Here is a 144179-nt window from a genome sequence, read left to right on the forward strand (position 1 = left end):
GTCATATTTTAGACGACATGCTATAGTATGACTTTTTATCACATTTTAGACGACATGCTATAGTATGACTTTTTGGTCATATTTTAGACGACATGCTATAGTATGACTTTTTATCATATTTTAGACGACATGCTATAGTATGACTTTTTGGTCATATTTTAGACGACATACTATAATTTGACTTTTTTGTCATATTTTAGACGACATGCTATAATTTGACTTTTTTGTCATATTTTAGACGACATGCTATAGTATGACTTTTTATCACATCTTAGACGACATGCTATAGTATGACTTTTTATCATATTTTAGACGACATGCTATAGTATGACTTTTTGGTCATATTTTAGACGACATACTATAATTTGACTTTTTTGTCATATTTTAGACGACATGCTATAGTATGACTTTTTATCACATTTTAGACGACATGCTATAGTATGACTTTTTATCATATTTTAGACGACATGCTATAGTATGACTTTTTATCATATTTTAGACGACATGCTATAGTATGACTTTTTATCATATTTTAGACGACATGCTATAATTTGACTTTTTTGTCATATTTTAGACGACATGCTATAGTATGACTTTTTATCACATCTTAGACGACATGCTATAGTATGACTTTTTATCATATTTTAGACGACATGCTATAGTATGACTTTTTATCATATTTTAGACGACATGCTATAGTATGACTTTTTATCATATTTTAGACGACATGCTATAGTATGACTTTTTATCACATCTTAGACGACATGCTATAGTATGACTTTTTATCATATTTTAGACGACATGCTATAGTATGACTTTTTTGTCATATTTTAGACGACATGCTATAGTATGACTTTTTATCATATTTTAGACGACATGCTATAATTTGACTTTTTTGTCATATTTTAGACGACATGCTATAGTATGACTTTTTGAACATATTTTAGACAACATGCTATAGTGTGACTTTTTTGTCATATTTTAGACGACATGCTATAGTATGACTTTTTGAACATATTTTGGACGACATGCTATAGTATGACTTTTTTGTCATATTTTAGACGACATGCTATAGTATGACTTTTTGAACATATTTTAGACGACATGCTATAGTATGACTTTTTGAACATATTTTAGACGACATGCTATAGTATGACTTTTTGAATATATTTTAGACGACATGCTATAGTATGACTTTTTGAATATATTTTAGACGACATGCTATAGTATGACTTTTTGAACATATTTTAGACGACATGCTATAGTATGACTTTTTATCATGTTTTAGACGACATGCTATAGTATGACTTTTTAGTCATATTTTAGACGACATGCTATAGTATGACTTTTTATCATATTTTAGACGACATGCTATAATTTGACTTTTTTGTCATATTTTAGACGACATGCTATAATTTGACTTTTTTGTCATATTTTAGACGACATGCTATAATTTGACTTTTTTGTCATATTTTAGACGACATGCTATAGTATGACTTTTTATCATATTTTAGACGACATGCTATAATTTGACTTTTTTGTCATATTTTAGACGACATGCTATAGTATGACTTTTTATCATATTTTAGACGACATGCTATAATTTGACTTTTTTGTCATATTTTAGACGACATGCTATAGTATGACTTTTTGAACATATTTTGGACGACATGCTATAGTATGACTTTTTGAACATATTTTAGACGACATGCTATAGTATGACTTTTTGAACATATTTTAGACGACATGCTATAGTATGACTTTTTATCACATTTTAGACGACATGCTATAGTATGACTTTTTATCATATTTTAGACGACATGCTATAGTATGACTTTTTATCATATTTTAGACGACATGCTATAGTATGACTTTTTATCATATTTTAGACGACATGCTATAATTTGACTTTTTTGTCATATTTTAGACGACATGCTATAGTATGACTTTTTATCACATCTTAGACGACATGCTATAGTATGACTTTTTATCATATTTTAGACGACATGCTATAGTATGATTTTTTATCATATTTTAGACGACATGCTATAGTATGACTTTTTATCATATTTTAGACGACATGCTATAGTATGACTTTTTATCACATCTTAGACGACATGCTATAGTATGACTTTTTATCATATTTTAGACGACATGCTATAGTATGACTTTTTTGTCATATTTTAGACGACATGCTATAGTATGACTTTTTATCATATTTTAGACGACATGCTATAATTTGACTTTTTTGTCATATTTTAGACGACATGCTATAGTATGACTTTTTGAACATATTTTAGACAACATGCTATAGTGTGACTTTTTTGTCATATTTTAGACGACATGCTATAGTATGACTTTTTGAACATATTTTGGACGACATGCTATAGTATGACTTTTTTGTCATATTTTAGACGACATGCTATAGTATGACTTTTTGAACATATTTTAGACGACATGCTATAGTATGACTTTTTGAACATATTTTAGACGACATGCTATAGTATGACTTTTTGAATATATTTTAGACGACATGCTATAGTATGACTTTTTGAATATATTTTAGACGACATGCTATAGTATGACTTTTTGAACATATTTTAGACGACATGCTATAGTATGACTTTTTATCATGTTTTAGACGACATGCTATAGTATGACTTTTTAGTCATATTTTAGACGACATGCTATAGTATGACTTTTTATCATATTTTAGACGACATGCTATAATTTGACTTTTTTGTCATATTTTAGACGACATGCCATAATTTGACTTTTTTGTCATATTTTAGACGACATGCTATAGTATGACTTTTTATCATATTTTAGACGACATGCTATAATTTGACTTTTTTGTCATATTTTAGACGACATGCTATAGTATGACTTTTTATCATATTTTAGACGACATGCTATAATTTGACTTTTTTGTCATATTTTAGACGACATGCTATAGTATGACTTTTTGAACATATTTTGGACGACATGCTATAGTATGACTTTTTGAACATATTTTAGACGACATGCTATAGTATGACTTTTTGAACATATTTTAGACGACATGCTATAGTATGACTTTTTTGTCATATTTTAGACGACATGCTATAGTATGACTTTTTGAACATATTTTAGACGACATGCTATAGTATGACTTTTTTGTCATATTTTAGACGACATGCTATAGTATGACTTTTTGAACATATTTTAGACGACATGCTATAGTATGACTTTTTGAACATATTTTAGACGACATGCTATAGTATGACTTTTTGAACATATTTTAGACGACATGCTATAGTATGACTTTTTGAACATATTTTAGACGACATGCTATAGTATGACTTTTTGAACATATTTTAGACGACATGCTATAGTACGACTTTTTTGTCATATTTTGGACAACATGCCATAATTTGACTTTTTGAACATATTTTAGACGACATGCTATAGTATGACTTTTTTGTCATATTTTAGACGACATGCTATAGTATGACTTTTTGAATATATTTTAGACGACATGCTATAGTATGACTTTTTGAACATATTTTAGACGACATGCTATAGTATGACTTTTTGATCATTTTTTGGACGACATGCTATAGTATGACTTTTTATCATGTTTTAGACGACATGCTATAATTTGACTTGTTTGTCATATTTTAGACGACATGCTATAGTATGACTTTTTATCATATTTTAGACGACATGCTATAGTATGACTTTTGATCATATTTTGGACGACATGCTATAGTATGACTTTTTATCACATTTTAGACGACATGCTATAGTATGACTTTTTATCATATTTTAGACGACATGCTATAGTATGACTTTTTATCATATTTTAGACGACATGCTATAATTTGACTTTTTTGTCATATTTTGGACGACATGCTATAGTATGACTTTTTATCACATTTTAGACGACATGCTATAGTATGACTTTTTATCACATTTTAGACGACATGCTATAGTATGACTTTTTATCATATTTTAGACGACATGCTATAGTATGACTTTTTGATCATATTTTAGACGACATGCTATAGTATGACTTTTTATCATATTTTAGACGACATGCTATAGTATGACTTTTTGAACATATTTTAGACGACATGCTATAATTTGACTTTTTTGTCATATTTTGGACGACATGCTATAGTATGACTTTTTGAACATATTTTGGACGACATGCTACAAGTATGATTTCATCATACTTATAGCATGTTGTCAGAAACATGAAAAAATATATCTTGCTGTAGTATGACTTTGTTTTCCCCCTTTGAATCTTATTCAGATTGTTAGTCTTTATTTGTTACAATGCAGTGCCAATGCCAACGATTATTGCTTTAAGAGTCTTCTGCTGTTATAGAAACCATCACTCACTGCACAAATGATGTTGCTAAAACCTCAATAAATGGAGATATATGAAAGAAACTGGAAAATGGGTGGAGGGAGAGGCAAAGAGAGAGGGGATGAAATGGAATGGAAACGAGGAAGAAGGATATGGTGACGGATATTCTCCTCCAAAGCTTCTTACTATTAAGCATTTTGAGCTTAAGAAAGACGTAGGAAGGCCAGTGAAGGATGTGTGAACGAGGAGTCATGGTTTTAAACAGTGGAGGCCTTTGGATTTGTGAGCTCCCGTCTATGACTGAACAGAACAGCTGTCCAGCAGAGACTGTGTGCTTTTTACGCAAATTAAACAAGCAGAATTGTGGAAAGGTGTTTTGTTTCCCCTCTCATCTTCTCGTATGGCTCTCCAGCGACTCGGATTCCTGTTTAAACATTCACCCGATGTCTGCTGGCGTCATCAGCTATTGAAATGTAAAACCACAGTGATAGGAGAACTGTACTGGTGGTGGTTGTGGGGGTGGGGGTAGGGTAATATTGGTTTTGAGTTGGCTTCTCACTCTATTTAATTAAACAGTACAAAACATGTGACTTTCATTGGCTTCGTTACGAATAACTTAACCAAAAGTTTTTCCGGCGCAATCCTACCACAGCTAGTAAAACAGAGTAAACACATAAAATGCTCGTAAAGGTCATTAATGATTCACCATCAGTTCTGTCAATTCAATTTCTTTCATTAAAATCGCAGTGTCAGATAATTGGAGTGAGAACATCCATTTGCGATTGCCTGTCAGAACTGTTTCATGTCAAACAATCTTCAGTAATTTAATTGCAAACTGAATCAATGTCCTGCGATTATGTTAACTCATAGTGACTTCTCCCATACTGGCTGTGGCCCACAGGTCACCTCGTTATCGTATGTGTTGGTCGATGTTAGCAGATAACAGTTAACATTTTTCCTGATGCCATGCATGTGGATACCACTTTTTAATTGTATTCTTTACATAAAGTTTGCAGTTGGGTATGTGTAGGAGTCCCATCTTGTTATATAACTTTGACCACCGACAGCGAGTCACTCAAGCATCCAATCCGCCCTCAAACACCCGGAGAAATCCCACGCAGGCACAGCGATCCGGATAAATAACTTTTTTATATTGATGCGACACTGGTAACCACAATAACAATGTGCCACAACCAAATTATGCATACTTTTCTAGATTGAAAACAAATGTAGGTTTAAAATGTAGACCTCGAGATATACAGTGGGTACGGAAAGTATTCAGACCCTTTTACATTTTTCACTCTTTGTTTCATTGCAGCCATTTGCTAAAATCAAAAAAGTTCATTTTATTTCTCATTAATGTACACTCAGCACCCCATCTTGACAGAAAAAAAAAACAGAAATGTAGAAATTTGTGCAAATGTATTAAAAAAGAAAAACTGAAATATCACATGGTCATAAGTATTCAGACCCTTTGCTGTGACACTCATATTTAACTCACATGCTGTCCATTTCTTCTGATCCTCCTTGAGATGGTTCTACTCCTTCATTGGAGTCCAGCTGTGTTTAATTAAACTGATTGGACTTGATTAGGAAAGGCACACACCTGTTTATATATGACCTTACAGCTCACAGTGCATGTCAGAGCAAATGAGAATCATGAGGTCGAAGGAACTGTCCAAGGAGCTCAGAGACAGAATTGTGGCAAGGCACAGATCTGGCCAAGGTTACAAAATAATTTCTGCAGCACTCAAGGTTCCTAAGAGCACAGTGGCCTCCATAATCCTTAAATGGAAGAAGTTTGGGACGACCAGAACTCTTCCTAGACCTGGCCGTCCAGCTAAACTGAGCAATCGTGGGAGAAGAGCCTTGGTGAGAGAGGTAAAGAAGAACCCAAAGATCACTGTGGCTGAGCTCCAGAGATGCAGTAGGGAGATGGGAGAAAGTTCCACAAAGTCAACTATCACTGCAGCCCTCCACCAGTCGGGGCTTTATGGCAGAGTGGCCCGACGGAAGCCTCTCCTCAGTGCAAGACATATGAAAGCCCGCATAGAGTTTGCCAAAAAAACACATGAAGGACTCCCAGACTATGAGAAATAAGATTATCTGGTCTGATGAGACCAAGATTGAACTTTTTGGCGTTAATTCTAAGCGGTATGTGTGGAGAAAACCAGGCACTGCTCATCACCTGCCCAATACAATCCCAACAGTGAAACATGGTGGTGGCAGCATCATGCTATGGGGGTGTTTTTCAGCTGCAGGGACAGGACGACTGGTTGCAATTGAAGGAAAGATGAATGCGGCCAAGTACAGAGATATCCTGGAAGAAAACCTCTTCCAGAGTGCTCTGGACCTCAGACTGGGCCGAAGGTTCACCTTCCAACAAGACAATGATCTTAAGCACACAGCTAAAATAACAAAGGAGTGGCTTCGGAACAACTCTGTGACCATTCTTGACTGGCCCAGCCAGAGCCCTGACCTAAACCCAATTGAGCATCTCTGGAGAGACCTGAAAATGGCTGTCCACCAACGTTCACCATCCAACCTGACGGAACTGGAGAGGATCTGCAAGGAAGAATGGCAGAGGATCCCCAAATCCAGGTGTGAAAAGCTTGTTGCATCATTCCCAAGAAGACTCATGGCTGTACTCGCTCAAAAGGGTGCTTCTACTCAATACTGAGCAAAGGGTCTGAATACTTATGACCATGTGATATTTCAGTTTTTCTTTTTTAATAAATTTGCACAAATTTCTACATTTCTGTTTTTTTCTGTCAAGATGGGGTGCTGAGTGTATATTAATGAGAAATCAAATGAACTTTTTTGATTTTAGCAAATGGCTGCAATGAAACAAAGAGTGAAAAATGTAAAGGGGTCTGAATACTTTCCGTACCCACTGTAGGTTGGACTTTACGATGAATCTTTGGAAAATGTGTACATGAATCAGGAAGTATAATGTTGCCAATGTACTTTATTGTCTTTATATTGTTGTCTTTGGGTGAATGCAATGTGCTTCTGTATATACCCATTACTGCTTTTAGAGTCCTGGATGTACATGCATGCATACATACATACATACCCACCCACAACAGCATGTTTCCTTTGAGTGGAGTACCAGCTCTTGTGTTATGGCAAGTGCCTGTTACTGTAGGAGAGTGTAGTCTAAGAGAGCGCTGAAGTCCTGCCCCCCTCTCGGTAAAGCTTTTTTTTTTTCTTTTTTTAAATTGGTGTTTTGGAAAAGCTGAAATACGTTCCTGGGCTTTTCACTCTATTTTCTCTGCTAAACTGTTACATATTTAGCAAATTGAAAACAATTATTAATTTTGTAAGCACTCAACAACAACATATCCCTTGAGTCTTAGTCATTGGCATACTGACAAATCCTCACTGGAAGCAGTATTTTTTTGAGTTGCTGCAGTCTAATAAATGCATTCAGGGAAAAGTGGGAGGTTGGGAAATGAGATTCTGTGCTTTAAATAAACGGCCAAGCACTGTGTGTGTGTAACAAGGCCGAGGGTTTTCGGCTGAACACTGATGTATCAAATTCTAAGTAGCAGCTTAATAAACATGGGTGGCACCGTGGTGCAGTGATTAGCATTGTCGCCTCAGCGAAAAGGTTGGGCCTTTATGTGCGGATCTTGCATGCTGCTGCGTATGTTCTCTCCAGGTACTCCGGCTTCCTCCCACCATCAACCAGGTTGATTGGTGATTCTACAAAAAAAAGAAAAAGAAATGACCCTTGGGTGTGAATGCGAGTCATTGTTTCCGTCTGTCTCTATGTGTTGTCCCTGTAATAGAATGGCGACCTGTCCGGGTCCTTCCCCCAAAGTGCCAGGATAGACTTCAGCCCCCTGCCCAGGTGTCGTGTATGCCTACAAAACACACCCATCACATTTGCAGTTTCATTTTATCCCTTTTTATTTTACACAACATAACAACACAGTACATGTTGTCTTTTTCTGTACAGAAGCTGTCTGGGAGCTCGTGACCAACACAGGCTGAAGTATACCAATGTCAGTGAAAAGCTCACAAGGTTCTCAAGTCCTCTTTTGTTGATTTTTTTTTTTCATTCTTCCCTTTAAAAAATATCAATTTCATAAGAGGTCCATTAAAGTCTTCATCTGTTTGTTACTTTTTTTGTCTCTATATGTCAAGAAAAGGTCTGTATTCCGCAGTTGGTAAGAAAGGCTATGTGTGAAATCTCTCTCTTCCTTTGTTCGTCCCCTCCATCCCAATTCCTTGTTCGTGGAGCCGTGGTGGAGTCCTAAATCCGGTTATAGTATCTGTTAGGGAGGGTCTGTTAGTGCAAAAGAAGGCACCGACTGCTATTCTCTTGCCATAGTATGGACGCGCACTCTGTGTGAGTGTGTGAACGTTAAGAATGGTGAGCTTTTGTTGTTCTTGTAAAGTTTTTTTTTTTTCTTCCTCTTTTTGTGTATTAATTCCCTTTTGTGGTATTTTCAGATAAGGTGAGTGTGAGTTGGGAAATGACGTGGCGAGCCCATTGTCTTGTTTTCTTTTGTGCTATAAAGTGGAACCAACGAGACAACTCGAGGACGCTACGAGACAAGGCAAGTTATCCACTCGCTGAAAGACCAATTGCAAAAACGGATACGGTCGAAGTGAAAAAACAAAACTGTAAACTGAATACAAAGAACTGTGGAGACAAGTTGAAAAGAATGATAAAAAAAACAGGCTGAAAAAAAGTCCACTCGCACTCTCATCCCGAAGCACTCGGTCATCCTGTCACACATCTATAAACAGAACTCAACTTTAAGACGCACATTCTAAACAGTAACAACACACACACACACACGTTGTTTCATGTCTCCAGCAGGCTTTTACCTTCATTCGCACACCTAAAAACAAATTCAAACTAGCACTCACTGCAGACGTACACCCACACCAAGAATAAACAATGATGGATAAACCAACGTTTTTTTTTTTATTTTTTTTTTATGGTCGCTGCCTTGTTCCAGTTCAAACTGTGCTTTCTAGGATCCAGTCAGATTCACACCTCCCTTTGTCCGAGTCTCCATCCCCGTCTTTAGGGAGCAGCATCCCGCTCATTGATTGGCTCCTTTTGTTCCGCATTACGCGCCCTAATTTGGGCGCTCCTGCGCCTCCTCCTCCCTGGTGGGACGAGAGTGTCTTTGAGCCTCCTTCGCTGAGCGAGTACCTCCTCCTCGCCCTGCTCCTCCCTCCCTCCTCCACGGGTAGAGTCTTGTACTTAGCGGAGGCGGTGGATGAGGAGGAGGTGCGAGGAGCCCGCCGCAGGATGGGTGTCTCTCTGAATCGCGTGGACAGGACAGGGCTCGGCATGGCGAGAGGGCTTGAGAACGGGGACGGGGTGAAAGGTGGAGGTGGGGTTTGGTTGAGCGAAGTGGAGTTGTTGCGGTTGGTGTTGAGGTTCTCCAGAGGGATGGGGGAGGAGGGGAGGAGGGTCGAGGAGACGGTGGAGGCCGAGGAGGAGGAAGGGGGGCGGTGGGAGGCGCAGATGTTCTCGGCCGTCACCGGGGTGTTGGAGCAAGCCGAGCCGAGCTTATGTGGAGCGGGCTTCCGCTTCGGCTTGGGAAGGGAACCGGTGGCGGTGGTGGGCGACGCCACGCCGGTTTGAGCTCTCTCCTCGACCACCTTCTCCCGTTCCTCGGCTCCAGCCGTTGGGCTTCTGGCCCCCCAAGTCTGGCTGAGGAGCGATGTCGCCGTGGAGCAGTCAGGCAGGGAAGACTCAGACGACTGAGTCATTGTATCCTTACCCCCACCTCCCCGTCCGGCCGATGCACCGCTCCTTTTCTTTGTGCCTCCTGAGAGGTCGTCTAATCCGATTGATCCGTGTTTAGAGCCGCTGGGAGTCACGGTGCATCCCTGTGACTGCTGCCCATTGGTCTGTGAGTGAACGTTGGTCATCGACATTGAAACGCCTTTGCCACCCTCACCAGGGTTACACACCTGAGGAAAAAGCAAAAGGAGAAAACATCCTTTTTTTCTAAAATGAAATGTTTCCATATATTTCACTTGCAAAAGGGTATTGAGAGCATCTCCACTGCTTTAACCCGTTCCATCCTGATGGTCGCTGTACTGACAGAAGGCAGCATTTGTATCAAAACCAAGTGGCAGCCCTCGAGTTACACATTTTGGCTGTTGCCATGTTGTTTTTTTTGGAGCCAGAAGTGACCATATTTGGACAAGACTTTGGAGTTTGTACGAAGTGAGGAGGGGATCTGACTGAGAAGACGAGGACACAATGCCCGGCTACCTATAATGGAAACCTGGTTGCACCCCAGGCATGTCAATCAATCAGCCTTTTTGCTCTCCACAGATCTGCACATCTTCATCATCAAGCAAAAGTCCAGCCAACACTGGAATGTTTACCTGCACCTGATCTAAATGGTTAATCAGTAAACACTGATATTATTGAACCTGTTCAAGTCTATCAAATAAAAAGAAATGAAACACAGCAATGCTACAGATATTTTATTCATGCTACGGTAGTGCTAGGTGGCTTCAGCTTTGCAAAAGTAGAAGAGAGTCTGGGAGAGGTGTTGTACTGAATTGCAATAGATCACACAAGTGTACCTAATAAAGAGGCTACTAACCTGATTAACTCAATATAATCAGGGTGGAACAGTGACAGTAAAAGATCAGTCTGTCTATGAATGAAAGCATCAAAAGAATTCAAAAACCACGAGTGTGTCTCTTATTCTGAATTAGTCCAGTGTCTTACGTGACCATGATAATATTTTTAATTGAATGAAAAGCTTTCTCCTCTTCTCTCTCCTCTGAGGCCAGACTGGATCAAGAGACAGAGACAGAGACCCACCTTGTACCGTATCATCAGGATGATGATGAAAACGAGCACCGAGGCCACTATTATCCCTCCGATGATGATGATCATAGTCCCGCCGAGGAACTGAGACTGCATGAAATGACACCTCATGTACTCGGACTCGGTGCTGAACTGCACACAGCCGACCACTCGTGTTGCTGTCAGCGAGGTGATGACATCATCGTAGATGGCCAGCACACACAGGTCGTACTGGGTCCCTGCTGCCAGGTTATTGACCAGGAAGTTCTTGCTCGATGGGGGGATCATTCTGTGACAGGGAGAGGGAAGGAAATCAATCAATGCAAATGTGACGTGCAAACTAAATACGCTGTATGTGGCTTCACAGATTTAATAAGCTTCAATAAATATTTTTTTTCAAACAGTCAATTTGATGTACCTTAAAGGAAAACCTGCGAGTTCAGCCAGTTATAATAATGTTGAACTCACCAAGATAGACACATGTGGACGACATTGTGACAAGAGGCAAGTAACATGAGCAGTCAAATGATCATACATATTGTAAACAAAACAACTATTTCTACTTGCCAACATTTGTGTGTCAGCCCTTTAAATCTGGAAGCTTCTGTCCTATTCCCAGAGCTAACAACAACCAAATTCCCAACAAAGCTGTTCTCATTTACTTTTTAATGCATTGTCAGATGACGGAACAAGTATGAAACAGTGAGTGAAACGTGGCCCATTAGGATGACACTTTAACCAGCCGTCATTTCCAAAACATTTCCAAGCTGCTGCTTTGCTAAATTCCAGATTTTATAACTGCAACGTCATCTGATAAAATCACCATCCACATAATTCAAAGATAACTGCTGTGGTCTCATTCTGGCAATATTCACATGTAAAATAATCAATCAGAGAGAACGTTAGAAGCGACAGAATATCTGTCTCAGTGCTCAGTCTGTGGCAACTGCCTGCACAGAGAAGCCGCGTTTGGTTATTTAGCTGAATGTATTTGCTTTCTGCAGCAGCAGTTGAAAACATTTAAAAATGATGAACTCTGCAATTTGTGCAGCATCTCTTTTATAATGCAGTTTGAGCTGCTGGAGACATCTTAGTTGTAGTACCATGGTTCGTCCCTGGGACAAATGATGAGCAGGGCTGAGCGGCCACCTCGCAGGAACCTCGCAGGCTGAAATATCAAGCCAAGTGCTAAAAGCTGCAGTTCCTCAAATGGCCACTTGAGACATGCTCCAAAAGGGAGTGAATCCCCAACAACCACCCAATTTTCCTGTTCGTGACAACTGTACAGGAGGTCCATTTTTGTATGAATCACCTGTTTAAATTTGGTTTAAATGAATGAATGTCTGTTTTGAGTGGCGCCATGACAGTTTGCAAGCTGCCATCAGGTTTCAGCAACCAACCTCAGATCCACCCTCAGATCCACCCTCAGATCCACCCTCAGATCCACCCTCAGATCCGCCCGTGCACAAACTCTGTCTTTCCTGCCGAGTCACCACTCCCCTCTCACTGGTAGAAATGTTCGCAAAATTTCTCGATCTGATGGAATGATGACTGGCCTGACAACAAATATATTCAGAATGCTTTCTGTACAATTGAAACACTAAATATAGCTGCTGCTTTGTTTCTGAAAGCCTGTAACACTGTTCTCCAGAGGAAAGAAAACACTACGATATATTGTAAAAAGTAGAAAAGGAATTTAGAAGCAACACAAAAAGTACTCGGCAGGGAAGGAGGAATGGAAATGATATAGAATCACTTCACTGAGCCCTAATGTGTAAAGCTGGATGCTGAAGCCTCAAAACGCACTCCAATTAAATTATTTATTATTGTATGGATGTTTCCAGCAGATGCCCTTTTATCAGTGTGCAACTGTGTTCCAACCAAGTACAAGTTCCCTTTACATCTCACATCCTTCCACCTCAGGTTGCACAATAAGACATAAAAAAGAAAAGAGGAAAACAATTTGAAAATTCTTTTGGACAAACCCAATGGTACTTTGCCACTTGGAGTACAAGTTGGTTATTCTTCTCTGGACACTTGTCACATTGACTGGAGGTTTTGCACGTTTGTCCTTCAGTTTCCCTAAAAAGGCTTGTCAGCTTTCCTTGATTTCCTCATTAAAATGCTAATGAAATTCCTCATTAAAAGCAAAGAGGGTATCCAGTTCACAGCTCGTGGTCCTGCGTGCACTGACAGGAGCAGAGGGCTACTATTGCCCAGGTTAAAGCATCTGGTTTAGAGTGTGAGTTAAGCGAAGGTTAGGAGACATGTTAAGGTTTAATGGTTACTATTAAGAGCTCGGGGATCAATGTAGCAGTAGGTCATTAATGTGCCCTCAGTGGAATAACAGCACAAGGCAGTAGGAGTGTGTGTGTGTGTGTGTGTGTGTGTGTGTGTGTGTGTGTGTGTGTGCTCCTCCATATGACCCCATGAATACTAATAGGACCATCTGAATGCTGGATGACCATGAGTTCTCCCCTTTGCTGCTCTTGATGTTTTCATCGCTATAGTGGTGAACTTTGGCCACACGTGCACACGTGCACACACACACACACACACACACACACACACACTGAAAATGCCATTGTCTCTATGTTGGGTGGGACACATAAAGTGACATTGAAGAGTGAAGGTTAATGATGGGAGCGAATGTCACTGGCACCTACAAGCTCAGATACTAGCAGCCACATTTGTACCCGCATGTACACACAGACAGAGATGAATTCCTCTATTATTGCTGAGGCCACAGGCTTCATCTGTGTGTATGCATGCTACTCTCCTCTCACCCCAACGTTCTGTCGGAGGTTTCTTCCTGTTAAGAGGGAGTTTTTCCTTCCTTCTGTTGGAGGTTTTTCTCCCTTAAAGAGGAGGGTTTTTTTCCCCCTCCTATCTTATGTGGGAATTGTGGAATTGTTGGGTTTCTCTGTATAATATTGTAAAGTTCTGCTTTAAGGACTTCAGTGTGTTAAGTGCCATGAAATAACCTATGTTGTGATTTGGCACAATATAAATAAAATTGAATTGAATTGAATTGAATGAATGTGTGTTTGTGTGGCTGCGTGACACACTAGCCAGCAATGCATTAATATCTTTGTGCAAAAAAAAAAAAAAAAAAAAAAAAGGGTTTGATTTCTAACTTTGCGTGGCCTGCACATTCTGGGTTCATGTTTTTCCTTGCAGGCTTAAACACTGTCAGAGACTACTGTTTACTGACTCATTAAAACTATACATCTCTGGGTTATGCATATGTATGTGTTAACGGAGAAAGAGAGAGTAAACGATTATGAATATTCAGTGGATGGAAACATTTCTTGACAGTAAATGCATGCATCCTTTAATTCTTTGAATATTTAGACATGGAAGCCACTACCAGTACAGTGTAATGCCGAAGAGTACACACTGCCTTCAGACAGAGAGCAATACACAAACAGTAACATTGAGAAAAAGACTTTGTATTTTGTCGCTCTAAGCCAAACTGTGTAACATAAAAGTTATAAAACCTTAATTGAATGCCTTTAAAGCTAATTATTAATCATTGTTGCAGATCTTACATAAAATTGAAAGAAAATGCAAAATCTTTAGAACCTGTAATTCATTTTAAACTTCAACTCCAATATATCTAATGAGTTAGGTTAATAAAAAAAAAAAAAAAGATTTAAGAATTTATAGATATCTGATTTAAAATGACTTTCCCACACCAATTCACAGGAATGTCACCAGATTCAGAGGCTACAGTAACAGCACTTACTGCTACCCTGCTAAGCTTTTCGCAGGACTACTTAATCTTGTACTTTGTCTAACATTTAGATATTTTGTTATTTATGGGGTAGAACAAATTCTTAATGCGTTGGGGCCTAAACATTGTGTTTTCAAATTTCAGGAACCAGGAAAAAGTGGCTACTAGCTTTGGCTAACCTCTGTTTGCCTTTTCCTGGTAAATTCTCATGCCATTTTTTTTTTACCCCCAAAGTTCTAATTATTTTATGTCCAGATAAGATTTCCAAAAGTCAGGTTTGGATTCTAACTTAATGTTGACTGAATTTGTACTTTTCACTTTGTAGGGCAGCATTCACGGTGCTGAGCTTGTTAAATGATTAGGTTATGTATCCTGAAAACAGGACTCCACCAATTTCACATTGGACTTCACTAAATTAATTTCATGTTTCTTGGACATACAGAGCTGGAGTTGGTGTAAAAAGCTAATAAAATGAGATAAGATGAACTCTCTTGCAGGGGACATTTGGTGATATGATGTGCAAAAGATACAAGGCAATTCATATGTTCTATAAAAACAGTTGGACATCTATGAATAGGCAGTAGCCTAAACCTAGCTTGATGGTTTGTTTGCCGAATTGCCATATATAAATAAAAGCCATTCTCTCTTTTTTTTCACCTTTAAAATCCTTTATGTACAAGAAACCATTAGTTGCCTGATGCCACCTCCCACACAGACCAAATCTAAATGTTTTTTTTTAGCAAAATCCATCCAGCTTCTTATGCTCAATGAAACTCATATTGCACAAGTTAGTTTTCATATCAGCATGTGAGCCCAGCTGTCATCATTTATAATTCATACATACAAGGAACAATCAAGATATTGACAATGTGTATGGACCCTGTTTCACTGCATGCTGAGTTCACAAAATAGATTTTCAGAAAAAAATCAGTGGGTTCTTCGGGGAGGGGTTAGTGGTTTTTTTGTTGTTTTTTTCTTCTTTTTTGACCGTGTGAGCCGTGAGCATTGTGAACTCATCCAAACTGACTCATTCATTGTGGCTAATTTCTTTGTGTCTGAGCTGGATCTTGCTGCCAGTATTTGAAGCCCTACAGTGGGCAGATGATTGCCTTGGCTGAGACTATTACACTAATCTATCTACTCTGCTCTGCCAAGCCCTCTGCCCAGGGCGCGAGTGCTTTTGTGTGTGTGTGTGTGTGTGTGTGTGTGTGTGTGTGTGTGTGTGTGTGTGTTGCTGGGTTTCATTACACTTTCATTACACAAGAGAAGATGTCTGCTTGCGTGCTACACTATGAGTATGCATGTGTGTACTAGTCTATATGTCTGCAGTATATATATGTGTGTGTGTGTGTGTGTGTGTGTGTGTGTGTGTGTGCGCGTACATGCGAGTTCCATTATAGTAATCTTCTCCTCCCTCGACAGCCTCCTGTTCCCAGTGGCTGTCCCTGCATCAGGCCTTCTGCCAACATTCATCACTGATAGGCCTCTACATGCTGCTTCACCCAAACCCTTTCTGCGTGTGCACGGATGTGAGCAGTGCACGTATCTGTGTGTGCGTTAATCAACTCTAGGTTTTCTCACCCCGGCCCTGGACAAAGCCAAAGATCTCCATTAGTCGCTCTCAGCTTTTTGTCTCAAGACAAATTATTTCGTCCATGCACAGAACAGTGAACTATGATACCAGATTGTTCTATTTCAGGCCATTTCACTTGATTAAATATTGGACAAAGCCTACAGGCCACAAACACGCATTACTCCGGGAGGGGAAAAAAAGCATTCATGGCAGTGATTCAACACACAGGACCAGGGCCTCCAGGTCAAACTGGAGCTGTGCGATAAAGGGCTAGGGTTTCTAATAACTCGGCTCCAGTTCCTCCCCGAAGCAGCACATCCCAGTTAGACCATGTGTGACACACTGGGTGAACAACTCCCAGTGTTTTTAAATGATATTCACTGCTCTGGGCTAGCTCATTAGTAGTTATATGTAGCTGTAGGGGAAAAACAAATATTTAGCATTTTACATGGGGAGAGGAAGTTGTCCAATTTTGAACTATGCCTGGTGATCTGAATTTAATTGTCATGTATTTGGTTAAATGTGTCACTTGAAGCGTGCATATTTTTTTGGATGGCTCAAAAAAGCAGATATTTTGGAAAATATTATTTTTTGCTTTCTTGCTGGGAGTTAGAAGTTACGATTAATACCACTCATAGATCTCATAAAGACCAGAAAAAGGGAAAACAGCTAGCTTCAGCCCAATATTAAGGTGACAACATTTGTCTCCGAATGTGATGTGAGTTTGTTGAGGAGGTAACATTGCCATTGAGAAGCTAAAGCCTGGGCTTTTGACTTGCAGGTAGTGTTTTATACATGTAAATGCGTCTTGTTTTGGAGCTTTGACCGTGTATAACATAGACTTCTGACATACAAATGCAAAAAGCACGTTGACCTTCTCTTTTAATCCACACCAAAATAAAAGTGTAAGACTATTTCTTAGTTAGGTTTATGTACAGATTAAACAAACAAAATATAATGTGTTATTCAAAGAGCTATTAAAGGTACTGCTGGGAGGATTGTGTTACCTTCAGACAATGTTCCCTCCCTGTTTCTAGTCTTTGTCAAGCTAAGCTTAATGCCTGTTGCTTCATATTTTCCATTCAGACATGACAGTGATATCAGTCTTGTCATCTGACTCTTGACAACCAAGCAAAAACTAATTCCCAAGATGTTAAACTAATTCTTCTTAAGAGTGAAGTTAAATTATAGCCACATTTGAATTTTTTTTCTTTTTTCTTTTACATCTCATGTTGTTACATCATAAGTGGGAAGATAGGGAGCACATTTCAGTCATAAGTCCGCCTGCTGATGAAGCTCATGCCATGTTATGGACTTTGTGGTGGAACTGATTCCTCAACTGCTGCTTTGAACCTCAGCTTTGACAAGTGGACGAACTTTACCTGCTGATGAAGATCATGTGATATGATTTAAAGTATGACAATAGCCACTAAATATACTTATTGATAAGGTTGTTTTTAAAAAAAAAAAAAAAAAAAAAAAACAATTTTAACTGTTTTGGAGAACCATTTAAATGAAATCCCACAGCGACAGTTTCATTTCCCTCAAACATCTTCTGCTGTAGTATCTTCCCACTACACACTCCCATTAGAAGCGTTTGAACAGAAAAACAATGTAAATTTGCACAGCAGTGTTGCTCAAACAGGGAAGGGACCAAAATGTGGGTCACATATCTAAAAGTAGGTTGTCCAATTATTTCAGAAAATAGTATTCAGTGCTTCTGGGTAGAGCCGCCAATGCAAGCTAGTCTTGATTAAATAGCCTGAAACATGGGGAACTTTGTCAGATAAGCCAAGAAATAGCAGGCAAAACAGTTATCAGTTAACTGTTCTTTACAATTCACTAATTAAACATGTTCTATCTTCATGTTCTCATATGCTTCTTTTTGCACACCTCCCATGATTCATTTCGTTCATAAGCTACTAAATGTCATTTTATCCAAGTTCATTTTCTAAACAATTAAGCAAACAGTCACACATGACAGCAGAGCCCACTGTAAAGCACACAAGCACCATCAAACCAGTTAAGAATAACTGGTTTCTAAGCACAAAGTGAAGAGGATTAATAGTAGTTCCACTCCTGCCCCATTACTGCTGACCCCAAAGCTAATGTGGCTTACACAGCAGATGGTACAATGCTATGCTAATAGGTCTGAGTCTCTCAGGCAGATAGAAAACATTGCAGAGGCGAGTTTCTTATCTCTGTTTTACCACGCATAATGATGCCAGAGCTAATGGTTAACAAGCACCCACACAGCTTGTAGTCAGAGGTGGAACAGGGATTTTGAGCTCAGGCCAGGTGGGCTTTACTAACACCTCCCCATCTTTTTTTATTCATTAAACCCTGTCAGAATCAGGGAGAACAGTTTTGCACTTGCTGAACAAGTGAATATTGTCCACCTTGCTGGTGGTGGTATGATTTTACAGCTGAACTGGAAGATCGGTGGTAACAACTTACTTAAAAGATTAGAATGATAATGTTTCCCACCAAGGATAAGTGTAAGAAAAACATATTTGAATTGCAGCTATAATATTACATATCCCCTGGAAACACATTGCCATCTCATTTAAATGCCAGAGTGTATCATCATTATCTAAACACTGTAATTATCCCCACCCTTCGATTTGCTTTCCTTATAATCACCCTCACACTAAAATAGCTGAAAAGAAATGAAGCTTGAAAAATCAGGGCGATTTGTTTGTCAGAAAGTTGCCATATTAGAGGTTTTGAGAAATGATTAAATTAATTACTGCAAGATTAATAACATCACTAAAGAAAAAAGTATGAAGGAAATATATAAGGAAACAAATTATAGTTCTGAAACAAGTTGAATCAAAATCAAATCACTTTTAGGGGGCAGATCAAACTGAGTTTCAGCTACAGCAAAGACAGTCAAAAACGAATGCTGTTATTTTCTTTTTTTTCAATCAATAAACTCTTCAAATGATGAAATGATGAAAGGCGTTGCCTGTACAGTTGAACCACCAGACAATTATGAACCAATTCTGCAATATCCATCAGTTGCAATGAGAACCTTAATGTTTTGGTTTAACAGTCAACGTTACTGTTTGTTTGACTTTGTGCTCTCATCAACACTGTTATCAGGCAAAAAACTGAATGCTAAACTGAATGCTAACACCCAGCACCAAATAGAAGACAAAGTTAGCACCCAGCTGGTGAAGTGATCAATCAGCAGAGAGGAACAATATTTCCCTCAGGAATCAGTTGAGACCGTAACATTTACATTTGCCTAGAAACGTGGCTGCTCTGTGTCTTTACCTTTTGCTAAGACGCCATATCATCTTTATGAGGTGATATTATGCCAGCGTTGTGCTAACATGTTGTTGCATTTCCCTAAAACTCAAGAAATGCAAGTTTAAACAAAATCATTTATATCAAATTTTGAGCAAGACAACACTGCTGCCTCCAATTAAAGTCTAAACCAAACAGTGACAGCAGCTTCGAAGGATGCTGATTGTGAAACTGTAAGGTTATAATTCAAAAGTATGTTGCAAAGCATGTAATTAATATCCAAAATAAATCAAAACAAAACCAAGAAACCAATCAGCAGGGGGACTTTCAGCTTTTCCCGATTCAAAGCCAAACGAAAAAGGCTCCACACTTGGCGAGATCTCATTACTGATGAGCACAAATACAACAGAGTGGATGTCAAAGTGCCAGACGGTGAAAGCTGCCCCAGATGCAGGGAAGATGTTTCAGCACTAACTGTAGCTCGCTGTAGACCTCCATCTGCCCAGCTGAGCTCCATTCCTCCAGTTTAGCTGATTCAGCGATAGTTCTGCTTAATGGTATACTCGGCTGCTTCCATACATCCTCCCTGCATTCTGTTCATTTTTAAATCTGTTGTTTTTAATCTCTCTTGCAATTTTATTTTTTACATTTCTTCCTTCCAACCTCTCTTCCATGGCTATCTCTTCCTCTCCCTTTTTTTTGTTTTTGTTTTTGTCATTCACTCTTGCTATCTTCTATTAGTCTTTTTCTCAGGTCATTTTTTTTTCTAAAGTCATTCCCTCTTTTCTATCTTCACTTTGATGATTATTCTTTCCATTTCATGTATTCTTAGTTTTTTTCTATACTTCTTTCCACTCTTATTATCCCCTCCATTCCTTCACTTCTTGCAACCTCCTTCCATTTTTCCCTTCCTGTTTCTTTTATTTTGTCATTCCATTTTTTTCCAATAACTTCCCTTCTCTCCCTCCACTATTCTCCTCCTTTAGCTTCCCTCATCTATACAGAGGCATATAAATATTTATGTTCTGTTTGTCTATCCCCCCTGGCTTCCTCCTTCCCTCCAGAATCATCTTCACGGCTGTGGTAGGTGTCCCAGTGCCACTTGGCTGTGTTTAAAACCCCATAGACCACTTACAACAATAACACTGTTGCGTTAGGCTCGCTATATGTTTATGGAGCTATAAAATCTGAATTGGAACATTACGGTGGGATAACGGTGGATATTTTTTCACGCTTTGAGCACAGTTTAAAGCACAGCTGAGGCAGGTGTTATACCTGGGCCGCAGGGACCGTCGGCACGGATAAACTACTTCCTGCTTGACAGAGACACAGAGAGGGAGGGACAGCATGCCTTTTTTGAAAGCTTGGATTCATCCCTCACCTCCTGTTGTGCAGCCTCATAAAAAAAAGCTTGCACACAATTTGCTTGATGTGTAGTTTTTTTTGGCAAATGGCAACCGGCCCCTGTAGCTCGATGGATCTGCTGAAGTGGAAAACAACCGCTGAAAGAACATAGAGGGGAAAAAAAGCACAAAAAAACAACAGACAGAGCAGATTAGGAGTGGGGTAGAGAGAGAATGGGCTTCGTGTGCATTCTTTAGTAACTTAGGGAAAGTCAAAGTGGAGTTTGTGTCCTCTAAAAGACCATACAGTGCTATTTGGCAAATATTTCAAAGCCTTTATGTCTGGAGGTCTGTAGCAGCTCTAAATCAACCATTTGTCCAGGGCTCAGTTTATGGGTATGATTATTTATGTGTGTGTACTTATACAACTGTATTTACTTATACAGTTGAACTGTATTTAACTAACACATACAATGTGTTACAAGTAATCACATCCATCCTGTTTTGAATTAAGGGATCCTGAAAAGGTCAGAATAAAGACATTACCAAAACCTAATGTTGGCACCTTATCAAAGGGCAATTATTGATATAAAATCATTTCTCTGATCAATGTTTTACCATTTACCATCATAATCGATCAGTCCAAACAACACATCTGTTCATCTTGGAATTTATTAATTGATTATTTTTCTATTTCCAGAATATCTTGCATTCATCCAAAACCTTAATTAAAGGCAATGATTGGTTCTCCACCTGAATAAGAGTGAATTCTACTTTGTGACCGTTTAATGGCTGTCAGTGTTGACACTGGCTGTGAGCTTTACTCTCATCGTCGACGAGGCTGGGACGTGTGCAATAAAACCAGTGAAGTATAAAGACAAAAGACAGCATGTGCCGGCTCTGCCCTGACAGGTCATGTGAAAAAGGTCACTGCATTATTTTCTCGACATCAGCCTTCCCTTGACCTGACCCCGAAGTAAAGGGTTAATGGCATAGGCTTCGATACGGGCCGTGTGGATGACTAAAACATGTAATGGTGGTATCACAATACAAGTCACATATTTAGAGCTTTAATCAAAGAAAACAAAAAAATAGAAGTGGGTTTTTGGAAAATTCAGGGCCATAGAGATATGCCAACAAGGTGTCTTGGCCCCGATCCTGCTCCAGGTACGATAATATCAGTATATTTAGTAAAAAAAAATAAAAATAAATATATATATATATATATATAATATATCAGGCGCATTGAAATGGCCTTGTTAATGTCACACAACTTAATTTTAATGGGTTATTTAAACCAAATACTGAAGGATGATTCACTGGAATTACTCATATACACAATGATTAAATTGTAGTGATCATTTAGAAAGAAGTATGCTGGGATTGAACAAACACTCAGTTTACTCACAGATCAGTGATGTGTCTTTTGCCTCATAAACAACATTTGATGCTGATAATCAGCATTAGTTATCAAAGCTGACACGACCTGCTGCTGGCGCTGTTTAACAGCACCAGCAGGGAAATAAGAAGGTTTTATATCTGCTCAGGGTTATATAACATATAATGCAGGATATAGCTGGTTCCAGTTTTTCTGATAAATAAAAATTTGCTGATTTCTTTTTCGACTGAAAATCCTTTGGTCAAACTAAAACAGAAAACCTTTGAGGAAGTCACCTCAGGCTCTGTTGGACATACTTATTCACCACGTGATGACATTTAATAGATTAGGTGATTAATAATAAAAAAAAAATAAGGTGCATGTTAATCTGTAATACAAAAGCCCAAATGACATCTGTGAACTCTCCCCACCTGCTCGACATAATTTTGCTGGGTTTTTTATAAATCCGGTGGATTATGGATTACGTGTTTTCCACGGGAATTATGTACCTGCTAATGGAAAGAAGGTTTTCAGACATGTTTACACGAATGTCGAAAAATAAAATTGACAGAAAAAATAAAAAATATATTTTTGGTCGGCTGACTAATCAGAGCAAGTACACTGAATGTTCAACGGTTGTATAATTTTGGGATGTGTGGGCTTATTAACTCTTGTTAAGTCTGAGAAAATGTATCTTTCGACATTTGTCAGCTCACACTTGGAGAACACAAATTTTAAGTGCTTCAAACTTGGAGCTTACGCTTGGATATAGATGTTCTCATCTCCTGCCAGCTACAGTGTATGGATGTCCTTTACCCAATCGCTGGACTGCATTTTTTTTTTACAACAAAAACAAAGGAAATGCTCATGCTAAATAAAACCAGGATCACAGTGAGCTCACTGTTAAAGGGTTTACTTTTGTGACCAACTGGGCATCAGGCCTGCCTCTGGAATAGAAATACAATCCTTAAGCAGGAGGACTGGCGTTAAAACCCCGGTACTGTATCAGTAAACATCTGCCAGTCTCAAGTGTCCGTGATCGAGACACTGAATCCCTGTCAGCTCCAGGAGAGCTGTTCTGCAGTTCACCCAGACCTCCCATGAGGAAGGAGTGGTGGGTGGGGCTTCCCAGTAGGGATCAATACAGAACCAAGTGTTGCAACTATAACATTTCAGATATGCAGCAGACCAAAGGTCCGAAGGGTGAACATAACACAGTGTGAAGGAAACTTACAGAACCCACTCTGACACGCAGCAGCATTATGCTGAGCAGGTGGGGAGTGCAGCGCAGAAATGTCAGTGTGGCAGATCAATAAACTCTCATTGAACCTGAAAAGTAAGTGTCCTCTCTGTGACAATGGGGCCAGATTCCCCTTATCTGTCTTTCTCTTTCCCTCCCACTCTCACCACCTTCCCTCTCCGTTGTCTACCTCCACGTTCCATTCACACTTTTCTTTTCTCACTCTTTTCTATTATGTTTTTCTCACTCTGTCCCTCTTCTCTCTCTGTGTTTGGGTAATGAAAAAGGCTGAATCAATGGGCTGCTGCTTTGTGCCAGCTAAGGTGTTGAATGGAAATCAATCCGCTATCTAAAGACAAGAGGGTGGCAAAATTACACAGAGACGCACAAATGACTTCATATTGGAGGAAAAAAAAATAAGAAGGGAGAGTCAGGAGGAGGGGAGGACAGGAAGAAAGAAGGAAAGAGTGACGTGACGGAGAGAGAGCAGCCATTAGGGTGGGTGGTGAAAGGCTGGCTCCTCACTCCTCCTCCCTGCCCACAAAGGAAGCTGCTTGTTTTTGTGGCTCTCAAACTAAATATTTTCCAATAAGTATTTCAAAATCTCTTTAAAGTCGCACAAATGCAGAAAGGCTTCGGTGTGCTTTGTAAAAGAAATAAAGAGAAACAGAGGAAGAAATAGAAAGGAAATACAGCTACCTCTGTGTGAAAGGCTATGATGTTATCTTTACAAGACAGACAGCTATAAATCCCATTGGCACCGTCTCTCTATGATGCATTCTCTGAATGGGGTTAAGTGCTGATGAATTATGAGAAGAGATTAGGAATAATATGCATGGTAGATAACATGAGCCGATTCATCATTGCATGATCTCTGTTTGTTAACCATACATTACTGTAGTCACAGAGCGATAAAGCCTGGAAGATCAAGGATCACTAATTCAAAGCTGGGAGAAAGGGATCAGCTTTCAGAGGAGACTTTCCTAACAACCCAGGGCTTTGTCATGATTGTGACCCAGACGATCAATCCCAACACTCCTCCAGCTCTTGACGATGGTGATTCATAGAAATTAAGTATGTATGGGGGCTTAGCAGCGATATAAAAGGCAGAAAATGCGGGCACATTTCCCTACCGAAGCTCTACGTGTTTGTTAATTCCCCCTCCCCACATTTCAACGGAGTAAATATTTAGCTCAAATAATAATCATTCCCTGTGAGATCGATCTAATCTGTGTAATCCTGAGCAAATGGCAGAAGTCAAGAAAGGCTAGCAGAGCTCTCGCTCCCTTCAAGGCCGTCTTGGTGGAGTCAGCAGGCTGCACTGTGCTGCGCCGGCTTGCCGGGCTTTGAGTTGAGGATCATGAACTTTTCTCACGTCTCTTTGCTTTCCATCCCTGTTTTATCTCCCTGTTGGTCTGCTCTGATAAGACCTGTCTGTCTGCGCTCTAATGCCATGAACTGTGATGGATCGTCCGTACAAACAGTATGTTATGATAAAAAACAATGCTTATAGTCTTCCATATTAACATACATTCTGTTTTTGATCAGCTTTAGGGTGGCGACCTTCGGAGGGTTGACCAGACCCACATTCACAAAGGGAAATTGGGTTCTGGTTTGCACCAGGCTACTGTCGTGCATGCTGCCTATATGTTGTACTGTAAGATATGTTTAATTTCCATGTTCAAAACCTGGCTTTGTCCATCTAGCACCCTTGTACTGATCTTCAAGTGCCCTTGTGGTGCCTTAATAGTGCTCAAATAGTGACCTTAAAGAATGCACATGGCATCCTTGTCCATGTAGTAGTGTCCTTGTAACTTGCCTCATAGCACCCTAGTGTCGTGACCTCACAGCTCCTACAGTGTCCTTTTAAATCCCGTATTGCACCCTCATAGTGACCTGGTATCTCTTAGGGCCCTAGTTGGCTTACATTCTCACTACTATCCGGTTTAGTTTTTTGTTCTGTTTCCATTTCCCGTAATCTCATTTCCTAACAGCATCATTAAAGATGCATCTAATCAAATGTAATCTAATCTATACAGCTCAGACTCGGGTAATTCTCTACCTCCGCATTGGCCATATCATGGTTCAGTTTCCACTGTGTAAACCGTCTGACTCTGCAGTGATGAACGTCGGAGACGCGCCGTTCTGTCAATCTTACCTGTAAACCAGCGAGTCGTCCTGGCTCCCGTTGTACTGTATCTGGAACATTCGGATACCCGGTATATTCCTCTGGAAGTTGAACTTGATCAGCGCCGTTGACGATGTGGCCTCAGCTGTCACCACCCTCTTATCCACCCCGCCCTTCACGTCACCTGTCACGTTGCTCCCGTTAGCGCCGCCTCGAGTCGACGTGGAAATGTCCGACGATCCCGGGTCGGGCTCTTGGATGTTGTTGGTGTTGTTGGAGATGTGGGGGAGTTTTATAATGATCAGGTCTATAGTTTGGTGGGCTTCACCGGCGGGGTTGGAGGAGATACAGGTGAAGGAGCCGGTGTCTTTCACGGTGCTGATGAGGATGTCCAGGGTACCGTTTGTGTAGACCAATGTTCTGGAAGAGTTGGACACCAGTTTGCCCTCAGGAGAGATCCAGTGGATGGCTGGCTCTGGGTCACCTCTTGCTTTACACCTTTAAGGAGAGAAAATCAGTGGGGTGGAACTTATTATGAGCAAGACAGAATGGGGTCAACGGTACAGTAAAAGCAGAGCACTGCTCGGTGGTGGTTTCCGGAATCCCTCCACTTTCCATCTGGGATTAAAGTGGAGGGTAAAAAAAAGTCAGAACATTATCTACTTTGTCGGCACAGCACGTTAATTTGAGTTAGATATTACACTTTACATTCCAGCCTTTAGTATTGGGTACAAAAAAAAAAGAAAAAGCGATTGCACAGACAAAAAATTAGAGGAATAATAAAAAGAGTTATGCATAGTTTTATATTAAGAAGCTTTTGGATGAAACTAACCATTATTTCCATGATCTATTTACAGAAACCTGTTTGGATAAGGTCATACAATAGCAGAATGGTCATCAAGTTCCCACAGCCCATAGTGGCAATTTTAAATGTTTTTTTCTTAACTAACAAACAGCTCCAAAACTCATTTAGTTACATTTCACAGAGGAGACAGCATTATTCAGTAAATATTCACACTTAAAAAGCCTTAACAACAGCAATTTCTTTGCCATCTTTGCTTTTAGGAGATCATTCCTGCCGACCGCAATAAGACTGTACAATAACTCACCTCTGGCAAAATACATCACATAACAATAACACTGTTGACTGTGTTTCTTGGTTGTTTGTATATAATATATATAGATATATACTGTACTGTATATACTGTGCATTTTATATTTATATTTTATAGTTTTTACTGCTATTTTACTGCTATTTTATTGCTTTTCTATTGTTCTATTACTATCTATTGCTTCTGTATGCTGCTGTAGTGAAAAAATTTCCCCTCGGGGATTAATAAAGTAACTACCTAACCTAACCTAAATTAATAAATAAACTGTTAATTGTGTTTAACAAATTGATTATTGGTGGTCAAGGCTCTTAATCGGTTAATACGTAAGTACAATAAATCAAAGAACTACATGCGCAGTTAATTTATAAACAGTGAAACGGACAAACAAACAATGACATATTTTAAAGCTTTATGAAAACTGAGACATGGATTACGCACGAAAAAAAAGAAGCATGAGCCACGTGTTAAATCTTGAGGAACTTTAGAAAACACGCTCATACCACAGTTTCATACAATGGTCTTTTGTCTAAATGCATGACTGAAAAGAGGTGGTTTCAATAATAAATTACTTTTAAATCATCCAAATTACAAGCAATTAAAATTAAAGAACACAAATATCTGGGTTATCGAGGCTCTTCTCTTTGTTTGTAATTATAATTGCTGTGAAGTGCTTTGAAAACACAACAGAAAAAGTATAATTGATTTTCAGGAGACTTTGCTGTAGAGTCACGCTGCATTTTGAACACATTGGTTATAATGTCTGTTACATAAAGAGATTGTAATTTGGAGTCTAATTTGTGGGAAGTGTGAGTTGATGTGGAAGTGAAATGGGACAAATGAAAGCAACACAAAGATACATCTAAGTGGTTTTACCTGGTACCAGGTTATGTAGTCATAATGTGGTATTTTAAAGTAAAGGTTGGGTAAATCTGTATCATCACCTAATTATTTAACCCACAGTTTCCTGGCTTTTCGCAGTTTTATGAATTGAAATGGTTGCTCCAAAAGATGAACACGTTTAAATGGGTTGACCCGTGCTAATGCCCATTTATAACCTCATGTATGGCTGAAGGCAAGATACAATAAAAGAAAAAAATAATAGTATCTCATTGAATTTCTTTGCCCTCTTTTTCTAATTTTCATCATGTTTCCACATTTGGAAACGTAGCATCTATCACAATTGGACGTGTGTGACCAATATATATGCAAATTAAGTAATTATCATCCCAGACCTGTTGTCTTGATTTTGTTTTGTCTTCCTATTTTTTTGTGTGTAATGTGCATCATTGTGCATCATTGAGCTTTTCATATTTTGTGTGTTTCTGTGTGAGTAAAGTGGGATAGATTGGTGAGTGGTTATAGGATAGTGATACAAATTTGCAATTTAATGAGAACCTGATTCTTTGACATCTATTGAATGCTTCATGCTTTGTTTTTCATACATTTCAAGACAAGAACTGTTACCTGAGTGCAACTCTCTGCCCTTCGAGTACCCTCATCTCGTGGGAGTATCTGGTGATGAGTGGAGGCTCACAGAGGAACTCCTCTTCAGGGATGGACCAAAAGTAGCGGCCAGAGAGGTGCGGGGGTGTTGCACACGTCTCCAGGTCGTCTTCTCTATTTAGCCTCCGCAGCCAGAGTAACTCACAGTTACAGTGGAGAGGGTTCCCACCAAATGACAGTGCAAAGGCAGAGGGGGTCAGGACCCCCGACGTGGCTAGCACCTGCGAGAGAGACACAACAATTGCATGGATACAAACAAAACCAAAGAAAACAGCAGACCAGAACAAATGACATATCTCAGCTAGAAATCATGCAATATTCTTGGAAAATTTGACCTTTTTAGAGCAAACAATTATTTTCATTGTACATGTGCTGTGTGGACAACATTTTGAATAGCCATATTGTCCAATATCATGCTAATACAGAACATTTTTATTGCTGCATCCATCTTTTGAGTCTTCATAAGTAAGGGGCAAAAAATAAATCATATCACCGGAGAGTTTGCATCACTGCACGGACTACCTCCAGCTTCAAGACTTAAGTTACTGTATCTGAAATCCCTAAATGCTGTTAGAGGCTGTTCTTGAGTTTGATTTTGAATGTGGGCAGACTTTTGGAAATACCTGTGCTCGTTGAAAAAGTGGGTCTGGCGGCAGCTTTTGGAGTTTATTAGAGGTGACATCCAGCCGGTTGAGTTTCTGTAGAAGGGAAAATGTTCCCTCTGGAATGAAGTCAAACATGTTGTGGTCTAAACTCAACGTGTGGAGACTCGTCATTTTCTGCAAAAACACCAGAGAAAAGTTTTTATTATCCTTTCATGGAGATGTTTTCAGAATTTCACTCATTTGAAATAAGTAGGGTGATGGGGTTAAGGATGTGAAGATATGGAGAAATAAAACAACAAATAGAGATAGACAAATACAGTATCAAACTTAAACCACTTCCCTAACCACCAAAGCACCAATAGAGGTGATTAAAAAAAAAAAAAAAAACTTTTTCACTTACAAAGAGCACCAGAAAGAGAACTGTTCCCACTGAAAAGAACTCAAAAATCCACTTAAGACCATTAATAACAACTCTATAGGCTTACCAAACAGTTCACATAATGGCCTCTGCTCAGTCCCAAACCTCCGAAGATCTTTATTTTGATTTTAAATAAATGGTCAAAGACGTTTTATGGCCTTTTTATGGTGCCTGTTTTTTTGTGTTTTTTTTTTTAACGGCCTCTAGCCAGACAGGCTTGAAAGTGGTGCTGCAGTTTAAAGAGATCCTGACCTGGATGGCCTCCCATGGAATAGAGTCCAGGTTATTGTAGCTGAGGTCTAATTCTTCCAGTGCCAGCAGGTCGTTGAACGCTCCCTGGTGGATCAGCATCAACTGGTTGTTATTCAGAATCAGGTGGTGAAGCTTTGACATCCCGCTGAATGTATCATTGCCTATCCTCGTCAGCCGGTTACTGTAAGAAATCGTAGAAAAAAAAAAAAAAAGTTTAAAATGTGTTGTGATTGCATACAACATCCATCGAGTGTTGGGTACAGTTTGTACCTGTTGAGGTGTAGCGCTCGGAGGTTTTCCAGATCAGCAAAGGCTTGAGGTGTGATGAAGGAGATGGTGTTCCTGGATAATGTGAGGTCTACCAGCCGTGTCATGTTCGCAAAATCTTTCCTTTTCACACTGTGGACACAGATGAGTACAGTTAATTTTTACAAAACACAGACATGCAATATGCGGTAGATCTGTACTGTTTTAAGTTGCACTGACAGACTTTCTATCAGAGTCAATCTACAGCTAAAAATGAGAGTAATCCTTGAGAAGGTGATGTTGCATGTTTGTCAGTCTTTTAATAGAGTTTAAATGCACAGTAGACTTGAAAGGGGAAACGGGGAAAACTTGTTCAATATTTAAAGGCTCACTCCATTCTAAAACAGAATTCACATATGGTATTCCTTTTATCCTTTGAAGCTCATTCAATATTTGTGAGCGTGAACAACCCTCTCCAAAGGCTGCAAACCAGAGAACCGCAGCTCTAAACTGCAGTGCCATCAGAAGACAGCCTTGAGCGGCTCAACTGACTATGAACCGACTATGACTTAATCTCGGGCCTCAAAGAATGAGTTTTTTTTTTTTTTTTTTTTTTACACCCAAATGAGTTTTATTTCATTCCAGTGCCAGCGGATAATGCGCTTGTATCGCCATAAAAAAATACTCTTGGTGATGACGCTCTGTCCAAAGATTCAGCAACTTATTCATCTTCGCTGGAGAAGCTGCAGGCTTTGTCGCTTGATGACATCATAGATCAGTGTCTTCTTCTGCTTCCAGTTTTGAGGAAAGGGTTGTTTATTCTCCCACATTTAGACTGAACTTTCCACGCACGCGTCTACATGATTTAGTTATTTAAGTATGAACAGAGCACAATAAATTAGTTATTAATGATTAAGTCAGTAAAGTAAAAATGTCATGTAACTTTTTGTCTCCCAGTTAAGGTATTCAATCTGGTATTTGGTTTTTAGTTTTTTGAGGTTGATATCCGCGAGACTTCAGTGAATACATTTTAAGAAGACAATAATCACTTTGTAGATATGAACTAGTAAAAATAACAAGTCACTATTCCTGACAGTTGTAGTATTAGCAGTTTTAGTGCTAGTTATTATATTATCCTACAGTACTTCATGTCATGGTAGATATTGTGCTAGCTGGGCTATTGGCATTAGTAGCAGCACCAGTTGTGGCAGTTCTATTGAATTACTAAAATATAATATGTCTTTTCTTTTTCAGTATATCGTCCTGTTTTACCACAGCAGCTATAAACAAATTCCAATGTATCCCCTTCTGGGCCTTATTTTTTACTTAGACTTTTAGCTACTAGCTGACTAGTTTTGGTGGTCCATCTATAAATTTGTAGGTCTTTCCAATACAACTATGTATGTTCTTGAGTGACATTATGAATAGTATAAATAGGCTAAACCAAAACAGTTTACCTTTCCGGTTTACGTTGTAGCGGATGCAACAACGGAGCGAAGGATTTTGAAAAGGTGAAGAATGGAAGATATTTAACCATATTGTTTTTGTAAATTGTTATTTACAGTAATGATTAAGCCAATGGTGGAGGGAGTTTTTCCAAGGTTTGGCATTATATAATCTGCTGATCACGGTGCGACTTAAATTAGTCACAATCCAAAACTAGGAGCAGAGGTGTTTCAATGTGGAGCCCTCTGTAGAAGCAGGAGGTAATGCCTTTGTGAACATCAACATCGTAATACAGTAGAAGCTGTTGTAGTTGTGCAGTAGTGTTGTAGTGGAAGTACTACTGGTCTCAACGGTATGATTATGAATGTGACCCTCACCTTGTGACAAAGTTGTCAGCCAGCCGGAGCTCCACTGTATGTCTGTCAATGTTCGGCGGAACAAACAGCAGACCTTTCTTGGCACAGAGGGTTGCCAGGTTAGGTGACAGGATCTGACATACGCAGCGCTTCGGGCAGATCTGCGCTCGAACTGCCATGGCAACTGCCAGCATCACACACAGCAACAGCCTCTCCATGGCGACCGACCCCACCTGGACACAACACCTGAAAAACGAGACAGACCGAGACAAAGACAGGGACATTGAGATGTTAATGACATTGGATTCTTTTTTTTTTTTTTTTTTTTTCAATCCATTGAACGTAAATACGAATTAGCATGTGTTGTATAAACCATACTGGAATTAAAATATTGTATCTGCTCAACCGTATTGAACTCTGAGTGAAGAGAGCTATATTTAGTTGAGTGTACGTGTGGTAGATATGATGATGAGTGCAGTATGGAGACACACTCGCTCTCTACAATGGCTCTACTTTTATCACTGTATTGTGGTAGTATTTGCACACATCAACCAATAACTCCTTTAAAAACACGATTAGATGACGCCTCGGAGAAAGCCTCGCAGTTGAATCACCATCAACTTTTAGGCATTGCTAATCAAACAAGAGGAGGTGGAGGAGTCATTTATTGCTCAGCAGTGTTACTGTGTGTGCACACACGTTCAAACACACACACATAGTCAGTCTTCATAGCAAGCAGCAGTGCTTGTAGTTAATTAGGGATGGGTTAGAGAGAGGGGGGGGGTGCAGGGTGAGGTAGAGGGAGAGAAAATGCTCATTAATGACAACCTTGATTGGGGTTTGAAGGACATGGGAGAATCAGGATTAAAGGGATCACAATGCGAACACAAACACACACGAACGCAGACACACACATTGACAGACACACACATTGACAGATACACGCGTATACAAACACAGCACCGACCGGATGAGGGGGAAATAGAAGTTGAGGTTGTGTCTCAGTAAACCTTTCTCACACTTTATCATGTAAAAAAAATGCAGCAGAATGACGTGTACGATACATTGCATGATTTTTTTTCAGTAATATAGTAGTCAAGTTTAAAAGTTAAAACATGAAATGCATTAACAATGTGCCTTTCTAATAAATGACCTTCATAAATAGTATATAAGATGTAGCTTAATTAATGTTGACAAATCATAAATTACTGATTTATAGATAATTTAGAATTACTTTGAGTGGCCAAATCATGAATAAAACGACTTATCTGTGAAAATAATCTACACATAACTTGTGTAGATAATTGGCCATACTACCAAATTAGAAGGATAAACATCCAATAAAAAGATTATCTACCAGCTGGGAAACCAAAATGTGTTCTGGGTAACAGCCACTAACTGCATTATTGAGGGCTGCATCTAACAGCTAAAGCATTAGTGAGGGAAAATGCCCCCCACTGGTCATTATACTGGGACTGATGTGTTCCAAACAATCAGAACATTCACAACAATTATTACCCAAGGAGAGCAACAGCCAATCAGAGAGGGAGAAATGACTGCACCAATGATTGGAGGCATTTCAACAAAACATGATATGAATAGATAGAGCAAAACACAGTATTTGCAAAGCAATTAAGGGAAATCTATTTGTACATATGTAGCTGCTGTTCATGTCATTATGTGATTCCAGATGTTCACGCTAACCCTGCAGTTCTGTTATTTATTCCAAATTGGAGCTACAAACCTGAGTACTTCCTGTTTGATGGATGTATTTTCCCAGAGAAACTCTTCAAAACTCTTTGATTTTCAGCCTTTATTTGGTCATTCTGTGTGCCTTTATACTTCTTGTCTATGTCTTGTAGTTATTTTTCAAATGTTTTTGTCTCTTTGTGCTCGTTTTGGATCACTTTTGGTGTTTCCTATCCCTGTGCTTGTTTTGCATGTTGATGGACTGGGATCTCCTGACCCTTTGGACCCCCGGGCCTGTGCCCTTTATACCCGTTTCATTTTCTTACAATGGCAATGTAATGCTGTGATGGGTGTCAGATTTTCTGGACTTTGCAACACTTCCCAGTACTATAACTGCAAGAAGGATAATACGAAAGGATAGTCTGGGAATCATTTCAGTAGCTCTTCCAGTAATTGACACTCTTCTCGTTGCTGTTTGAATGAAGTCTGTGTCATAAAACATAGCTGCAAGTTGACTATAAACATCACATCACTACCCAAGTCTGATTAAGAAGCCATTCACCTTTCTCTAGTCTAGCGGAGCGGTCCTTTCTCTATATACCGCTTTTATTTCATCATGTAATTACTGTGCTAAAATCTGCTGCGATGTCAGAGGTCAAACAATCCCTGTTTTTCTCTCCCTCTCTGAGTGCAGAGAAAGAAGAGCAGAAAGACAGAGGCAGCTAAATAGAGTTCCAGATAACTCGTATGCACTGGTGCTACATGGAGAGAGAGCTCATGACCCCTGTGACACAAAAGCAGATATCAGCTCATTAATTACATAAATGACTGTAATGAGAGCGAATGGGTGAGAGACAGAGGAACAGAAAGGAAACGAGGGAGCATTATCAGAGAGGGAGAGAAAAAAAAAAGAGGAGAGATCAGAGAGACAGCTAATTAAAATGAGTGCTGAGGTGTGAAAGGAAAAGGGGGGAGGGGGACGAATTCCATTTAGAGAGAGGGGACAAGGTAGGATAGATGATGCCGACTTCGTCCCGTCACGCTTCTACGTGACGCGCAACCCTTAAACAACATCCACGACACGAGAAAACACGAGGCTATATGTCACCAGAACCGAGCTCGATTTCACACAAACCCGTCCCCGCACACGAGTTACAGACACGGTGCAGCTCGAGGTGACATGTAGGACCGCTGGGATCAAAAAGAGAGGCGAATTAACCAAAGGGATTATGCGTGAGGAAGACAAATTAAACTCTGTTTGTAGCAGTGTTTAAAATACGATTCTGTTTCACACATATGGCAGCCTGCTTTATTCGCTTTATTTGAAAGCCGTCGACCCGGTTTCCCTCCGAAGGTCTCCCATGAAGCCAGTTTCACCCCTGGCTTGCTCACTGATGAACAACTGGCTTCCTCGGACAGCTCAAATGGATTCTCCACACGCTCCATATACTGAAACTGATCTCAAGCTGCATTAAAAGCTCACGGGGATAACCAGCAGAACGACTTGGCAGTTAAGAGCGACGTCTTGGAAGTATTCACACATTCAAACTCTTTTGAAGTTGCCAAGTGAAGATTTTGTGGAATCTTTGCTTGTTTTTTTTTTTTTTTTTGCTGCAGATCAGCTTTTTCACACTTAAAGCACATCCAATTAGCCAGAGATACATTTGAGGTCATAAGGTTTATGGCAAATCATACATTTCAGTTTCAGCATTTCAGAGAAAATAGAGAAAATCCAGCATGTCCATTTCATTCTCCTGCGTTCAAATCCTCCTTTTCAAAGTCAAAAGCTCAGGTTAACAGTTTCTTAACAGTTATGCCTCTGGTTTAAGATTTAAGACAAGTGTTGCCTGAAAAATCACATCATCTCTTCAACTCCATTGCTGTTGTCAAAACGGTAGAACGTTTTTCAGTCCTCTGTCTTACACATCTGACGGAAATATGGGTTACACGTACAAAGAAAAGTCCCAGGTTCTTACATGGCAAGAACCTGGGACTTTTCTGTTCATCTTGTACGGATCAATCGACCGGCCACCATTCTGAGCTCCCACTGAATTTAAGCATAAAACCCTCCTTGGTTTGTCCACCGATGATTCCAATACATCCTTTTTGTAACAACTACTACTGTAAGAATAATGTCCGATTAGACACTTTTGAAAGTTTGCATTTTTTCAAAGTCTGCTCACAATACGCCTCCAGTGTTGACACAATGTTAATCTAAACCCAGAACATGTACAGTGTTAAAATTAACTAAATGTCATAGAAGTCATTGTTGAAGGTCAAATCAAAATAATTTATCAAATAACCTTTTATGGACGAAGAAGTAATGTTACTGGGTAATTACAGTTAAAAGGTGACTTTTTTCTTGGGTTACTGATTTCGAGGGAGTCAGTTTGTCAGGTAATGTGTGAAATATTCATTAACTTGAGGTTATAACACAAAAGAGAAGTATCATCAATTTTTTTTTAATAAATGCTAGTATAGTTGAAAACCTATTGATACTCGAGGGTCACAATCTACAATATATAATTTACATTTGATTGATACAAATTTTGAGTATTTTCTGATGTAAATTTTAAAAAAAGGACAAAAACTGTAACTACACTACATATGATAAAACAAGCCATGTCAGCTTTTCTGGTAAAGTTCACAAGTTATTTCCTCCCTTTTTAGGAATTTGGTCACTCAAACAGGGAAATCAGGAAGTTCAGCATGATTTTCTGTTATTATTTCAGAATGTATTTACAGCATTGTGATATGTTTCGGGACCCATAACGAACTGGCGACATTAGTTAGTTATTCCTTTGGTGCAGACCTGTCCTTGTTTGGGAAATTTGGACAGCTTCAGTGTAGCTGCATTTGAGACACCTGCAAGTTCTTATTGAGCTGAACCAGTGCTAACCTGTGCAGGAACCACTTAAGCACTAAACTTCTTCTTTTTTTATGATTTCTACCTGAAAAATAAAAAATAAACATGCAGACAAAAACATCCTCGACATGTTGAATCAGCAACAGCTTTAGAGTTGTGAAGCCTGAATGAACAATGTTAGGCTCTATGGATAAGAGACATGGGGCAATTTGAAAATACAAGTCTCTTGTGCTACAGTGACATTTGAAAAACTCAGATATTCTTGCTTCAAGCTACTTTTGAGCCAACACAACTATAAATCCAAGAGTAGACAGTCTTACAATAATGAGTCAGTAACACTGATGTTATTGAACCTATTCAACTGCAAATGTGCTGAGCTCGGCAACCTTGTAAATATAGTGTTGGGTTGCATTTTCAAAATGAAAGTAACACTGGATATTGAGTCTTTAATTACATCGGTTGCCCAGATGAAAAACATTCCCTTTTAATATTTACAACTAAATGCTGAGATGAACAGTAGCTTCTTCTCTATGGCTTTTCATCTGTGACTGAGTGTTGTAAATCAAGAGCTCGTAGCCACCATCTTTACCACACAACAAGGATGTGGCATTAGAAGTAGGAATGCACTCTGGCGCTCCTAAAATGTTCAAAGGGCTCTTTGCTGAGGAGTGTCAGGCAGTTTACTATGGCACTTGTATTAAAATAGATGAGTTATGTCAGCGTTAGGAAAACACTTCATATGCTGAAGTATTCTCCTGCAGTCTCAGAGCGCCGGGCTCATGTTGAGGAGAGCTGACGTTGTTTACTGCAACCTACCACTATTCAAACAGCACAGAAATCAGTGCAGACATGCAGCGTCAAGAGATTTAAATGATTCAGAAAATTGGACCATCGCAGAGACTTTATTTCAGAATTTCACTGTGTACATACAGTATATTAGCAGATACAGAAGCTTATGCAAATTCCTCCCTCATTTGTCTTATTCCTGCTGACTGCAGCATTATTCTAATGCATAGCTCAGTCATTCAATTTAACATAAAGCATTTGCTCAGTGGCATTTCAATCAGCTATTATGGAAAATAACATGCACAGATTAAGATAAGGTTTGGACTTTGATGTTTAAATACATAGGATTGTTGATAGGATTGTGGACTGCATATGTATTATTGCAGATAATGTACCTCACATTTCATCCACATCTATACATTACTTATCATTAATTGAATCCCTTATATTTTATAATTAATTAATTGATGACAGTGACAGTGTTGGTTTATTTTGAGATAATCGCCTCTAATTGTGCCTAAGTAAGCATAATACAAAATTTAAATAATTAAACAGCAGTATCTCTTTCATCATTGGTGTTCATTACTCTGAATACTCCATAGACCACGCTATATAATATTTTCATTTGGTACTACTACTGTTTGAGGTTAGGTTAAGGAAATCAAAAGCAATACATTTCATTTTTTTTGTCCCATAATTTGGGTGAACCCAACTTTAAAAAGAGTGGAGAATGAAATCCCAGGGCTGACTCAAATTTTATAAAACAAGGTTATTTTAATAAATGTTTTATACCTTTCGTCTATATCACATGAGCTTAAGTGACATGGAATTGTGCATGTTTGAATTTTCCTTTTTTTAATTTTTTTTTTTTTAGCCTTTTAAGGACGCTGTTGGCTTAAATACTACACCTCTAACCTATTTTCTCAACATTTTCACAAAAACTAAAAAAAAAATCATCCCCAACAACTGTAATTTTTTGAAATACAATATATGTACAGTAATCGGCATCATGTCAATGAGATTGGAGAAGCTGCCTGATTAAAACTGTAAATTAAAGAGTAAAAAACAGCTTTGAGTCACTGACTCAGGCAACATTGAAGTTATTAAACTCTCAATTCTCAACTGCAACTCTACCAAATTTGATGCCACATATATGAAGCACAACTATGAGCAACAAGGATCCACCCATTTTAGTCAAAGTCGTGCTGGATGTCCTTTTTATTGAATGGGCCACGGTCGGCCACTTTCTAAAAGTCAAGTTGATAACAGACACGACCTGGTCCTAGGAAAGGGACCACCAGGATGGAAAGGGTTAAAGTGGTCCTAAAAAATAGCAACTGGGGAAGCTCCTGTGATAAGACAGAGAGCCCCAGAACATCTACAAAATTTACTTTGTGCTTCGAACCGCTGATTCCAAAGTTTCTAAATAAATACAAGTTGTTCGCGGTTAATTTCATTTACAATGTAATGTAAGGTCAAATAGTTACCACGGGGGCTTTACTTATATAATTGTGTTTGTGTGCGTGCTTAATTTCTTTTATCGGGTAAAGCATGTGGGATACTATTAGGCAAAAACAACAACAAAAAAAGTTACAATCCCTTTCTCACTAATGCACCTCAGTCCTGGCAGGAGATGTCCTGAAAAGATGGCACACATTAAAGACGGATTTCAGACAGTCAAGACAAAGCTGAAGCAAAATGGGAGTACAATTAGCTGCGTTGGCCTTTGTGCACCAATTCTAATTCAAAGTATAGAGGACATTATAATACATTGATTTTGCTGCTGGAAAACCTTTTAGCTCCTGTTTTTTTTCATTTTCTCAAGCGAATTAATAGTTTACATGGACATCTGTGTCTTTAAGCATGTACTCTGGTTGTTTGTGCCAGGCATCTAATGCACAACAAAAATGCACCAATGCCCAAGCCACTTAAACTAACCTGCTGCCTTCCTGTCCTCTCGCTTCCACTCTTTGGCTATATTTTTTTTGTGTGTCCACAGGAGTGAACCTTATGCTTCAGCTAATGTCTTTCCCACTTGAACAACAGGGGTCAGCAGCTGCCTAAATACATCACAATTACTCTTTATTCAATTAGTGCACTTTGAGACTGCTGCACTGAGCAAGGCCAAACACACACACAAGCAAAATAAATCCCAGCCACACCGAGACTCAACTCTCATCTGCATACGGGCCTTGACTTCAAAACAGAAGACCGATACATCCTGTGTGTGAACATAGACGTACACGTACATACACAAGCAGAAAGACGAATTTGGAACGAGGCCTTGATGTCAGAATGGAAAGGTTTCTCATTTACAATTGCTGGGAGATATAAACCGTTGTGCCGTAGGAAAATTAAGCTAACACCTCACGTTGGCTCCATTAGTTCGTTAAAATGCAGCCCCCAGCTGACTTTTTAATATTTACAGCTGATTTGTGTATAATAGAACATTTTATTGAAGGGTCTTTGGGAATCTCTTCCACCCTGTAGGTACAGGAATTATCTGTTAAAATAGAACCTCCATTTTTTGAAGGTTGCTGAGTGCGACACATTCAATGAAGAGGTTGTCTACAAGCAACCTGCAATACCAGACCGCAATTCACCCCTAAGGAATCTTTTGCAGTTGTTGCATCCTGATAGGTGTACACCTCGGGTTCATTTTGAATTGACTAGAGCAGCGTCAACCGATTGGTATGTGCAGAGACTCCACCGCTGCTGCAGCTACTTTTGGAAAAAAAAATGCTCGACTTCAATGTCATTGTACTTACTTGATTTGTCCGCCCTTTCACGTGGCTGAGCGTGCGTTAACGTGAGCCGCATTTCCTACACTATTATCACAATTAAGAAAACTGAAGCTGTGAACAATAGTCTGATGGAGCCAAGCTAGTCTAGTAGAGTAGAACTGATGCAGCATTGTACTTCATTTCTTTTGCATAATATTTAGTAGAGGTGCAGTTCACAATTTTTTGAACAGGTTCACCATCAGTGTTACTGGCTATATACATAGTATCATGATAAAATACTAATGTTAAAACTGTATGCCCCTGGCAAAAATATATATATTTTTTTAAGATTCGATTTTTTTTTTATTCTAACATAACAAATGTTGGTCCCCAGGAATAGGGTTGGGCTGTGAAGCAATTTTAGTGTTGCAGCCACAAGGATGTTGCAATGTCTTAAAAAAAAAATCTTGCTTTAACAACTTTTAGGTTGGCAACACTGAGCTGTTGATGTTATCCTAACTCAATGGAACCTGTAGCTGAACTTGTACTGGACCTAGAGTGTGCTAGACAACAAGGCATGCTAAATATTGTAGAAAGCAAACACAGCTGACAGCTGCAATAAAAAAAAAAAGTTTTGACCTTTTTTCCCTAAAAGAGAATCTTAAAACCACCACAACAACAACAACAACAACAATAACTCCTTCTAAAATGTCCAGCTAACATTATTAGCTACAGTGGATAATTGCCATTGAGGGAAGGGGGTGTTGCAAACAGTTTAGTTTAGTCTCTCCACTTTACTAATGTTGAGTCGCGATTAATTGTGTATATGCAAGTTTTCATTGCATTAAGGCTGAGAAATCCTTTTTCACCTGCCTCCACCACTCCATCACAGCCCCCCCACCCCTCCGACCCCCCTTCATGACTGAAATGGATTCAATGGTTGAAATCAAACCATTCAATAGCAGATACAGCCAGCCGGATGATTTATAGGAATACATAAGCTGCCATGAATACGATACGATCTCCGCCAAGGTCAGTCAGATAGCAGAGGGACGAGAGGACACATGTGCTCAAAGCCGTGCTCACAAATGCAAACGCATGTTTAATATAAACACAGGGAAGTATACACTAGATGTACATCGAGACACGTGCATTTCATGAGTATTGATTAGAGATCCTGTTATAAATGCACTCACAGGCATTATGTGTATGACTGTGAAGGGAAGAGGGGCAGAGGAAAAGAAAAAAAGAGCGAGAGGCGGATGTGTAACCGGAGACTTTGGCAGTTTGGTACTTAAGTGCCTGATTCATGGCGGTGCTGTGTAATATCTGGTCTACAACGCGATTTCTGCAACATTACATCACGGGACGATTTTTCAAAACACACCAGAGTGCATCCATCGCCGGCTAGCAGATGATATCATGTTCACAAGACAATTTCGAAGTCATAACATTACAATAAAATGCATATGAGTGCATACATCAATGCTGTGAAGATTATCTTATGTAAAATGCTCTCCGAGCTCACTCTCTATGAGGGCTCAAGGACTGTTTGGTGACTGTGGTTTAGACTGCAAAGTCCATACGTCATGTGCCAGGGTCAAAATCGTGCATGAACCTATTTCAATTGCTTCACACCATGTAAGCTCTACGCCACAACTGACAGAGGTATATATATACAGTGTAATCACTCATAAAAATACATTAAAAAAAATAGGTCAAAATACTGCTGTGCCCGAGTAAGGTTGTGAATTGTTAAATTAAATTAATAATAACTCTCTATACATATTAGCAGTAGTGAAATGCACAAAGCTGCAGAATTTTAAAATGTATAGCTGGGAAGTAAAACTCATTGGTTCCAGCCATGAGTAGAGCTCCAAGGCAGTTCACTGATCTTCTGCAAAGCTCTCCTGGAGTTAACAGGCTTTGTGTCTGCTGGGCATCTGTGTTTTCGCTGGATGCACAAAACAAATGCATAATAGAACAATTGATTGCAGGTTTAGCCTTCACTTCAGTATAGCAAGAGAGTTCTGAATCACTTTTGAAATGCAGCAGTCTTTTGATAAAAAAAAATGTGATGTTTAGCATTTGCTTGAAAAACATTTTTTGTGCCCCGAGGAGCATGCAATCAAGAAGCAACCCAAGACCGTGAGCATACAGGTTCTTTAGTATGGAAATGGTGAATGCATTTAAGTTCAAAAGAAAAACACGGATTGTAACAAAGACAGATTCATTCCAATTTCATCCATTCATTTTTGTTACAGGGTTTTCCTGTTCAGGATGAAGTTTTAAACTGAGCAAAATAAATGTCAGGTGTGTGTTGTCTTAAGAAAAAGCACAAAGTCCTGGAGAAGAACGAACTGAAACTGTCAGCAATATTGGCATTTCCAAGGTCACTTTTTTATTTTACTTCAATCTAATCATAACTGTAAATTAAAGAGTGAATAACAACCGTCAGTGAAACTGATGTTATTTAACCTGTTTGAAAAGTCTCAACTGCAGCTCTACCAAATTTGATGTGACACAAATGAATCACAAGAATCATACAACCGATTTTAGTCAATGAATGGGCCTGGTCACAGTACAGGAATAACGAGACCTCCTGGGTTGAAAGGGTAAAAGTATATGCATGTGTGTGGTTTTTTTTTCTGTATGTATGATGAGTATATTAAAAGCAAATAATCTACTTGTTGCTTTCCCCGGTGTCACGCCTGGGACACTGCCAGTGTGTCTGCTACAGCACAGCTACTGCCGTCTGTCTACATTCAGTTTCTCTTAGATTATTCCCATCAGTGGGCAGTGCTGTAATGATATAACTTTTGTACAGACATGTAACACACCTCACCCTCTTCTTTGTGCTTCTAGTAGGGGAACATATCCATGCCTTGTGGCAGTTTGGATGACAGAGTCAGATAAACGGTGTCATTTTATCAGCCTCAAACACTTCCATTTCTCAGAGAGGTTAAAAAAAATACTGCAGCCAAGAAAATCTACAGCAAATAAAAACAACAAAATGCTTTGGCTTGTTTAGGGTAGTATTATGGAAGACACGGCTGTACTGTACAACCTCTTAACCCCGTCCACCCAGATGATCCCACAATCAGCAAGTACCCTATTAAAACATTCAATGAACAGGCTGCCTACTAATACCATGAGTAAAATGGGTGGAGTATTGTTGCGCTTTATTTCTGTTGCATCAAAATTGGTTGAGTTACATTTGAAAATGTTTAGAATAGCTTTACTAACATCAGAGTTTACTGACTCATTGTTATAAAGCTATTATGTACTCTCTAATTTACAGTTTTGATTGGGCAGAAGTAAAAATGTATTTTTTTTTTTTACATAAATTGGACTTAAATTGGGGATGTTTTTTTTTTTTCGAGTGGAAATGATAAAAAACAGCCTGGGGTTTAAGGGGTTAATAAATAATGTCTTGCTACCGACTGAGAGCATATCTGCCAAATATACTCTGTTTCAAAATACTGCATCTTCCTGTCTCATTCACACAAGCAAATGCCCACATGTACCCACTCATGTACACCCTCACGAAATCTCAAGATGGTTTCACTTACATTGTATTAGAAGGATTTCAGTACATTATTTGGAAAGAATAACCAACCTGCAAATCTGTAAGTAACGGACTGTTTCCCTTCCTGCAAGTTCAGCATTAGCTAAAAATATTGTGGACTGATGTGTCTTCAACCTATTTTACGCAGTTAGACGTCCATGTGGATATTAAATGAGTGTACAATGAACAAACTAAGAAAGATCATGAGGCCTAAATAAGCCTAATTATTATGAATATTTTATGATCAAAATGCAAACATATGGAAGTTAAGTAACAGTGAATACTGTAGTTTATTAAAATATGATAAAATATTAGAACCTAATTTAAAAAGAAGTTGGTTAAACTAAGATGAATATACAAAAGAAAAGTAAACATAAAGAGTGAAAGACAAAAAAAAGATAGAGAGGAATGGTTTATTTTCATAATGAACTCTCCTGCGGAAAAAAAAAAAAAGTGATAATGGTGAATTGGAAAAGGACAATTAATATTTGATTCAAGCAGTCTAAATTCGGTCAGGCTCTTTTATATTGAATGCATGAGAGATAGACAGTGACAGTAATGGACTGAAATGCAGTGGCAGGAGAAGCAAGATCACAAGACTGGCAGTAAGAAAAGAGATGGGAACAAGAGAAGTCTGGCTCCATTCAAGTGTCCAGAAAATGTTAAGCAAACTTTTGAATTGTCATGTAACGCACACATTTTTAACCTCACTATAGCTAATGAAGAAAAAAGAAAGAAAGAAAAAAAAAAAAAACATCCTGGCAAATAAAACATCAGCAATACAAATGAATCTTTGTTTAAAGATAAAAAAAATGGTGTTAGCCACATTTATCATGAGATTCATCTCACAGCATCAACAAGCATTGATGGCTAATGCAAACAATTTGCTTGCGAAAGACATCTCCTCAAAGTATGCACTTACTATTCTTATAACAGAATCACCAGATTGTATTAGTCAATTTAAGATAAAAAGCTTTGAACACACCCCTGACATATTAAAGATGGTTTCGACTTGTTGGCCAATGCTACACAATCAGAGGCAGCGCTATGTCACTAATGAATTAGATTCATCTTTCTGCCTTACTGATGAATGCAACTTTAATATTCGTTCTCCTTTTGTTTCCATTTTGGTCTCCACCGACTCTGGAGAAAAAATACCAATCTTTATCTGCTGAGTGCTCAAATGTGTTAACCAGCTCGCTGCTAACGTTGTCTGTTTAGTGGGTGAATAGTATACATTTGGTTTTGGAGGTTTATTACCTCAACATAGCTTGTTGGGACATTACCATAAAATAATAGCCCAAGATGCTGAAGAAACAATAGCAACCTTCTATAGTTTTACCGTTAAAGCTTGATTAATTCACAAAAAGACCCAGAAGTCTGGAAAATGGACCAAATACACTTATTCCAGGTTTAAGTTCATGTATTTATCCAGCTAGCTCAGAAATCCTTTATTTGTGATATGAAGTTTTCCTCAGTTAAGTAAACAATTCCCTTATTCTGTTATGTTTCAAGTCCTCTATGATTGGTCAATTTGGGGAAAAAAGACGTTGAATTGCTCACAAGCTGCAGCACCAAATAGAGCAAAGTGTCCTGTGGAAAGAAGCCTAATGGACACACTTTGAGAAAGGTTGAGTAGGACTCTTTCCTCTTCTAGTACTCTCGCAGCTGAAAGCATTGTAATTCAGGTCATTAACATTATTTTCGATAAATGCAGAACTATTATCTGACATTAAACTAGCATACAGATTAGTCCATGAGGAATGAGCCTCATAAAATGCAATAAAGCTTTACTTTTTTTCATGAGTAAAATGTATTGACGGGCTGTCCAGATTACTCACATTCATTCATTGATCCATTCACACACACTTAGCTTTGAATTTCTCTCCATCCTCGTTGATATGTGATATGTTTTATAATTATTAATGAATTACCTATTTGTGTGTGTCGACACTGTTGTGTTACCCTGAAAATGTCTCCGTTATGCCAAAAATTTACATTTGATTTGACTGGATGAAAGAAGCGAGCGGGAAAGAGAGAAGATAGTGAGAGAGAGAGAGAGAGAGAGAGAGAGAGAGAAAAGGTGGGAGGATGACAAACAGTTTCCATCATCGTCCTCGAGGCAAGAGGATGCTGCATACTTACATAAGAATACACACACAAAACACAGCACACATGCATCTCCACAAACACAAAGACCTCGGTTTTGTTTGTTTACATGCAGATCAGTAAATGGGGATGGCCTACGGAGCAACGCGTTGTGGGAGGGCATGGCAAACACATTATGGTATTAGCTTGTAATGACATATTGTTGGTCTGCATGTGTGTTGGTGTGTGTGGGGTCTGAAAATAGACCGTGTGAGAGCAGGGATTGTGTAAATGTCTCTCATCTCTGGGCCTGCCTATCTCTCATCTTATTTTCTACTGTACTGCACTAGTGCATTTGACAGCAGAGATAGCAGCAAGTGTGTGTGAGAGGAAGCTTGAGATTGCAGTTGAAATGATAAGCAAGAAGCTGTCATCTTCTGTCTTCCAAACAATTAAAAATAAAACACCCGGATTCTCTCTGGGAAACCGGAGCAAGGCGAATCTCACAGAGAGGATGTTTCTGACAGGAGGAGCAGATTCTTCTTCCCAAATTATCGCTATCCTGCTGTTTGGCCCGCACATCTCAACGATTGACTTTTTTCCGTGTTGGTCCAGAAGCAATCAAACAGTTACAGCCTCCAACAATCCCCAATGGCCCCTGTAGTTCTGAATGTTACCTTGGATGTCAATTGCTTGGCTGTTCTTTTTTTTTTTTTCCACTTCACTAGATTTTCTTCTGAAATAAGAACCAACCACACAACTTTCTGGTTATTTGAGACTACACAAAACCTGGTAACTAATTCATATATACTTCGTCAATGCTTTAAATACAGAGAAAACACATTAAAAGTAAATGGCAAAATATATGATATGATGTGATTATATTTCCCCCAAGGTACATCTGGGAATATTTAACGTTGGCTGCTTACAATGTTGCACCACAGTGAACATTTACAGTGTGTTGCTGGAAAGGACTTTTAAGACCTCTGCTTGCATTTAAAGCCAGAAAGCATATTACAAATTTCAACTGTGGGTGTCAGATGTAACACGAAAACAATCCCGTTACCACACAGAATGAATGGATGATATTATGTTTTTATTTTGCTTTGTTCAAAACAGGCATATTAGTCCATATGATATAGGTGGTGTTTTGCCCTCACTGCTGGCTCTCAGCTAGATTCAGGCTGTTCCACCTGGTTGTTGGGACCCTCCAACACTGCTGGGCTGCGAGGTAATCTCGGCATATACGCATTTTTCACAATCATAATCAATCCAAAATGATGAATGAATTTCTCTGATGAACACAAACCCCACATAGAACTTTTTGTATTATTGGAATTTGATACATTTGGTCCAATCACCTTTAACAACTCAAGAAAAGCCATATAATTATTACATTTTATGCATGTATGCATGGGGTCAACAAGATGTCAGCTAGCTCAGCTGGTGAGTGTCTTTTATGGGCCCGGAAATTGCAGGAGGGTGCAGCAAATCAGGTACCTAATTTAGAGACACTAGCCCATGCCTGAAATCAGCTCTGTACCTTCTCTGCATATTATCAGGTAACCAATACAGAAACAACAACAAAAAAAAAAATGGGTATTTTCATTTGCAGTTAGTATTCTCCAAAAAAGATGCTGGAATTAAACGTACTGTGTGTCAAAGATAAGACTGTAATGTGCAGAACTTTTTGTTGTAAAGATGCAAATACAAAATTACCTATAATAAAGTACCATAATTGGATTGCACCAATTGTTTGTACATCCATCATTAAGTTTTAGCATAAAGTCCAACTTGGTTGTTTCATACATTTGTATTAGCTCCTGTTAGTATTTTCTCTACAATGCAATCACTGATGGTAACAATTTAGATTTTTATATTGCTTTGTTTTCCTGCCATGGGTGCCCTCTTCTAATTAGCATATGACCCAGTAATTACCACCATTTCTTTAAAATGTATAGTTATTATGTAGTAATTAATGGTCAGTCATTTACTTTGTATCCCCAGGGGGTTTAAGTCAGAACATAATATTGACAGCTACACCAATAGCCAGAGCTCAGCATTTACAGCCATCAACATGACGGGCCATTACTAATTATGCAAGAGGTATTTCACTTCATTATTTCCAGAGTACCCCTCAACTTCCTTTTTCTCTTCTTTCTCACATACGTGATCTAAATTACCATACATCGTATGTTTGATTCATCCAACGACTCCTGACCTCCTCCCTACACTGTCTAAATGTTTATAATCTGTCACCGGATTTCCTTCTTTGAATCGGGTCGTTACGGCCCAGATGCCAAAGAGCACCTTGCACATGTCTGAGACACTGGTGGCCTTTGACATAAAGGCAGTATATGACCCCTTTTTTACTTCCTACATTGTAATGCTGGTAACCTGAAGACTCTATGTTCATACTGAGCATAGCTCTAATGGTTTTCAGGATTATGGCCCCTTACTTATTTATTGTTGGTTTATTGGCATCGATAAGAACATTCAGTAACATCTTATTTTTTTAGTCCTGCATTTCACAGCTTATTTGCTGTATACTTTCCTCAGAGTTCTCTTACACATTAGGTGTTATTTAACTGTAAATTAAAAGGCTATATTTTGAAGACAGTCCAGTGAGATTTGGTACTAATTCAAGGGTAAGTGAGGAAGTGTTGATTGCTGTAGGTTTCACAAAATTTGTTCTCTCCGGGAAACTCCGATAGACACTGACATCCTTTTATAAAATATTTTTGACTTTTCACATATCATTTTATAGCATTCTCGAAAAGTTTCATTGTAATCCGAATCAACATTTTTAAGTCATATTCGATAATAATAATGATTTACAGCTAAGTATTGGCTCGATTTTAGGCAAATTGTGAGGGATGCTTTTAGGAGATAAACTGGAGTCCGGATGAGTTGTTCATAATGTTGTAGAGAGTAAAATCAGACGTACTTTGGAAAATACATCATCCAAAATGGAAAGTCTGTAAATTGAGGAGTGCACGGTGCTGTACTGATGCTTAACTTCAGAAGCTCTAAAACATGCAGGAAGAATTTCCCAAAACTTTATTTTTATCGTAAAAATTTTTTTTATGTGATTTGCTAAATTGATCCATAGCTTCTCTTGTCATTTTATCTGTTGTGCATTATTTTCCACATCCTTGTGTACAGTACAGGTCTAATACAGAAAGGCTGACATCCACAACAACTGATGGCATGCATCAACATATATAAACTGTTAATGCCTTTATAGAGCAGCAGCTAAATCGATCAAACTTTAAACATCCTTTCATTTTGTAAATTGAATCATAAATGGCAGTGAGCTGAAAGCTGACACATCAAGCTTTGTTTTCATACGGAACCAGATATAAAACCTGTCTTTGTGTCCTTTGTAACACCAGATATTTCTGTGTCTTTTGATGTATAGCATGGCTTACAGACAGTTTATATATTAAGTTACACTAAAGCGTATTCAGCATTGTCAACAGCACCATGAAAACCCAACATTAAGAAGCTCTTAGCAGCCTATATTTTGTAAAATATGAGCACATTCAAACAAATACTCTTTGAAAATGCTCTTAAGTTCTAAGATCAACTCCGAAAACAAGGCCCAGATGGTTGGTATTTTTTTTAAAAAAAGGTAGTAAAACTATCTGAGGTACTTCCATCCAAATGTCTAAAATATGAATGAAAATGTGGAGTCAAAATACAACAAAGTCTGTGTTTAAAGAAACTGTGGACCAGGGGAGCTGCTCCAAATGTATCTTACATCTTGCTGTTACTAAATAAAGACTTTTTACATCATTGTTTTCCCCCCTGTGAGTCCGGCTGGAGGATGTACTTCAGACACGGTCAAGTTTGTAACAGACTACGGTAACTACTAGTCCCAAACCAGCCCACTGAGATGTTTACTTCATGGAATAAAAAGCTGACTTGACCTTGTAATTTTCAGCCGAGATGCTCAATAAGAAATGAGATACAGAGCGAGAGAGAAGAGGGAGGAACACAGAGAGACAGGTAGGACTGTAGCGTGCAAGCAGTCTGTCGCAGGGGAGAGTGTATTTGTGTGCGTGTGTGTGTGTGTGTGTGTGTGTGTGTGTGTGTGTGTGTGTGTGTGTGTGTGTCTGTCTGTGTGGGGGGACTGGGTTAAATAATTTACTCTCATCCAAACATGAGCACACTCTTTCATTATTTACACAGAGCGTTTTTAAAACACAATCGCACACATACAAATGCCAAATTTAATGTATTCTGTAAGAAAATTTTAAGAAATGGTTGGTAAACCCAAAGAAAGAAAGAAAGGTGAATCACAGCGAGAGACCTGCCTCGCAGGAGAAAGCAGGCAAGCTATGTGGCGAAAATATTAAACTTGAATAAACCTTTCTCTCACTGTTTACCACTGTTTACCTTGTCCCATCGTGTCATAGCAATAAAAATAGTTGAGCACTTTGAAGGGAACAGAGGTGGGGAAGGCAGGAAGGAGGGAAGGTTGTCGTCGGGTCAACTGCTGTTTTCCAGCACTGTTTGTCCCCACAGCAAATATTACATGAGCATTAACTTTTTAAATATAATCCCCGAGTTTATTTGGCTGTACAGAGATACCTGTCCAAGGTGCCCTTGAGCAAAGACTCTGGAGCTGCCCTGCCTGCTCCACTGAAGCAGCTCAGAGGCTCAAAGCAGCCAAGTGAGGTTGAACTAGGCAGCTCCCAGGTGTCAGTGTGTGCTGAATTGTATGAATGTCAAGTAGACTTCTGCTGGAAATTAAAACATGAATATATCTATGATACAAAAACATATTTATAAGGATATTGGGGGGGGGGGGGGGACAGCTGCATTTTAAAAAATGCTGGAAAATTTGTAATTAAATGTGTTAAAAAAAACACAGCTGGAAAAGGAGTTACATCAATACATATATATTCAAGACAACATACAAAATATAAATCATTTTTGTTTTAAGTAAACTTTTTTTTGTAAATGTGGGCACTTTTAGTCTTGTGGGCAGTAGCAAATATAGAGAATGGTTACAATAGACCATGTGTGGTTAAGATTAAAGATTGGTTTCAGAGGCTTCATTCATGATAGGATGTAAAGGGCGGATATTTCTGGATTTAGAACGATTTTATAAACGGATTACAGCATTTCTAAATTTCCTACAGTATTGTACTTCATGACAAAAACAAGAGGATAAAATAATGTGGATACAATGGCAAAAACACAGGTATATAGCACCAGCATAAAAAGAAACGCCATTCAGAAACTATTCGAAATCTGAGTAACTAAGTAAATTAATAAGAGTAACTGGACAATGAAAAGACGCATTTCCCAAACCCATCCTCTATTTGGGTGACCGACCCAGATAGATTAAGAGCCACTCAGGTAGTCTCTCGGTTTCATTTTATATAGGTATGTATGTATGCGTGTATCGGTTACATTAGAGCGCCTCTTTTTCATTGTTTTTAAACTTACACATACCATATATCCGAGTTGTGTGCGCTGCAGTAACTGAGGACTGGAGACTCTCTCTATGCACAGCCACCTCGCTAGTGTGTACTGATAGCCTGCCTGTGATGTGTTCTGGGAACGCGGGTGAATTGTAGTGTCTACCAATAGCCAATATGTCAGCTGTTTAGGGAACATTGGTGAATTGCAGCGTCTACCAATAGCATGCATATCCGGAGTTTAGGGAACATTGAATGATAGAAGACCTTGTAGCTACCTATCGGTTACACGACGGCTCTAACTGCATGAGTCTCTGCACGTAGTGCGGTCACGCTGCGCCATCAACCACAACAAGAACATTTTCAACCTGTGGGAAACGTTGCTGTCTTCCCCGAATAACCAGCAAAACAGCCCTTCTAGTGCACACAGCATCAATGTTGGATTTATATCAGATCGCATATCAGACTTTATTACATTAAAGTGTGATTACACTTGTTTTGAGGAGTAACATTCATTATTCATCACAGGTCACGCAAGTCAATTGGTTTTAAAGAGCACAAGCAGCTCTTTAAGTAAGGAAGGATTTAAATCTGCAGTTTCATCAACAACAGGCTGATACTGCTAAACGGAGACGAACTGATTTTGTGAACGCGGGGAGTTTTTGGTTGAAATTGTATATATTAATTGTTTATTTTGCTTCCTAACAACAGAGTGAATGATATTTGTGTATATAGGCATTTTATCGGTGGTAATGTCATAATTTTTTGTCAGTCGTTCCTTCTGCATCTGTATCTACCTGGAATAGCATTTATTTAGCTTTTGTGAACCGCTGATGTATTTGGAACATTTAGACAGTGTGCATCTGTGTGTGTGAACGTATATACCATGTTGCCTTTAACATGCCAGAGACTTATCAGTAGCCACTGGCTAATCACCACAGTATCTAGGTTAAATACAGATCACCGCTGTATGCGTGTGTCCGTGTGCTTGTGTACACATATAAATATACTCAAATAACCAACACAATAAGTAGGCCAAATGCATCCTGTTCCCGTGTGTAAGTTATGTGAACATGTATTTATTCTGGCATAAAAATACCTGCACGCCTATTTTTATGCCAGGGTTTATACACACTTCACAATACCTGGGGGTGTGACTAATCTAAATTTATCCATCAAAAGCTACTTGTCACTTCACAGTCATGGAATCATTCAGTGGCCACAGTGAAAGAGGATGAAGATGCATGTCTGTGTGTGTGTGTGTGTGTGTGTGTGTGTACAAAAAAAAAACAAATTATACTCAACCTGTGATTTTTCTGAAACAGTACTCCTGTCAAATGTGTCAAAGATACCATTATGTGAATAATTAGCCATTTTAGCATTTACAGACGTCCTCATAATTATTGGAGGTGTTTTTTTTTTTTTTTTTAATTCTTAGTGGAGCAATCTTTTGTTCAAATTGCGTTTACAGCAACTTAAAATTCATAAAAGCTTATTGCCCTAAATCCCAGCATAAGGAAAGCTCCTCATTACTGTCTGCCTTTAAAGTAGTTAAATGTGTGGATCTATTTGCAAACTGTGTGAAACAAAACCCCATTAACTGACAGTGCTTTGCTTAAAAAACATGACATTGTTAGTTGTTTTTTTTTGTTTGGTTCAAAAAAGCAACCCATTTTTTGTCTTTTTTTTACAGCAGCTGTACTGACATGCACCCATGAATTAACAATGTGATGTAGATTAATCTCCCTCTACAACTGGAGCTTAAAACTCAATCTTTTGGCCTCAAAGGGCCAGAATTATTGATACATTGGGTATCTGAAAACTCATAGCTAGATTTATCTGACCTGCAAAGGAGCTGAAAGATTCTGCAACGCTCAATATATTCAGACTATGATAAAATTATAGCACAGTTGTGATCCCACTGCTTAAACTGCCACATAGCTGTCATAACGGAGTCTGAGCATACTGCTAATGCTGAATAGTAGCATGGAAAACTCCTGTAGTGTTGAGTTCACCTCCAGCAAATGCTGAGCACAGAGATGTCAGACTCCTGTATGTGGTATTGTGAGTGGAGAACCTGCATTTTTACATTTCATTCAAGTAAAAAGACAAAAATTGATCTCTGTAATGTCAGACCATCACTCCCAGGTTCATCGTCCACATGTACAGAAACCAGTAGTGGAAGAAAACCTTACTGAGTACTGAATTAAAATAAAGATTTTTTTTTTTCACTTATTCCACTGTACGATATGTACTTACTCTACATGTATTTGACAGGTCAACCCCGTATCACTGCAAAGCGTGAAATAAACACACCGGTCCAATACAGGGAAACGTGAGATAGCCATGTGATTTACAGGAAAATGAAACTTTTAGCAAAAACATGTGGTTGGGGTTCCTAAATAGGGAAAAAAAAAAAAAAAAAAACATGCAAGTTTCACACTTTCAAAATGTGTAACCTTTACATCTAAACAGCCCAAAGCGTGGCTATCTCACGTTTTGCTGTATTGGACTGGCGTGTCTACTTGACGCTTTGCCGTGTCACTGGGTTGGACAGGTGTAGTTAGTAGCTGTGATAGACCTTAAGCATTTACACACAAAATATATGAAGAGCTTCTGAAATATGATGGTTTGTTACAGATCAAACCAATAACCAATAGTTGTAATCACAGCTGAAATAGTAAGTTAACCCACTGATGAGGCAATTCACAGAAAACTAACTGCATTTATTGGATAATTGTGACTGTGATTGTTTTTTATTCAAAATAATGCCCAACACTTTATATTTTATAGTTTGTGAAATGTCAGGACATTTAACATTTTCCTTGTAATGTTTTATGAATAAAAGTGTTTTAGAGGGCAGTTTCAGTGAAGAGGCTGCCCAGAACTACGATGACTGAATGGATGTGACATTTCTTGTACGTCTTAGTGAGGGAAGGCACTTGTGATTTGTAGGGGAGATTGGGACATTCTGTGTTGTGGCTCCTCAAACTTTCATCGGTTGCACGGTTGTTGTCCCGTGTTTGACAGTGTCAAAGTGTTGAATTACTTAGATGAAGCACTCCAGCACTCACTGTCTTTGGAGCTACTGTAGCATGTAGAGTCTGCAAACACGCTTCACTAAGATCAGCCTCAAGACTCCAGAGAAGATGCCGATCCTTAGCTCAGTGGTGGATTCCTAGACTGAGCTGTTGATGCTCACACACACAAGCGGCACACTGTCACTCAAGGGCGTACTATCAATTCAGGTTGTGGGGGTCAGGATTGCATTTAGGCTGTGTTTCTGTCCCCCGGGTCTCACCATATCATCAGTCCAGGCTGTTACACTCAATCTACTGCAAATGTGCCCAGTGCAAAGGCGCCTCTGGGATCTGGAACATAGCTCAAGCAGTTCCCTGCGGACCATGGTGGTTGCCTTCAGGCAGTTATGGTTAGCCTTAGACTGGTGGGAGAGTACAGAGAAAATCTGCAGAAGAAGTGCAGTGAAGCCAGTGATGCATCTCCAATTGGTGGTGGCGGCAGATCCTTCTCTGACAGGGGGGAAGGCATATTGTATCAGTGGCATATTAGTGTCCCGGGACTATGGGAAATACCCTGATCCTTCTGCCATTTCCTTTCATACCTTCAAAATATCCAGACATTTCTGGTATGTATGCAACGTGATAAGATGAAGTTGGACGATGTCTACAGTGAACCATCATAATGGATGAAGACATCGGCAGCACGGGAGGGCAGCAGGACAGTAGAGTGACAGAGGAACAGGCTTACCTCTCTCAGCTAAGTCCTCGAACGGTGGGTGGAATCTCAGAAAGTTTCATTTTGTCCCTTCGAAACAAAACCCACCTGTAATTGTTGGTAGCGGTGTTGTCACCTACAAGCTTGAATATTTCTTCTGCTAATTTGTCCAGCAAACAGTTCCAACTGACTGACTTTTTGCATGGATTAAACTACAAAACAGTTGACTATCGTTGAAGCTTTGAGCTTAACAGAACACCCACAAGGATTGTTTGGTAGACTGTGATCATTTTTATTCCTGGGAGCTGTGCTGTTTCCAAAATACTGTAACCTCTAATTACCCAAAACATTTTTTTAAAAACGTGATATTGTTGATGGCAGTCTCACCACCCACTACATCAGTTTTTACTGTCTAGCAGATGAGATTGTCATTGAATTACAAACAGATTCTGAGCAAATACTGTTGGAATTAAAAGGCCAGTCAACACAAACATAAGTAAGAGCAGTGGTGCAGTCAGAGGATGAAGACACTATTTATTTATGCTTCTTTGTACTGTGAATTTCATATTCAAGCAGCTCTCTGTCATTTTGCTCTGGTTATTTATTTGTTGAACATACTTTGCCTTTCTCATGGATTGACATTCAGCGTACCATGTCACTTAATTGTAAGTTGTACTTAAGTCTACTAGCCTGTGCTGACAGTCTGCAAATTAAAAAGGTTTGACAGAACACACACACACACACACACACACACACACACACACACACACACACACACACACACACACACACACACACAAAACTCATTACGAACACGTAGGCAGAGCATTTCCTGCTCAGGGATTTGACAACATATTTCTCCGAAGAAAACAGCCATCTATGTCCATATATGGACAACCACTGAGCATTTCCTGTCTAAATCTTCCACATACATCAGCAGTTAACAAAAGCACCATGGGACAGATAAATGAAGAGAAAGAAGAAGAATCAGGGATGCAGCTGAGCATAAACCCACCTAATCGCATGTTTAAATGGACATGTTTCTATTTACTCATGTATTTGTCTATAGCACAATGTTTAGTGGATCACTTGCACCAGTTCTGCCTAAACAGACCTTTTGCTACTTTTGTCATGTTTTTGCTGCTTGTTGCACTCAAAATGTAAAATCTCAAAATTGTCCTACTTGATTTCAGAAGATGACATTCCCAGTTGCCAACACCAAGCTCAGGCCTACATGTCACTCATTGGTATTATATAAATCCCTTTGGAGTGGCTTTTCAACCATTCAGGGCACTTTGGCTCTTCAGTGAAAGCCTCAACATAAATAAAACTACAAATGACAAGTACAGCATTATGGAAAATGGAAAATGCAGCTTTATCCTTTCATGTCCACAAAATGACATTTCCGTTATAGATGTGAAATATCCTTCACTTTCTGTTCGGAATTGAGGATATTCTTGTGCATCTATGTTTACCACCAGAAGGACAGAGAGGTGAATGTGTGCATAAATGGGTGGAAACAGAGGAAGAAATAAGAACCGAGAGTGAAGTAAACAGCAAGCACTGAATGCAATGATGGAAAAAAAAAAAAGAGAATGAAACCTTGTTATTTTGAATGAAGGTTCAATAAAACATGAGGTAGACAGAGACGGAGTGAGAAACTGACCACAGGCTGAGAGATAAAACAGCTACAGTAAGAGCAAACTAGCAGGAAGAAGAAGAAAAAATATTGCTCACATCAGAGAGAGCTCTGAAAAAGTGCCACACATGTAGCTTGGGGGAAGACAGGATACCATCTGTAAGCTGTCTGACTGAACACATCAGTTTAAAAAGCAAAATGGGGGCAAATAAGTGAGACACAAATGTGGATTTTTATGTGCATTAATGAAACAGCTAATTTAAAAAGTCCAACAGGGAATATATCCAAGGTATTAAAAACAAAACAAAAAACTCCATCCCTCTTACGTTCGTACCACCGAGACTGTAGATTCCCATTCAGCTTTGCATGAGTTGAAATGAAAATATAGAAACAAATGGAAAGTTAAGTTACCACACATTACAGTCAGACTTGTTTTCTGTTTACACGTCAGTCTGTTCTTTATTTTGCATCAAGATCTTTCATCTGTTGTTTGAACACAAAGTTCTGACAAGTATATATTTAATTTATTTTAAATACAAATATCTGAAATTCACATTTTGGATTGGCAGAACTGATGTGCTAATATTCTTGAATTAGTTTTGCCGTACTAAATATAACTCATTCAGCAATACAGTTAGATTGTAAGTACAGATACATTTCATTGCAATTTTGACATGTCAAAATGTATTCGCAATCTCAAATTGCAGTTTTAAATTGTCACAAATGTATTGTTGGTATCTGGAACGTGAATTCCTTATATGATGTTGGCGATGACACTTAAGCTATCCTAGACCGGTCTCAGTGTATGTGTAGTTATCTTAAATTGAAACTACTATATATTCTAATTTTGAATGGTCAAAATAGATACCCAAAACATCATTATGGTAATTAATTTGAAACCTATTTAATGTTAAAATGTAATTTTAAAAGGCTGAGTGAACTCCGCTAATCATTTTAAGTCAAAAGACAGCACATTTAACGTAGAATTAACTCTAAAATATGACAAAACAATGGCTGTTCCAAGGGGCTAATTTTTTTATTTACTTTTGGTCAGACTTAGAAAATGTTGAAAGAAAAATATTTTTTATGGCACAATATATGCTGTTTACATTGTTTTGTGTGATTTGGAGAGTACACAGTTTGAATTACTCAGAGAGACACTTTAATGTGAAGCACACTAATGTTTAAAGTTGAAGTTTATTTAATCTTGGAACCTTTTTTTGTATTTCTTGTTAGTAAAACTATGATAATTACTCCTGTGCATAATGTGCTAAAAATAAAGATATGAGTATGAAATTGGGACACAGCTTCTTTCATTTTTGGGTGTTCAAGGAAACTCCAACTTAGGAGATTTGAAAATGAGGTACCTATGGGACCTTACCCAGATATGGTACGGATTTTTTTAGGGTCTGTAGTAGTCCATTGCTAAGAATATCCAATGCATACATAACAGGTGTTCTCAAGTGAAACATTTCCATGTAAGCACTCTCACAGGGTAGATTGAAGTGAATTATGTGTTAATTTTACTGTCGCTGACATCTGTGATGGTACGATACATTAGGATGCACCAGCTGAGCATGCAGAGTTACCTAAAGTGGCAAATGGTGATATAGATGAATATAGATGAACTCCCAGCACATTTTCTGACATGTGAAGAACAAAAATGATGGATGTGATGTTGGCAGAAGGGGAGGGAGATAAAGTTATATTTGCAGAGACAGATATATAAAATGACAGAGGTGGAGAAGAGGCTGATGGAGTTGAGAAACTACTGGAGAGAGAAGATACGCTTTAACAAAAGAGAGTTCACTATATTTGAGCTCCGTTTTTAAAATACATACAAACACTGTATTTATGTTTTGTCTTTCTGTGGAAGCAAAGACAGCCTGTAATTATTTGAGTGCAAATGACGACCAATCAAACATTTAAGTCACTACTCAAAATTCATTGTTGAAAATAAAATGCAATCTTTAGCATTGTTATGGTACTTTTTAAGTCATTTGTTTGAATTTCTGTGATTTGGAATTCATTTATTCCTTAAGGTCATCTCAAGTTGTGTAAATTCAGTCATTAATCAGACTTTTCTTGGATCCTCCGCTGTACTTTAGACTATTAACACGTTAACATGATGTTACCAGAGGGTTGCTCGGCACTTATTATTGGATACGATCATTTTGTATTTGAATTTGTTAAACCAGAGATAATGTGCTTCAAATCAACTCCAAAACAATTCACCCAAAAAAAACGTTCTAGAAATCTAGAAAGTGGTTATTCAAAATAAAAAATAAAACATGTAGTATATGTATTCAGTTGGATTCAAATTTAACCTTTAAGCATTCAGTAGTCATTGAATTTCATAGTTCATCTGATAAAAATGTTGGCCTGTCAACGCTTCTATATTTTGACCTCATCAGTTTTTGAAACAATGTTTTACTTTTAGGACATCTGTAACATTTTGTTTATACTTTATATTTGCCTATTTTACATGTAACTTGATTTAGTTGAATTATTAAATCTGCATCAACATCCAAATGTTTGCTGTGGCAGACTGTATTTATGTAGCTGCCCACTGAGTTAAGTCTCAAAACCTTAATCTTAAATATTTGAGCAGGACTGAGCTCAATACACTAACATTTACCGTTTCCTTCTTATTGTAATTTGTAACAGACACAGGCATACACACACACACACACACACACACACACACACACACACACACAGATAATTAAAACCAGTGTCTGTGTCTCTAACCTCACTGTCTCTGTCCATTTTTGTCATCCATCAGTGGTTTCCAGCCAGGCTCTGGGCTTTTAGTATAAAATAAACAAGTATGGCTATCCTCACATCCTGTTTCACACACTCCATTTCCTGTGTCTGCCTATGGTGAGAGAACAACAGAAAGAAAGAGAGCATACGCAATCGTTTTAGAGAGAGTCAGAAATAACACGAGTGCGTGCGGTTTGACGAGGTAGTGATAGAGACAGAAATGCGCTTCCTATAAGAAAGATAACAAAATCCTGAGGGGCATTCTTTGTGAAATACTAAGCATTTCAAAATCTCGTGAAGGAAAACTGATACAGCAGAAACAAGAGGGAACTCAGAAGCTTTGTCTCTTCGATTTTCAAGAAGGATACTTTGATCTGGGTCTTTAGCCCAACAAAATTGTATTCCACTTTTAATTATCTATGATCTATCTTCATGGGTGAAAACAGTGTGGGATAGCACCTGCCATTGTGGCTTTATCTTATTTGTTTCCAAACAAGTTTTAATCCTTTCATTTCCTAAGTAGCTTTAAATATAGTAAAGTCATCTTATTCCTCACTGTCTGAAATCAGCTCGTTCCAACTCTTTATTAAATCTATACAAAGCATTTTTTGATATTTGTTGAGTCATATCCTTTGATAACAGAATTATAATTTTATACTTGTGCACTGACTTTTCTGTCAAGGAGGCACATACATTACACATAAAATAAATAAAAAAAAACATGAAATTATGTTTTCTTTTTCGTGACAGCCAAACTAAAGGATCCCTGAACTTATTTGTGTAGTTTTGATCAGTCTTTCCATTTACTGACTTCTAACCGTTTGAGTGATCTCATGCAAAGCTAAACATATTCGTACATTATTAGTATATGAAGATTAGTAAATCTTGTTTAAATTCAGTTTACAGAGGCATTGATAATGTCTTTCTTGCTTTGCATTTGTACCGTTAGAAATATAATCTTTTACACAGGCCAAAGTGGTATATTTTGTTAGTCAAGATTTATTTGAGTATGTCTGCTACAAGGATGCTGATATGTGCACTATAACAAAATACACATACGCTTGGACCAAGCATTAGTGGTGATGCTATCTATATTTATATATTCTGTTTTCTGTTTAAAGCTCTTTACACAACGAGGGGCGTGACAAATAAATGACACGAATATGTGAAATACCCGACAGTGGATATTTCCACATCAAAAGTATTAACACCTGCCGATGTGTGGATTTGCGATGGTTTCCAGTTTTCAAAAACAAAGTTCAAATAGTTTTGAGCCAGCTAATTCTTCATATCAAATGATGGGTTAAAAATGGTGAAAACTGCACAGCTGGTAATAAGCTATTGAGATAATTCACTGTTGGAGGTAAACATACTCTACTTTTTTTTTCTTTTTTTTTTAAACTTACAGAGGCTTTAACATGATGTATTGTAGTGTGTATCAGTCAGTCATGACACAGGCAGATAGACAGACAGGCAGAGAGCCGATCTCAGACAGAAGGAGTTTAGTTTTGGAATAATTTGGGTCCAGACCTGATGACCTGCTCCATGAAAGTTGTGTGGAGTGGTCTGTAAATGCTTTGCATCTGTGCTTCAAGTGCTGCATCTGAATGCATATTAACCAAAGTGGGAACTCAGGATGTCACAATACCAGAAATCCATAATATGAATGGTTAATGCTTTTATTGGCACTGTAACAGCTCTGAAAAATAGACCTCCTTACAAAAATTAAGACGTTTTTACGGCCGTGCACTTGTTACAGTACAAGAAAAAAACCCCACTGGAGGACAGTGTCAGAATGAAACATAACTAAACCTGCTTGGCCAAGTGACCTGTTAGGCTGTTTCCTTTATGGAGGAACAGCCCCCTGAAAGACATCCAAGATCAGGTAGGAAGTGTTGAGCATGACTAACAGCTGCACACAAAAGCAACAGACAGAAGGAGAGCGAGATGGGGAGAGCTGACTAACTTTAGCCTATGTGTCCTATGTATTTGCATTTCCTCTCATATATGAATGATCTTCCTTTTTCTCCCTTTTGTCTCTCCTCTACCTTTTCACACCTATTACAGGTGAGGGAGGAGAGGGGGACACACACATGTAACCTGGCAAGATTATTACACACTATGAGGCTGCCAGAGGAGGAGGTAGGGAGGAGGTTAACGGAGGAGCGCTCGACACGGATGGAATATGATGATTAATAACAGAGAATGAGGAGAAAGGGAATATGTGATGGAGACTTGAGTGGAAAAATGAGGAGTCGGGATGGAATTGACAACAGTATTAATAAAAAGACAAGGGTTGTACATGAGAAGCAAAAATGGCAGGAGCTTAAAGGAAAACATGGGAGAAAAGGGAAAATATAAATATTGGAGTAATAAAGAAGAAATCCGTTAACAAAAAAAAAGACAAAAAGAGGAATGGAATAAAAGATTATAAAAAAAAAAGGGGCAGGAAAATGTTCTTAAATTATTATCTTGTAGGGCAATCTCTGAAGGTGATGGAAAGGTCAAATCCATCCATCCATCCACCTACCTACCCACCCACCCACCCACCTACCCATCCATCCATGTCAGTAGTGACAGGGACACTTTGACTTTGATCGGTTTTGTGCGCGCACACACACACACACGCGCACACACACACACACACACACACACACACACGCACACACACACACACACACACACACACACACACACACACACACACACACACACACACACAGCCATAAAGGTGATCCAGCTCTAAAAAGAGCATTAGTCCAAGTTGCTCTGAGATGCTGCAGGGTTGCCGGTTGAATTCCCCCACTGGCGTACGGGCCTCTGAGTGAACTCCAAAGCACTGGAAAGTGTGGCACTTTGTTCATTAAAAAGATAAAACAAACACTGGCTGCTGTTTGATTTCTCTCCCTGTCTCTCACACTGCTGCTCTCCCTGAAGCTATGAGAGAAAGAAATAAATAAAAAGAAGAAAAAAAACATGCTGTATCTCTACATGTCTCTCACTCTCAATGTATCTGCACATTCACAGCGCTGGATGATTGACAGGCGCTGTGAAGAAAGATGAACCAGGTGAACTGAATGACAAAAGAATGCACATACAAAGCTATATATAGTTTAGCAGTGCACATACAGGACTGTGTGCATGTGTTCCTGTTTGCATCCTCCTTTGTGTTTAACGACAGAACAGATTTAAAGGATAATTCCAAGGTTTCGATTTAAGGGCTTTATTTCAACCTGACATATTACTGCTGAACGATCTACAGCCAGCACATTAGTTTCGCAATTATATGTTGTTCTGCATGATTTAAAGCGCGACAATGGCCACAAATATACACTTGGTACAAATTACCTGCGATTATCCCCGAACCCCATTCAACGCCTTCACATGCACCAACCTGACTATGTGACAATTTTGCTGCAGCATTGTAAAAGGCATTCGTCTATTCTGAAACAAATCTGAGATAATAATACCACCAGAACATTAGTTCCTTACTTTGTAATAAGGCAACGTTCACAGCAAAACACGTGTTTCTCACTTTGTCTTGTCTGTACGTGCACATACTTGATGAATCACTTCCTGCCACACACTGTTTTCACCCTGAGAGTCTAATGAACAAAATGCTTCAGAATTTTGTAATCTTAGGTTTCCTAAAACTTGGGGTTAATTTTGAGGGGCAAACCAACTATTTTTCTTCCGTGCCATTTCACAATTCATTTGGCTTGTAGAATGTTGCAAAATAATCAAAATGGCCATCATCATTTTCTAGCATCCAAAGCAATGTAATAACAAGAAAGTTTAACAGTCAAAAATAATAAGAATAGCAGGAAATTCTCACATTTAAGAAGCTGAAACTAGGAAACACTAGAACTCTTGCTTTAATACTTAAGCTATTAATTTCATTATCAGTATAATATCAATAATTACTGATTATTGTTCTGTCTAATCTAGATACACAAATAAAGACAGATGCACCTTCAAATGTATCCCTCTCTTTCCTATCCCCACTTTCTCCTGCTTTCTCTTCCTCCTGCCTCTTTCTAGCTGAGTTCAGCAGTCAGCCACATCCCAGAGGGACATATTGGGGTTAGAAGTGTAGATCTAACAGCCAGCTGAAGGGAGGAAAATGGAAAGCAGGCTGGGGAAAACAGAGCTAGAGGGAGTGAGAGGGCACGGGGGAGAGGGATTCAGCAGCCAAATCTCAGGGGGTAAGGAGGTTATAGGTGGAAATCGAACAGAGGAAGCCTATATGAAGATGACAAGCCAACATATCTCAGCCTGAAAACATTAGCAGCCAGATACGAGATAATAAGAAGGGAAGGGAGAAAATGTGAATATTTGATAACCAAAGGGAAGAACAAATGTACCACTGGTTAAGATCACAGACGCTGCTGGTTTCCACGGCAGAGTCTTGGTCAACAGCCTCGTTTCCACTGCACATTCACACTCATTTCAACTGCAGGGTTAAACTAATTTCCAAGGCGAAGTCACAGAGAACTAAACAACAGTTTTACGGGTTTCCACTACAAGGCCAAACAGAGCCAAAATGCCAACAGATTTTACACGAGATCTCCATTTCCACAAGGCCATGCTAAGCTAACCTGGCATCCAAATGAATGATCCACACGGGCCGGTTACTTTGACCCAGAACAAGCCAGCTTTCTGCTAACTGGGAAATGAGCCTATTCTGGCCTCCATTAAGTCTCTGTTTAGCACTTTTAATAGCATGTTTCTTTTATTTTTGGGGCAGGGTAAAGTCCTATTGGTGAATTTCACTTTGTTGCTGAGATTGAGATGGAAAAGATTCACACCACTCTCGTATTTATATGCTAAATATTAAGTAGAGCCAGCGAGTGAATTGCATAGTTTAGCTTTGCTTTAGGAATAAATGCAGGGGTAAACAGTCAGCCTGGTTCCAAAAACAGTAAAATCTGCCTCAGAGCAACAGTTTATATCTACTGTATAAAAATAAATAAATAAAAATCAAAAGCAATTCATTTCCTAGTGTTTACATGCTGGTGCAGTTTTTTTTTTTTTTGGTGCTTTAACTTCCTGTAATACTACAAAACATTTTCTTTAAACCTTTATTTTTACACTTTGTTTCAATAAGCAACCTTCAGAGGTGCTGGGATGTATATTTATTAATTGATTTTACCTTTGGACATAGCCAGGCTATGTTTCTACTTGTTTCTCCAGCCTTTGTGCTAAGCTAAGCTAATGGCGTGTTTGAAGCCAACCATCACATATTCAAAGGGTGGACATTAGAATATCAAATTACAGCAAGAAAGCAAATAAGGATATATTTAAAACGTCAAGCTTTTCCCTTTGAAAAAATAGGCTTAACTCCGAAGAAAATTGTCTTACCTTCAAAGATGTAAAAGCGGATAACACTCTTGCTTCAGGATTCACATGTTACCACGGCGACAACATCATGGATGAGGGTGCAGGTCCAAAATCTTCTGTCGGGTTTTTACTCACTACAGGACAAAGACAGAAGAAAAAAAAAATGGTATTCAGTATTAAAAACAAATACACAATTCAACAAAGAAAAGAACAACAAACACATTCGAGACTGTTTTGGTTAATTCAACACCACATTTTCATCACCTGTTGTAAAAAAAAATGTGGTTATGATGACAACTTGTTTTAAAATGTGGCTGAACCGCAGAGCAGTAAATGTGTACAGGTGCAGCGACTGTGTTAAAAAACAGCTTCATTATCATAAACTGCTTGGCTGCCCTTTAACTGAGAACTAGTGCTGAAACTGAGCGCCATTGAACCAAGTGGTCCCATAGACTGATCCTCCCGCACAGAAATCAGGCCTCACATGCTGTTGCTATTGGATATCAATGACTTGAACAATCCTGACCATTGATCCAATGATATCCCTCCTCCTTCCTTCCTCCCCTCCTCTTTGTAATATACTATTTTCCCACTTGGATTTTCCTCATCTCTTTCCTCGTCCATGCTTCGCTTCTTCCCTCAATCCATCCCTTCCTCCCTCCCTCTTGCTTTTCAGCTTTCCTCCTTCAAAGGATAGAGGACACGACTGAAACAAAGGCTGCTTCTATACCAGCTGAGCCAGCAGGACGGAGGGAAGGAGGGGAGGAGGGGAGGAGGAGAGGAGGAGATGGGGGGGATCCAAACCATGCAAGGCGGAAAAGAATGAGGGCAAAGAGTAAGGTGGAAGGGAAGGGTGAGAAGGACATGGCTAAAGGGAAAATGAAGTCAAAAGAGAGGATGAGGGGGGAGGTAAGACAAAAGACAGAGAAAGGTGGATGTATGTGAAAGTGAAAAGGAGAAGGATGGAAGGAGATAAAGATAGATGCAGAGGAGAGTTTAGAAATCACTCACATCAATAGAGGGCTGGTGTCTAGTATCAGTACACAAACACATCAGAGTCGCACAAACACATGCACTCCATTTTATCACATGCAGAGTATCTACCTTTGCCAATACTTCCCATTGAATTACAATCACAGGTTTGACTGACTCAACACATTTTATGTATTTATCATTGTGATCTAAGTGGACATAAAAGAAAAGATTTTAAACCTTTAAATAGAGGACAACATTTTTGGACTTTAAAATGTCTTTAAATAGAAATGATGACATGACCTGGATGATAGATAGGGGGTTTGATTTTTCAGTTCTGCATTCTCAGTATAACCTTGAAAAAGCAAAGGAGCCAACTAAAAACTAAAATGGTGATAAAAGAGCATCTTTGTCAGCAAATCTGCCAGAAGTAACAAAAGTGATTGACTGGTGTTAATAAGCACAGCCACACCCTCTGCTGCATGCAACGGCTTGAGCTTTAGGGGGGAGCAGGCACATGCAGTCTTTACTGTCTATTCAGCAATCTTACGGTGCTCGTTTTTTTTTTTTTTTTTTAAATGCATCGTTGCAAAACAAAACAAATTACTACATGAGCAATTTAATGAATTAATCCTGGTCTGTTCCCTCCTCTAGAAATATTAGGAACCTTTAAAGGCCTGAAAATAACCCTGAAGGAAACAAACCAGGACCACAAAGTGGAACGTGTTCCACTAATTTGCTTAAACAGCAGAATCCTGTTCACGGCTATTGTGTGACTCCACACCAAACTTTGTTGCTGCAGTTTATGAGGCAAAAGACAAATAAAAGTCACCAATTGAATCTAACCGAATCTGCTTTACCTGGCCAAGCTGAATCCTTTCCACCCTGGAGGTCCCTGTACCGAGACCAGGCTGCAAATTGTTATTAAAATGCAACTTGATGCCGTGTTATTTAGAACACGTTCAACAGCATCAGGAAGTAAAAGTGTTATTTTTTTGCTTTTGTTCTTATTTTTTTTTTTTTTTTATCTAATTCCCACCTGGTGATGTAAACAACAAGAATTATTGTATTTCAAAATTCTCCCAAATGTTTTTATTTTCATAGAGCCCAAGATTATTCATGTTGGCCTCATAGTTGTGCTGGTGGACATGTAAAAAGACCCACATCTTTCCTTTAAAGTTGCACTAGACAGCAATATCACACAAACTGCAGGTTAATGGTTATTTTCTTACATATTCGCAGTGTGAAAAGACAACCGGTGCAGCCTAATGAGCTTGCATCTCCAGAGTGAGCCTACACCACCTACTCTGATTTAGACTGGACTTTATGTGTCTTTTAATTAGGCCTGGGTACCTAGGGTGAAATGCCAAAATCCTTTTAGTCAGCATTGGATCCTCATGTTGATGAAAGCTGAATGTAAAAGAAGAATCCCAATCTATCCACAGAAAATAGTCTCCTTAAAATAATTACTTTCAATTATTCAATATCTTATGTAACTGCAAACTTGGAAAAGCTATAACTAGGCTGAATCAATGCAGGAAGTCTTCTGAATTTACAGCGTGTTTATTCTTTACTTTAGAGTTCACAGCATGGACAGAATAGAGAGGCATCACAAACATCACGGATATCTTGCAGCTACAGCCAGGACGTTTAAACCAGCCAATCACTGTAACATCATGTCAGTCACAAGTGTGGAGAAAAAAAAAGATGAAACTCTGCAGTATTTTACAATAATCACATTGACTCTGATTGATTAGGGTATAAAGTATTATGGTTGATTAGCACAGTCATTTTACAGTAAAGTGCTTTCCAGTGACGAACATGAGAGCTCATAGCGGTGACTCAACATGTTAAATAAAACTTAGAGCTACTATTGTTTGGAGGAGTCTTTATTATCAATTTCCCAACAAATCTACATGCCCTTATCTATTATATACTGTATTTAAAAACATGTTTGTTCCTCCTACTTTTCTCTGCTGTTGCATACACCCATTACAGACACAAGGGGGTAATAACATTTAAAAATGTTGATAATATTGGCCTAAACAAAGAATAAAATTAAAATTAAAGAGACATGGCCGAGGTTTCTGTTCAAATATGACGCCCACAAACAAAATCCCAATGCCACTGCATTTTAAATAATTATTGAATGTTTTTGCAGATGTCTTCACAAACACAAAGCGGAACTCTTACAGTGAGTTTTTTTGTGCTATATTTTAACCCCAGATGGGAATGCTTGGCTTATCACCTTGTTTTCTATTTCAGGGGAATAAGTAGTGTCGCTTGTAATATACATAAATTAGCATTATCAATACCATAATCTATTTGCTTTAACAGGTAAATCTGCAACAAACAGTTGTACTGAGGCAGCCACAACTGAACCCTTTACACACTTTTTGATACCAGATGCAGCCTTAACTCAGTACAGGGACCTTCTCTTTTTAACCAAAAGGCAATTACATTTACAGGTGTCCCCTTAACCTATCACTTACAGACTATCAGTAGACAATATAATCTACAGATTTTTTTCTTCACGCCTCACATGATGCTACAATTTACCAATGTTCCCCAAAAGCTTTGTGTGCTATCGGTTGATGCTAGTCAGCTGCTCACAGAGATCCCTACAGTCCAGTTACCGTTAGCCTGGATGGAGCCATGGTATCAAAAGTTGGTAATGAGTGACATTTTTTAACACTAAACAGTATAAAAAAAAATTTAAAAAATGATTTGTGCCATAAAAGTATTGAAGATCGGTACCTAGCCCTTGATGCATGCACGTACACGTCACGGAAGTGGTGTCCTTATGGCAGCTTGTTTGGTGTGTGTACAGCTGCATAGATGTGAAAGTGCCACGCATAAATGTGAGTAACGCTTGACCGAGTCCATGGATAGAGCCCATTGCCAGCCAGCCAGCAAGTCACTCTTCTGAATTATTGAAACAGGTCAGTAAGCAGGAGAAGAACAGTGTCTGTAAGTCTGTGTTAGCAATTGTCTGTCTGTGTACAGCGCTGCACTGCAGATGCACAGCTTAAGCTTTATGTGCTGTTCAGACGCTGGATAGAGGGAATACAGGGCTTCGCCTTCTATTCACTCCTTAGCTCATAAACATACATGTTTGTACATATTTAAATGATGGAAACAGAGGATTAGGTTCGTCTCAAATAGCTGAACTAATTGAAAACAGAGATTCATCAGAAAGAAATCACCTAACAAAAATCTAAAGGAACCTGAAATGACTTAATGGAGATATTTATGGTAACAGTCCCACTAAATTTGCTAGAAGCTTCAGCGCAGTTACGCTCTCTTCTGTCTTGGTGGTTTTTCTTCCTTTAAATCAAAATAGCGGCCAAAATAAGTAGTGTAGCATAATAAATACCAAGGGCGGCCAATGTTCTTAGATTAGATAGATATAAAGAACACAGACAAAGCTTCTGATCTGTGCTGCTGTGATATTTAACGCACCAGTGGGACAGATGCGCAAACATGTTGTTGGACATTTTTTTTGTCCTTGAATCAAGAAAAAAAGGAAAAAAAATGTTTTCTTGTAATAATTAAAACATTCTTGGAATTTCATTTGGATCCATTGGTTAAAACCGAAAATGACACAATAAAAAAATACTGTACGACAATGCTTTTGGGGAAAACTACATCAAACAATAATTAAGACATCTGCTGCATCTCAGATATTCACTGAGATTCTATAAATAGGAAATCTGATGCATTGGACTAATTTGCACATATGTCCTCAATAGTCATACACATAAATATAATCATTAAAGAGAAACAGTGAAGCACAGAGTTCAGGAAGGTTGGTACATTTTATACAAGTATTGTACGAAAACATTTGCACGGTGCAGAATCTGCATAATTTGAATGAACTGCTGTTGTTTGTCTAACGGCATTTGTAGTTTCATTACTCTTGGCCTGCGAGCTATCATTATACTTCCACAATAAAGACGCTAATTGTTTTCTTTGCATTTTATATGCTGTCCTCGCTTCTTCCGTTCTCCAATTTACACCTGTTTTCGTTGTTGGCGACCACCGCCGTTCCCCCCTCGGTGACGATACAGACCATCCTGACTCAGTTTATCTTACAAACGCACAATGTTATCTTTGCAGAGGTGCATACAATGAACTGGAAGATGAGTAAGTCCAATTAGAGCAGTGTTATCTTTGAGTGAAACCCACTCAGTAGTAATAGAGCACAGTATGGATGCTCCCACACATTTACACGCATTAACTCCTCCAGTCACTCAGGAAGCTGGCGGTGCACTACTACAGGGAGCAGTTATATAACCGAGGTGTGGTCAGTCACTCGCGGTTACACAACTCAGCGCGCATGAGAGTGCACTCTGGCAAGCGAGTGTAACGTGTCTCACTTTCACCAGCTGTGAAACTAGATTCAGGGCAAACCACATGCCCATGGAAGAAACGCTCACGCCGACATCAGACACAATGGCATCGGTGCAGACAACACAACAAACAGCAGCTGCAGCTCGGTTCAAATGCATCCAGTGACCGGGAAAAGTCCTGATTTACATAATGTTAGACTACAAATGAGGGCTTTGAAAACTTATACCAACATTGAAGGACTTGCCCTGGACTTGGCAACAGCTATTATCTCTAGCCTCTCAGTACCTACCTTTGAATTTTAATTTTACTGACAATTTTACGAATTCCTGCAGTGAACTGACAAAACAAATTGGCAAGGCCTTATTATGTCTCTTAAAACTTTATGATGTACAAGGTCTACAACTAGCAAAGAATGTTTTCATTTATAAATGAATTATTTAGTTTATGAAATGACACGTCCTGCTTTATTTGTCTGACCTTCAAAGAGACAGATTCTGCACCTGTGCTAGAAGCTTTGAGACTGAAATACATATTTTAAAGAATATCAAACCACTGAAAAACCTTATTTTGACCAAACATGGTCCTGAATGAATCAAAGGATCACAAATATGAATATCACTGCAGATCTAGTGTACCTTGGAGACGTAGAGGTGTGGCTCGGTGGTGGGGCTAGATTAAAGGTCAGGATTGCCAAAGTCGTACTATGAATGCCTGAAGAACATTTCATGAAAATCCATCTGAAAGTTGAAATATTTCATCAAAAACCAACAATAACGATGTCAGTCAGAGGCATTCATCCTCTGGGAATCGTGAATGTCTGTGCATAAATTCACAGCAATCCATCTGATAATTGTTGAGATATTCCTGTCCGGACAAGAAGTCTGTACAGGTCCACCCAATTCTGAAGAATCCAAGTCGGACCAAGTCTTCTCAGTGGCATTTGTAGTATCGTGTTCTTCTGCTGCAGGTTTTGGATCTGTGTAAATATGTCGAGTATCTGAATGGCATGGACCCAAGTATGCGCAGTATCATATTTTTTTCATTTCTAATAACTTTTAGGAAGAAGAGGTTTAATGATCTTCAGCTATGTTCAGATCACTTCATTCATTTTTTGAAAATTCTTGTATGCATATTTGGCTCTATAGGATTTTCCACAGGACTGTTTCAAAATTGACTTCTCGTCCGAACTCTAGTGGGACTTCTAATCTGGTCCAAAATGACATTAGTCTGGACAAACGTGTCCCAACCAGCCGGCCTGCTATGTTTCCAGTTGAGTCTGTTCAAAAGCATTTAGATCCAGCAAACAAGAGCCATGACTCCCATCTCATTTTTAATTTTTCCCAGCCTCACATCATACATCTATTTTAAATCCCACAGCTCAATGTGAAAAGGTAAAAACATGAGATGACCACATACATCTGTGTGTGTGTGTGTGTGTGTGTGTGTGTTTAGGGAGGCTCTCTCCAGCTGGACCATCCTTCATCTCTGCATCTGTCATTCTTCACCACCTCACCCCTCCATCTCTGTGACTGCCACCCACTCCACCTTCACTTTGTCTCTCCCGCTCTCTCTGCCTATCCGTGGACCCATCCATCTCTGCCCACAGACTCCCTCTCTACCCATCATCCCTCAGTCTATCTGCTGCTATCCACCCCCTCGGCTGTGCTGTCATCGTGTAAACCCAAAGTATCTTGGAAGAAACACGATCAGACCTTTCTTTGCAATGTATGCATCAAGATTTAAAGAAAAAAACAAAACCTACACAGCTGTCAGATTTCGTTTACCAACCTTATTCTTACATATATTGCAAAAAAAATGAATAATAATCTTGTCAATACATTAAATTAATTTGACTGCAGGGGGAAATAATTGGGGGTGCTGTGGGGGCTGCTGATGTTTGACAGGTTTCCAGTCCATCTCAGGATTGGTGACGTGAGATAGATCACAAATCAACTTCAGCAGCATGTCTCAGACTGGGGGAGGATGCAGGTATGTGGACACACTCCCTTAAAATGTGACACAGTGGTTTGCAGGATTATCCCTTAAGTGAAGAGTAAAAGCTAAGAGGCCATACCTGCTCATAAACAGTGCTAACAGCATCAACTGGTCCATTTCACCTTCAGAGTCTGCACAGAAAGACAAACACAGAGGCTGAGAATGAAAGAATAGAAGCAGGGCAAAGAAAGTGGGCACTCAACTCTTAAAAGTTTAGTATCACTCCTGCAGAGATGCACATTCAACACACACACACACGGACACACACACACACACACATACAGTAAAGTTGCCCTGAGAGCGAGCAGGGTTTTCTCTAAAATCCCATTGCTAGCAACTTAAGCTACTTAAGCTCTTTTCACACAAACAAAGGCAGCAAAAAAGAAAAAGCACAGTTTTCCAGGATGTAGCGCACAGCAACACATGGAAGACACAAACAGCCCAGTCCTGGTCCTACAGCTCGGGATATTACTTGACCTTGTTCAGTCTTCCTTCCTCATCCACTGTGAGACTGCAACAGATAGAGGTGAGCAAGTGGAGCTGCAACAGGAGCAGAGTAGAAGATAAACTGATACGGTAGCCGCGAGGCAAAACACGTCTTTTCTCTGGTGGAAAACTGCAACAGAATTGAGGGAGTCGAGCTGCAACAGCTGCAGAGTAGCGGTTGCGTGTGTCTGGAGGTCGAAAGTGAAGAGGAACTGCTGCAGGAGTCCCAAGTACAAAAGCCATTTCACTGTGTGTGGCGATGCTGGAAATAGGACTGTGGTGTGAAGGTTGCTGGGTGTCGTGTCCACAGCTGGCAGTGTGGGGGTTTACGTAGTCTTTTGGCCTTGAGTTTGCGTGGCTCATGCAGCTTTTTTTTCCTGATTCAAATTTTCTAGCAAATGACTACATTGTTAAATCACTGTGGATATATTGTACTATACTTTTTTTTTCAAATGTGCATTACTTCTTTTCATTTCATGTCACTGACCACTGCTGCTTTTCTGGAGTCAGGTCACAGTGGTAGCAGTCTAAGCAAAGTTACCCAGGTGTCCTGATTCCTGGGGGATCCTAATGTTGTCCCTGACCAGAAGAGTCATATAATCCCTTCAGAGTAGTCTGGTTCTACCCCATGTTTTCCTAGCATTTGGAAATACATTAAACACCTCCCTAGGGACGCACTCATGTGGCATCCTGATCAGATGCCCAAACTACCTCAGCCGAGGACACTATAACTCCTTCACCTGGGCCAGAAACTCACTTCCTGCCATTGCATCCCTTCAAGAAAAAGAAAAAGGTGGACCAACACTTTCAAGCAAATGAAAGCCTCTGTCTGTTGTATCTCTGAGAAGCACCTCCCTCACTGATATTTTAAAGAGTTGTCAAGGTTCAGTTTGCTGGTGCAGAATCAAACAGAACACAGACAGACTCATCACTGTGGCATCACTTCAGCAGCTGTTGCGCACTGCAGAAAAGGTTCAAGAATTGGTGATTATGTGGGTCAGAGGAGGGTGCAGCCTTTAAAAACTGTATGTGGTGGCAGCACTATATTAACATAACCCACAGCTGTTGCTAAGTAACTAGTAAATCACTATCAGACGACTTTTCCACATCTATATCATCACTCTCATCATGATGGTGTGGGAATTGTCACTGCAGACTGTATACTGTAAACACAATTAACATGCACTCATTAAATTGGGAAGGTTTACTGATGGAGTTTTAATGAATTATGCAGATCATTTCAAAGTAATTTAAATGAAATACCTGATTTTCCTTGAGGTATTGCTGGCTTAAGGTAAATATTTGTAATTTATGCATTAGCTACTGTGTACTTGGTTTTAAGAAAAATAGTAATCTTATAATGCTGAAGGTTCCCATCACTAGTGGAATCCATTAAATGCACTTTCTATCTTGAGGGTAAAAAAATAATAAAACAATATATATATCCTCCGCATGTTAAGGTATCTTAAATGTAATAATCATCTGGCTGGAGGAGATGCAGAGTGCATTCAGAGATGCTCCATAGCACACAATGACCACAATAATCTACAATAAAGCTGCATGGTGGATCAATACTCATGACTCATCAATTTCTCAGCCAAATGCTGAGACGTCAGGTTTTTAAAACTCATTCTCCAATACTTATTCATTCTTTTGGATCAATAAATTCTTACTCGACAGAATTATAAGACTTTAATTGGTTACATCGCTTTCACACCAGATTTAAATATCTGTGTGGATTATTTGCACGTGTTGATTTCATAGTTGCAGAAGATTTCCATATGCACAGAAAAGGGATTTAACCGATGTAAACTCTCAGATACACATCTCACAGCAGCACGGAGGACAAGAACGCACACGTGTCTCAGGGTCAGTTCCAGATTCACCACCTCATAAAGAGCCCGGCCCGGACACAAAAGACAGATACGAGATTTCTTTATGAGCCTTTTGAACATACTGCTGCTCATCACTGAAAAAGCTTGATCATATCGCTTTATGAGTCAATCTGTTTATATTGTAAAGTGCGCTGTGCAACATGGAAGCAAGTGATGGTCAAAAAGATGACAGTACAATAGACACAGAGTCTGACTAACAGTTATTTTCACCATCGATTAATCTATAGATTTTTTTTCCCCTCAACTGACTGTTTAATCTAAGACAAGAAAAATTGTAAACTTGGACTCTCACAAAGTGATGTCTTGAAAACACTCAATTATATTCAGTTCAAAATGATACACAACACAGAACATCAGTGACTGTTCACATTTGAGAAGCTGGAACCAGAGACTCCTGAACATTTTTGCCAGATTAAATATCTTACAGAACTAATACAAGTATATATATCAAAATAATAGGGAGATCTAGCCAGTTATCTGCATAGTATTTGGCCGTTTTAGAATAGATGATCATTTAATTTTGCATTAAATTAGCTTTCATGTGTCAAAAACTCAAAGATGTTGCTCTAGGTTAGTTTTTAGGCATCACACAGTGTCTCTATTATTAGACTAGAGCGGAAACAATCAATTGATCGACGAGTTCACAAAATAATGATAAAATGCCTCTTTTCTCAAATGGCCTTCGTGTCAGGGTTTACATGAGATGCTGGAAACAGTTCTTTAGAGATTCGACTCCATGTTGACATGATTGCATCACATCTTTTCTGACTATTTGTCAGCTGCACATTCAAGCTGTGAATCTCTCAATTCTGCCACATCCCAAAGGCGTTCCACTGGATTCAGATTTGGTGACCAGAGAGGTTGTTGAAGTCCACTGATCTCACCGTCAGGTTCATGAAACTGGGTTGAAACACCATTTGATTTGGTGAATTATCGTGCAGGAAGCAGCCGTTGAAAAATGAAAAAACTGTAGCCATAAAGAAAGTGCAACAATCAGCAGCAGTACTCAGATCAGCTGTGGCATTTAAAGCACGAGTGACTGGTATTTAGGGTCTAAAAGTGTGCCAATAAAACATGTTCTGCAGCATTACACAACTAACAGCCGCCTGGACTATTAAAACAACACAGGTTGGGTTCATAAATGAATGCTGTTGATGCAAAATGCTGTCCATCTAAGTATCTTATTTTGGAAATTTGGACAAATAGGCCCCAGAAATGGATTTTAGACAGATTTTTCAACTATAACAGTCCATGCATTTAATATACAACCTGCTTATTATTGAATGTATGTACAATTAAAAAAACAAATATTTAACTCTGAAAAAAAATGATTTGTCAGGATTTAATAATTACATGCACAGAACCATCCCCACTAACAAAAAATAAATTTGAATTATACTTTTATCTTACAGTTTTTTTCCCCCTGCAGAACAATTATGCCTCTTCTCTTTCAGAGTGTGACTTTTAACTGATCTTTGAATTGCTGCAGACTCATGTTAAGCATGGATGAATCAGAACAGCACTTGCAGCCAGCAAATTTAGTGCGGTCACAACCGAAGTTCTTTTCCTGGGTAGTGTGGGAACGTAGCGGCAACTCAGGTTATGCTGGCAGCAACATTACCTTCTCTGAAACAGTGATGCCAGACAGCCAACCAGCCAGCGTGGCAGACAGCTGTTTAGTATTTTCAGTTTACTCACCAAGTCAACACAAGCTTAATCTCCCAGAGTGAAATCAAGTTCTATTTATTTATTTAATTTGGGATTCATGCCTTTTTGATTTCATGAAACAGGTGGTCCAGGCATGCATACATGTAATCCACTCAGAATAATACTGTTATTTGTTCCAGACTGTTAAATCTATTGAGCTGTATTTTCAATGATATATCAGACTGAATACATTGTGACAGGCCCACTAAACAGATGGTTAGCCCACACAAAAAAAAGAAAAAAAGAAGAGACAGGAATAAGACGGAGCCGATGGACGGTGGAAAGCAGAAGTGTAGAACCATTTTTTCAGGCAGTGTACAGATGTTTGCATACAGAGAGATTAAGTTCTGTAACAGAAGACAGTTTGTGGTTGAGAATAAATATAGTTAAAGTGGAAATTTTATTTCCCCGCACTTATCCAAATATCATTCGTGCTTAATCCTGATAGGTAAACAGGTGTGGATTAATTTAACTAGTATAGTATAACTAGATACTAATACAACAGGCTTGGCTGCAGACGATTCAATGTTTGTGTAAATCTGGATGTAATAGTAGGAGAAAGAAAAGGTAGAACTTTTAAAGAAATGTTGGAAATATTACATAATGTTTTTAGCGAATGCTAGCTAAGGTGAAGCTAGAAGCAAAACAGAGAAAATGTGTCCAAAGTTGCACAGAAAACAAAGACGCCACCTACTCTTACATCAATAGGTCGAAAGTTTAGATTATTTTTCTTACTAGCAACCGGGAAAATAAATATATATTTTTTTTAATTGAATAAACAACTTTAGGCGTGAATACCAGCATGGGATGATATTTCTAAGAGCTTGTGGCAAAAAAACATACACAAATTAATAATTTGTCTGGTTTCCTGTTTACTTCATGGACTCTGGGAAAACAACTTTTCATCTTGAAAAAGTGTAAAAACATCACAATCTTTCCTATTTAACAAACTATTGTTAATGAATGTTTAATTTATTTTAGATCTTGGTGATCAAACGTAAGTCTGGCTCCAACTACTGAGATACGGAAGGACTGGATTTGGACCAAAACTGATTCCTGCAAACCTTGAAAAGGCCACAAATAGTTGGAGAAGAAAGATGGAGAAGACAGTTTGCCACGGAGACACAAATGCCTTTGATCTGGAGCCCCATGAAACTGGCCGGCCAGACTTACACAAGCACACACACAGTGGACGTATGGCTGTGTGTATTTGTGTGTTCTGCATAATTATGTATCTCTCTACAAAATGTGAGTGGACTTCAAAGGACATCAGACGAGTATATACACACACACATGCACACACACACACACACACACACACACACACCACAAAACACTGCAGCAGAATATATTCTGGCCTATTTCTCAAAATAATGTAAGTGTGTGTGCGTGCGTGCGTGCGTGCATGTGTGCGTGTGAATCTGGGATAGAAGTCATGTCCGCATTGCATCTTTGACCAAAGAGTACAAATAGTTTTCAGAGATGGAGAGTTGGTGCAGCAGATATCAGAGAGATACTGTAAGCTACATGGCCCCAGGTTTTCGATATCCGTGTCATAGTATAAATTGCCAAGACTGTTTACAAACTAAGTATGTATCTTAAACTTGGGACACGAAGAGTAGACTGGAATAGATTTTGCATACACATTTTCTCCAGCTTGCATTGCTTGTTGGAGGTTATCATCATGGACATCTGAATAAATATCCAGTACACATTTGGCAATTGCTAGACTATAACAGTCCCGTTGCTAGGCAACCACTCCTATCCCACGAGTATAGTGTGAAATTTTGTGTTTTCCATAAGCAAGGCAGAAATGGACAAAAAGGAAAATAAGCAGATGGTAAAAAAATAAATTAAAAAAAATGTATGTAATATCCTGTCGGGAAAATAAAGGAGTGTAAATTCTTCAAACAGACACTCACTAAATTAGAATTGAAGACTTCATATTTGGAACAATGTAACAGGCATTTTCTGACATGTTATCGATGTGGCAGTAATGGCACCCAGTCTACAAGCCACTGACATAATCATCATATCCTCTTAGGAAATAATTTTCCAGACATTCAAACCAGCTGCCTTCAGATTACATTTGTAACAGAGGCTTTCTTTCTTCAATTTTCATAGCAGGTATCGGACAAACTGGAACTAACTTGGCCATTCTGAGGTCTTCTAATTATGGAAAATGAGTTTTTCTCTCTTTGTCAGTCCTTAACTCACTTTCGCACACCTAAAAGTGGGGGTAATCACTGCAGGGCCATTTCTGGGAAGCTGTAAAATACATGTGAAGATTAAATAAAGGTTGATAATCGCTACTGTTATTTCACACGTGTCTCATTTCTATCTACTGCTGACATCCTTTTTGAGGGCATTGTATGCTTTTCATACTCAAATTTTGATGCAAATACTTGTGTACACTTGTGACAGAGTAGTTACACATTGTGGAATTGTCACTTTAACTTAATGTGGGCTCTTATTCCACAAATGGCAACATGTTCCCAGACAGCAACATCAGTTGTCCAATAGAAACGATTTCTATACATAATGTGTTTTTGATTGCCGATATTAACCAACAGTTGAGCAGTCTATTGCCATCATATCGACTCATTATTTCCATTTTAACTCAATCCACAAGCAGCCAACCAGATCTGCGAGTTATTGGGCATCAGTTGGAAATGTTGTTGTACACACAGACCATTGAAACATACTTAAATATGGGGCCAGAAATCCATTCCAAACAATCCAATACTCACAAGTCTCATTTGCGGTTTAAGTGCTTCTTCGCACACTTTTGCATCTTGACTATTAAACCAGCAGTTCCAAACATACTGAAAACACAGAGAGAAATAAATCCAACCCAGAATTTTCGCATTTAGTCATAATCATTTTGACACGATTGAGATTTGTGAACATTTGTGTAAAGAGGGAGATCAATATGTCTTTGTTCAAAAAGTAAAGGAGCAGCTTATGCAAGTTGTGCTTTGATGTGGCATTTCCTCATCTGTTTATGGTGCTATATGCTGTGAAATCAGTGGCATGTTCAGCCTGAGTTGGCAGCGTCTAAACTAATTAACGTCCATATGTAGCGCATTTGGTTATTTATGCTAAATTCCTGTGTGTCAAGAGGGAGACACAAACATTGCAGCTATATGTTCTGAGTCAGTGCGTCCCTGCAAAAGCTTTTGAAATTAATAGAATGAAATAAATGCAGAAAAGTGTCTTATTATATCTGAGCGACCTCCGGTTTATGTTTATCGCATATCAGTACTAGCGCACTATAAAATCAGTTACACTTACTGTATACAGAGCAGTTAAGTGTCAGAATGTTATTTATTTATTTTTTTTTTGGTCCAAAGCCTCTTAAGGTTCACTGGTTAGTGTACATAATACACACTTTCACTATGGCTGGCCCCAGTGGATCTGAACCCACTGAACCGGCAGTGTTAGCACCCTTCCCCAGAGCAGCTTACAGTACGCTTATTTATACATAATGCATACACAGGTCCCCACATAGACACTGAGAGACATCTACACACTTGTATATATGGTAAACAGTATGTGCGGTTTATAATTGCATCATGTACATGTATAATTTTATGTAATTCATGTGTGTGGGAAAGCGCAAAATTGCTGATGTTACGGATGGATGTAGCTGCACTAAATGAAAGGTTTCACTTGCTCAATGGTAAAAACAGCATACATGTCTCTTTTCAACATAACTGCATACACAGTAAAAGATCTTCTCAGTACAAAGGTCTAGTTATTATCTTCAGACCTTTTCAAGTGCATCTTGTGCTTCATTCTGCAGGTTGAAAACCGTGAGGTACCAGCTTCTGAAGCCATCCTACCTATTATCTTGTGTCTGAGGTGAACGGATTTTGCTGCAGCACTAAGCTGCTTTAACAGTCGATACCATTTCACTGACCTGATATTTGTTTGTCTTGCCTGTGACCCACCTTTAAGCCCCCTACCCACCATGCCTTTTATAAACCTCGGAGTGACGCATTTTCTGACCGATTACTCTTTAATCCTTGTACAAATATTACATAATAATACAGGCCCACACTACCTATATGTATATTACACAAGATCATGATTGAAACACCCACCATCTGGTTACCATGATGTTAGTGACCCTCTATGACTAACAGCTAACCTGTTTTTCACCCAAACTATTGCATGCAATCACTATCTAGCCTTGTGTGTGTGACTTGTCTTGGTATGAGCCAATAAAAAAAAATACAGCACAAAATCACAGTCCTCTTACTGAATTGCATGTGAAATGCACGTTTACCAGAAAATATAGAATGTATTCTGTTCATCCTGAAAACAATGTGATGGATTATTCTTTTAAAAAGCAGCCATCCAAAGGGTTCTTTAAATTGACATGTGCCCTTGTGGCAAGTATTAGTGTGTCCTTCTGTGAAGTTGTACACAATTTAGATCTCTAATCCTTCATAAACAGATCCTCTCCCCCCCAAAAATAATAAAGCTTCCATTCTCAAAAATACACTAACTACCAAAACAACTTCCAGTGCTGGAGCTCGGCTTAGAATGAAAACAACTAAAATCCATTACAGTGTTTTGTTTTACAAGGATGGATCAAAATGTTCTAAGAATGTAGAGCAGCTTCATGACGTGCATTAAGAAGTGAGAAGCTATAACTCAACAAGTTAGTCGTTTGATCAACATCAGCACCTGAGGTACACATTTTTTTGCTAACACTGGGATGTGCGCATGAGATGTCATCATGAACCTAAAACTGAAAAAAGTCACGGGGAGATACATCCAGTGAGTATAGGTGGTGGGGAGCTACCATTGTGTTGTTGCAGGCAAGACACTTGCAAGTTTTTAGCGTGCTGTAAGTGGACACATTGTTATGTTGGAGAACCAAAGTGCCATCGTGCCACAGTCCACGTTGTTTACATCGAATGTTTTCCCTCAGAAGCCTCAGATCATCACAGTAGAACTTGGTGTTGACAGTCTGACCCTGGGAGAAAAAAATCACAGCGCACAACCCCATGAATGTCGAAGGAACCCACCTGGTTACATTCCTGAGCTGATGCACCTTTTTTCTGTCTTATAGAGTAACGTTCTTCCCCTCATTAAATGCAAATACCGCTCAAAACACCTCACCCGGCTCATTAACCTTATTGCAGTAGGTTTTCTGACGTATTTCAGGGATTTTTGATTTCCCGAGTTTGACATAAATGTTTACGTGCACTCTCTGCTCAAGTCCACGATGACATCTCACATGCAAACATGCCAAAGTTCACAAAAAGTTGTGGAACTTAATCGCTGATGTTGTAACTTAGCGTACATACTCACTAAGTTTACAGCTTCCTTATTCTCCATGCATGTCATGGTGCTGTGCTCAGAGTAGTCTCTGAACTTTTTGACATCTCTTACTAGTTCTTACGATCCAGAAACTATCCTGCTCTGTAGAACAGCAGTTCTGTATTGGTTGAAGCACTTCTGTGTCCGATGTCTTTCTCTTGTAAAAATGTACTTTGACCAAACTGGTTGTGTTATATTGGGTTTGGCAGAGCTGGGCTGTCTGCCAGACAGTGATGTAATTATATTGTTAACAGTCATTTTGTCAGGCACTGTGAGCTATCCGCAGGTCGCAGCCTTTACCTTTCTCACTTTCGGAGATGACATTACATTTGCTCTACCTCGCTCCGGCTCTCTCGGTCCCGCTCTGTCATCAAAGCGGACACTGAAGTCTTGTGAGGGTGACAGTGACTGCGCCTCCGTTTAAAAGGCATTCGACTTGTAACTTTCACTGCTGTCCTCTCTATTTGTGTATCTCTTTGTCCCGGTAACATTAAATTTGCCTCCACCTTTAGGTCACCGTTGTCAGTTAGATATATATATATATATATATATTTTTTTTATCTCTGAGGTGCAACACTTGCTAACCTTTCTCTTTTTCTTCTGTAGTGTGATAACAGCAGTTCCTCCCTGTCAAACTGATGGCAACCCATTGAACAGTACATCTAATTACCTTCTAATTCTAACCACATTTCTATTGTGTACCGTTTATGAATCACTCTCTCTTTTACACACAAGTTGTTTCTGACATTATCAATGAATAACCTCCATCTGTAAACTGCAAGCTATATGCAATCAAGACGACATCTAAAAAATAACAAAAGAAACCAATTCAATTACTAATACTCTTCAGTTAACCTATATTGAGTAATAATAAATGGCCAGGCACAGATCTAGAAACAAAGAAGAAGCAATCACGCCTTTCAGATTGCCACGCAGTCGTAGGTCAAACAGAGGAAAACAAATAAGTGGTAATCGATATTTTTGACAAGTCAGGCGTATGTGTGTAGGAGTATGCAGTTTGGACAGTCAGACAATAATACATGCAGAAATCTCACCATAACTCAACATTAAACCCCATAAGGAAAAAAATGAGAACAAAGACTCCCATGTCGGGACGTTGCGAGAAGTCAATGTCCAAATTCCCAAAATATGATTTGTTTTTCTAGTCATAGAGGCTAACGTCAGCATGTCTGGCCTTACGTAGCAATAGTTCATGACGTGAGCGCGGTGTTGCACATTAGGTTAGTAAGCTACCATCATTACAGTACTGTATGTCCATTTATGATGCTCAGCTTGTTGGGTAAAGATTATGTTTAAAGATATTAATTTGTTTGACTATTTGTGGTCTCACATTTGGTATGGAGAATCATACAATGTCAATGGTATTGCTATTGACAACCAAATTTCTGGCATTTTTGTAGCCACTTTGGGTCAGCACAAAGGGAAGTACAGTGGATGTTTGGAGCTGAAAACAGCTGAAAATGCTGATGAAAGTGAACCACAACAGTGAAGTCACAGACCTGAAAACTAGTGACGTCAAAAGAAAGGCTAAACCTTTGTCGAACTGAGGGGAAATACGTTGCACAATCTCTCATTTACAAAAATATTCAGGCTCTCAACTCAATTCTTTCGATAAGCCCCTTTGGCAGCAGTTACAGGTCTGAGTCTTCTTGGGTAAAGTCTCTAAAAGCTTTGAACACCTGGATTTGGGCAGTTTATCCATTCTTCCAGGCAGATCCACTAAAGCTCCGTCGAATTGGATGGAAACTATCTGTGAAGGGCCATCTTCATGCTTCTCCACTGATGTTTTGTTGGGTTTAAGTCTGGGTTTTGGCTGGGCCAATCAAGGCTGTCAGTGACTTGTCCTGACACCACTCCAGCTCTATCTTGGCTGTTGGGTCATTGAAATTACAGAGAGGTGATTTTTCATCCCCAGTCACAGGTCTGCTCTCTTGAGCATTTCTTTCTTTGAGTATGTCTTTGTACTTGGTTGCATTTACCTTCCCTTCAATTTAGACCACTCTTCCTGTCCCTACCGTAAACAGGCACTGACATGGCATGATGATACCAATTCCATGCTTAACTGTAGGGTATCATCCAGTGGATGAGCAGTGCCTGCTCTTCAACAGGCAGATTGCTTGGAAGTCTGCCCAAAGAGAGCTTTTTGACTCATCAGATGATTGAATCTTTTTCCTTTTTCCATGCTCTCAGAGTTAAAATTCAGTTTGGTGAACTCTAAGTGGGCTGTCAGAGGTCTTTTACTCAGTGTGACTTCCGTCTAGCTATTTCTACAGCAAAGGCCTGATTGATGGAGTACTGCCGAGACGGTTGTCCTTTCGACAGCTTAAATACACAGGTAAGAGCCTACGTCTTTCTGTACAATCCATTCAATCATGGATGTGAGGTGTCCTCACAAGAGGACTGCAGTCGAGTTTCAGACACATCTCAAAAATAACAAAAAAGCTACCGGAATGCATCTGGCAACAAACTACAAGCTGTGAATAGTTATGTAAATGACAGGTCAATTTGCAATACATTTCTTTGTCGTTATAGGTCAGTGAAATAAGATTGATGGAAAATTCCAGTTTTAAGGGGTCTGAATAGTTTCTAAAGCAACTGTTGGTCGCTGTGATGCTAAAATGTTGTCCATGAAAAAAGGCAGCAAAGGAAAGACATTTGTAAGGTTTGGAAGTGTTCACATCTGATTCTATAACCACACCAGTGATGCTGAGTGAATTTACAAAATATGCATTAGAGGTTTTCCTTTTCTGAAGCACGGCTCGGTATATTCAACCGCTCCTCTGGTAAGATGTGGATTCAGAGATGAAAACATAAAATGCAGTCGTTATTCTCACCAGGTTTATCTCAGCGTAACAGTCAAAGGTATAAGCCACTGTGACATCCTTCAGAGCAGCAGGTTTTTTTATCATTAGGATTTGGAAATCCCAATTTGGTGTTCCGTTATCGTTGCCTTCATATTTTTTCTGATTTGTCAAAGTAGCTTCAATGTAAACTGCAAAATCCCTCACTAGTAACTAAATGCTTTCTTTTTAAAATAGGTCATCATGTTCCTGTTTTTCTTTCAAATGCCCTTTAGGATTCGTGTGACTAAAAACGCATCATTAAGTATTCAATGTGACATTTTTTTTAGTAAGATATTACAGCTGTTGCTCTGCTGACCTTTCGGCCTGTCTCTCACCATGCATTCACACTCAGCATAAACATCATTCAACCACAGGCCTTAATTCCATTAATTGAAAAATAAAGTAAGGAATGAGTATGACTTCTATTCTCTGTGCTTTTTGTATATTTGTTCCCACCATGTGAGGTGTTTTTACCCACAGAATGAAAACACACACACACACACACACACACACACACACACACACACACACAGTCCCACTGCATCTTCAAACCCAGTAGATACAAACTCCCAGTGTAATCTCATTTTAGACAATGTTGTGCAGAAATATTTGCACCATAATTGCCTGGTATTTAATAATCTCTCCAGAGTAATTATGTCCTACATGAACACAAATTCACACAAATATACACCCACTTATAGCTCAAAAATATGCTCATATTCTCTCAGAATCACACAGTAAAGAGTGTACGCAACATAAGCATGCACCGGGTTCCTCAGTAATGCACTTTTTCTCATATACAGTTACTGTCTTTTTGAAACATCCACTCATTCCATTTTTTTTTCTTTCTACAATTTTACTACAATGTAGAACAAAACTGAAGACTTAAAACCTACAAAATAACAGGTATTGAATTATGTTCTAAACAGGATAATTTAATTTGAAAAAAGCCAACAGTTTGACTTGATAAAAACTTTGTTCATCAACTGTTGGGGAGAGATGATGTGAATCAGGCCTTCATGGTGGAACTGCTGCAAAGAAACCACGACCGATGTTGGACCAAACATAAGAAGGTAACTACTTCAGCCAATGAACACAAGAAATGGACATTAGATGACAGAAATGTGTACCTAAACCAAAATGGTTTGGGATGAGTTGGACTGCAGAGTAAAGGAAAAGAAGCCAACAAGGGCTCAGAATATATGTGGGAACTCTTTCAAGACTTCAAGAGCAGCATTTCAGCTGACTCATGAAAATATCATCAAAGTAAACCAGGTAAGAGGTTTACAGGTTTAACAGGCTTACTTTATAATCCCATGTGTGTTACATCATATGTATATGTTTAATGTCTTAATTATCTTTCTACAATGTATAAAATAACTAAAATAAAGACAAATATTTGAATGGGTAGTAAACTTTTGACTGATGTGTACAAACCAAAGTACCAGACAGGGCAATCCGTTTTTGCTGACAAGAATTCTCTCAGTTGGAGAAATATTTATGCATTCGCCCACACAATCTTGATTTCTCACTGACACACACACACACACGTTTAAAAAAAAATCCTGTGTGTGTCGGACCTGCTACGTGTAAGGCTCCTATCCTGACTTTAGTAGCGCATCGTTCAACCCTAAGACTAACGCTACACTTCCTCTGCCTTTTTGCAGCTTGCTCATTCACAATTTATTCACTATACAGACACCAACAACTTCAGTCCAGACGCTGAATTCAGTCCATCTGTGTTACAGCGTCCCAGATAGATGGATTATCATTACACAGAAGCCCAAAACAGATCGCTGTTTAGAATTGAACAAGAATCAGGGTGTAAATGAGAAAACATGAGCACGAGAGAAAACAAGCAATCTTTGGCTGCCACACGAAGTCTCAGCGAACTCACTGAAACACTTTACCATCTCTCCTGTGGCAGCTTCTTGCAGTTTTGCTCTTTTCAAATTTAAATTACACGGTCATCAAACTTTCTTGTTTTTCCACAAACAACACTTAAAAAACAACAACATTATGAATCAATTACCAAAATAGAATAGTCAATTATTTGATATTAAAATGTCACTCACAGCTATTCAAAATGATAATTTTATTGTGAAGAAACAAGAGAAACATTAACTGTTAGAGCCATATTTTGTGTTGATGACAAATCATATTAGAATTTGCTTATTTACTGAGGTAATTTAAATATTTCTTTTGACTTATGAAATAAGATTAAATGCATATGCTGAATTAATTAGTATGTATTAGTTGTGATTGACAAGATGATTGCCAGCTGATTATCAGCTGTGATAGGGGAGAAGGGGCACTGAGTGTTTTGTTCTTCTTCACCAAGCATGGAGGAAACGTGAGGAAGGGGCATCGGTACAGTCTTTGACCTCACGTTACAACGAGAATGTTTTGTAAACTTTTTTTTATTAATGTGAGAATAAACGAAACAACTGAACCGGCGACTGCAGCGTTATGATTTGGAGCAGTTTAACGTGAGTCAAGCGGAGCCCCTATTAAGATGGCACAGATTAAATGAAAAGGACACGGCCATCACATTAACAGAAGAGAATTGGAAGCCTCAACCAAACCCCGCCATCAGCTCTTCTCTTGTTCTGTACCACCTTCACTTATACAATCTGAAGATTTAACAGACCAAAGTCATTGAGGTAAATACTAAATGCAATATTTGCATGTAGGCACTAATGACAAATGTGAAAACAACAAGTCGCCTGCTTAAATAATAATCTACCGTGTGATGAGAGGATTAACCCTTTCCACCCTGGATGCTACCGGGACCAGGCCACATCTGTTATTAAGAGGCAATAAAACATAATGTTTAGAAGGTTGACGAGGACGGCACATTCCCCCGAAGAGGTCGTCCAGTACTACTGCCACCAAAATGTATGTGCTTCATGTCTGTTGTTGACAATTCGATATAACTGCAGTTGACAATTTTTAAAACAGGTTCAATGATATCAGTGTCATAGAGTCGTCGTTATAAGGCCGTTTCAGTTTTGATTAGGCGGAAGACAAAATGTCGATTACTGGGGGTTTTCAGATCTAATTATGGCCTGGTGATGGGGACAATTACACACATTTTATGTACTGCAAGCCCTCTGGGACAGCAGCATATTCATTCATTGCAGTGTGACAGTTTTTTTTATTTTTTTTTTTTTTTTTTTTTTATTAATTGAGGTATGTCTTAATTTCCCCCCAAACAAACTGTATGAAAAGATCCAATAAGCAGTCAGGTTTGATAAGAGGATTTTGGAACTGGATTCAGATCTGATGAAATGCTATCAAACTCCATCCCAGCGTAGATTCCACTGAATCGCAGGTCTCTGCTACAGCAACTGCAAACTGCACATTCCCTTCTGTTCCCTCCAGTGTGTGTGTGTGTGTGTGTGTGTGTGTGTGTGTGTGTGTCCAGATTTAATTTTTTTTTTGTGTGTGTGCGCCTTTTCACTGTCTTGAGGAAGACTGCCTCGCTAAGAAGTGCTAAAAGCTCCTAATGCAACGGTGACAGGTTGTTTGGTGCATCTGTGTGTGTTCTGCTTCCCAGCAACATACTGTCACACTGCTGCCCACCAAGCGCGCTACATGTCACAACCACTTTCCTCCTGACTCATCACGCGCTGACTCAAGCACGCACTTTGGAGCCGTCGCTATCGAGCTCCCACACAGTTCAAAATCGTGACCGCGTTCTCCACTAATCTTATGTCACACAAAGACGGTTGTGCACACACGGCCTGCAATCAAGGGAGGAATCACGCAGACTGATTGATTGCTGCAAGGTCAAAGAGGGAGGTGAGGAGGGGTAGAGAGACAGAGGGAGAAAGACAGAGGGGAGTGGTTCGTTGCCATCTCTCCCTCTGTGTCATTACTGGGTGATTATGGTGGTAATGACCCTGTAACTCTAACACCTGGCAACTTTACATACACACCGTCTTCTCACTCTCCCTTTTCCTCCTTTTATCTCATTCGTACCTGTGGGGAGCGGTGACCTAAATCAGTGAGACTCCAAATAAGGGTCACAGATAGAGTTCACCCTCATCACTTACATAAGACTATGTTCAGACTGCCAGCGCAAATCTGAGTTTGATCATATCCACATTTGAAACCACATTTGGAGGTGGTTTGAAATTCAATTCCAATCAGATTTCTACAGATGTGTCTCAGACTGGACGCTCCGCTGGCTCAGATCACATTTCTTGCGTCGTTCGCAACGTGACACACAACGACAACGTCATTTTCAGAGAAACAGAGTGAGCAGTATCTCTGCTAGCGCTATCAGAGCACTATCAGAAAGTGTAGATGTTCATGCTGTATCGTGGACAATGATAACAACAGTCCTCTGCCAGAAGCTGAAATATACTGGTCACTGACACATCATCAGCTTTGTATGAGTATACGTCGTTACCACAGCAACGCATGCAGATAGGTCAGTGATGTCTGGAAACACCAAATTGTATCTGTCACTTGGAAATATCAGTCTGTCCTAAAGATGTGATTTGAGAAAAAAAAAAAAAAATCAGATTTATCTGCAGTCTGAACAAAGACTAACAGTTCTTTAATTAAACACCTACATTTACCCAGAAACCTTTGGAATTGAAGGTGGCTCTATTCTAGGATTTAAAACAGCTTTGTATTTGTCATTCATTGTAATTCATAGCAAAAATAAATAAATCTGCTGGTAATTCAAGATTATGGTAGTTTGACAAAATTGGTATAAAAATGTGTGGAGTGGATGCGAGCGACTGTGAATGAAAGTGAGGCACCACTTTTGCAAGAAAAGAATACCGCACTGCTCAGCAAACACCTTCCTTGGGCAAATGACAGTACAACTGACTGAGTTGCAAGTCCACTAAGAAGTAAAAGATGGGACAAGTGTGTCTGAATTCAGCCAATACACATTCTAGGTTATTGTTCAGCAGAGACTGGCGTCCTGTGTGAAATCTTCTTCTTGTTCTTTAATGCAGGAAATGAAGAAAAACCCATGAATGAGTAGCTGTGTTCAAACTTTTGACTGGTACTGGATGGGTCCTTTGCTACAGTATGTTATAGCTCCTCTATGCGTAACCACTAATACCATGAGCTAAAACTATATAAGCAATTGACATAATTATCTCATAACAGCAGCACATGTCAAGGTCTGGCAAATGTTAGACGTTAAGTGAAACATCAGTTCTCGTATAGTCGGCATGTTGGAGCAATGGACAGATATAAAGATCTGAGGGACTTTGACAAGAAACTCCAAGGCTTGTGGGTTACTTTCAGTCAGCAGTGATGACTCCCAACTGACAGTGGCCCAAGGAGGGAAGTGTATTGTTGCATATTTTTGCATCCTAGATTTGCCAAACACATTTTTTTATTCTATCTTCATCATCACAAAACAACAACTGGAAAGGAGAAAAATTAGGGAAAATGAATAAGCCTGAAGGTGGCCTAAACAAAATTAGATCAGAGGAACTGAGTGAGACAAATATATTACAAGAACGTGGGTGAATTATTAGTTATTACTTGGAAACATTATTAAAGCAGATAAACAAAGACAGAATATGAATTCTAACACTCACTGTGAGTTTACCTACCAATTATTTACTCAAAAAAGAATGTAAATGATGGACAATGCAGAATGACAGTGGTTATTTTATTTTATTTTTTTTTTTTACAGTGGACACATTATGTAAATGTGTGATTTGTAAAATATTTGCACATGGTAACTACAGTATAGTTAAAGGGACATTGCACCAGTTAATACTTCATTTAAAGCTGAAGTACAGTTTACTGCTGAGTCAGGACCATCTCAGCCTCGTCTTGGGGCCTACACATCTTTACAGCCATTACAAACCGTCCGTGTGGAGTTAGAAAGACAGTGGTTTGCCAGGCAGGGAGGGATGGTCTGACAAAAGACACTATCAAATTGAATTATGGGAAGAGAAGGGTCTGGTGTTTTCAAGCTTGAATCACCTGTGGGACTAAAAGCCGAGACATCCCAGCCTCTGCTTCACTGATATGATCAATTCTTCTTCTGATTCGTCTCTTGCAAGTTTCCCAACTTTGTGGAAGTGCACTGCTGAGTCAGTGAAGCACATATTTAAGGATGGGAAAATGTTGTGGCTATGGATAAAACACAGTAAGGTTAAGGTAGGATTGAGGTTAGGGAATTTAAAAACCCGGACTGCAGGTTGGAGAAATGTCGGTGAGCAATAATTGCAGGTATGTGACGTCTTTGACAATCAGAGGTGCAACGCTGTCACGATCACCTCCGCAGAGCTTGCTAAAGAAAATGGTTGTAAATTGGGCCTTAGGGCATGAATTGTGCAGTATAGGAGCGTAATTCACAGGGCTGCAACAGGAAGTGGAAAAAACAAAAAACAAGCCTCTCGTAACTGTTAAATGTTACACCAGCTTTAGATATTTTTTAAATGTAAGAGCATTTTAATATTTGTACCAAGTATTAGAGAGCATTCAGACATTCCGCTGAACATTTTCACGGAGTCATAATCACTAAAAGCCTCTCTAAATTAAGCTCCCATTACTTCACTGAAGAGACTAATGGTTGGGCGAATATAGCTTAGTGTCTATGTGTGTGTGTGTGTGTGTGTGTGTGTGTGATTTGTTTATTTGTCAGATTTTGCATTTGTGCCATACGCTGATTCTCTGTCTCATGTTGAAACATCTCAATTATGCCTCCTCACTCTGAATGTGTGTGTGTGTGTGTGTGTGTGTGTGTGTGTGTGTGTGTGTGCGTGCGTGCGTGCGTGCGTGCGTGCGTGCGTGTGTGTGTGTGTGTGTGTCTGCTGGTGTTATGTGAGATCCATTATGCCCCTGGTTTGTCAAGGAACACAGAGGCAGGGCTCAGTGCCAAAACTGAGACCTATCAAGTAAGTGTGTGTGTGTGTGTGTGTGTGTGTGTGTGTGTGTGTGTGTTTGCATCACTCTGGGCAATGCATTCAGGGAATAGCAGGGAGGCAATTTGTTGTTTTCTATCACATTTTACCCCAAAATCATAATGAAATGAACAGGCAGGGGCGTCTTTAATCATTTATTCTAACAAGGGAAGTAACAAGTCACCCTACGTGTATTTAAATGGTTGTGCTCTCATTCATATGTGTGTGTGTGTGTGTGTGTGTGTGTGTGTGTGTTAAAAGTAAGAATAAATGTAGAGCTAAAGTACTGCATTCAGAGCTCTTCCTCTCTTTTCTCTTGTACTTCTGATGCTCTCTCACTCCCACCTCAGTAGATGTCCTGTGTGGGAAAGCACCACGACAGGTCCACTGTTACACATTCTTTTGTTCCTATTGACGTCATCACAACCCAAATAAAGAGGCTTGCTGTCAGAGTTAACCCACAGCCATATTCCCATTAGCAAACAGTCACACACACGCAGACAGTAGGAGCATTTAGAGCATTGGCTGTGAGGCTGCTCCCAGCGTGCCCACTGTGAGCTGAATTGAGCTGTACTAACAGCATTTAGATGGTCAGACCAGTGTGTGTGTGTGTGTGTGTGTGTGTGTGTGTGTGTGTGTGTGTGTGTGTGTGTGTGTGTGTGTGTGTGTGTGCGCTTAATGTCTTTGGAATTGAGACAAATGTGACGATAGTGTTGATAACCGAAGACCAAAGAATGAAGGAGATGATGGAGAGAAAATGGGAGCGATATTCAGAGAGAAGATAAAGAGAGTGAGCAGATGTCAGCCACTCCCTGCACCATTATGTTAAGGAGCCATATTAAGAAACACTGCTCCCAGGTAAAATACTGATTGTTCTTTACATTATACAATTCAAAAAGCATATGAAACATATCAGAAGTAAACACTCATATTTCCCCCGTGTCTTACATGTGCTTGTGTTCCTTTAACTACTTTGAAGCAGTGTGAGGAACAGTTTGACATTTCGGGGTAATATGCTTTATGGTCTCTTGCTGAGAGGTAAACGAGAAGCTCGAGTTCGTGTGGCGGTAATGTAGTCAGAAGACATTTACCTTTTTTTTTGTTGTTGCAAAAATACTCTATATAGTTTATCTAAGCTGACAAAAATAAAAGAATATTGTTTTATGTAGTGAAACAAAAGTATTTGGCCAGGCGATCACTTCTAAATTATATGCAAAGATGAGCTACAGTAAGTTAGGTGCCTCTAGCCTGCTCCAGGCCATTTAATTACTGTCCACATCTCAATACTGGTTCAATGATTCAAAAAGGTCCTCCGTTGTGTAGTGAATGATGTTTTTTACAGGATGAACCGTCGACCCATCGACCCATGGGGGAAATGTTGGTGTTTACATTCAAGTTTTTATTTTTGTGTTATTTTTAAATAGAAAATGCTCCTGAAATCAGGTAGCTGGACGAGCACTTAGTGGTATCGATCTTCTCATCTAATTCTCAGTAAGCACGTGAATATTGCATACATATGTCCTCTTTCCTCTGTTGAACCGATCCTAAAGGTAAAATCATCTCTTATTGCTGATAAATGAACTTTAACCAAATGTATTGTTTGGCAAAGTCTAAAAGTCACCATGTGATACGCTGCCAGTAGAAAACATTTGGACTTCACTCGTCCTCACATCATATCCTCCTGTCTGCCCTTCCTGCAATCCTCCTCTCCCTCCTCTCTCTCCTCTCCCTCCTCTCCCTCTTCTCCCACCTCTCCCTCCTCTCTCTCCTCTCCCTCCTTTACCTCCTCTCTCTCCTCTACATCCTCTCCCACCTCTCCCTCTTCTCCATCCTCTCCATCCTCTCCCTCCTCTCCCTCCTCTCTCTCCTCTACATCTGTTTGTCCTCTCCTCCTCCTCTTCCTGAGTGATGCATTGTGATGCACACTGTTAGACTCTCTAATTGGACCTCTGCTGTGCAGCTCCTCTTCCTGAATCCATCTCTCCTTCCGTCCACCCCTCCCTGACCTTCTCACAATGTTTCTCTCCCATATCACTCCATCTCTTTTTCATTATTTTACTGTTTTGAAGTAGGACTTTCTGTTTTTCCTGCTTCCTGTCCTCCTCACATTCGATCCCATCTTCTCCACTCCCTCTGAGCCAAACAAGCAGCATCCTTTCTGTCTTTCACACTTTCTTCTCTCTCGTTTCCCCTTGTTGTTCCCTCTCCTCGTGTCTCTCCATTTGTCCTCTCAATTACCTTGTCTGGACAGAATCTGGCAGCCTGACCCGGTGTGTGTGGGTATGTGTGTGTGGTTGTGGTTGTTGTGGACCAGGTGTCTATACAGTGTTGCGCTGGTTTCTTGTCTTTCTGAAGGGAACAGCTGCTAACGGATAACAAGTAGCTGGCTTCCCCACAGGTTTGGAGACAAATTAGAAACGCAGTCACATTATTCAGTCAGGACCTTAACTGTGACACTCTGGACTCCAGCTGAAACAAATGCCCACATGTTGATGATTATTTACCATTTTATTCAATCTGCAACTTGAAAAATAGCCTCAGGCGTATCATGAAACAGCCTTTAACTGTAGTCAGAGTTTAGGATTGCAACATACTCTAATCAAAAATGATTCAAGGTCTTTAAATTTGAGATTATTAGATAGTAAAACTCAAAATTAATTTAATGACTTCCAACAGACACTTAGTGTTCTTGAATAAGTGTACACATGAAACTCGTCTCTGAAAGTTATTCAACAAAATGACAGATTATTGATAACTTTGAATCTTAATCTGAGTCATTACAACTCATTACAACAGGACAAGTCCTGTTAACTTGTTGTCTTCGGTTGGACAATGCAGGAAACCCTTTGTTTGCTTCCTTTGCTCTGATCAAATTGGAGCCTTTAAGTAAAATCAAATAAACTTAGATTATTTATTCCATCAAATTAGCTCCCTATCAGTTTCAAGGTTTCAGAATTTATAATCACAAATTCTATAGACGAAATGTCCAATAAATCATTCACTTAACTCATCAAATGAGATAATCTTTCTTTTACGCTCTTTTTTTTTTTTTTTTTTTTACTATAAATACATGATATGATGGATGCTGCTGCTATATGTGTCCCTGTGTACATTTAGGCCACCCCTGATTCTACATGTATATCAGACTGCAGTTAATAACTATCCTCAAATAATTCATCACACAGCTAATTTGAGTGGCTTAAAATAGTTTAAATGGTCAAAATATATGACACCATTATTACAAAATGTTTCTGCTAACCAACACCAATACCGTTAATCAACATTATTTCTCTCTATTGATCTGTCTGTTTAGATAACTCTGGAAAATCACTTCCTTAATCAGTTAATTATCTGTAAATTGTAGTTGCTTCTATGTTTACTTAAAAAACAAAAACAACAATGGAGGCGGTGGTGGCATCTGCTTCCCAGACGATAGGACGCAAAGGCTGCCAATATTCTGTGGCTTTCCGACTGTCAACAAATCTCAAGAAAATACCAAATCAACAAAAAAAATTAATCCTACAAATCCAGACACAGTTTATTCCTCTGTTAGACATAAAATTACATTTCAGCTGTGTCTATCTGTTCAACTGATTTCAGAGGTTAGCACAAGTCAACTGGTTTATTAATCGTCTGTTAAACACAAATTTAACTGACACTTCAAATCCTTTCAGGTCACATCTTTATCTATGAACACATACAAAACTTTTAAAATGAATTGAGCACTTTTCCTTCATCTGATAGACCTCATTCAACTTTATTTAAGGTATAGATTTAAAATAAGATTTAGATTAAAGAACAGACAAAATAAGATAATTATATAATAATAAATAATTAGACAAACTGAGGCATTTTTTTTATTGTTTACACTTCAAATGAAACACCAAACTTTTAAAGTTTTCCGTCCACTTCAGCTTCATTTAGTAATTTGCCATCAACTTCCACTTCAACTGTTTTTGTAGTTCAGGTTTTTCTTTCATTTCAAATGTGACGTTTCAGCAGAAAGCACACGTCAGCACTCTGACTCAACCAGGAGAACACCAGTTAAAGCTTATGTGGAACCTGTTTGGGTTCTGAGCCGAGACCCAGCTGATCACGCCTCCTTTGACTTTTACCCAACTTGCATCATTGACCGCAAAGCGTATAAATGTAATTACCTCATTGTAGTAGTGCAGAGCCGCCCTCCCCAGTGACTGTCTGCCAGCTGTGGAGCTGATGGTTGAAGGATGAAATGGAGAAAGAAGATTAGGAAACCTGATATTAAACTTCTTACAGAGTCTTTTAAAGCCTCTTAGGCTCCTTCAGGCTCTCTCTCTCCCTCTCACTTTACCCCCCCCCCCCCCCCCGCTTCCTCCTTCATTCTCCTGAACTATTGAATAAATGATGAAATTCAATCGGCCTCTACGATCACTCCAGTATTTTGTTTCCCTTCCCTTTTTCAGCCTCTGTTACTGCCTCTCCTTATCTGAGAAATGTAATAAAGGATGAGATTTCAGTTTTTCATGGAGGTGTTTATCATGCAATCCTGTCTTTTATCTCACTCTTTTTATCTGTCTTCCTCTTGATAATTGCTACAAGAGTACTACAGGACTACACGCCTGCTAGTGTTTCTTTTCTAAAACATTTCACAGACCAGCTATTACAGCTCATATTTGTTTGGTGCGACATATATTGTACAGTATTTACATATAATAACTTTAGTTTGTCACAAGTAACACGATGTTTATGAGCTAGAGATCAGAATCTGACTATGGGAGCATATGTTTTGAAAGGCAAGGTCAAGAAACCACTTGTGTGTGTCTATCATACAATAACTGCAAATTATGGTGTAAATTACACCCTCAAAAAAGTCCTTCCAACAAAGAGCAGCTAACTAATCAGCATCACGTCAATGTAATCAATTGTTCATTGCCTAATCATTAAGCACCAAATCCATTAAGTAATAGCAAAAGTTATTGTCTATTATATATATTTCATCACATGATTGCCTTTCTTTAGCCAGGCGACATCAAACGTGCCTTCAAACAGATCCAAAGCTGCCACGCCCTTATGGTGCTGGTTGTATACCATAAACCAGCCGACTGAGAGTCCTACTGATAGAAATCAAAAATATAAGATTGGTGAAAAAACAGTTAGCCTACAGTTTGACCATCAGCACCTACTTTCATATTACCAAGCATGTCCCCCACAGTCACACCGGGCGGGTCCAATTGATTGGCCACCATGTGGACCTCACCAGTTCTGTCCAATGACACTTCCAATAAAGTTTACTCAAACAAGATGGTTGGTTGTGTCCTCAAAGATGACAAAAACCAGGAAAGGTGACATTAATCGATGAGGTATTGAAAGCTGATGTTGCACTTTAACAGGTAATGTAGTATTTAAGTGCCTGAACAAAAATGGTATTTCATCTGTTCCTTTTTATTTCTCTGTACCAAAAACTAAACCCTGACCTTAAAATGTTACACCCCTGGTGACTATAATGTAATTACTGAGTTTCCTAATTTTGCTCACTTGCAGTACCTGTTATTGAAAAGGAATCACAACACTGAAATGCATTACTGAGCGTACTGAACATTAGTTATGTAGTACAGCTGGGGTTCAAAAATATCCAGTAATGTAAGTTATAACAAGCTTTTGCAAGACAAAGAAAATAGAACCACAAAATATGTACCAGGGCACAACTAAAGCACTACGCGTGTCTGGACTTTACCTTCATTAAAGCATTATTAATAATTCAATACAAACAGAATAATATTCTTAAAGGTTCATCACTATCAGCTGCTTTGAATGAACCTTATAAAACATATAATATGATAATGAAATACACAGCTCCCAATACAAACCCACTGCAGCATGACAGTACGGGTAGCAACAACCGTGCGCAGCTGATAAAACACCTGCACTCACTAGTTACGAGTTTCATCACAGAGTAGAGCATCCACATTGTCCACCATTACTGCAGTTATAACAGCACCGCTGCATTAGCAGCAGAATACAAAACAGAACTGAATCTGAGTGGAAAAGCAGCATAGATGCTGCAGCTAAGCTGCTGCTGGCTGTGGATTTTCACTGGATAAACTCCTCCAGGTAACTAAAAACAACCCCAGTCAGAGTAAGACCCTGATTTCCAAAGTGTCTGGCTTTTTACTGATAAGTAAAGCCGTGTACTTTGACAGAGAAGGAGTTGTTTTATTTATTTATCTATTTAAGTCTATTAAACATTTCTCACCCCGTGGGTTTTTAGACACGGTTTAGTAGATGATGGCAAGCTGTGTTCTTTTATCTAAACTCTCCGGAGGACTTCCTCAACATCTCTGTCATTGTTACTGCTTGTACAATATAAAACCCTGCCGTCCTTGTCAATCCATCTGTCTGTCTCCTTCTTTGTATCAACCAACACTCATCTCCATTTCTCCCTCTATGGCACTCTGTCATTCCCTCTCTTATCTGATGGAGTGAATAATTCATGTCTATTCTTCAAGGAGGCTCTTTGTCCTCCCCCCACCGGTGTTTTTTCTTTTCAAGCACTTGGGATGGTGTGTGTGTGTGTGTGTGTGTGTGTGTGTGTGTGTGTGTGTGTGTGTGTGTGAGTGTGTAGCATTTACATGGTTAAATGAAGTTGAATTCGCTCTATTTTCACAAACACACAAAGAAACACAACCAGACACTCGCCACAGTCACACCATATTCCTGAAAATAATAATGCTTGCTGGAGCTTTTTCTTTTTCTTTATTTTGTTCTTTGTGTAGCGACATCTCTGTCAGACATGAGCAAAAAAAAAACAAGTGTGATGCTCGTGAATGTGTAGGTGGGCCTAAGTAAATGTGATTCCCTGCACAATGTGTTTGCTTGCAAATAAACCATACAAAAGTGTGAATATTATTATTGTTCATTTTGTAAAGCATGTCTAAGCTGACTGGGTGGTGTATCTGAGTAAATGTTTATTACTGCACATTGGAGAGACTATCTCAAATGACTTTGTTTTTTCACCACTACAATTGAAAACAATGCTCTGTGTGCATAAATGTGTTTCACTGAAGACGAGTTTGGTCCTTTCTAAAGCTTCTGTCCTGCATACTGATGTATGTACTCTTTCTCTCTCACACACAGACACACACCTTTATATTCAAAACATGAACTAGAGTGAGAAAAAAAAGGCTTGTTAGTTTTATTGAACTCTTTAATTATTTCACAAGTGATATTATTACCCAACGTAGCGTCTCGGATGCTGATTTTCAGAAAAGCTTTCTATCTTCACTCGTCAGTCAGCGGCTGCATCTCTGTCCTAAAAATGTAACACAGTAGCTCCATATTTGCTTATGACTGAGTTGTAACCTGTATGTAACTTATTTACAACTAATCTACTATGTAAAAAAAAAAAAAAAAAAAAAAAAAAAAATTACACTAGAAATTTTAAATTTATGCGGAAAAAAAACGTTTTTTTTTTTTTTTAATTTGCAGGAAAGTGGCGAAAGTCAGAGAGCTACAAGTAAAAGCTAGCGTGTAAGATAACTACAGCAAGTCTTTGATTAAACCAAAGCCACGTTCACCTTTGGATATTTACCTAGTCGGTGATCTGTAAATAAAAAAATCTGTTTTGGTTGTTTGTTATTCCAAATTTGTCAGTTCAGGATGGAGGGAAAAAAAGACGCTAACGGTAGCTAGTTTAGCAGATGCTGCATGTCATTTTTTAATTCTTGTAAATATAATGTAATTTGGTAGTTAAATTACCTTTAAATCACACTGAAATGTATGAAATGTAAATAATGGCATTTAATTTAAACATTCTTTGAGCATCAAATCTGTCTGAAATACACAAGGATACTTTTGCATTTGTTTACGTCATTAGAAAATGTGAAGTATTCTGTGTATTCTTCCACCAACACATATATTTGTTCAGTGTACATAGCGCCGAGTCTTCCCTCCATGTTCCTCCACAACATGCATCTGCCATTTCTTTGCATTATTTCAAGTATTTCACTGTGGGTGATTGATTGACAGGCGCATCAGCCAATCACAGTCAGCCGTGGTGGTTGTTCTCGGCATTGTCCTGGAATGTCTTCCCTTTGATCAAACCGAGCTTTTGTTGTATGATTTATTCAATTTAAATCCATTTTAATATTTCAAATAGGGGTCAGAGTTGTTCATGTTATTTTGCATCGCTAAAGACACGGTCCCGTAGGAACAGGGGGTCTCCTGGGACCTGCACAGTTTTATACTGGAGGGCCCAAAGTCAGACAGCTTCAAAATAATGTAGCGCTGCTTATTGCAAAAGCCACATGAATTATTTTATTGTTAATTAATCACGTGTTTGCCTGAGTGATATCTACCCAGCCAGCATTGCCTGTTGCTATTTTGTCACGCATTAATCATCATTGTGTTTGTTGTTTTCCACCTCAGCACAAAGTCAGCAAAGAGAAGGATCCAAAGATGTGTGAGAAGAACACATCAAAGTCGGGGTCCTTTGGGAGTGCAGGGGCCTCCTGGGGCGTCCAGAGTTACTAGATTTGAGGGCCCGGGTTCAGACGGCTTGATGTAACGGTGCTCTTCATTATTGCAGAAGTCACATATTTCTTGTGTCGTTAATTAGTTCTACGTGTGTCTGAGTGATTAGGCAGTAATGACTAGGAGCCAATGACAACAGGACATCAAAGATAGACACACATCAACCACTCTGGATAAACATCAAGTAGAATTAAATATAAACCCTAATTTACTTTTAATATTGTCATGGTGAGCAGACCTGGTCGAGACCACGGCAAGAGGAATGAAACAACATCCACATCGGGTGCCCTCATGCTAATATTAAACGTATTAACTGACTGAATTAATTAGGATCGTTTTTACAGTGGGTAGCAGCTGTAGTGGCGGTGCTAACAGCTGAGATGAGCTCACAGTAGCTTCAGCGAGTAAACTGTCAAACAAGCAATTCAAGGTGTTAACAAAAATAATGGAGTTGGTTTGAACGTCCTGCAGCTCGTCACTCATGTCAAGAGTCCTTTCAATGTCTTTTGTTGTTTTTATCCCGAGACAAGTTGAGTTTGTTTCTATCTCACAGACTATGGGCGGCACGTGATGTGAGCCGTGTTATCATCCACATACACACGGAGCTCGCCGTGTTATAATCCACATACACACGGAGCTCGCCGTGTTATAATCCACATACACACGGAGCTCGCCGTGTTATAATCCACATACACACGGAGCTCGCCGTGTTATAATCCACATACACACGGAGCTCGCCATGTTATAATCCACATACACACGGAGCTCGCCGTGTTATAATCCACATACACACGGAGCTCGCCATGTTATAATCCACATACACACGGAGCTCGCCGTGTTATAATCCACATACACACGGAGCTCGCCGTGCATACCAAAGGGGCCCGCGGCAGTCATCAAGTGTTTTCGTCCACCACATAAAAGGTTGAGTTAATTTCTGTTCTGCTGATTGGAATCACAGCCACTCCACCCGTCTACGGCCCAGAGGCAAAATGAATATTTATACCAGTTTAGACCCTGGTCATGAATATTTATAATGGTTAACACCAGATATGCAAATGAGCCAGCCAACCCAGATGGCTTCAGATCAGGACATAATGATCACACACACATGCGTGCACAAACATGCACATAAATACACAAGAATAAAATCAAACGCCGCGATGTCTTTCTTCTTTAAAGGTGACATCAAGAAGGAGAAGGATTAAAAACGGGTGCAAAACTGGATATTGACTAAACAGGATGTTACACTGCAAAGACAGCAAATATGTCGTGTGTGGCGGGAAAGGAAAGAATTCAGAGTAAATAACTCAATCTAAATGTTAATCCAAACCTATTTAACGAAGTCTGGTGTACTCAACAGTGGTTTATCACAAGATTAAAGCTGGCCCTGTCAAACTGATAGCAGTGGTGAGATGCCAAACTTCACAGGTTCCTGAAGTACGAGGTAGGCTGATAGAGCAGTGAAGCTACTTTGGTTAGCAGTGTGCTAAAGGCTACCAGTGGCAATGCTATCATGTAGCACACCGCAAATCACATCTTTAAACTCAACTTGTTTTTAAGTTGACGTTTCACCTTTCTATTTCATCTTTGGGATCATACTCGTTCCCATCATCTCTCTCTCTCTCTCTCTCTCTCTCTATCGCGCACACACACACACACACAGATAAAAACCATGCCGAGACACTGTTACCACAATCAGATGTTTCCTTTGAGCCAAAGCCTTGCTAACGAGCTTATCCAGCCGCGTACCGTGTGTGTGTGTGTGTGTGTGTGTGTGTGTGTGTGTGTGTGTGTGTGTGTGTGTGTGTGTGTGCATGTGGTCTTGTGAGCACTGGTTATCGTGCTACTTATGACACGTCTAATACAACCACACACACGTATGGCAGGATTAAGGTCAACTAGCCTGTTGTCTGTAAACTGGACATCACCCGAGATCACACACACATTGATTTGCTGTGTCACTGTCATTTCTTTAGAATTATCAATGCTTTTATTTTTACTGTTGCATCTTTGTTGAGGAAAGTCTTGTTGTTAATTATGACACCTGAACTGGCTGAATACGATTTAGACATTCCTTAAAAGTAGGAGGGATGTTTCTTTCACACCTCAAAGTCAGTGAAATGAAGCGGAAATGTAATCGGGTTTATTTTTTTAGGTCTTGCCTCGCCGTGACGCGGCGGATGCAAACAGCTGCAGTAGGATCAGATTTGTTTTACTGTACAGTCAGAATGAGGTCATGCTGAGCAACAAAGCTCAACTGGGTCACAGGCTGTGACTCACTATGTTGCAATTTACCTGGACTCAGTTAAAACCCCGACCCAGCAAAGTGCACTCAGCTCTCTCACTTAAGCTGCTGCACATTTATTAAAGTCAAACAATTTATTTACAATTGCAGCTGCTGGTGTGTTTACTCGATATACAGAGCAATGAAGATCTGCTGATCGTCTTTAACTTCGTCTCGGTCTTCTCTACACAACGGGCATCTGATCAGGATGCCTCCTGGGCGCCTCCCTTTTGGAGGTTTTACAGGCACGTCCAACTGGGAGGAGACCCCAGGGCAGACACAGAATATGCTGGAGAGATTATATATATGTCATCTGGAAAGTTTTGGGATTCTCCAGGATGAGCTGGGAAATGTTGCAGGGAAGAGGGAAGTCTGGGAAAACCTGCTCGACCTGTTGCCCCGGATAAGAGGAAGAAAATGGATGGATGGATGGGTAGTCTACAATTTTATATATTATATATATTATAATTTGGGAAAAACAAGATAAACATTACATATTTCATTTAAAATATCATATGAATATAAATCATTATTTAGTGGTTAAATAAAATGTCTGGAGAGTTTTCCAATTCCGTAAAATTGTCTTTAATTTGAACATTGCAATATGGCAAATGGTCTTCACTTGTCTAGCACTTTATCACTTTATTGGTCTCAAAGTGCTTTTACACTGTTTTCCATTCACACAATAATGAGACTGAGCTGCCATGCAAGGTGCTCGCCATCAGGAGTACATCCACACACCGATGGAACGCTATCCAGAGCAACTTGGGGTTGAGTTTCTTGCTCAAGGACACTCAGGCATGTGGACAGGAGGAGCTGGGGATCGAACCACCAACCTCCCACTCTACCATCTGAGCCACAGCCTCCCACAGCCTTTTTAAAACATAAATTGGAGGTTGCAGGTTACTTCGAACTACTAGTGGCTTATTAACGAATAATAATTTTGAGAGCTGCATTTGCATTTTCTTAAGATGCAGCTTGTTTTACATAGAGGCAATTTTTATATCTATGTCCACCTGATAAACATCCTCATATTCAGTAGGTGTAAGCTAAGCAAGTAGAAGGCCAACACAAAAATATGAGGCTCCATGAAAAAATTGTTGTACGACAGTCTGTTGTCAGACACCTGACCACTCCCAGCTGAGGTCGAGGTCATAGGTTCAAACTGAATTTACTCGTCATGTTTATATGCCCAGCTGTTTGTACAGGTGTTGTAAAAGGGAGGTTTCACATGCCTGTCGTGTAAGTTTGCTGACTCATGCGGGGTGCTGCTAAATGGTTGAGTCACGCCTTCGTTTTAGTTCCCAGAGGGCAGCTGCAGTAATGTTGCACATCCTTTTGTCAGCCAACTTGCTGTGTTTATGTGCGTGCAGATTCTTGCCTCCATAAGTGGAAGCTTTGTGTGCTTGCAGGGATGTGTATGTGTGCACTTCATGAATCCCCACTCAGCTACTCTCTCCATCTTCTCCATCAATCACAGTGTGTTCGTTGCTTCCTGCACATCAGACACTGCTGATACTGTTAGATAAGCAGATTGCAGGTCCTAATATGAGGATTAGAAGGCCGCTCTGCCAATTTTCAACTCTACATTTACGTCATAATAGTAAGACTCAGTAAGAGTTACTCTGACAAACTGCTGTGTGAACAAAAGCACAGCCAACTTCACATTTGGTGATGTGTTCATGAATATGTCTGAAAATAAACTTAGATAAATAATTGCTGTCAATAGATTAACCAAAGTTGCATTTGGAGAAATAAGCAACAGTAACAAAGAGTTTCTCTGGAAAACTTAGATTTGGTCATCTGTATTTATTTGACTCACAGTTCTGTCATATTTTGCAACATAAGAGGAACAAACCGAGTCGTGTGTCTTTTCTTTTATTTGGTACTCTTTTTTTAAACCCACAGATCTAGTCTTTAAAAAAATAAAATAAAATACACCTGAAAAAAAAGAAAAAGAACCTGCACCAGCAACAGCAGCACAGTTGTAATGCCACCATGAACAACCTTTGGGATACATGAGAGACATTTTGGGGAAATTTGAAATACATCCGGTCTCCTTGTCCCCACCAAGCCAGCGAAAATGCACTTTTTTTTCTGACATTTTAAAGCTGTAAATTAGAGGGTAAAAACAGCCTTATTACAACAAATGTATAAGCAATTATATTATTGAACCTGCTCTAAAATATCACAGTTGAAACTACCAAAGTTAATGCAACAAAAATGAAGCACAACAATACTACACCCACATTAATCATTGTAGTAGTAGGTGGCCTCTTGCTTGAATGATGCATGCTCAGCAACCTCAGCCAAATGGTTGCAGAATGCATCTTAATGAAAAGGTAAAAATGTGTCTTTTTAAAACTGTGAAATGAGTAAATAAACTGCAAGATGGTTCACAGCATTGGTTTTAGTGATTTAAATCGAGGGGTTCATCTGGAATGAGAACATAATTTCCCTTTGCATGTCATTAAACCTTAAAACTCCCCAAAACTGATGTGTTAATCCCTCTGAGGCTCGGGACGAAATAATTAAGAGCAAAAACAAAATATTAGATATCAACCATGTGTGTGGTTTCCAGGAGACTGTATCTGTCTGTTGCAAAAATGTGTGTTTGTATGTGAGAGTCAGCAGGGTGCAGAGAGATCAAGCCATCCTCACTGACAAAATGACAGCTTATTATCATAGACAAACAGCCCCTAAAGGTACACGCACACAATGAATTATAGAAGAGGATTGAAGTGAGAGAATCGTGTGTTTTGGTGTTAATTTGGATCTCACCTCCCAAAGAGCCACTGCAGTAACTTGGAACAGATAAATTCAGTTTTTATGGAAATATTGTATGGCTTTTAAAAGGACATTAGTAATTTGTCAGTGACAGGAATATTAAGAACCAACTGCAAAAGCAGCAACAAATTATAACTACTGTATACTACTGAGAAAGAATTAAGCCTCAGGCTATTCTTTTTTTTTTTTTAATTTTTTTTATTTCCAGAAGAAAAACACCTCCACAACTGTAAGGCTAAAATAAACAACCTAGGGATCTGTGGATAAGAGACTCTTGGGAAAATGTTGAATTGCAACAAGTCTCTCTAAAATTCTCCCCTCCAACATTTTAGTCATAGCAACGCTCTTCATTAAAAGTGTCATGTTTGGCAACATTAAAAAAAAAATGGTGGTGGTTTGAGTTTTGGTACAGAGACTTCAAAGTTAGAAGAGGAAAGAAGAATGAATAGAGCACATCTGCTGTTACTTGGTCCTTGAGGCCCACAAACTTAAATGTATGTATTGAAGGGGCACCAGCGGTTGTGTAAAATGTGTGTGTGTGTGTGTGTGTGTGTGTGGTATGGATAATATAATTTATTGATGGAGAGTAAAGTTCTTTCCAAAAATTACAATCTTTGATTTCACAATAACTTGCAAACAGCATTTCTTATCTAATTCAAACAAGGAACTCAATCCTCCCAATCAGTCCACTTGAGTCTTGATGTACTGTAACCCAGGACCGAGTTGTTTTTATTAAAGATAATTAACTGTGTTGAGCAGTGTCCTCTAAGTTTATGGCAACTACCTCTAGCCATCTTAATATCCCTCAGCCAAATATATCAAGTCGTCAGTTTTTGGATTGTTTGTTGCAGGGTAGCAGCTTGCTGAGCTCAGGTTAGTGCCAGGAAGAAAGAGTAAAAAAAATAAATAAAAACACAGCCAACAGCTAGGATTAACTGGTTGCTATTTATAGTATTTAGTGTAAAAGCTAGCTAAGTAGGATGCAGTGATTTGGAAGTCATTACTGCCTGTAAAGTAGATGGATGATCTGCTATTGTATTCATGAATAACAAGAATTTGGTTGAAGCATACATTTTCTTTATGACACTTAACCAGTCGAGCTGCTAATGTGAGTGACAGTTCATTTAGTATGAACATAAGGTGAGTTTAATGACACACTGTATCAGATACATCCTCCAGTCTGGAGGGTAGATGCAACAACTATGGATGTGAAACAAAATGTTCACCCACACCCTGCATTGTTGACTTAAACCTCACTCACCATGAATGTGACCTTTTGGATCACTGGACCCGGAGACCTACTCAGGGAATGAGATCTACTGAAAGGCAGCCTATACTATGCTAAACCAGAAAATGTTCTCACAGCGAAGGGCCTGCTGTGTAGCATTAATCTGTGTGTGTGAACAGATGGCACACACTAACAAGCTCGGCTGAATGCAACTATTGTTGGCATGGACCAAGAGTGATCTCTAACTTGCTGATCCCAAGCCTCTTAATTAAATGCAACATTTAATCTACTCAGTTTTTGGTCCCTCTGGTGCTAAAAAAAACCCAACACGGTTCATCACCACTGACCTCCTCATCCTGGTGGTTGGAACATCGCTTAGATTGATCGCAATTAGATTGACAGAAAGCCTCCAATTTTTTTTTTTTTTTTTTTTTTTTTTTTTTTTTTTTTTTTTTATAATCATGGCGGCCAATGATTATGATGTTGCTGATGATGACTATCACCAAAACGTGGTTTTCTTATTTCATATTTCTTTCACTTGTCAACATCCCCAAACAATGGAGATACTTTATACATCCTAGACTGATACTGTGCATCAATTTAGCACCAACACATCATTACACATGTTAGGGCAATACATTTCCTTGAGCACTGTTATTAAACCACATGCCATTATCAAAAGGTCTACGGGCTGTCTTCCAGGCCATATCCAGCAAGCAGAATAATTCACTAGTCATCACAATGACAAGATAAAGAACACTGAGTTGTTGAGGTTTCATAAGGTGCAAAGGGCATGCATCAGCAGGAGTACAACAGTTCACTTAGCACTACTACAATACAACGTGATCTGTTTAAGCATTAAATCAATAGCCTTTGCGTAATAATCAATACAGTACAGAATGTTATATCCAGTCAGAAATAGAGGCCTCAAACATACTTAAGAAAAAACAATTACATATAAAAGAGGTCCATAACAACATTGTTGTTACAGTACTCATATAGTGTTGATATAGCTAAAATAGATGGTAAGACAAAGACGTGCATACTAACTGACTGTATGGCCAAAGTCAAGCAAATTTGTTTTTGATTGCTTTTTGGATTTGACATTATGACAGACAGTGTCAAAACTGTCTGTGATACTGAACTGGGCTCACCAAGAAATACTGTGACATGTCTGTTGTGTCGCTGCATATTGAGCTTTCCATGTTACTGAACTACCAATAAGCTGAATCAGCCCAGTGAGCTGTCCATGGTACTGAAATATCGATCAGAAGGTGTACCAGCGTAAAGAGCTGACCAAAGTTCTGAACTTTTTGTCTGTGTAGCTGCCTACTGAGCTGTCCATGGTCCTGCAGTGTCAACCAGAAGGTGTACCAGCATACGGAGCTGACCATGGTTCTGAAATTTCTTTCAGTGTAGAGGCATAGTGCGCTGTCCATGGTCCTGAACTACCTACAAGCTGCACCAGTATAATGAGCTGTCTGTGGTCCTGGAATGTCTAGTTTTAAAGTGAAGCTGCATCCTGAGCTCTCCATGGTTCTGACAAATCGACATGCTGCAGCTGCATAGTAAGCTGTCAATGGCACTGAAATGTCCGCTTCTAAATGTAGCTCCATGATGTAGTTATCCATGGTGAATAAGCCATTTTGCAAAGATATATACTCAGATCTCAGAAAATGTTAACATACCAACATTACATGGACAACATGACAAAGCCATGCAGCACAGTCTTAAGAGGATTACAGCAGGTTTTATTTCGGCTCTGTACTTCACATCATATCTGAAATGGAACAATGCCTATTTGATCAGAGCGTTGAGTCACAGCTTGAAGTCCTACACGGTACACTCAATACACGTGTGAACATTGAAAAAACACACTTGAGGCTGGAAGTCGGCATTTTTCCCTCAAGAGTATTTTTCATTCTTTTTAAATCTAGTGTGAAAAGAAAAAAAAGTCATTATCAATATGTCTGTATTAGCGCAGTTCTAATCGATATGATTTCTCTGGTGCTGCTGACCCATTTGCCTCGCATTTAGGTTTCCTCATTTACTGTCCATAATCTCCATGTTTTAAGCAACACTAGGAATAGAGTCCTATATCAACATGATAAATCCCAATGTGTTGTGTGTAATGAATAAGTGAATCTGTCTGATGTCTGGTATTGTTCCATTTCAGAATGGCTTCAGAATGGATTTCAAAAAGCCATTATCAATATGTCTGTATTAGTGCAGTTCTAATCGATCGGATTTCTCTGGTGAATCTGTCTGATGTCTGAAGAAAACACCAAAACATACACCTTTTCTCTTTATTCAATATGTAAACGCTCCAGCTACTAAAAAAATGCACAGTTAATCATGGAAATGGTCAGGGGCAATAAACAAACTCACCAAGAGTCGGCCCACCAGTGCAGTGTTGTATAGTGAGGTGGGTTTTAGGAGTCTACATTTATGAGAGCAGTTACACTGAAAGGAACATAGGGCTGCAGAGCAATCAACCATTTATGCTCTCCAACCCTAAACACAGAGTATGAAAGCACTCTCCAGTGTTGTCTTTGGCAGTGAATTGTGGTTCCTCTTTGTTGTTGTTTGTTCTCCTTCTGGCTAATCATGCTCGTGATTTCATACCAAGCAATAGACTTTTGCAGGTGAAGTTTATTCAGCACAACTAAAATTGTGTATGACACAATTGGCTGCAATACATATTCTGTGGTTGAATGAAGTCCAAGAGTCATAAAGCAAGAAGCTTGAAAGATAAAATGCAGGCAAATATTTAGGAATTATTTTGTGCAAAACACTGAACTAAACACCCGGATCATACACGATGGAGAATACATGTTAGTTAGGCACAACATACAATTGCCACTGCAGAAAACCTTGGCCACACACATTGTCAGAATGCACTGCTATCAGAGACTCACAGGCATCTAGAGTTGCACAAACTCAGCAGGTCTGTCAGCTGATCTGGAGGCAGCAGATGGTGAGGATGGAGACTGTTAATGCTACCTGTGAAGTCAAGATCTGCCATTAACATCTGACTGAATTTACACTCATTCACATTCAGCGTGATATAGTTCAGATGGTGTTATCATAGATGTGTAATGTCAGTTTCTAAATGCCTGTGACCAAGTCTGATTCTGCTATGGCTGTCCACAAAAGGGATTTTCATGATATTTTCCAGTGGCAAAACTACAAAGCATCTCTCCTGATTTATAAAAAGCTTCACACATTTCACCCTTGGGTTTTGTTCAGAGGAGCTACTGTACTGTTGGTTTGTGTTAATCTGACGTGGTGTTTTATGGCGTGTGGGCCAGTTCATATATTGAATGCCATGTCTGTTGTAATACCCTGGTGACGACTGTGCTGCAATATTTATAATTAGTCTTATGTTGACAGTGAAAACGGGTTCTGTGCGGGCTGCAACACTTGTGCCACAGCTGAAAAATTAGGAATTGCTCTCAGTGTAATTTGTTCCTTTTAACTGAGATGACCTTTGTGGTGTCTGTGGATTTATACATGTACACTGGTGGAAATGTATTAAAATCCTTTATTTTAGTAAAAGTACCAATACAACAATGTAAAAAAGTTCCATTAGTCTGAAGTCCTGCATAAAAAAAAAAAAAAAAATCATATTTAAAAAGTACAAAGCAGCAATATGTAGTTTATGTTTGACACTAACAGAATGGATTTGATCCCTTTGACTGATATATTATTATATATGACATCATTAGATCTGAGGGATCATGAGATGATTGAGGAAAAGAAAAAGAAAATTCATTAATCTGTTTTGAGTTTTTCTCTAATCTTAGATTTTTAGCTGCAATATTTGATCATTTTAACATTTAGTGAACTGAAACCAGGTGAGAAGTTTGGAGGGAAAATCCCTGTTTGGTTATTCTATTTAAAAATCTCAAACATCTGAAATGTGGCCCCGACTACGTTTGTAAGACATCAGAAGCCAAAAAGTTAGGAAACCCCTGGTTTAATTTTTAACAATATGATATACTTAAAAAAAAATGTATATCATCCATTGTGTCAAATGTTCATCTAAAAAGTAAGTAAAGCTGTTAGATAAATGTAATCGAGTAGAAAGTACAGTATTTCCCTCTAAAACGTAGTTGAGTGGAAGTTTACATTTTCCTTCATTCCTTGTTTCATTTTTCTTGGATATGAGAATGCGGTTGACATGAATGTCTTCGTTATGAGCTCCTAAAATACTGTATGCATGTGTGTCAATCATCATAATGTATAGAAAAATATAGACAGACAGACAGAGCGGTAGGATTGTCGGCACTAAGCCAGAAGTCTGTCTGTATTGTGTCGCGTTAACACAGAGTTATCGGAGCTGCACATGGCTCATTATCGCCCAACATGTCTCACATCTGCCATGTCACCCACTGCTCATGCTCACAGCGTCATGCACACACAGACACACACAAACATCTGCCTCACTACCTCCCTAAAGCAGGATGTCGTGTGACACACGTCAACGGTGATTGTGAAGCAGCAGTTGTGTCAAGGGTGGGGGGGGGGGATAGTTAATGGGGGGTGAGAGTCAATTTATTGAAGGAAAGAGGGAAGGAAAGAATAAAATAAGTAAAGAAAGAAAGAAGCAAAGAAAGAAGCAAAGAAAGAAAGAAAGAAAGAAAGAGGGAGGAAGGAAGGAAGGAAGGAAGGAAAGAAAGAAGGAAAGAAAGAAAGAAGGAAAGAAAGAAAGAAGGAAAGAAAGAAAGAAAAGAACTTCACAGTGACCACAACTGAACATAATTCAATCTATTTACTACAAATTTTGACAAACTGCTACACAGCTGACGAGCTGAATTTCCAAGAAAATAACACAAAACATTAACAACAACAACAACATCCAAATCTGTTCTAACATAATTAAAGACTTTGTAATGGATTTTACGCAGAAATTTAACGAGAGCTACCAGCCAGCAACGACTAATCCCGCTTTGGCAAACAACAAGTGATTTATTTAGAGTAACTTAACGGCTCCAACACGCTGCAGCAGTGTAGTTTATGTGTGTCAGCAAAGCAATGACGTACTGTTATTTCAGAATATTAGGGTGGAAATAACATTAAAGCACTCATAAAAGTATTTAGGTAGTTGCATATGAGTTGAATGTAGTAACAAAAAACAGCAGGTAAATTGTGTTGTCATTAGTTCTTGTTTTGTGTTTATATGCTAATGTAGCAGCATTTTGGTATTTAGAAAGTTAAAGGCAATAAGGCTGAGCAAAATATCAATGAGACTAAATATCATCTTAGATTTTTGGATAAACTGTGATATGACATAAGAACTGTCTTTTCCTGTTTTTAGAATTAAATTGATGTATTTTCTTTAATTTACCAGGCTGCTCTCACTGTTCTATTTTAGTCAACTATATACCTTACTAGTGATTCTCAATCAAACACTGCACACGGTGTAAATATTTTGTTAAAGCGCACATAATCATCCCTACAATCAGAAACCACCGCATGGGGGTTAACATTTAGGTAATGTGTTTCGTTTTCTTGGATCCTGGTAAGAGCCTGGCTGGTGGAAGCAGAAGCAAAAAGATGAGGACCCGAGATAAAACCCTGAGGAACACCAGAGCTGATTCCTGCATATACAGAAGAGGACTTTGAAGTTCAAGGTGAGGAGGAGGAGGATCTAAACCAGTCAAGAGCAGAGACGGTGAAACTGACCAAGTGGCTGTGCAGAAATAAAACAAATGCTAACTCTCAACATGGATGAATGTGGAATGTCTGATCAAGTGAGAAAAAGACTTCAGCCAAAACAAATATTTCATCTTTTGTAAGAAGCAGTGTGTCAACAAAGGCTAAATGTTACAGAAATTGACAAGTGTGCGCTAAAGACTCGAGAACGTACTGAATATTTGTAGCGGCAGAATTCACAGAGTTAGCGGAGGGTTTGTGGATGCAAGTGACATTCATGTTGTTAACGGTGGTTGTGGTTTGACCACATTCAGGAAGATGCTGAATAGTTTTTGCTGCAGATCAGCTCTCTCTTTGACATGTATGTCACAGTTGTCAGACGAAGACTTCTGGTCAACCTGTTATAACGGCAAAGCATGTAATACACATGGCCGTCCAGTAGTGGAGGGTATTAGTGTCACATCCTAGTAATATGTACATATGATCAGACACATGGATGGATTACATTGTTTCAAAAATCATATACAACAAATAACAAAACAGTATATCGGCATGTTATCCAACCAGTCGATGGTGTCAATACCAGCATGAACACCCAGTGAAAGCCAGGCGTCGGTTCATGTGTGTTTCAGGTGAAGGTTTGTTTTGTCCTGGAGAAAAGGCTTTGTTTTTGTTTTCTCCCTCTGGATTCTCTGATGGCATTTTAAGGACATGTCGTTTCATGTCGTTGATAATGACCGTCCACTCATACGCACGCCCACGATTTCGGTCCGCCACAGAAGCCATCCAACTGTCACAGTGTCAGGGCCAGCTTCCTGTAAGGCCTGCCTCTCCACTGCTAATAGGAAATGTTCCCTAACATCTGTGGTCTCCATCCCTCACTCTCGCTCGCTCGCTATCTCCCCTGCTCCCTCTGTCTGTCTGTAAGCAGTAGAATAAATTGAATTAGAGCTCCACCACCCACGCCGCAGGACCCTGCAGCCCTCTGTCAGATGGCTAAACACAGTGGAGAAGAGAGAGGGGGGAAGTTGCAGAGAGATAAACAGAAGGCAAGAAGAAAGACGGGCATGATAAAAAAAAATCCCCCCCCTCCGCCCCGGAAAAGAATAAAGAAAAGTCCTTACAGCCTATTTACTCTGCTGTACTACATCCTGATAAGGCTTCTTTTTTTTGGAGGGTTGTGTGTGTGAAAGAGACAAAAAATAATGAGAAGGGGAAAATAGAGGATGCGGTCGATGTTTTTGCTTCTGCATCAGCCCTACGGACAAGTGAACTTTTATTAAAGCAACGAACACATAAAAAAAAAAAACACAGTAACACAAGTCAACCAGAGGTTTACCCTGAAGTTCAATTTTAAATGTGATAAATTTGACAGTGATGCCAGTAAATCAAATCAAATGTCAAAAACTAGTCAGGAGGAGCTTTAAAACTCTTCCTCTGTCTTACATTTCTTCGTAAAATCTGAAAACACAAATGCATTACCATTCATCCCAAACCTAATGGCACGGCAAACCACTCTTTTTAGATGTAAATAGAAGGATAAATACAACTAAAATGGACTGAATATCATCAGTTTCTCTCCCTCGCTCATTCACCCACACTCTCTTTCTAGAGCCAGGAAAGTATTTGCATAATGCCTCCATGTCCACGGGCCATTAGCACCAGCATGAGTGGCTCGTGTGCATAAATGTATTGCCTTGATCAATCAATGTGAGCTACTGTACCAGTATGAAACGATGAAACTCCAATCCAGCAAAGGACAGAGGCACAAGAAAAAGAGGGGGCGGGGGGCAATTTACAAACACTGAAATGTCACAGTCCTAAATTAGAGGCTAATTAAACTCCACAGACCGTCATTGGGAAAATGTTTGGTTAAAAATGTGGCCATTTCTATTCATTTACTGCACATTAAAATTAAATGAATGTGGAAACAACTCCTGTCTCAAAGAGCTTAGTGTCGGAGGCCATTTTTTTTGGCAAGATCAGTAGCTTCAGTTCACAACAAACAAACCTCAGTGTAGCATTTCCAATTATAAACAGTATTCATTTATTAAGGCCAGTTTCATCGCTGCCATTTTTCTATAGTCACTATTTCATGCATCATGTTTATCATAAAGAAGGAGACCAAAAGACCAAGCAGAATGCATAACCCAAACTGGTTCCTTTTTTTTTTTTTTTTAAACCTCCCAGCTGCTGAATGTTTAAAAAAAAAGAAAAAAGAAGTCAAATATGATGAAACCCACATGATCCCAAGTCAGTAAATTGTCCCAGAAGCAGGCGAGGCTCATCATGTCTTCATGCAACACAAATAGCTCCTGCTAAAGACTAATTATATGGAAGCCTTACAGTTCTTTCATATTTAATTTTCTCATATATTGTAGATTATGAGATTTTAATGTGTTCCTAGATTCCAAATGTATCATATTCTCAGCTCCAAGAGGATCTTAAAAGCAATTGAGGTGCTTTTGACTTGAGAACAGCTCAGCTGTGCAATGGAAACAAATACAAAAGACCTTCAAAGCAAATAAACAATAAATCCGTTAACTACATGGTCTCTGTGGTAAAAGGACATTTTTTTTAAAACCATTTTCTATTCAATTTATGTATTGTTGTATTTTGTATCTTTAGTTCATGTTGAATATGACACAAATATAAAAAGTTCACCACAACGTGTGTCTATGCAAAATACATATGTTATAGTGTCAAACGCACTGAAGTGGATACGATGATCTCCCGTCTCATCCACTGGTGTCACATGTCCACTGTTGGATGTCGGGACGGGCGCGCGCACGCATACAATTATTATCATTTGAAACTGACAAGTGACACGAGACTTAGATACGCACCCAAAACACACACACACACACACACACACACACACACACACACACACACACACGGCGGGCAATGCAGAAGCTCCATCTCCATCATCATCATCATCATCATCTAGTTTAATTTTGTGCCAACAAGGTATACAAGCAGGGCTTTCACTGCGCACGCGCACGAACACAAACGCATGCAATAATTTTTGCATATCAACACACACACACACACACACACACACACACACACACACACACACAGTATTTTGCACACTGTCTGAACCTATCCTTCCTCTCTCTGCTGTCTTTCAGATACAGGTGCAGTGTGTGGCGCACGAAAAAGGAGCAGCGGACATTTAAGTGGGTTTATGGTTGCTGGATACGCAGGATGCGCGCACACGCTCAAGTTTTAAATTCTTTCTGGTGGAGCTCGCGCGCGCGCGTGCACACGCACACATGCAAAAATGCACAAACGCACAAACACACAGTCAAGTGGGTGCAGAGCTGCTGCTGAAATGTAGTCTATAGTGGAACTATATCGCCGGTACGTCTGGGTCCACCGACCCCAGACGCAGAGAAAGCCTTTCGAACTTGTACCAGGCTCTATTGTTGACCTTGCAATTTTCTCACTGCTGGTTTTCTTTCATAGAGTAGCACCTTTTTTTTTTTTCCCAACCCTGCACCCCCTCCCCACCCCCACCGTCCCTGCTATCAAAATACACCCGCTCTGCCTCCCCCCCCCCCCCCCGCCCCGTTTCAGCATCCAGATTAAATGTCTATGCAAGAAATCTAGAAATAACTCTTTACCCCTCAACAACCACTATTCCCCTGCTCCCCTGCTCCAACGGACAGAAAGAATAGATAGATAGATAGATAGATAGATAGATAGATAGATAGATAGATAGATAGAGAAAACTGAGCAGTCATTTTGTGCGTAAAAGACGAAATAGAAGTTTAAACTTCACCTCTCTCTGGATGCGGTTCCTTCGTTCACCGAGTGTCAGGGCTCAATTATCTCTCCAAATCCCATCATTAAAATAATGATAACGGTGATTATAGTTGTAACTCCACACAGATATGTTCCAGATAAGAGAATATCCCCATATATGTACGTGTCGAGGTAAATGTGTGTGGTATCCTTTGGGTGGCTGTAAATTCCGTTTGGGTTTATAGTTCACTCCTGTCTTCCGAAGGGGTGCGTCCGCTTTGCATTCTCACAGCGCCCGACGACTACATCCTCCTCGTTTCCTCCCTCCGCTCTCGTTCTCACTCTCCCCCGTCTTCTTCTTCTCTCCCGGTTTCATCCCTCCATCCGCGGGGTGAGGGAAGAATCCCATCCGGGAGAAAACTGGAATGATTCTCCGAGCCCACCAGCCGTCTTCTTCCTCCTCCTCCTCCTCCTCCTCTCTTACCCTCCTTCTTCTTCTTTTTGCTTCTTTTCCCTCGCCTCTTCTTCACCACTTTCTTTTTTTCACCCCGTGCAGGTGAAACAAGAATTCCACAAGAGAGAAATTATCCCAGGTAAAAAGGGTGACAAAGTCCGATTACTCCACGTTTTAAAATCCTGTGGGTGAGGCAGAGTTTGTTGGCTATTAACCTCTTAAAGATCCGCAGCAGCTCCTTTCCTGGCTTATTGTAGACCGTTGAACCTTTTCAATAAAGGATTTTTGGATTCCCTCCCTCCCTCCCTCCCTTCCTCCGAGTCTCTGTACGCGTCGCTCAGCCTCTCAACTCGACTGTGCGTCTCCTCTGCAGTCGGGAGTAAAAGACAAAAGCAGAGAAGAATTGAGGAGAATAGATTAGAATATGATAAAATAGCAGGAAACGTCCCGGTGAGCTGTCGTCCGGTTACTCTCACGGCAGAAGCTTAGCGGTCCAGTCCCGCTGATCCTTGTGCCTCCTCGCAGGTTGCTTCTCCCGCACCGTTAATCCACACAGCGCAGCAGCGGGTTTGACAAGTGCCATGTTTGATCCATTAGAAGAACTCGACTTCCTGGTGCGGATTTCAAAATAAAACCAGTCTGTTGGGAACTGCTTTACTAATCTGTAGTCTGCAAATGAGAAATATGGCCTTTTTAATGCAATATTTTCTCATCAGATAAATCTAGTTGTATCTCTCTGGCTGGTCTAACTGCACGCCCGGCAACTGATCTTCAGGGGCCACAAAACTGTCAATATGGTGCGATATTGAGTGATCGATTGCCAATATTTTTAAAGGTATGACGCGCGTAATTATAACATCAAGTTAAATAAAAATGGCCCCTTACAAGTTATCTGATTTCCCCCAGGTGGATGGTTGCAGAGCCACAAAACATGCCCCCTCCATATCAATATGGGACTTGAGCCAAACTTAAAACAACAGAGCACACCTCCTATAAAGTTTTCTGTGATATTATGAGGGACGATCAAAAAGTTCTGAGACGATTGTTATTGTGCATTAAAGGAGCGCAGTGATGTGCACCGAGTCGGGGGAAAGCAATAACTTTAGTCAGTACAAGTTACATCACTTGATCAATATCTGTTACATGTGTTTTTGTAACGACTGGTCCGCCCCCATTTACAATGTCAACACTGACCTGAAGCTTGAGTAGAGAGCATACATCAAATGGTGCGTCAAATTTTGAGGGAACAAAAATAAATTGTGGAGACAAATTCGTCAAGTCGGGGTTGTGAGGAGCTGTTGTGTTGTTGCAGACGGGAAAGTTGCACATTTTGAAACAAAATCCAGCGCACCACAATTCAGGTGATTTCCAATTTTCCCTGTGATAGTAGAACTCTGTTAAAAGTCTATTCCTAAGGAAAACATGCATTGTGCTCTTGACCTGGCACCTCTTGATCAGTCTTGGACACTAACATTTTACCCCTCTTGAAACGCAAGTGTCACTCATAACACCTTGCTCTGCACATTGCTTCATTGCTGTCGATTCTTTGAAGCATTTCAAGGGTCTTCGTTACCCATTTCTCGAGTTTGATCCCTCAGCATTATAAATTCTTATTCAATTTCTGTTTGTTCATTTATAGATTAAATTGATTACCTGAAACACTTATGTAAATAAAGTTGCTACTAGGTTTATATTAAATCTCACGCTCGTGCTTTTATTGTGAAGGAAAAATCACCCTCTGTCCGGTTTCCACTTTGATAATGTTGTGTCGCTTAACGCGGCTTAAAACCTGCTGCATGGAAGTTGTTCTTTGGAAACCCTTTTTATTCCCTGTATGGTGGATGGTCGAATGTGGCAACCCACCAACTACCTGAGCCGAAATCTTAAACAGAATATTTGTATCTGTCATGTCTGAAATGATTGTCTCATTTATCACATCAGGTGTTGAGTCTCCTTCTCCTCTGTCACCTGCTCGTCACTCATTCTGCACATCGAGCGTGACTAGAAGAGAAAGTGCGGCTGCTATCAGCTTCTGGTCCATTTGGAGATCTATAGTAACACTGAACACACATCACCTCCCAGAGATTATATTTTCTTAACCAACAACCGTCTATTTCCCTTTTCTCTGGCTGTTTCTCTGTGTGAGAGAGGATGAGGAGATATTTAACAACTGACTGTCCCTCTCTCTGCCGAAACGGGAAGGAGACTAAAGGGTATAAATCCACACAGTTTGTGAATGATCCACATCTCCAACAAAATAAATATTTGTCTTAAATATAAAGGGTTTTTGGGACGAACAGATTACTACTCTGGGAAAACATAATAGTGTACATCCGAATTGGAATGGCTGAGACTAGAAAATATGAGCATTAGATATTAGATATGATTAGATATTAAAATCCTCAAAGCAGATTTCTAAGTGCTATCAGATGCAGAAGTTCAGAGGGGAGCCGCTAACATCTAAGGGACCTTATCAGCTCTCAGCACCATAAAAGACAAAATGGGAGATATGAGGTTTCTGCAGGGCACTGATAAGCCTGGTGGTGGTCTGATGAAGCAGAGACTGGGTGGGCTACGGGTTGAAACCTTGGACCAGAAGGTAGTGGGAAGAGGACCCAGTCTCTAATAGGGTCTCTCTACAATCCATTTTTGTGATTGTCAACCTTTGTGTTGCTGATTGCAGGGCTCACAGTGATAAATTGTCTCATCTAGTCGCCATTAACCTTTAAAGCAATGGTAAGGCCTTTGTATTACCACTTAATCAATACTCGTGAAAGCAAAATGTGGCATAAAATGATTTCAAGTGTTAACATGGTATAATACATGACAACTTGCGGGCTGACCTACTCAGTCTGCATTAAGTCTGCCGGCACATTCACACATGCAAAGTGATGTATTTACATGTGAAGCTGTGGATCAGTTTCCGTTCTAGAAGGTCCAAACAAACACAAATCCAACAGAAAAAAACACGTCTTACTTGTTCTGAGGAATGTGAGTGTTAAGTGGTCTTTTCATCCAGTTGATTTTGGAAAGGTGAAACACCATTTCCAGGATAGAAATGTTTACCAAAGCTACAAGTAGTCTTTAGTAGAGCAGTGAGATCAGAAACACCACCAGCTACCCGAGTTACGTTATCTGTCAGGACATTTTGTTGCATTTCTGCCTCTGCCTCCCTCCTCAGAGTCTTTTATTTAGCTCCTCATCTCTGGACTCCGGTTGCAATAAATACAGCTGACCATCAAACTAAAATGACTTGGAACTGCCCTCATAAGGGTCCATGGGGTAATCCGTCATTTCATTTAGCTGTTGAGGTTTTACAAAAGTCTGCCTCACACTTGTAAACCAACTGGTATTTGAAGATGAATGTGTCGATGATGTATAGCAATTCAATTAATGGGAACTACATCTGGTTGGAATAAACTGGAATTATCCTTTAGAAGAGTCTGAAGAATCATTCAAGAGAGTGAAGTGCACAATATCCTTTAATATGAGCCAAATTGGATTCATGTTGGCCGGTGTAATGGATTGGTTGGAAGTTCAACAGGAAAGATTCAATAAAATGAACAGCCGCTGGTGCTAATTTGAAAAGTTCCTCTTTTAAGGCTCATAATACCACTTAGGAATGACTGAAAATAGATGTCAGCTGTAATAATAGAAAATACAATTTTGACTGATTTATTTCCAATTTAATAGTTTTTTGTTGAGGTTGTTGGTACGTGAGTCTTATCTCATCATTTCTCTCTAGACTGAAGCCTTGTCTGAGTTCAACGTGTCCTGCGACATGTTTTACCTCAGCACCACAATGATTGGTCATGACAATAAACTGACACAATCGAACCTTCAGGCTACTGTTGCTTCCAATCAGTTTATTGATTTGCTCTTACCAGCTTTTAAAGTCATTAAGATATTGTCAGGTGGCTGATGGGATAGGTCCCCGCTGAAATCACTACTCATTTATTGGATGGGAGCTCATGTGGGAAATCGACAGTCGGTTAACCTAACCTAATCAGACTGATCTGTTTTAGTTTTTTTTTTTTTTTTTTTATCAAGCTGTGTCTCCATTCAGGGATATAATCAATCCTGAAATATCACTGTTATGGTTAAGAGGCATTTCATGAGTGTAATGAATGCTAGTTATACTCTGATACTGTAACATAACATTTAATGACCATAATGGAGTATATCTGCAGGGGCTTGATAAAATTGTTGATCATCAGCAGTTTAACAATTACCTGACCATGTGCAGAGATTTATAGCTTTCAATGTTCTTTTTGAATTTACCTGGTCAACCTCAGTCAGCTAAATTTGGCTCCTACCCAAACTGGATCAACTCATTAACCCAACTGGCCCCTCTCAGGGTATCATGCAGGACACTGGCTAACTCTTCAATCGGGGTTATGATTCAAAATGGCCATGCAGCTTTATTGAGTTCAGCTTTGGTTGTTCACTGGAAAAGCTGTAGTAAACTCAACCGTACACTCCAAAGATGGATTGTCTTGAGAGGTGGTGGATATCAGCCAACAAAGTGAGCATGTATTTATTTTACTTTAGATCCTGGTGCCGAAATTGTTTAATTCTTATAATTTTTTTGAGGGAAAATTCTCACATTCATTTGCCACCTGTTACTTTCAATTAAGCTAGCAATGTTGCTGAATAAATGTATCTTCACCAGCCGATTATATATATAAAAAGAAGGACAAAAATACAATTGATGCATCAATTTGCAAATACAATTCCATTTAGTTCAGTGCAATGGAATTTTGCACAAGTCTTTAAAGACCCTTGAGGGTGAATCCTGGTGACATTGGAGATTCCCTGATTGTTTCTCTAGTGCAACCACATTGTGAAAATTGCCAAGGACTGTAGCTGATTCATATGGGATATAGTTGGTGGGAGATTTTAGGTCAAGTTGGACAGTTCTTGGCAAATTTCTAACTAAAGGGGGGAACGAAAAAACTGTACAGAGTAGACCCTACATACCGTACAATGTCTTGGTATATTTCAAAACATAAATAGTAAAAAGATTGTTTACAAGTCAAATTTAGACGAGTGTTTCATATGTTTTAATGCCAGCGTTATCAATCCAAAATGAATGACATTTTCTGTAAGTGTGACTCCACAACCGCAACTCTGAGTTGACCAATGAAGCTGCCTGTTTAGTGACCAGTGGATGATTAGCAGAAAGGTTGTTGTTCTCTCTATCAACAGTCACACAATGGCCAGTCAACTTGTTGATCATGTCGGAAAGCTGATTCAATTGCTTAAAGAAAATACACCAAAAGTCAGAACTGACTTGTATTTCCTTGACCTTCAACACATTCATTTAGGTCTGTGGAAAATGTGCAAAAGTAGTTTATCCTTTTCGAGTTTCTTCACAAATATAGATCTATGTTTTATAGGGGAAACTATGGGACAGACACTGACTCACAGAATTAAAGTAGACCTTCAGAAATAATTCCTAAAGCCCTGTTGTGCCTCCATTGCAGTGGAAAGTGGTCATCGTCTCATCATCACAGTGAAATCAGTTCTTAAGAAACCACACAAATCGTGTGTCATTTTTTCAGAAATCCAAATCATTCTCACGTAATGTTTAAAGAATTTATAACAAGGGGCTTGTTTTTAACAAGCACAGTGTCACAAGCAGTCACTGACCGTTGCTCTTGACACACTAAGCCACTAAAAGTGGAGGATTCCAGTGGTGCTGATCAGTGCATTGATTGTCTGATAATCTGGGGACCATGTTGGAAACAGTGGTAAGACTCAAATAATTGGATGGCTGGATAGAAATCCGCTCAGTAAGACTTGGATCAGTGATCACAGAGCTAGACATCCAGTAACCAACTCAACATAAGGCCTGTTGTGTGCAAGGTTGTTTGAGGGCGGAACAGCTTGGCGATATTTGGATTATCATTTCAGATCATTTGCTTTGAAGAAATAGCCTTTTAGAACAATCTCAACCTGTAATAACATTATGGAAGTATAACTGTTCCACAACTTGCAGTTGCCAGATTGGATTATTCAGAGCTAATCTTTTTAATTATCTTCACTTGCCAGACTTTGACTGGGTCAGGCAGTATTTTCATAGAATTGGCTGCCACTAAAGCTACAAAATCCCCAACCCTGGTAGTGTTTGTGTCATCTTCTATCCACTGAGGCAAAAGCTGTAGATGGGAGCACAAAGGCACTGTCAGTACCAACATAAGCTGCTGGAGCTTTAGCCTTCTGTCACTATGGATCAAACTATTGATTAGCTGTTATGGCTATTGCAGACGGCAGCAGGTCATATTGGCTGAAATCCTTTTGCGCACAGATAAGTGGTCAGGAAAGCACACACTCAGCAGTGACTTACTTCTTCAATCCAGGAATTCTTCCATCACATCTATTACCTACACACTCATTTCCCCCGAGTGGGGCGTAATGGCCTCAGAAATAACATTTAGCGCATGTTCAGTAATTGTTCTGAAATGTTCACAGAAACAAGTCTGGCCTCACTAAAAGTCCCTGACCAGCTTTTCAGCAAGCTAAACACTTCACCCAATACACATCAGTGGAGATCAGCTGCTGTGCTTTACGTTCAACCTAAAAAGAATGCCAGTATAAAAGTGTAAAATACACAACAAAAATAACACAATATAAATATTAGTTTTTAAATTGCACATGCAGAAACATATACTGTATGATTATTCCACTTGATACAGTTTTATGTCACTCAAAGCTCACAAAAAAAGATGTTCATAAAAACTAAAAGAGGGTGTGTAATATCAGATTTCTGTTCACTTTGGGTTACATTTCACACATTTCAAGGGATATATTCTGTGATTGTCTCCCATTTATATAATTAAGGGTAAGATTAGCTGAAAAAAACAGCGAGCAGTGTCAGTGTCTAACTGCGTTTGTCCCGACCCTCCATCACTGTGACTGGATGGCTATTAACCGTGACAAGCACAGCTTAAACATTTTGTAACTCTGAAAACAATCGCTGACTGTTTAGCTCTCAAAACAGAATAAACGCTCAGCACCTCATCACACTGCTGGTGTTTATTGAAAATGACTTTAAAAATACGTTGTACTCGGGGAAAAATGCTTTGGTGGACACAGCCGTGGGTAGTTGCCTCAGAAGCAGAGAGTTGGCTGCATGCTGATTGGTTGAAATGAACCCGAGGTCTACCCCCAGCAGGATGGAACGACTGCAAACGATTCCCTATGAAGGGTGAACAGACCTGTGATTCACAGCAGGCTATGTCAACACAGCCCCAGAATACAAATACAGATGTGGAAATAGGCATTATATGTCCCCTCTAAAGAATTCCCAGTTTAATAGAAAATGTACTGAAATCTGTGAATTAAACTTCCAGGGGCTCGTCTTTTTATATTAGAGGTTATTTTTCACCCAATGAGCCAATTTTTCTCTAACCTGACCCAACGTTGCTTAAACTACGGAGGACAGACTGAATGTGAACCTCTGGTATGACAGTTCTGTGCTTTGTACGCCTACCCCAACTACACTGTACTTAACAAGGTCAGTGCAGCTCATGAATATATGCATTTAGAATTGCATTGCATCTTAACATAACTCAACCAGTGTTTGTCAGCACAACATAATTGGAATGACAATTCAATAATATACCAATGTAATTTCTAGAAAGCTGCGTTGCAATAAGAGCTTCTTAACGTTTAGGTTCGAGGATAATACTGAAAATTCTTCGAAGGAACTTTATATATTGAATGATACAGTATATTAGCTCTACATAAATGACAGTGTTACTGTTGTAAAGCACACGATGGAAATGTTTTGTACTTCTGCATGATTATAAAGCACAAGATAAAGCCAGTCAACAATTTTCAGCTTCCTGCCTTTGATGATTTGTGTAACTGGGTGAAAATCAGTTTCAGACAGAAAACTTTGATCAATTTACTGGAGTTGCTCTTCCAGGAAGTCAATTCTTTTCTGCACAAATCAAACCGAAAAATCAAGCAGCGATGGTGCCTGTGAGATTCATGAATATGTATGCAAGCTATTGTGAGTTTCATTCTGCAGACATGGAATATGTGCAACCAATAAAAGAAAACAGAAGATATGGAAAGTGAAGATTACGAAAGTTGCATATCATCTAGGAAAGGAGAAAACATGAAAGAGGAGGATCCCGAGGGCACAGAAATGGGTAAATGCAACGCACACATGAAATGTTAATGTTGAAGTCATATCTAGGAGCATCTCAAGCTATACTTAGCCTTATGACCAAGAATGGAAAATAGATAAATACAAACTTGATAACATCTTGCACTTTTAGGGAAAATCCATCTAAGAAAAATATGATACTTAATATTAAGAAGCAGCAGGACTAACGTTTTAGTTAGAACCTATAAACCATATGAACCGTGTTACTATGTGATTAAAGTGGTTGTAAAGCACAAAGTTGAGATGATACAGAAACCTCTGAATATGTTATTAATGGTATATGTATTACTGTGTACATGTTTACAAATATATAAACATACAGGCATTACAGTATGAAATTATTACACCAACTATGTATAACTATTCCAAGCGATCATTTTAAAAGGATAATTTTCTGTCAAAAGCTATAAATTAAAAAGTTAAAGGGTCCAAAACATATAGCTACAATTGTAAATGCAAACAAAAGGTTTGAATGATCCCTGTGATCATCACTAGGCTGACTCAAAGTAAATGTAACATTAAAGCTTGAACTACACATAGCCTACTTTTTATAAATGTTCACTGTAAAAAGTAAAGGATTTTATTCAGAATTCTGATTCTTTTTTGAGTATTTTTGACCACATTGTTTAATTATATTCTATATCAATGATACTTTTGTTTTAGAAATTACACACTATGAACACTGGAACCAGACTAATGACCAATCCTTCTTTGACCTTTAATCATCCTGTTGTGGAACTCAAGTTAATGACAGTTCACCTTCATTGAATTTGGCATAGCTGGAAAAACTGGAGGTAATTTAAACTTATTGGACGATACACCAGCACAGACAGAAATGTTGAGCAAAGGAGTTAACAGTCAAAATGAGCAACAGTTAGATCTGAGCAGTTCAGTGCCGTCGACAGTGCGACAGACACAACAAATAAAATGGATTAAAACAGTGTGAGCCCGAATTATAACGAGACCTAAAATGGGTTATTTTGATATTTATGACATTTTTAACAAATCAGAGAGCTCATTCGCTTGATCAAAGAGCTCTTCTGTTTTTGAATACTGCAGAGGATCAGCTTGATGGATTTACAGTCTTAGAAACCTCATTATTGATGTAACAGAGAATTGAACCCTGCAGCTGTCCAGGAAACTATTATTTTCTACACTTAACATCACTGTGCTCCTTGCAGGTAGTTTACTGTTGCTCTGCACTTCCACTGACAATACGCTGAATTATACACTACTACCATTACCTCAAAAGGGATCAAAGGACAACTTTGCCACAGCTCTAAAATGAAAAGATAAATAATTCAAAATGATCCACCACTGAAACGCTTATTGCAGTTCTAAAACTGTCGTTGTGTTGCAAACACAGCAGCATGTGAGGAACTGTTTTAATGGATTTTTGAAAACAGTGGAAACTGTGCCTAAGAGATGCTCAAAAAAACCTGCTTTTTAACAGCCATTATGACCGACTATAGCGGAGAGGGATTAACAACACATGAAAAATACAATAAAATAAAACTATTATCTGTTAAGCTGCAAGCACAAAGATTCCTCAATTCTTGAGGCATTTAAACACTAAAGTTGGCCTTTTATACTGTTGAGTCATCGATAGTGCATGAAGAATCTATGGAAACAGTATGAGGTTCATTAGCAGGCAAAGTTTTGACAGCTCTGACAGTCAGCTTTGTTTGAGAATAATGAGGCTGAGAAACACTTTCTATTCAGACTAAAGCTTACACACACACACACACACACACACACACACACACACACACAAAATAAAGGCACAATCTTAGAGTTATTGTAGCACTAGCACAGTGAAGCTAAAAGCCAACATCATGCCACACTGCTTTAGTACCAATATCACACTTCTACTTGTAGTGACAGGGAATTATCTGTCTCTCTCTCTCTCTCTGTGTGTGTGTGTGTGTGTGTGTGTGTGTGTGTAAGGAAATTAACTATAAGGACGCTGTGTCTATTTTTCAAACAATAATGCGTGTTTTGGGACATATTGTGGAAGCAGTGAAGCCTCTGTGTGTGACTGTAATGGTTTTGAATGACTGACAGCTGAAAAGAAGTGTTGGTAGCAGATTTGATAAAACACACACTATGCTGTATATACTACGATCATTAATACAAAGCTTCTTCATCACGTTTCAACAAGTTAGTCACTGTTACCAATTTAAGCTGTCTGTTCCTTTTCTAGCTAGCATTGAACACGACTAACTTCCACCCAGAAAATAGAGGCTGGTTAGCCCAAACAAACAAGAGGCAGCTGGATCCTACTGTGACTTAAACAAAACAAAAAAAAATATGTTTTTAAAATATCACTCTTGCCTGGTGATGGGAACAATTATTTGTGTCTTATCCATTGAGCCCAAAGTTGTTCACTGTGGCCATACTGACTGAATTTAGTGATGTTTTTTTTCCAGTGAGAAGTTTTTAAACAATAACTTAGGGATAAAGGGGGTAACATTGTATATGGAATTGGTCTTTTATTTCTGGGAATCAAAGATGCCCGAGACAACCCTTACAGAAAAAACACGTGTTTCCCATGTTGTCCACGAGACATAATGTGAAATATGTGGAAAATGTTCCTACATTTATCGTACACCATGAAAATGTTCCAAAACAACATTTTGCACAATCACGTGTCATGTAGTCAGATGTTTCTGGAGGGAAACTCATCCCTTTTAGTAACTCTATTAATGTGATATTAGAAACTACTTCAGTGCCGGCCCACAAATCTTAACTTCACGCATATTCAAAAGTAGCAAACCGACATCATACTATTTTATTCTCTTTATAGTCAATACTTACAGTCCACAGACTGAGCTTTCACTGCTGTTTTGCCAGCAGGTTGCTGTCATCTTTAAGCATTCTCCCCCAATCATTCCCATGTTTGTCATTGAGCTCTGTGTTTTACACCTTCCTCCATTAAATACATATCGACAAGCAAACAGCTTTGTTACTTATGTTTGCCTTGTCCCGTGACCATCTATTACATCCTCACATCTGCTCTATGACACTATATGCAAAAGTGTGTGTGTGTGTGTGTGTGTGTGTGTGTGTGTGTGTGTGTGTGTGACTAGTTTCCTATGCCAGGTACATGTTCTTTTCATGGTGAGATCTGTTCCTTACTTTCTGCCTCGCAATGTTATCTACACTGACTCAGATAAGGCGTCTAAAAGAGTGTAGATGTGTGTTTGTGTGTGAGGGAGAGTGTGTGTACTACCAAACAGATAAGCCGTCCCTGCAAGGCCCTTATTCATGCAGCACCTAACAAGACAAGGCCACAATCACTCTAAAACCATCTTTTACTTGTTTACACTTGAGCATAACCAGAGAGCTTGTGTTTGAGTTTGCCTTCGTTAATGCATGTTATACGTATGTCAACAGTTGTGTGACTAGCTGTGCTTATGTGCGTGCTCCTATGGCTTTTTTTTTTGTGAGTCTGCCTCGACATATTTGCCTTTCTGTATTGACTGTGTGTTTCTGCATTGTGCTGTGTGTCTGTTCCCGTGTGTGTGCACCCTGACAGATAAGCCTCCCCTGCAAGCCTCTTATTCGTTCAGCACCGAACAACAACAAGGCTGGCATTACTAATAAACTCAGCGTCTATGCTCTGATATGAGCAGCGAATTTAGAGTTTCTCAAAGAAGCTCACAGGGGCATGGTCGATGCATTGTAAGCCCCAATACATTCACATTTCCAGGGAGACACGAGGGTGAGACAGATGAGGTAAAAGGGAAGAAAGAGAGAGAAAATGAGTTTGAGTCGTTACTTACCGCCATTGAGAGTGTGCGATTGAAGGACCTTTAACATCACGGTACAAAGCATGGCCTATAGAACATAAAGAAAAACACACCACCATTAAACAATATCAGTCAGTGTTCTGCACAAAGCTAAGACAGCAATCCTCATGAGTTGTGTGTTTGTTGCTTGGGTGTTGATGTGTCATCGCTTTACATTTCAGTAAAAATGTTTCATGATATGTTTCTTTTTATCTCCAATTATTACATTCTTACTAAACCCATAAACACAACAAACACTCGTAATCTGTGCGCCGTCTGAAGTAAAGCAGGTGTTGGTGAGGGGGGAGCTGCACCAGTAATCATTGGTTTCTTTCTATTTACCCGTTGGTCCATGTCTCAAACCTCACCTATGATCTGTAGCTTTGAGTAGTGACCAAAAGAATGAGATCGCCGATACAAGCGGATTAAATGAGTTTTCTCCGCAGTGCGTCTGGGCTCAGAGGGTTCGGTAGGGCAATGAGCTCTGACATCCAGAGTAGAGCTGCTTATTCTTTCTGTTAAAAGGAACCAGTTGAGGTGTTTTGATTGGGATGCCTCCCCGGCACCTTCCATTGGGAGGTTGGTACGCCAACTGGTAGGAGACCCTGGTGGTAGACCCAGAACACTCTGGAGGGATTATATATCTAATCTGGCCTGGGATTTTCCAAGAAGGAGCACGTTTTGGCTAACTGGCTCAGCCTGCTGCCACTGTGACCTGACACTGGATAAGCAGAAGGAATTGGATGGATGGATGGAAACAATACCAAAACAAGGCTGTATTTGTGTTTGCTAAAATTATGACAATTACAGATGACATTTCTAGAATAAATTTAAACTGCCAGATTTCTGAGAGTCACGTTAGCTCTAACAGCTACTTAGTGCCACAATGTTATATATATATATATAAAAAAAAAAAAAAAATTCCATTATTTGTTATAAGTAAATAAATGATTAATTTAATTGCATTTTGTGTTTTTAGATACATCAATCGTCTGTAGTATGATTGGTTTTCTATAGTAATGCAACAAATGTGTATTAAATCAGTGCTTCACCTAAAATAAGCCATTAAAACAAAACAACAAGTGATTTCTAAAGTCTTAAAAACACAATGACTGTATAAAAAAATCATGAAGAAAAAATTAAAACAGGGTATAAAAGAAACAAGAATTGATCACTAAAATCAGCAAAATAGTCATAGTCATGATTGGTTTATAAAGATGTATTTTGTTATTAGGAATGAATGGGCCTGGGGCTGAATTAGTATTGACAGGGCCAGCATGCTGTAAGTGCCATATTTTGGTATTCTGTGCTTTTCACAAACTGCTTGTGATGTTACGAGACCTTCACTGCGGACAACGCTCGCTATAGAAGGAAAACGTTTATTTACTGACATTGCCTCTAAATTTGAGCAAAGCAGCAAGTGAGCATGATGATCACGGTTCTACAGAAAACTTGAGTCTTGGCATCGGCTTTCTATATCCCCACTAGACATCACGGAGGAAGAAAGTCTGAGCTGTCGAGGAGGCAGTGAGTGGGAGAAGGAGGACAGGATAGAGTGAGTCAGCTGAGGACTGTTGTGGAACAAAATCTATGGAACCAAAACTTAATAAACCAAATCATAAGGCCTCTTCTGTACTATATGAATACATTCATGTTATTTTTCATTCAGGACAGTTACAGGCTAATTCTATTCACTTTTCATGTTTATTTTTGCTGGTCTATATCTCTGTGTGGCAACATACTTTGCTTTATATTCACTGAAACTTTTAAAGTCAAAGCATCGCCTTGTCTGGAAATAATACTAAAAGGCCGAAGGAATATAAGACACAGTACCACTAAAACTCTTGATCATTACATGGTGTCTACACCAAAATATTGATGTCTTTGTACCAAAGCTGCTGCGGAAATCTGTTTGATAAGCTGGAGTAACCTAATTAATGCCAGACTGAGTTTTTTTGTTCCAGTAATTGACTTAGATTTAGTCACATTTGGCAACAGAGAGCAGATAAACTTCATAAATTGGCTATACTATGTAATACAGAGAAATGTATTTATTTCAAGAAAATATTTCTTAATTCCTAAATAAAGTCTAAAGCAACACATTTCATGTTGTAAAATGGCTCAAAAGGAAATTAGTCCAATACTGGAGTTATTTGAGAGAATGATGACGGGGAACTTTTCCTATTGTAAACAATTTTCAAACAATTTACTGTGCTTGAAAGGCTCATTTAAACAACAACAAAAAAAAACTCCAACTTGCAACATCAAAACAAGTTCAGTGAGTTGAGCTTCTCATTGAGTTTCCACAAATATTTCTTTGTAAAAGAACTGTGAAACTCTATGGCAATAAAAAGGGTTTTTAGGCTGCACTGAGACACAGTGACTCTTTGAGCTAAACACTTGAACAAACATACTATCACAACAACAAGCTAATATGCAATGGATATAAAGTTAACTATATTCACCATGGTAGCTGAGACTCATGGGAATCTCATCAGTTTTGCAGGTATTTGGTCATAAACCTAAGTATTGCACAGATACAAAATATTGAATTGCTGCTAGTGTTTATCGAAAGTTATTACAAATTGTCCTGAGGGGAGAATACATATGAATACCTAATGGGACTGCAGTTCATCCACGATATAAAGACATTTCAATGTTAACCACAAATGATGTCAACCTCACGATGCCGAAGGACGAAAAGTCAGAGGATTATTCAAGACATCAGGATACAGTGTTTCAGAAACATGAATATGCAACCCAGTCAATTCAGCAAATGTTGAGATTTCACTTTTGAGTAGATAAAAAGTGCCAGATTGCCTCATGCTGGTGCCAAATGAAATGTCGGGGATGTTTAAAGTCATCAGGATATATCACTTTGGAACCATGAATATCTGGATGACACATAGTGCCAATACATCCCGAATGTCTTAAGGTAAGAAGAACGTTTGACCTTATGATGGCACTACATTAGAAATCCAGACAACAGAAAAGTTATTAGGGTTCATCCTCCGAGAACCGTGAATGTTTGTACAAAACATCTTTTGGAGGGAGTTAAGGGATCAGCAAAGTCAGTAGGCTAGTATAGCTAAAACACAGCCAGTAGTAGTGAACTCAAAGTAAAAGCACAGATCTCTCAAGTCTCTCTGCTTTTCAATTCCTGTAAGAAAAACTGAATGTGGATGTTCACATTTGACTTGATGAAAGGAACTTCTCTTCGCTGCACACTTTATTTCAAATGATTTCAATTTGGTAGCACTCAAGACATTTATTTTCTAAAGCAAATATTTAGCAGCAACAACAACAAATAGCAACATATTGCAAATTGCTCAACATATATTATTCTCCTCCACACACTCTGCCTTTAACTATCACCTTATCTGTCTCTGCCTCTGAACTACCACTTATCCTTGTAATGTATTCCTCACAGTGACAATGTGACTTACGTTCAGTTTATTCATCACCACATGCTAGTCACAGCGGCAGCTGAACATTTTGAGTTATTCTTTATTTTGTAAAAAGGGGGTCAAACAGTCAAAATATCCCAATCTGCTATTTGCTCTACTTCTAATCTAAAAAAATACTCATGCAGCTTGTTGTGAAGATCAAGGTAACCCACCAGTAACTATCGAGTCATGTAACAGTTAAATGATTACATTACAAAACAACAGATTACATGTACAGTATTTTATATAAGAAATGTAAAGTTACGGAGAAAGAAATATATAAATAAATTACAGTTATTCTTAAAAATGTTAGTGATTACAATTGGGTGACATCTGAATATATTATTTTCAGTAAAAAAAAAAAATAGAATATCGTTTTCAACTGGTTGCTGTGATTCCTTTTCGCTGTGCAATAATGTCTTCTGTCTACATCTGGCCAGGCTCCATTCATTTGGCAGAATTTTAACCTTTTTTTTTTTTTTTTAATTGGTGTTGCTGTTTGAATTTAAGCTTCCTCGATCAATCAAATCACTGCACTGCTCTGAGCAACCACACAAAAGTGATTGGTCATGTTGACAGATAAAACCGAGAGGTGTTTAAAAAAAGAGTCCAGTGTGGTAGAATACTGAACAGCACCCAGCCCTGTTGATAGTTCTGTCATCATAGAGTTGACCTGAATGTAGACTTGGTTTGAGATTATGGGAACATTTTTCTTTTACTGCAGTCAGTTGTGATGCAGTAGATCACTGTGGTTTATTCCCCATCTTAATTTAAGTTATATTGGAGTAGCCAAGCTCCATCAGAATTTTGCTCACAGCTTCAGTTGTCTTCGCTGTAATAATAGTCTATCTCCTTTCCCTCTGAATGGCTGACTAATCAGCAAGCAATGTCTGTGTTTAAGTGTGATGAAGTCAACTAATCTTCATACATTTGAGTTTCAATCTTTCCTCTCTGAGCTGTCGGTGTAAAAGACACCAAAACTGCACTGTAAAAGTAAATATATAACTGGAGTTTTGCTTAATCTCCCCATGTGAGATCCTGCCCTACTACTGTTATCACTACACGAGGTGGATGAACATTATCTTCTGCTGAATACATGAGGCAGTGATTAAAGGTCTGTCTATATTCATAACTGAACTGACAGTGCAAAGAGGCAGCGGGGTCATTACAGGATAAGGTAGATAGTAAATTAAACCAGAAGTTCTCTTCTAATCTCTTTGCTGCTCACCACTTCTTATTTCAACTTTTCTTATTAGATTTTTTTTACCTCTGATGTGGAAGATGTAGCCTACCTCTCTCACAGTATCTTAATTCCCTGTCCTAACTCTGGTCGCTATTTTTCAGGAAATGCATCATTGTTGTCATTCAAATCAAGTAACCCTCATTCATTAGCACACCGAGTGACCAGAAAGATCGACTGACAGGGTTACAGCTTTTAATTATTTTCTTGTAAAGTCTTATTTTTAATAACTTACTGTTCATCACTTTGGATACCCTTTTTTGAGCTGCCAACTCTTACATATGAAGTGTAAAATTCACATAATTGACTCTAATCACCAGAAGTCATACCACATACCTTATTCCCAATTGTTAACCCTTTCCACCCTGGCAGTCTCTGAAGTAATCCATTAATACGGTTGTCTGTATTTTTAATTCCTCGGATTAGCAGGTAGATCCGCCTTAAAATGCGGTAATTCAAAGGTGTAGGTTTGGTTTTGACTTGACACGGACCATTTTTGATGGTCAGTCATTAAGAAAATGCCTAAAACAGGACTTATATTAAATGGATTTTCTCTGATTTTGAATAGATAGTTGAATTCCTTACAGGCTTTTTTTTCATTGGTTTCATTTCATTCCACCTAAATCCAACTACTTCCGATCGAACCGTTTTCAGTTTACTTTTCATCTTTTGAAAGTTTCAACAATGATGAAGAATTAAAACTTAAAAAGGTTAGAAAGACAGATGATTTTGAGCAGCAGCTTAATTAAACTTTACAACTTACTTTCATGTATCTACTAATATTGCAGATCCTGATTCAGAACTAAAAGTTGGTCCAACTGATGTACCGACATGATATGAACACAATTTGAACTGGGAGGTTCGGGCTATTGAACTTGAAGCTGATGGCAGAGAAAACATCTCACTCTGTCAGAGTTGTTAGAACAACAGAAACACTCAGTTTATTCTATTTGTGCAGCAGTGTGAGAGAGTGGTGCATCAGACAACAGTAATGTGAGAGAGACACATTTCCAACACCAAGGTTTCACACCAAACATCAACAGCTGACACTGGCTAACAGTAGATAAGTGCTACCGGAATAGTTTGCACTCTGAGCTTTGCTAATAAGAGTGTGAGAACTCAAGAAACATTTGCACAGCTGTGCCCAACATATGTCACATGTGCACACTTTAACTTGCAATTTCATATGCATATGAGATGAAATCATCTTTTGAGTCAGTAAAAGTATTGTTAGAGACAATTCACCAATCCACGTCCCGACCATTAATACACAAAACTTTGGTCATCCAAGGACTTCACAGCAGATGGGGTTTAAATTGCAGGGGGACTAGCTGGCCTCAGAAAAACAGTGGGTAGTTGTGGCTTTAATTATTAAAGGAATAGGGGTGGGAAATGGCTTTCAGATTACACTGGACAGGATTAAAACAATTGACTAGTGCAGACAATATAAACAATTACCCCACCTCCAATCTGAAGTCCAAATACAGTTTTAATTGACTTTTTTTTCTGCAGTTTGTTGTAACAGTTACTATATATTGTATATACATATATACATGTATATAAATAAATAAGCCATGTGTAATGAAGCATCGTGCATATACATTTATTTGTAGTGTTTTCACAGTGTTGTAAAGTTCACGGTCATACTTCTGCAGATGAAAACACCTAAAATGGTGATATACTGGGCCACAAATTAAGAGCAGCTAATGAGCCAAGAGATCACCAACAAAAGAAAATATAAATATTACTGAAGGAGCGATCACTTGTTTGTCTGTCTCTGTCCTTGACCTTCGCAGACAAACCCACTGTTAAAACAGTTTTTTTTTTTTTTTTAATGGTGGACAGAAATATTTAAATTGCACTGAACCACACTTTTATTTTTGTCTGGGTTCTGTAGTTGATGCATAAACTGCATAAAAGTGCAGAAGTGTCTAACAAAAACAAAACAAAACGCCTGAAATACAGCTTATAGTTGTGCTTTAATATTATTGTTTCACAATGAGAAGACAAGAGCGTGGACAGACAATCCAGGCAGCAACATGACGATGGATCAGTCTAGACAGAATCCAGTGAACAGAGACAAAAGCATGTAATGAGGTTACAGCATTATAAGTAGAAGAGGAGACAGACCAGTGACAGACCAGTCATGGAATTAGCTGCACCTTATGAGAGCCACTGAAGAAAGCACAAGCTGTGTGAACAATACACTGCATCAATGTTTAATGATCGGTCTCATCGGCATATACCTGAACCTTTCAACATGCTGTGCTTTTTATTCGTTTAAAAACTTTTGTAATTGTCACTGGTTGTTCTTTTGGTGGTTTGTTTGTGGCCTGGAAAAATAATTTCTTATTGCAAGTGGATTTTAAAATTTAAAAAAACATAGCTTAATGTTTAGTTTCATACACATTGATTTCATCTCACACTAATTGAATTACAAATGATGTCAATATGCATAGCGAGAGAGGATTTTCTTACTCAGTTGAGGACATTTGAGCTGCAGAAATATTAGCAGAATAGATCTTTCACCCTTAAATGCATGGGTGTTTGGTCAAACACTCTTCTGCTTGCAGGTACTTATATAAGGCAGATGAAACAGTATGAATAATATTGCTTGTAATCCTTCTTTAGCGAATCATTACCACTATTACAATTAAATGTCTGTCAGTATTTCATTGAAACCTTCTTTGCTCTGAGATCTACTGGTTGGAGACCCCTGCTCTACAGACATTTCCCTAAAAAACAAATGTCAAACTAGTGGTGGTGCTTGAGGAAATCAGGGGATCACCAAAGTCATAGGATTGATCTATTGGGGACCATAAATGCGTCCTACATTGCTCTCTATGCATCCTACTTGCTTTGACCTGAAACCTAAGCAGGCGACATTTACTCACTAAAAAAGCTGCTTTGTAAAGTAGGATATAATGGCACAGTTTGCAGTATACATGTATACATGCAGGACATCATGATCCTTAAATGTCAATGTTGGGACTTTGGATGTAAGAGTACATCTTTTCATTTATTTCAAATCTTTTGAATACCTTAACTGTACATTATTGTTTCAGAGTACTTTTTATAGTGTTTTACACTTAACAAGAACACTGCTGCCCTTCTAAATAGTGCTCTCTGGGTGGAGCAGATCAATAGGAAGGACTTTACTGAGATTAATTGCACCACCTGACTATGCATTCTGGACTGGGTAAACTTATTGGAAAGCAGCCACATCCATCACTGCGTATGAGGGTATTTAGGCAAGGAGAGTCTAAGAATAGTTGTGTCTTAGCCCTTAAAAAAATGAGAAGGAAAATGTCCTCCAAATGAAGCTGCCAGGCTCCAGCATGAGCATAAGTACATACTGTAAAAGCATAGAGGACATGATGAACCTGAAGTGATTGCCAGGCAATTCTAAACATCTTAGTCTCCATACAAATCCTCATCATACAGAATCCCTGCTCAGCAGGAGGACCATACTTAGGTGCACTTATGGCTTAAAGCCCCTAAGTGCCTTTTGTGCAAGAGAGGGATCGACTCTCAGCTCGCAGACTTGACTTTAGGGACAAATGCTTAACTGAGAGATGCAACTCTGAGAGGTAATAAGAACCATTTATCCTCATTGCCAGCACACTATGGAATCTCTTGCCTCAAGCATTCTGATGATTTGATGCATCTGCACACTGTGTAACAGATCTGTGCTCTCTGCCGATGACTCCTGAAACACTTCAAAATCATTTTCCTACATTATTTCAAGTGTTCACGGGTATCAGGAAAATGACAAAAAAAAAAAAACTGAGCAAAAACTGTTAAATCAATGAAACTTTAGTTTGTCAGATAGGCGTCATATTCATCTATTTCTTTTTAGTTTTTTTAGGGTTAGGGTTTACTGTATTACTCCTCTTATCTCATTAGCTGGTGTGTTGATGTAACAGTGAATATAAACTGTTCAGATACGGAGAACTTCAAGGCCAAAGCGATTAGAAACGTCAATATAAAAGTATTGTCAGGCCAAAATGGCTCAGGATTTAACCACATGGATCAAGGTCTGATCAAGTGTTCAGAGCTACTGGTGCCCCAGAGTCAATACGACTGCCAAAGTGCTTTTGAAGATTAAACCAATATGTATTACAAATCTGACACCAGAGGCTGAGATTACTGATGTAGAATGATGATAGGCAACCGCAGATCTGAACAAAATTGTACATACAAGGCCTGTTGAGGCCTGTGTCTGTCTGTCTAATCCAACCGCCTTCAGATACCTCGCAGTTCTTAGCTGCTCTATGTATTGCATGAGCAGCCTGCGGAAGGTGGGCTAAGGTTAAGGTTCTACTGGTACTTTTGCAAATTTGATATGCATCATATCATCAATGGTGTGTACTGCTTAGCTTCCAGGAAAAAGCCATATGAACGCACGCAGTCCAAAAATAACAAAAGCTCATGCCTGCCTGGCTTTTATAAATTACCAAGCTAACTGCTATCCATATAAATGAAAGCATATATAATTTAAATGACCTTCCCTCATAGATTTTTCATAGAGTTCATTTTTTCGCTACTAAGTATCATTACTCATGCTCTTTTACGTACACGAGAAGTCCTGGATAGTCAATATTTTCCCTGCGAGCTAGTTACCAAGCATAAAACATACTTGAGGGAATATGCATAGAATACTTCGATTTGATGGCATGTGGGCAGCAGCACATTTTTAAGGTGGAGTGGTTGTGTTTTCGCAGAGAAAAAACTGATTTTCCATCCCCAACTCAACTGAACTCAACGGCTGTGATGAAGCCAAATCATTTTCCAGAGTCACAGTAGACTCAGTTTGTTAGTCTGTGGATACGATTCCTGGCTGCCTGCAGTTAGACTACAGCTCCAACGTTTCTTTCAATGATCAACCAAATTATTTTACTTCAACTGAAAAGATATTGTTAACATGAACTGCACTTTTGTGATATCCAGACTCAGTACTCTACACATTCAGAAAGAAAAAAAAAATCATACTTATAATTTGTCCCCATCATTTCCTTCAAAATATAAAACAGATATAAAAAAACAATGAGGCTTGTAAATGATTGATGGTTATGCTGATGAACTCTTTGTCACTGATGGTCACCAATTATGACAGCACAGCTTTTGGTGACAGCTGTCAGTCATGCTACACAAAGAGACAAGTGATCCTTTGGTGCTACCATTCTGTCATTTTATCTGTCATTCATTGCTGTAATATATGTGAAAACCCTTAGGTTATGCAAAGACTCTTTACCCCATTTATAGTTCTGTAGTCACACTCGGATACCAATTAAAACTCAGTGCAAATGCATCCAAAAAGCACTCAAGCTTTTTGCTCCCATGTTGAATGTGGGCAATTCATTTTCTCTATATTCATTGAGATGATTTTGATATCAACCAAAGTGTTATTGTTGTAATTAAACTGCTTTGTGAGGTGCATTACAGGTGCATTACTTTCACCCTCCGGATGGGAGAAAGAAAAAAGTGGTACCAAAGAAAGTGGAGCAGACTACTGATGGCCACTAAAAGAGGGATGTTCCAGAGGAAAAATATATATTATAAAATATATATTGTTTTGCATTTTAGAAGAGTACTTGAGCATTTTTTTAAGTTTAAAAACAGCCTTATTTATTAATAAGTAATATCCACAGAACTTTGGTTGTATGGTTTTAACAGATGCACATTTAGGGTAAAAAGTACGATATGGTCCACCTGTTTCAGTGTGTTAGACACAAAACTGTAAATTTGTTGTTGCCCTGTGGAATTGATAGCAGCTTGATTGGCAGACTGTTTATTTGATTATCTTTTCTATTAAACTTTACGATAGCTGTGATGCTTTATAAGATGTAATCTTGTAGTTATCTTCCCACGTCCGTCAGGGTCATGAATGCATGGACTTCATGTACTAACTGCACATTTGAAAGTATTACCGCATGCAGAAAACTAATGTCTTCTAAAGGAACCATGAGGGGTCTTCTGTCCACATCCACGTCTGTTTCGGAGTACATTGATCCCTTGAGAGTATCAACTGATGGGGAATGTTGAGGAGATTAAATTACTGTTCAGTTATCTACTGTGCTCTACCACTAGTGCTCATTCAGATGCAAATCTAATTGACAACAGTTTCTCTTGCTACCTGTTCTAGTTTTCTTGCTGGCAACTATTTTCCTTTTGAGGTGTTTGATTAAATTGCAAATATACAACCACAATAAGGCTAATCACTTTTCTGTTTTTAAACCACACAAACTTAAAATCAGTCAGAGAATCAGAAAAAAACAACTTTGAATCCCTGCAGGGAAATAGATTCGTAACAGATGCTCAAGGGTGTAGAAGTTGTGTAATTATGCAACCTCAGCAGAAAGAGGAAGCATTGTATAAGTGGATGGCCACAGTAAGGAAGGACCTCCTGTGATGTACAGCAGTTTTTACCCGTTCTCTATCTGTGGTTGAATGCGCTCCTCTGGCTAATGAAAACAGTGTGTAGAGGCTGGAGGATATTTTGACATCCAACTCCCTGTGAGAGCATGCAGATTGTTTAGCTCCACCCAGAATGAGCTGGCCCTCTGAATGCAGCTTTTTTCTCTCTTCTGTGAGCTAGTACTGTACATGCAACAGTAGGGAGGTGCCATTTTGCTTAGTGACTCACAGAAAGTCCCTTCCGGCCCCAATTGTCTGTGTTATATTGTTCCAAAGGTCAAATATCAGAAGTTTTTAAAGGGCACATCTTGTACAAAATGGTTCATACTGGCAGGATGTAACCAGGCAGCATTGGTTAAATATTGCATTCAAAAGTAAAGTTCTTCAAGTTCTTCAGTTAAATTTTTTTTTATACATATCATGGACAAACTGATGCTGCTTCTCCCTCTCCATCGCACTCTCCTTGTCTGTTTCTCCCTCTGACGGTAAATGGATTCAGAGCCACAATTAGCATCAATCTGCCATACAGCTCAAATAAATGACTCTTAATAGACTCCACTACAAGATGCTGCAATAGACTGCACAATCAGATACACTGCTAGAGCCAGTCATCCCTCACACATATCGTGTCCTCCTATATTTATCTTTTGATATTTAATTGCATTTTCCCACACAAAACAGCCTCGCAAAAACAAATAAAAAAAATGTTGATATCATTTTGAGAGGAAAAACAAGACCGAATGACAAAAACAACACATTAAGTATTGCAAAAAATGGGAGAGACAGGAACATCATTATCATGATGACAGATACTTTACAAACCTGATAATACAGATGAGTATAACATCCGAGGCTTCATCATCATTTCAGCGGCAGAAACAGAATTCTTAATTGTGGCTCCTGGTGCTGCTGTAGTTTTCATAAAAATGTGTATTAGTTTTAGTCAAATCATAATCATTTGATTTTTACTTAGACTTAATCAACACATTTTAGTCTAATTTTTGGTTTTACATCTTTGAAGCATTTTGAGGCCACAGCTGTCTGCATCTCTGTGTTTGGTTGCCAGGTGCTATTCCCTTTTACAGAAAGGCTAACGGATGTTCCTCTGCTCTGCAGTAATACAACAGACTGACTCCCCTCAGTAAATCCAGTTAACGTTATCATTTCCAAACTCTGGGTGTTTGAACATAACCGCTGTTTCTGTCAGTCCTGCTCATCTTGGATTAAAATTAGCATTAACATCGCAGCTACCTGTTCCTGCCACTAAAGAGCAGCATCTGTTTCAGAGGATGAGTCACTCACCTGCTCACTGAATACCGTCAGAGTTTACATAGAGAGCATTAAAACAGGGATATTTATTTTGCCAGTGTATTAAGGATGATTTACATGGAGTGCTTTTAATACTGAAACTTACTCATGCATTTAGATACTAACATGAAATATATCCAACTGAAAGTAATGCAAATATTATGTCCTCATCTCCTAATAATGGGTATAATACATATATATTTTTTTTTTTTGTATTAATGTTTGTCTGCATGTTTCTTAGTTTTGCTGCTGTTTTGTTGGAGCTTCATGTATGATTCTTATTGGAAGATGATTTTAGTTTATAAATCTCTTTCTTTCAATCATGTCAGAAAACACTACTGAACATAAGATGCTTCTTAAAAAATAGCACTTTATTAACACTTAAATGGCACTTACTTATAGCACTGTGTAGTTTGGCTTTCTTGAAGAAAATTGTATTTTCTTGATTCTTGTTCTGGGTTTGTACCCTCATGGTTGAAAGCACTTATTGTAAGTTGCTTTGGATAAAAGTGTGGGCTAAATGAAATGTAATGTTATGTAATGGTAGTGCAACAGGTCAAGCACTTAAATTTCCTTCTACAAATGCATGCGGGTCACTAAATAAGACTTTGTCATCAAATAATAACTGGTACATTTGTACACCATGACTCTTGCATTTAATCATATAGTTTTTAGAATGGTACTTTTTTATTTAGTTTTAGATTGCGTCATAAAAAAAAATCAATCATCCTATTTTTTTATAGGAGTTATTGTGGACAAAGTAGCTGACAGCAAATAGCATAATCAACTGCTTAATTATTAATTAACTGTTCGCTGCAGCAGTGCAGTGAATGGTTATAGTACTCTAACCTTCAGTTCAGTTTTGTTTAGTGGAACTATCACAGCCATCACACAACATTATTACACCTTGTTCAAATTAACTCCAGTATAATAATGATTAATAGTGTATTTAGCAATACAATTTATTTAATAGGCAGTTTGATGTTCATTAAAGAAACGCATCCCTAAGTTACTACTGCTACTATCAAGCTCTCATTCTATCAGCTGTAACGGGGTTAGAAATTAAGATAAGATTTTCTTGGTTGAAAATACTAATCTGAGCTGGCTTGCTTCAATACAACATTTTAGAAAAGGGCCTAAACTGACTCAATTCTTGTGCACATGATATTCTGCCACAATAAAGGCTAATGCTGAGGTCAGTCTGAAATTTCATTCAAACACAGCCCAGTTTGGCTGCTGAGCTTAAATACATACTTTTAGAGCGTTTCTACATTTAATGGGGTATAGGCTTATAAGAAAGGGGCTAACCAATGTGTTTGACAATGGTAAGTTGTGTGCTAATGTTACATAAATTCTTAGAATCTCTGATATAAGTGCACAAAATATAATGACTTATCATTGGCCTTTGAAGTAATGGTTATCACTTTACATAGTATGTATTTGTTCTTGTACAAGCAAAAATTCTGTGTAATAGAAAAAGTATATTTTTTTAAATTGAATGCCATTATGCTTCCGTATGTTGTTTCTTTCTACCGCCACTGCCCTTCGTGTGTCATGCCATTCGTCAGACTTCACCCTTTTCTCAGCAAAAGGTCAATTCATCTCCATCAGCAGACTGAATATCGATCGCTCAAACTGTCCGCCAGCCGAGTCCTTAGTTTTGAATGATGTCACTGCTAAACATAACATTCATAGAATAAATGTCTGGGCTATGAAACATCAATAAATTGATGTGTGATTTGACATGAAAGTCTGATATTGTGTTACATATAATGTTCTGCCCTGCTCTTAATGGGTGAATTTTTTTTGTCAAGAGATTTAAGTTTAATCATGCTATAACTTTAAAAGAAAAGAAAAGTAAAAAAAAAAAAAGCACTGCGGCTGCTATATACATCAGTAAACATAATGTTGACAACAGCGATGATTCATTATCTTTTTACTCTGATATGCCCAATTCTCAGCTACATGAAAACTACACAACTGCTGCTTCAAAGGTAACTTGCACACACACCACATGGCTAAGTACACAGCAGTGTGACATGTACTGTATCTAGCGGTGCACAAAGAAACTACTAAACAACACGGGATAAAATACTTTGATCGATAACATTTGAGATACAAAGCTGTGGAAAAGACAGCGAGAACAGAATACAAAAAGACAATAGAGAAAAGCAAACAAACACCTACACATTTATGTTTCCACCTTATACATGTATTGAGGGAAGTACTGAGAGTGACTTCATTACTTCAAGTCTGAAAAGGGTGCTTTGATTAGCTTAAAAATATAATGCGGTGGGTGAAGTAAGTACTGTTGATTGCAGGAGACTTGGCATATACTGTATTATATCACCTAGTACAATTATGCGAGGTATTTCTATTATCTTCAAGACTTGTGTGTGTTTGTGTGCTTGCTTTCTCCTCACAGCTCTTTCTTGCCTTCTTATCATTGAGCAGCACCTGAACCTTATTGTGCGATTGTGCGTGGGTGAATGACAGACGTTGTAAAGTGCTTTGTCCTGCTCACATTAACAAAGGTTATAAAAAAATCAGCTTCCAGATTTGGGCAGTTCATGGCAGCAGTGTGTACAGGTAGAAGTCTAAGTGATTGCTACAAGAAGCTCAGCTCACACTTTGTATTTCAGATTTTGCATCAAAGTAATTTGCATATTCCCCTTTTTTTTTTTTGCCTCTTTTGATTTTTCAGTTTTCACTTTGTGTCCAATTTGTGGTAGCAGTAATTGAACACCCTTATTATTTTTTGTTTTTGTTTGTTTGTTTCTCTTTGGAGTGCAAAGAAGTACAAGTGAAGAAAAAAGGCATTGCTTTGTTGTGTCTTTTTAGTAGCCTTTGTTGAATAAATGTATAATATGGTACAGTTTATTAACCAGTTTTAACCCATCTGACTGCATAATCCAGGATCAATTTTGGTTTTGGAAAAAAGGGAAGCACACTAAGACAAAGTTGCTCAAAGGGAAAATGACAATCTGATGCCAGCGCCATTTCTTTTCATTTTGCTTTGAAAAAACAGTTTTATACAACTTAATCTTTTTTTTAAGGTCAGAGTAACACAAAAGTACTAAAACATTATTTTAGGTGGAGGATTCCAAAACAATAAGCAGGTAACTGATACTATGAAAAACGGAATTGAAAATATTAAAACTGCTATATTCAGCACTTTAATTTCAACAATAGATGAAATGACATCTTGTGGTATGATAGAGATTGCCCATGGTGTCAAACTTTCCGAAAATGTTCACCCGACTCTACTGGTCGCCTCAAAATTCTTTATTTTTTTTCTGGCCTGGAAAATTGCTGTTAGACTTAATTGTCACTGCTATGGCATTGTTTTAGCCGAATTGGCCAATAGCTTGTGATGGAAAGTAAAAGTAAAGCATTTAACAGGTAATGGGTCATATTTTTTGAACAGGTGTGGTGGGGACCAATGCAGACCTAAATTAGAGAGGGTGAAAGACAGAGAGTACTGACATGTGAAATATAAAATTTTAAAAATGGTAATGTTTCTTTGCTTCATTGTTAAATGGCTAGCATATTTGCCATATCAATTTTACATGGTGATTAGATGTCACTTGTAATTACATCTTTTTGCTCTTGCTGCATATGGCAAACAAATTAATCACCTCAGGTTTAATATTCAGGCCACTCACTTCATACACTCACTTCTCTTGCCAGGCAAGTCGTACCAACAAATAAGCAATCCAAAGGTTTGTTTACATAAAACGTTGATTGATACACTGGCTAGTAAAGAAGTGAGAAAGGTATTGATATTTAGTCATTTTTTTATGCTTTTTATTGGGTGTATCCAGTCTCCTGAACTTACGTCATCAATTGATTCTCTGTTTTCGGTCATTTAGAATTTACTCACTTCATTTAATACAACTCGCTTGTCTTGGCCCCATCCCAAAGGATATTTTCTAGCTCATTTACCCAAAACTTGTCACCAAGTCATAGGACCCAACCTGCTGGATGCTGGGCTCGTCTAATACATGTTTTCCACTGTGATACTGATAGCTTATTAGACTAATAAGACCTAAGACCACAATTTACCAAGGTTCATCAACAAAGGAAACACTTTCATGGTGGGTATTTCTTTGAACTTACAATCAACAAAATCATGTTTTTGGTCTTTAAGAACCTGAAGAGACTGCAACAAATATAAGAATACATTTTGAGAATACTACACCAAACAATAATAATAAGGTTCCAGTCTGACTCTGAGTTGAATGAAGACCTCCA

At 38.9% G+C, this 144179-nt stretch overlaps 1 protein-coding gene across 5 annotated transcripts; it reads right to left on the reverse strand.

The window, feature by feature from the left end:
• Positions 1–8227: 8227 nt before the first annotated feature.
• lrfn5a (leucine rich repeat and fibronectin type III domain containing 5a) lies at positions 8228–116091 on the reverse strand. Of its 5 annotated transcripts, XM_069172994.1 has the most exons (12): positions 115128–116091; positions 95030–95084; positions 71776–71827; positions 64398–64510; positions 31766–31990; positions 29967–30095; positions 29697–29877; positions 29045–29200; positions 28383–28642; positions 25837–26304; positions 11172–11445; positions 8229–10300 (listed from the first exon to the last, which is right to left on the reverse strand). In XM_069172994.1, exons 5-12 carry the CDS (start codon positions 31960–31962, stop codon positions 9332–9334), a joined length of 2634 nt encoding a protein of 877 aa, XP_069029095.1. In that variant the 5' UTR covers positions 31963–31990; positions 64398–64510; positions 71776–71827; positions 95030–95084; positions 115128–116091; the 3' UTR covers positions 8229–9331. The 5 variants fall into 5 exon arrangements, with proteins under 5 accessions (XP_069029098.1, XP_069029095.1, XP_069029097.1 ...); XM_069172996.1 differs by lacking the exon at positions 95030–95084; XM_069172993.1 differs by lacking the exon at positions 71776–71827.
• Positions 116092–144179: the final 28088 nt, after the last annotated feature.

The sequence above is a fragment of the Embiotoca jacksoni genome, unplaced genomic scaffold, assembly GCF_022577435.1.
Source record: "Embiotoca jacksoni isolate LCO1_2020_lvr unplaced genomic scaffold, fEmbJac1.0.p SCAF_57, whole genome shotgun sequence".
Classification (NCBI taxonomy): domain Eukaryota; kingdom Metazoa; phylum Chordata; class Actinopteri; family Embiotocidae; genus Embiotoca; species Embiotoca jacksoni.

Coding starts and splice junctions, on each gene's coding strand:
- lrfn5a (XM_069172997.1), bottom strand. CDS start 31,962: ATGGAGAGGCTGTTGCTGTGTGTGATGCTGGCAGTTGCCATGGCAGTT. Junction 29,201..29,696: donor TTCCATGGGAGGCCATCCAG/GTCAGGATCTCT, acceptor GTGTTTTTGCAG/AAAATGACGAGTCTCCACAC. Junction 26,305..28,382: donor GGGCAGAGAGTTGCACTCAG/GTAACAGTTCTT, acceptor CTCTCCTTAAAG/GTGTAAAGCAAGAGGTGACC.